Below are 123,975 nucleotides of genomic sequence, written 5' to 3' on the forward strand. Positions count from 1 at the left end.
AACAACAACAAAAAAAAATTCAGTGTGGAGATTGAATGAGCAACAAAACAAATAAAAGCAGAAGGATGTGAACTGCAGCTGGAATTGTTCAGGCAGTCTTAATGTAATGTGCAATCAATAAACACAGCTGGATTAACACAAATCAATAAGACAGAATCTAAGACAGCTGCAGGCTGTAATACACTGGAGTCCTGCACTACCTGATCAGATTTTGGTGTTTCAACAATCACCTAGCTTGGGGTTGTTGTACAAAAATGCATTCAAAGATGCAGCAAATCACCAAACTGAAGAAAATGTTATTTTTCTGCAGAACCCCAGATCAGCAGCTTGTCTAGAAATGGCACAAATGTTAAATAATGTGGTCATCACATGACATCCGAGTGCTCTTCTATGATCGAAAGGCCATTTCAGTTCTGTGTGAGGGTCATGGCCTTCACAATGATGACTTTAATCTGTGCTCTTGCTTCTGAAACACACTTTCACAGTGAGACCTCATTTATCTTCTTCAAATAAAGGGAAACATTCAGAAAAGGAATACAGAAAAAAAGCTCATTTGCATTAAAGCATAAATATCACAATCCATCTTGGCCGGCTGATTACTGATATTCTTACGAGCCTTTTTTCATTGAAACATTTTCAAAATTTTACCTTTATTTATGCAAATGGGGCTACATCTAATTAAACATGTATAAATTTGCATACATACTAAAACCAAAAATCTAGTCTTTGGATGGAGAATTAAAATATTTATTTCACTGTGAAGATGCTCTCAAGAACATCTCAATCATTATCATTATATCAATTCTTTATTGTTTATTTAAGAACATACCATGCATCGTTATAAAAAAATCCAATTATCCAATGTTATAAAAAAGCCAGTTTTTAGTATAAAATCTAACATAAATCCAGTAATAATAAATATTTTGAGAAATGCTTCTGTAATATCTGTCTAATTAGACATAGGAATAAAAATGTAAAATTTAATGAATGCAGGTCATCGTGAAAAGGATTTTTGCTTCTAGACTGATTTTGGGGTAAATGATTTTAAAAAATGTAATGGAGTTTGAGTGTTTCCATTTTAGTCAGTATGGATTATAAGGTTTATAGGAATTTGATGTATCCTAATGAGGTCTAAACACAAACACACACACACACGCATTACATCCAAGTGGTGAGTTCTTAAGTCTTCTAAACATCACATCTGGAACTGATGCTTTGAGAAGCTTCACAATCATCTCTTAAGCTCCAAGGATGAGCCAGAGTTTGTTAAAAGCCTGCTGTCTTCGTATGACTACTGCATATAAAGAAAGAATTAAAATTCAGATGAAAACAAATGTCATTGAGGATGATCAATAGGGAAAAAATTCTTTAAAAATAGCCCTGTGTGCACTGAATAATCTTCCCAGAAATAGAATACATTGATTTCATGCATATATAATCCAGACAAATACAGAGATTCAATTTTCCTGCTGGCGTTTCAAACACCAAGTACAATCCACTGTAACAGATTTCAGTTGTCACTCCGAATATGTACATTTGAGCATCATTTAAAGGAGTTTCCTCTTCCTGTTTACAGATATTTTATTCCACCTATGTCTGTTTTATCAGCTTATCTGTCGTCCAGTTCCATCAGGGTATAATGACTTGATACACGACACTCTTTTTCATCTAATAAACTTGGAAAGGTCAGAATGTACACATGGAATGATCTATGCTTATTTGCTGAGCATCACTAATGATTCTGCCTCAGTAGCTAATGTGCTACATTTGGTAGCTTTGATAAATGTAAATGTTCTAAATAAACTGAGTGTGGTACTCCAAAGGACTGGGAAGTTATGTAAAACAGCTTGTAAGAACCAATGCATACTAATTAATTTACACTGAAGTGCCTGAAAAATTCTAACCTCAGAGACCCTTGGCTTATTATTCAGTTATTAGTTGTTTTTTTTCCATCTTAAAGTATGATATTAAGTAACTACTATGAATTATTCAGTAGACTAATAAGAAACTCCCTTGTACAGTTATGAGAGTAAGGAATGTAAGTTGACGACTACAGAGAGTTTAAGAATTAAGAATTATGTCGAAAAGCAGGGGTGGAAAATGTACTGACAAATTATACTAAAGTGAAAGTATAGATGTCTCAAAATCTTAGTAAATCAAACATGGAAGTATCCAGACAAAAACGTACTTAACTGAAAGTCAAAAATTTACTATTTTAAAATGTATGCAAGTATTAAACATAAAACGTAAGTGATTTTAACTGATAATTTAAATAGGTCACATCACATGACAAATTTGCATAATTCTTGATAGTATTTTGTACATTGATGAATTTGATTGGATGCTTTAAACTGAAATTTAAATAATAAAAATTCAAATAAAATGCAAATAAATAAAATGTGCAGGAGCCCATTCTGTTGATGTGTAGTGTACAGTCATTGGTTGGATGAGAGACGATGAGATGTAAAGGTAAAAATTAAAACACACTTTTATATACAAACGTAATTAACTGAGAATACAAGTTCAATTTCACTAATACTCAAGTGTAAATACCCCAAAATAAAGGGGTACTCAAGTATCTTCCACACAAATCTAATCTAATCTAATAAGTAAGGATCAGAAAAATCCAAGTATCATGTTAGAATTCCACCTAAAAACATAGTAATTTCATATATAATATATCTTTATATTATAAATCAATTTATACAGTATAATTGTTAACTTTTAAATTAAATGATAAATAAAATATACTAGAAATCTATACTATTATTGTTATAGTCACTGCACTCATTATTTAAGTTGTTTTATTTCGGCACCTGGGGGAAAAAAAACCCTGTTAAAAACCTGTAAATAACTTGTAAAAAAATTCTTTAAATCAGTACAGAGACTACTTGCACCTGGGTTTAAAAAAAAAGATAAATAAAATAAAAAAAGACATGTGAAATGTGTACTTTTTGTACCCAATTAAATTATTGACAATTCCCACAGTGTACTTCAGTCCTCAGTCTCACTCTACCACACAACAGCCATAAATCTGTGAGTGTGAGAGCTAACACTTGCTAGCAAACCTGGCTACTGGTTTACAATATAATAATTTACTTAATGTTAGCTAGCTTGCTAATACTTGGTTTTAATTATATGATAAAACAATTGGCCTAGAAATAACTAGCTTTTTATTGAACTTGGCTAGCTAATAATATCATAGCTACTGCTGGAGGGCTAACCTTAGCTAAGCTAACTACTTAACGGATAATAGCGCAGTTTTGGGTTTAGCTGGCTGGCTAGTTTTGCTTATGTTGCTAAATAAGGACTTTCAGGTGTTTCATGGTGGCACTGAAGTTAATAAGCATTATGTAATTACTAAGTAATGTGAATGAGACACTGCACAGGCTAATTTAAGCTTCCTCACATCATATAAGATCAGATAAATTAAGATAAGAACACAGACAGCTGTAGTAACTTTCAGTTATAGCAGAGACTTAGTTGTTTTGTAGATAAGACAGAGGGATATACAATATAGATATTAGATATAGAAATTCTTCTATATTCAGTGTTCATCTTGTTATTCCAGACAATGTCTGAGCTGCCACAGCTCCCCTGGTCTCAAAGCTAGCAATCAAACAAAAGGACCCTTTCAGGTTATACCCTGTTCACCTTTTTGCCTCCACTGCCTTCAAAGCTGCTTCTAATTATGCAACAGTATAAAAAAGTCTACACACCCCTGTTAAAATGGCAGGTTTTTGTGAAGTAAAAAAAAAAAAAAAAAAAGAAACTCAGATAAATCATGTCAGAACTTTTTCCACCCTCAATGTGAAATTACAACATATAAAATTTAAATGAAAAACAATCAGAAAAATAGGACAAATAGAAACGTTACAATAACCTGGTTGCATATAATTGGGGATGTGGCTGTGTTCAGAATGAACCAATCACATTCAATGTCATGTTCAAAAGTAATTATCATTACCAATCAATAATCATTATCATTACAAAAGCTGTCATCAATGAAATTATTCTGATTAACCCCAAATAAAGACCAGCTGTTTCTGTAGGATTTTCTTCACATCTTGGTTTCATCTGACTGGTGAAGCCATGGTCCTCAAAGAGCTTACAAAGCATGCATGGTATCTCACTTGTCGAAAGATATCAACCAGGAGAGGGGTATAAAAGAATTTCCAAAACATTAGATATACCATGGAACACCGTGAAGGTCATCATCAAGTGGAGAAAATGGAGCAGCCTCAGTGACATTACCAAGAACAGGATGTCCCTCCAAAATCTACAAAAGGACAAGACAAAAAGTTACCAGCAAGGCTGCCAAGAGACATATGGCAACATTAAAGGAGCTGCAGGAATATCTGACAAGTACTGATTACTCTCTGCATGTGACAACAATCTCTCATGTTCTTCACATGTCTGGGCTATGGGGTAGGGTGGCTAAACAGAAGCCTTTTCTCACAAAAAACATCCAATCCCAATTAAATCACCTAAACCATGTAGCAAAATGTGTTATGGTCTGATGAGAACAATTCCAAAAGGTATAATAATTCCATAATTCCAAAAAATATGTTTGGTGAAAAAAAAAAAAGCACGTCACCAAAAGGACACCATACTCATCGTGAAGCATGGTGGTGGCAGCATCATGCTTTATGGCTGCTTTTCTTCAGCCAGAACTGTGGCTTTTATCAAGGTGGAGGGAATCATGAATAGCTACAAATACCAGTTGATTTTAGTGCAAAACCTTCAGGTGTCTGCTAGTAAGCTGAAGATAAAAAGGAATGTCACTGTCAGCACAACAATGACCCAAAGCATACGTCCAAATCAACAAAAGAATGGTTTAACCAAAAGTAGAGCCAGAGGCCAGACCTGAATCCAAGTAAAAATCTGTGGGGTGACCTGAAGAGGGCTGTGTTCAGGAGATTCCCTTACAAGTTGACAGATCTAGAATGTTTTTGCAAGACAGTGAGAAAATATTGCCAAGTCAAGATGTGCCACATTGATAGACTCTTAGCCAAAACGACTGAGTGGTGTAACATAATCAAAAGGTGCTTCAATTAGTTTAGGGGTGTGCACATTTATGCAAATAGGTTATTGTAAGTTTTTAATTTTTCATTTTTTCCATAAAAGGTTTCTGATCATTTTTAAATGTATTTGTATACTTTGCAATTACACATTAAAGGTGAGAAAAGATCTGACATGATTTATCTTAGTTTCATTTTTTACTTCACAAAAACCTGTGTGTAGGCTTTTTACATCCAATATAGGTTGAGAGCAACTAGAGTAAACAAGGAACCTGGGCTTTGACATAACCACATATTGACATACAATGAAGTTCTCAAGCCAATTCTTTATCTGATTGTTTCACTAAAACAATAAAATACCTTCTACACGTCTTTAGACATTAATGTGTATTTCTACTTTCTACATGGTATACGTATCCAAATTTTTAACAAAGTAAACTGTCACTCTCAGCTGATATTTTGAAAAGTATGACTAATTTAATACAAGAATATGTTTGAGTGATGTAGAAATGAGGTTTGTCGATGTGCCACGTTTACAGCTCTATAATCTGAGGAAGCCAAAGCCTCTGGTATGTAATCAGATCTTTCAGTTTGCTGAAAGGAAACCTGTGAGATTTCATAACTTATTTTTAGGTTAAAAAAATAAGAAGTGAAACATGCAGTGAGTGCTAAATATCTTGACAAAATTTGTTATTTATTGAATGTACAGTTAAGTGTATCATTTATCGAGGCAATAAAAATTACATCCAGAGTAATGATTTTCCCTTTCACAAGGCAGAGCAGTACTTTCTCTACATACAGTGTTTCAGTAAGAAAGATACAGAAAGAAAGTAATAATGGAAAGAGAGAGAGGGAAAAGCAGAAAGACAGAAAGACAAATACCACATATACTTGGTTAAAGCTGCAAATTGAGACGAAATAAAATTAGCCCTTGGCAAAGTGTTTATATTCACCATACAAGCTGAATGTGCTGTGGCACTAAACTCCATGTTTAGCGAATAGAAATAATGCCACAGTATTAGTCAACCCCTGCTCTCTCTTAAAGACAAAGTAATCATTGGGCAAAATTAAAACTCAAATATTTTAACTTGCACACTGTACCGACTACTGTACCTGGATCTAAAGGATCAATATAAAAAAATCTGCTTGTAATATCTTTCTAATACATAAAAGGTGAAAAAATAAAAATAAAATAAAAGTGCACCAATGAGGACATGGGTAAATATGTAAATATGAGTATGAATGATTTTAGGGAACTGTCATAAAATATAAAAATGTAAAAGATTTACAAGGTCCTCACTTTGTAAGAAAAACATGCTCACTTTAGTGTCACTAGCATAGTTAAATACAGAGGTGAGGTGAAGGGAGGACCAAGTTAAAGGATGAATATCAGCTGTGCCACATACAACTTGAGATAAATGAGCAAAATAATAAAACTGTTAAATGAGCATGTTCGAGTGCTCATAACGAGGTGTTTTTCTGCTTAGACAGACAGACAGGCAGCAGACGACAGTTTGAGGGGTTGAGGAAATGATCAGAGTGTGTGTGTGTGTGTGTGCATATATGTGTCTCAGTGGAAACTCAGGGGCAAACGCATAGATGTCTGACATCTTTTACATCCCATGAAGTTCTAATCACATATAAAAACACATGCACAAGAACGCACACAGACACACAGCTGACATTACCCTTAACTCCGACTCTAGTCAGTAGTAGAATACACATAAAACCACGTACGTCTGATTAATATGATCCAGACACACTGTAATCATTGATATTTCACTATTCTGTCATAACGACCCATGTCTCGACCATATCATATACACAAATCAAAGTCTTTTTTGATATTATCAACATGTACAACAATGATCCTCATCGTACATCATTAGACAGCAATTTACAAGAAGTACCATTGCTCCTGTTTAGAACTTTAAAGCTTTAAACACTCTATACTAACATGATAAAACCTCAGGTGGTCTGTAGAGCTCAAGCGCTCCACTGCATGCATCCTCATACACTCTCTCTCTCACACACACGTACACACACGCACACAGTGTACACCCTATATTCTGCTAAATTTACAACAAGCTGAGACAAAAAATCTCAGAGTTTTCCCTCTCAGTGTGAGCTGGTAATGCCTGCACCGTCCCAACTCGGCTGTCCGATCAGAGAATAGCACCTCTGCTTTGCCTATAGCCACATTATTTACTCAACAATAATTTGCCATCCCAGTCAAATGGACCAGGTAATAGGTACTAACACTAATTGTGCACATCACCGCTTAGAATCACACATGCTGCAATGTCTGATCATTCTCTCATAATGAAGTGTGCAAGTGCTCCATCAGGGCCAATATCACACTCAGCGTGTCACTGTGTTACAGGTGCTTATTAGATTGTGATTAAAAAGCAATGGACCAGCTTGTTTTTGCATTTGGTACAGTGGGAAAAGTGGAAGTGTCAGCCTAGAGAGCACACTGGAGCTCGGCCAGGTGTCCATGAGTCAGAACGCATCCATGGTTTCTGCTAAGCAAGAGAAAATCACTGAGGACAAAGAGGAAAAGACGGAGGGATGTTGGGGAATGAAAGTGTGCTCACAGGTTGGAAATAGAGACTCAGCTAGAAAGACTACTTAGTCTAGACACTTGCTTTACTATGCAAGCGAAAAATATGTGCAAAGCATGTACTAGCATGAGACAGATTGTAATCAATGTATTGTCAGAAATTATTTTTGGCTAGCTTAAAATTTCCAGAGGTCTTCCCATTTTTCATTTTCACATCAATTTTTAACCAATCTGATACTTGCATGCTCTAAGTAACAAGCTGATTTTCTGAAAAAAAAAAAATCTGTTGCAATGTGATGTGAAACACGACAGGGCGTGATCAGTATAAATATGAGTGGAACAGATGGGGAAGTATGTCAAATCCGATTCAATACTAATCCATAGGTTCAAGCCAGTATCATCCCCATGTTGGATTGATGTATCCCTCGTTGTCATGTCTGTGTTGAAGCTGCATTTGCGATTCTCTAGCCCACTGGTTTATTTTTTTTCCATTCATGATAAACAACCTCGCTCCATTCAAAAGTGCAATTCTAACAAGTCATTTGGCGGATTCAGAGCCCTCATTTATAGAGGCCAATGAAGAAATCTGACCTGCCCTCTCTGGAGCCTCCTTGAATTGCCAGCAAGAAGAAGAAAACATAATGAAGATGAACTACGGGTTCAGAAAAAATCAGACATCCATTTGAGACCAAACCTAAAACACGAATACCATAAAAATTCTAAAATGAGTTGAACCCTGTAAAAGTACACACACATACTGCACATTCATGTATGTTTACTAACATGGCTATCATTCTGGCTACACCTGACCCCTGATACCACACACTCTTATAGCTTCACATTCTATTAAACCGAGCGCCAGGATTTAGCACATCAAAAGTGTGAATAGTTGACATGAACATCAGAAACCATGTCCAGTTTCCTGAACAGTAGTGGTTTTGGATGTGCAGTGCATGGGATTGGCACACCAATTACACACAGAATTAGAGCAAGGATTAGATTAAGCCACACCACACACACAGCTGTAGGGAAGGAGAGACACATATAGATGGAGTAATGGGGGAAGAAACGAGGACAGGGGAGACAGGGGGAGGGGGAACTATGCATTACTGGAAAACAAACAATATTCATCATCTCCGTAATGTTTCTCTTGCTCCACACACACACACACACACACACACACACACAATATCAATTACGATGATGTGTTTCGGATGCTGCAGAAATATGCAGTGGGAATTAACTTTATAGTCCCATAGGGAGGAGAGATGATGGCCTGGCTTATAGGATTGCCCATCTGTGCATTATTATGTAAACAAGTACCATTCAGATTACGCCTTGCGTTTGTATCGCCGAGTCACTAAAGTCACTCTACCACTAAAGCCACACTGCCACCTGCAGTACAATGCAGAGCACTACAGTTAAAGCTCACATCCCATCATACCACAGAAATAAATAATAGTCTCTCTTGTTTAAAAAAAAAAAAAAAGCTTTCCCTCCATTCCACAAGTGCTTAACACAGACATGGGTATATATTTTATGGTTAAAGCATAAGAACAATCCAAGAGAACTTTAATTAAAAAAAAAAAAAAACAATAAAAAAGGTGCAGACTTTAAAGGGGGTATGTGAAAAATAAAACATTGCTGAAATCCTTTAAAAACATTTAAACACCTTTCAGTAATACTACTTCTATCACCACAATCCAGTGAGAGAAATAGCATGACAGGACAGAGTGAGAAGGTAGGAATTAGATGGCCGTAAGCTCTGAATCGGACGTGATGGTGCTGGAGGATGAGGAGGTGCCCAGCGAGGCTGTGCTGTTGTCCAGGCTCGAGTTGTGATTGGGCGAGTTGAACGGGGGCGTGCTGCAGTTGGAGGGTGGGCCCGAGCCTGCGCTGTCGTGGTTGGGCAGTTGGCTGAACAGGGCATCGCTGCGCAGGCCTTTGCTCTCTAGCTCGCCCTGCAGGTAGCGGCAGATCTCCTCTGGTAAGCGCTCGAGCTCAGCGTCACAGTCGCGCTCCAAACGCAGCCGGTGCTGTAGCGAGAAATACAGTAAGCATGAGGGATGGAAATGAGGTAAACAACAAGCCAAAGAGGAAAGCAACAAGTGTGTGTGCATGAAAGAACAGCAGGATGAACAGACCAGTGGTTGCTCCTCGTCTATTTTCTGTAAGATTTCTCTCTGCTGGTTCTTCAGCTTCTCCTGCCGTTTCTCCTGAGTTTCATCCAACTGTAAAGAGAAAAAACAAACTACAGATGATATGCATGCAGCGGTGGGTGAAAAACTGGAAGAATTAAGACAGTGGTAGGAATTTGAACAGTGGCAAGTAGATGCCTTGAAATATTACTGACACACACAGCCGTGCGGTTGCGAAGCACGAGTGTTTGGCTGACTTTAATGTTGTTTTATGCTTACAGCATTCACTGTCTTGTGATTGAATGGGAGAGCAGTTAGTACACAAATTTCACAAAAGTGCTGCCATAATGACCGTTATTATGCAATTCTGACCACATGCATAATTAGGGATCTGTCAAGCATAAATCAGACAGCACATTCAGATATCACAGAAATAAATAGAGTGACTGTGTCCCTCAAATCTACACAAGAAACCAAATTAAGACAAAGACCTGGCTAGGAAATAATTATTTAGTGGTACTTTTTATGAACTAAATAAGATTTGGAGAACATTTGCTATTTTTTTCACTGTCACAAGCACCTCTGGATTGTCCTCTTTTGTACATTTGGTTTGTTTCATTGCAGTATGCAAGACAAAAATTCCAAATTATAATATAAAAATATAATATTATAAAAAAAAACCCTGATATAAAATGTTGCCTCTTTCACCCTCCACTATATAGAGTACATTTATATCTGTGACAGCAAAGCAATGTGGAGAGAGATGTGTTCCTACTTTGACAGCAGACTTGATTTGAAATATATGAAACACACTCACCTTGCGCAGTGAGTTCACGGAGTCCTGGATATGTTTCTTATTTATCTCGTTCACTTCCCTTGAGACACATACACAGAGAGACAGAGGGAGAAGTGGGGGAGAGAGAAAGGGGTATTAGAGTTATGGTAGTAATACCCACTATTGATGGAGCAAGATACTGTCATATGACCATGGCTCAGTCACACCTTCCTTTCTGTCCTATATTCTTCCCATGAAAATATTTTAGGAGACATTTGGATGAATAAATTCACATAATAGATTAAAAACTGGTCTGAGAAAGGTGGAAGTGGAGCGGTTTACAGAGAGAATTTACTCACGACTCAGCCTTCTCTTTGTCTCCCTTCTTGGCCTCAATGATGCTGTTCTGCCTTTTTCTGTCTAAAATCTTCTGCAACTCCTTCTTCTCTCTAGTGAGAGGGAAAAATGTGTCACAGTAAAAGTTACATAGGTACACACACAAACAGAGAAAGTGTGTGTGTGTGTATGAGAGAGAGAAAGAGACAGAGAGAGAGAGAGAGAGAGAGAGAAAGAGAGAGAGAGGGAGGGAGGGGCTTACTTGTCACATATGTCCTTGAGCTTCTTGATCTGGGCTATCTGGCATTCCTCAGCAACAACTTTTAGTTTCTTAAACGACTGTGAAGAATCATGACAAAAACAGTTCAGAGCCTTACATTCAATTTTTTAATACCCAGCAATTTCACATGTATTTTCTGTTCAATTTTAGGATATATTTACAAAATAAATTGGTGCCGTTTCATTTTATTGGAATCAAACAACATGCTGCTCATGCTAATAAAAGCACTTCTACTATACTGTATATATATATATATATATATATATATATATATATATATATATATATATATATACATTAGCAGCAGAATGTTGGAACTGTTAACATGATGAAACTTCTATAGTATATAGATCTGAAACCTACATGCTTTCCTAAACTGAAATAGATTTCTCTTTGCATGCATCTCATCCAAAAGTAAAGTAATCTGGTGACCTCTAAAAGCAAAAAGTGAGAAAATTACATTTTAAGATTCCATAGTGACTGCAGCACAGAAGCCATCCCTCAAGGTACAAGGAACACATGCATCAAGACTTCTCTGGACTGGTATACACGTGGTGGAATAAACTTTGCCTGGCTGTCTGAATAACTGAGTCACTGGATGGCTTCAAATGAAGACTAAAAACTGACCTCTTCACCAAGCACTTAAATTAGCACTTGGTTATTCTATTGTTAAAAATCCCTTGACTTATTTGTTTTCTTTTCATGCTGTACTAACCTCCACTACTATTAGTCCCTGACCTAGTGTACTAGCATGAGGATGTTTCAGATATAGACTGCAAAGCACTTATGAGGGGTGCTCTGGATAAAGGCATCTGCTAAATGCTGTAAATGTAAATATGAGGCACTAGACAGTGTGCGTGTGTGTGTGTGTGTGTAGTACCTCTTCAAGATGAGCATACTTCTTTTCTCTTTCCAGCTGGTGTTGTTTCTTTCGCAGTTCAAGTAGCTCCTGCATCTGCCACTCTCTCAGCTGCACTGTCTGCTTCTCCAGCTCCACCTGCAGAGCACTCAGCTCAGTCCTCACAGGCTCCTCAGGCTCACTGTCAACACACACACACACACACACACACACACACACACACACACACACAGACACACAGTAAATATTGCATGAAATACATACAGCGAAAACGCTTCAACCTTCTTTATTCCCCCGTACTTTTTCTTCACGCTGAGCCGCAGCTTTTTCTCCACTTGACTCTTGCGTCTCTGGATGTCCGAGTTCAGCTGGTTACACCTCATCTTCTGCTCCTTACTGAGGGCCCACACCTAACACACACAATATACACATGCAGTGTGATTGGACTTTATAATTGTCAGAATGTATTCACTGTCTGAATGCTATTCCTAATATTTAAAGGTTACAAAGCAAAAAATAATAATAATAATAATAAAAACCTGCACTAATTGTTTAAGTTCACATGTTCTACTTTTAGTCTCACCACATAACTCTATCAAAACATCAGTTTTCAGTTTTTCAGCTAAATGACCCTTGTGTCTTGACATACGTAAATGGCTCTGAACCTTGATGTGTCATTTAAGATGTACTTTATTTTGTTGTAAATTTCAAATGATGTAATTAAATATTTAAAAAATGGACACAGTAGTTTACAATGTCCAACAAACATTTATTGGAGGCATGTTGTGCCATTAAACTGGGTATACAGTGCACTATGTAGGCTCTATGATACCATTATGTTATAGGAAGTTATTTAAGATTGAACCTAACCTTAATCTAACACACATCAGTAGTAAAATACATCTAAATATTAATCAAAATTAAAAAAGGGCAGAACAGACAACCCTAATAGACCTTTCCCAACACTTTCCATAGAATGATGACACTTAACAGATAACTACTACATAAGAGCTGCAGACCAAATCCCATTAACCAACTGCAAATCAAACATGCCTAAGACATCAAAACTTGATCATCAATCTGCAGAGTAAATTTAAATATAGATTAAACAATTCAACTTCTGTATTAAAAGTTTTTACTTGCCACTCAGTGTAGAAGTGTGTGTGTGTGTACCTTTTTGAGGTGCTTCTTGCGGAGCTCCTTCAGTTCTTTGCACTGTCTCTTCAACAGCTTCACATAGGACTTATTCTGCTTCAGCTCTTCAATGGACTGCGGCTCTATCACTGTAATACAAACACACATGTTCATATTGAAAGACATTTGGCCTGGTTTAGTGCTGTGAGTTTGATGATGGATGATGATGATGATGATGACTGATGATGATGATGCCCTACCTGTTAATATATTGAGGACCAGGTCTTCTTTCTGGGCTAAAGTATTACACACAATGAGAAGCAGGCCACTCAGTATACAAGCAGGAGGGGAGATGGGATGTCATGTCAGACATGCCCACATATGCATGTACACACACAACTCACAAAACATGGATTCATCTCAAAATATGTGATAGTGAATGAGAGGGAGCTGTGAGTTTTATTGTTAGTGTTTCTTTACCTGGAGCAGTCAATACCTCAGCCACCACAGGTGGGAGGGTCGGTGAGGGCAAACTGAATGTGTACTCAACATTAGTTAGAGGGTTGAAATCTGGTTTCTCTCCTTCATCTGGCTTTACGTGGACACGCTGCAAGAACACACACACACAACACACAGCAGATAAGACAGAGGACAATTTTGGTTTATATTATAATAAAGTTAATCAAATATTGTTACACACCTTACTGACCTCGTTGTTGTCCTCCATGAACACAGCCAGCTGCCGCTCTCTCTGATCCAGCACATGCTTGATTGGATTGGTCAGAGCCTCAGCATACTCTAAACAAACACACACACACACACACACACACACACACACACATACATATGTATACATGTTGCCTTAGTCACCGGTGATGGTGCAGTCCATGGGTAATGGGAAAGAGACAGTTTGTGTCATTCTGTACTCTGCTGTATTGGATTTGAGATGAAGACTAATAAGTTGCAGAACTCCACTATAATAAAACTCTTATATCCAGAAGGTTATGAACGAAGACAAGGTTCCAGAGCATTTCTTTTCCTGTGAATGCAAACTGCTGCAAACACAAAAGATATATTACAAAATCCCATGTAAAACATTTACCAATATGTGGCAATATATGTGAATTTTCTCAATGTATTCTACATATACATGTTTCCAAATGCTTTATATTCAGGGAGGTACATCTCATGCACCACTATAGGCCTGTGTGTATGAATAAATTAAAAATATGCATAATCAAATGCACTGCAGTATAAAATCGCTTCTATGTTTTATATGTTACACATAATATTATCATCAGATTTATCCATATAAACCGTGATATACATTACCAGTCATATTTAATATTTTCTCTTATTTCAGAAAAGTAATGCAGAAATTAACACTATAAAATAACACATGGAATTATGCAATGACCTGAAATGTCAAACAAAATGATTTTTATATTAAAATTTTACATTAGAATGTTATAAATATTAAAATGTAATAAAACAGTATTGCTTATGAAGCTTTCAGACACTGCTGATGACTATGATCCATTTATTCACCCATACATGAAAAGTGGTATTGCGCAGTAACACATACTGCAAAGTATTTTATAGCATATAAGACATTTTAAATAAGCTACATACAGGACAGAGAAACAGCTATATATCTTCAGTAAAAATGGGCTGGAAAAAGTATATCACGTTTCCTGCAGGTGCTCATGGGATGGGGTAAATGGTGTGCTGTCTTACCTTGGTGCTCATTGGGAATGTAGTCCTGAACTTCAGTGTATACAAGGAGAGAGGCAAGCAGGAGTGGCTGATTGAGCTCATTCTTCAGATTAATGTAATGGTATCCTGTAACACACACACACAGACACACACACACAAAATGTAAGCAAAACTTCATTGAAAAATCAAAAAATTTGACCACAGTTATGCATGTATGTGTGTGTTGTTTTTGTGTAGAACAGATTAAATGCCATAAAAATACAGATTATCTTCTGCAAAGAAAATACTGTCCATTTTTAAGCCCAAGACAATGTTACTCCTGCAGATGTTAATAGTGCATGGACTACAGGAAATTGAGGAAGCTTTTAGAGGTGTCTGGGCATGGCATTGTTACACTTGTTTTCACCGCAACTCACTGCCAAGTTTTTGAAAGATTGGCTTCAGGCATGTATTTGTCGCAAACCTAGTACTGACCTGGACGTAAAGCCACCACTGGTAAGATCCGATGGCCTATGAACTTCCCATTCTCTTCAATGACAGCTACTCTCAGTGATGCTAGTGTGGGCAACACCACCTACAGAGAGAGGCAGAGAGAGAGAGAGAGAGAGAGAGAGAGAGATAGAGAAATTAGATAAAGAGCATAATGTAGATTTTATTCTTCTAATGTAAAGAATACATTCTTGTGCAAAATTAATGGGTTGGACAACATAGATAAAATATAGCATTGTGATGATATTGCTGTTTTAGAGCTTGGTTATGGAAAAAGGATTTGTTTGCTGTAGAATAATAAGGCTTCATGATGGATTCATCATGATTCAGACTGCTCAGGATGCTCTTAGTGAACAATGCAAATTTTAGCGACCTGCATACTGTAAACTTTTATGATTTGCAGTAAAGACCAACATTACAATGACATTTAACAAATGATATACTGTACAGCTCTAATCCATAAGACATGTAAACATATTAACAATATCTGCACAGTAGTGACCTTAATAAAGACGAAAGGCTCTTCTTCCCAAACTGGGTCCATGGAGTTGTTATTAGAGGTTTTGGTGCGGTACTTCCTCTTGGTGTCAGTAGGCAGTCCAAACATGTCCACCTCAACATACACACCCACCTTCTTATCAGTCAGAAACTGACCAGACACAATCTAGATGTAAGAGAGACAGCAAATACATATACAAATCAGCACAAACATATAGTGACTCTGCATACTATTAGATGAATTATATAAACACAACACAACACAACACACACATGCTTCACTACCTTGATCTTGACAGTGTTAGCCACGATGCCATCCACTATGTTCTCAGTGAAGGGGTCAAAGTGTTTGTCTGTGCGCCTCATGAACTCAGGCTTGAGAAGGTAGCCACTGCGGCCGTTATATTCGAACACACCCATGTTCAGCTGCATGGGCAGATCTGAAGCAAACACACAAAAGTCACTTCGTATAACAGTCTGTTTATCTTAATTCATAAGCTTCAACCTTATGGCTTTTTAAATGCAAAGCACATTACGAATTCTGTATCTACCTAACAAACTAACATACTAACACACAAATATTCTAACTAACAAGTAAATCAATAAACAAAAAACTAAAAACTACTAAACTACTAGCAAATTAACTAACATACTGACAAGCAAACTGACAAAGACAACACAACAAACTAATTATAACAAGTAAACAAACAGACTAAGAGACGAATATACACTGACACACTATTATGTCTAGTAACAAGCAGTACAACACACTAAAGAGCAAAATATAAACTAAAAAACAAAACAAAAACTAACTAATAAACTGTCAGATAACTACTAACTAACTCAGTTGCTCATGTTTAACAGGCTAGAGATTCTCCACAAAGGCGATTTATTACATTTATGTGTCACTGTAAAAAGAGGGAAGAGTGAAGAAACAGGTAAGAGTTAACATAAGCAAGATCTGTCAGATTCCGTGGGAAATTTGCATAAATTAAGTGAAAAAAAAAAACCATGGGCTGCATCTGAGTCTGATGCCATTACAGTATGTAACCGTCATCTACATGGTGTGAAAAAACAAAAGAAACCAGAAAGTAGAGAAAGACGAGATACAGTATCCAGACAAAGAATATGAAATATCATTTTGATAGAACATAAGAAAAAGAATTCAAAAGTTTAACAATGACAGTGTCTCTTTATTCTCACCCTGGCATAATCTGGCTGAAATATGCTGGCTTTGGTTAAAGATAGCGGAGCATTAACTGAATTTGATATAGACTAAATCCACTCTCACCGATGCACAAAAAAGTAAAGACTAGACTTTTATCACCTCCCTCTTACAGAGAATCTTCAGCTTGTTACATATGAGTGTGAAAGTGTGTGATGTCCAGGTCCATGAGGTGCTTTACATAGATAGAGAGGAATAATACTGATTACTAGAAGAGAGTCGGACTCACCAAGAGTCTGGAAGTTTAGTGCCACCATCTGGCAGCCTACATTCCAGAACAGCTGAGGCATGTAGTTACTGGAGTCCACGCGTGTGCCTTTGGGATAGATCCGACTCAGCTGCTTCTTATTGTATCTGAACACACACAGTTCAGGAAAACAAAACCACATGCTCACAGTGAAACAGTGTCAAGCACAAATAATTATCTAACACAACGCATTAGCTGAATATGAGTAAATATACTCATATCACAAATGGAAAGGATACTCCACAAATTCAATTGGGGAATTCTTCAGTGTATCCATGCCTTTGGTCTCCACAAAGGATGACATTTCAAAATACTTGTTCCTTTCTAACCACATAAAATAAAAAAGAATATGTATGATCAATTACATTACATACTACACCTGAGATCATTATATTACATCATTACACACTACATCTTAGTGACGACACAAGCACACACATTCATCAGGTTACAGTCACGAATTAAGAACTTAAAAGAAGCACACAAACACACACACACAAACACACACACACACACACACGCACGCACACACACGCACGTCAATACTCACTGGCTGCCGCTTCAAAACATTTGAATTTGACTGGTTCAATGTAGTTCACCAGCGTGGACATCTCTTCTGTAGCATTGACTTCACTGTACGCTGTTCCCTGCAGGACAGAAGAAGAAGAAGAGAAAGAAAAGAGCAGACTGAGTGTGAAAGAACCCAGTGAATCAATTCAAATTCCTCCTAATGCAACTGCCTCAATATTAACCCTTGTGCTCTGTTCATTTCTGAGCAGTGTTACTATTACAGGGAGAAAATACCCAAAACATTAATGTAGTAATATAAATATGACTTTTACACATGATTTTAAAAAAAAAAAGTCTGTTAGAGAAATTGAGCTGAGCACATAAAATAGGGGAAGTTATTTTTAGCATTGGTAAAATGTGAAATGGGTCATTTGGACCCGCACATAAGCATTCAAAGAAATAAAATAATAATAAATGTTTCACGTTGGTCATAAATTGATTTGAAATGTAAAAAAAATTAAATGACAGCAAAATATAAATGCTTAATTAAATTAAATGCTTAATTAAATGCTTCATACTCTTAACCTAAAAACTACTGGCACTGTGTGATACATCATTCTTCTTGGACTTCAGTGCCTATATAACACGCTGCTTAGTGCACTGAACCGAATCAAACTGTTATAAATTTACAGAAATATCAGACCCAAGTTTTGATCCTCTAACTAAGGTGAAGAGAAGCACAGGAATGCAGACAAAGAAGGAAAAGAAAAGAAAGAGGAGAGAGAATATGTGAGTGAAAGTGTGTGTGTGTGAGAGAGAGAGAGAGAGAGAGAGAGAGAGAGAGAAGACTTACCTCATCTGAATGGTGCTTTTTGGGGTCTGTCACTGGCTCTTCCTCCTCCTCTTCTTCACTATCTCCATCTCCCCGATCTTCACCACAATAAATAAATCAACATAAAGAACACTTGAAAACAACATTAACAATGTATACGCTACATAATGACACCACCCTGACATTAATCTGCACTGTGATTGGTGGACACTATATCTCAATCAAGCCCCAACCCACCAATGGACTTCCGCATGTCACTGTCTTTGGCCATTCTCTCTGCAAGCTTCTCACCCCCATTGGACATGATCTGGCTTGTCTCAACTTCAGGCAATGGAGCATCTAAACACAAATCTTATTATGCATGGGTATGAAATGGATATGAAATGGATATATGACACAATCAGACAGAAAATGGGATTTAGGTATAACAATGATTTCTGTAAATGAAACATACATGGAAGCTTCTGAGAACAAACATGGATATGGAATCAGTAAAAGATTTGGACAGCGTATGGCTGAACAGCACAATGATTTGGATGCATCTTTCTGAATGAGAACTTTAACATGTACTTAAGGATTTCTGATTGCCTGAGTGCGTGTGCTCACCATTCAGAGACGAGGCCTGCTCGTCTGCTCCCTCCTTGCGTCTGACGCTGCCTCCGTTAGCTGTGCGGTGGTGATGTTTCTTCTTGTTCTTTATCAAGATTTTCCCCAACAGCTCCTGAGGACTGGGCAACGGCTGACCTGGGACCAGCTGCAGTAAACCACATGCCATACAACTTTATTACACTAGCCATGCTGAAAACTGATTCACAATCAGTAAAGCAAAGGACGTAAATCTGTCGTGAACATTGATCCGCAATCAACACTGCAATGAACATTTCCGTATAACATCGTGGACATGATCAATAGGGAGGTAATCACATTCAGGCTATGACATTCAGCAGGACAATTACAGACCTGCTGAAGCAATGGCAACAAGTTACGACAAACAAAAATGCATGACATGAGCCGGAAGTTGCCCTGCCTTTCACCTGTAACTCACCGGGTATTTCTCTAAAGGATCGATGAGCAATGCATCACCGAATATAGAACGACAGTATTCCGCCATCTTAGCCTGCTGCCGTGCGCTGATAATGAAGAAATGAGAGGGACAGAGGTGCAGAGAAGTTAAAATGAGTTATGCTTGGTAGAAACTGTCATACACTTTATTAGACAATAAAGTGTATGACAGAAAGAGCAATAAATTATTCAGTGGGACCATGTGACATAAAACACAACGGGGTATGCAGATATCAGATATTCATCAACAACCACACTGAAGTTGTACAACAGCACATCCTGACATGTTTTATTCCCCTTATACCACAGCAATTTCCCAACTATCACAATTTCTAATTAATTAAACAATGACACATCATACTTTTCACACATCTAATGTCGTGGAATGTTCATGAGACAAGTTAGTTCATGTTATCACTTACATTATAGCAGCTATAAACAGTCGTTCCCTCATCAGCCTCTCTTTTTTCTCTCTTATGAAATTAATCAGACAAAAAAACGCAGCTTTTCAAAGAAACTGCAAAGTGCAAAATTGTCGATCATGGTGGAAAAGCTTCTAACTGTTACAATGCTGACACTGGAGACTCCTTCCATAAATGTTAAATAAATGTGTCTCTACAGAAGACTTGTCCATATCAATGATTCTTAGTGTTAGATTAGGATTATGTGAATTAGCTGTTGCTATAGAAACAGTAACGTATTAGAAGGAATGCAACACCTTTTGACCAATCAGATTTGAGAGCTATATAGTATCGATATCATAATAATATCAATACTTTTTTCAATATTGATATCAATACTTTTATAACACTGGCTAGGTCTGGATGGTTCTGTGCTTACACTCACACACACACACGTACAGTCTGAGAGTTACACTTACGAGTCGACATGATTCTCGAAGGAGAGGATGAGGGGGTAAGGAGAGGTCTTAAAGGCACTCTCGGCAATGGCTTCAATCACCTCCTGCCAAGAGAGACAGAGTGGAAATGGGAAAATGTCATCTGCATGTAGGCAAATGAATATGGGACATTATTGAAGAGAGATGAACAGAATGACTCGGGCAGATGAACATGTCGAGAGAGATGAACAGAATGACTCGGGCAGATGAACATGGTGAGAGAGATGAACAGAATGACTCGGGCAGATGAACATGTTGAGAGAGATGAACAGAATGACTCGGGCAGATGAACATGTTGAGAGAGATGAACAGAATGACTCGTGCAGATGAACATGGTGAGAGAGATGAACAGAATGACTCGGGCAGATGAACATGGTGAGAGAGATGAACAGAATGACTCGGGCAGATGAACATGGTGAGAGAGATGAACATGTTGAGAGAGATGAACAGAATGACTCGGGCAGATGAACATGGTGAGAGAGATGAACAGAATGACTCGGGCAGATGAACATGGTGAGAGAGATGAACAGAATGACTCGGGCAGATGAACATGGTGAGAGAGATGAACAGAATGACTCGGGCAGATGGCTGTACCTTGAAGGGGATTTCGGTTGTCATGGTGAAGCCATGTGTGATAATGGGCTCTTCATCAGGTGGACGACCTTTCCAGCAGTCCAGCTCGATACAGCGGCAACCGGTGAGCAAAACCTGTCTGTACATCTCCACTGAGGACAGACCTGTTAACTGACCCACTGCATGCACGCAGACACACACACACACACATACACACACACACATAAAAATGAAAAAAATGTAAAATGTCACTGTTTGAAAGATACTAGGTACAAATTCGCCACTGCAGCTTCACAGAGTTCTCACTCCCATTGTATATTAAAGCTTAGTTATACTGTAATTCATGGATTCCGACCAAGAAAGCTATTTTTCCAGAGGCCATGCATAACTTGCTCACCAATAAAAAAGAAACAAGGGCTGCTTTGCAGATATGATAATTACAGAAATGAAACAGTTATAAGGCCATCTAATACAGTATCTGAAAAAACATTTGAGAAATATCCAAGAATCCCATTAAGTTCCCACACTGGAGTCATGTCCACAAAGCACGCACTAGGTCAGAGTGCAAACGTTGTTCTCTCGCGGGTAAAGAATACTCTTCCTGGATTTTGATGTAGAGAATTGTAACAGTCTTTCAGATATAGGAAGTACAAACCTGTGAGGTAGGTGTTGTGCGAAGAGTTGATAAAATAATGAGACAGCGGTTGGTTCATATCGTCCATGATGTCGAACCTCTCAGGGGGAACCACTGCATTTTCCTCTCCTCCCAGATATTTACTGAAACTCATTAGAGAGATCTGGTCTACACACACACACACACAAACACACACACACAAACACGCACACACACAATTACCATCACATTTACCATCAATTATCTCATTATCTTCCTCTCATTGTAACTCCTATTGTGTGTGTGTGTGTGTGTGTGTGTGTGTGTGTGTTTACCTCTTTCCAGCTGGTGGGCGTTAGCCTCGTATTTTTCCATGAGCTGTCGTACCTGCTCACGCTTGAGAGGTGGGTACAGCACCTCATTCAGCCGTGAGTCCCTTTGCTTACGGTTGATGAAGTCCAACATCTGATCCAGGGATAGAAAGGGCTTCCCTTTAGAGCCACTGGGCATGCATACACACACATACACGCATACATACACACACATACACACACTTTATTAGATATTAATTTATAAGGACAACACGGTGCAATAGATCTGACTTCATGTATTCGTTGCATTGTTTTCTCCAATTGTGTAACTGCACTGCCTGCATACTTCTGCACTATGCGTATTGTTAAAACTAAACTAAAACTAAACATTAAAACTAAATTAATCAATATTAGTATCTCCCTGTAAGGAGAAATACAAGAAAACTCTGACAGTTTATGACTCAGACATGAGATAAAAATGTGTCAGATGTGAATTGGCTTTAACACTAAAGATCTTGGGATGAGATACACATGACAGCGTCTTACTAAAGCGGTTCTTATATAGTTTTATCAAACTTTCTATCACTAGAGCAATACAGTGAAATGTTTTGTGGTACTAATGTACCATCTGAACCACACAACTACTTAAGCACAAATTTTTCTCTCTGAAAAAGTAGTCGCATCTCTAAAACGATAAAAAGCTTCGTTTACAAACGTATGAAATATACATTTATATCACAGCACTGTAAAATTGCTGGAGCTGACTGGTCAGGAGGTGTTGATTACTTTTCTATCACAGTTCAGCTCTGACAATAATAAAAGCTGTAATTCAAATCACACCTTTATATTAATGTGCTCGTTCTAATATGTTATCGTTTCTATAGCAACAGATAATTCACAGGGGCATGTATGGTGGCCGATAAATAGAAGAAAATACACGCTGTTATTTAACAGGGAAAAAAGTATAATGGCTGATACGGTGAATGGTGAAGCTTTCTGTAAGGTGACGTTTATTTAAGATTTATGGAAGGAGTCTTCAGTGTCAGTGCCAGTATGTTTCCTGCCATGGAGGAGTCTTCAGAACAGAGGACACTGTGGTTCCTCAATAACATGACAAGCTGTGTTTTTTCTTATTAACTTCAAGAGACAGAAAAAAAGAGGCTGGTGAGGGAAGACTTTATAAAGCTATGTTTATATCTGATGTATAATGTAAGTGATAACAGGAATGCAGATGCTCCACAACATTAATTGTAACCATAAACTAATAAAAAATGTGATGTGCCGTACTATAATAAATTAAAACTTCTAACAGTTACAGCTACATGTATTGTTATAGAAAAATAAACAACTTCAGGGATATGATCATCACATCACCCTGTCACTGACTATTTTGCCATAGCAGCACCCCCTACTGTGTTTTATTCCTTACTTATTAACTTCCCCACTACAGAGAAACGTGTTGAAATCCTTGTGTGGTATTCAGACATAATGGATGCAGTGAACATCACTTTAAATGATCCCTTTTCCATTTCATTACAGCTTATAATAAATAAATAAAATCTGAAACAAATGAGCAGAACAGAACAATCAGAACAAGAACATTCTCATCCCCTGTCCATCACTCACAGCTCCACGAAGATGCGGTCGATCTCAGGCCTCAGGCACAAGTTGTTCAAGAAGCTCTGGAACTTTTCCCAGGTGAACTCCTCCAGCTTGATCCCGTCTGCCTGAGGGACACAAATCAAACGGCTTTTAACCACTCTGATGGTGTAGAAAAGATACACTACACTATACACTATTGCAGTCAGGGGGATAAACTCCAGTTTTGCAGTGGTCTGAATACAAAAAACCCACCTGATTCATCTGATCTAATGTTTGAATGGGTGTTTTAACAAGGCAACATCAAATCTCTAAAGGACAGGGGTTGCCTGATTTTCAGGAAGACAATAATACATTTCATAGTAATGGCCAATTTCTATGTCAGACTTTATTTGAACACTGAGGCTGTGTCTCAAATGGTGGGGCATATATTCTCACACTACACATCACATACAGTATTTTATCATGCAGCCACTGGAACTTAAAGGTTATTAACATTTCATGTCAAACACTACCATTTTGCACTAAATGGAAGTGAAAGATCATTGTGCTGTACTTTCTGTAACTGACTAGCACCAGAGCAGCCAAAATGTCCAGACTAAACTTTTTGCTACCAATTTATGACTGTAGTGTAACAGCATTCTTGCTTGGTGCGTCAGCACTTTAGAAAAATTGAGCAGCAGCCTCCATCCTTGACGTCTCTGGCCCTTTTTCTTCGTAATCTACAAAAAGTGTCACACTTCATTATGTAATTTTTACATTTTAGTATATCATCCACTTATTAATAACACATCACATCTCTCTGAGTTGCCGCGTGTGAACACCCTACTAGTACACAAAGAATGTCATTTGAGACTCAGCTTGATATTAATCCCTACACCAGGAGTGTCCAATTAGCTGGCCTGTGTGGCTGCAGATTTTCACTCCAACCAAGCAGAAGAAAACTCTCAGACAAAAATCTGACAAAAATAGACTGATGAATCAGGGTGGCATGAAAAAAATGAGGCCTCACAAGGTACGTTTTGACACCCCTGCCCTATAATTTCACCATACTCAGTGAAATTCTGAATTGCACCAGCTGAGGGCAGTGCGCTACAGCATTACGGCTCTCAGTAACCAGCGGCTACCTGGACAGCCTGAATCAAACCCCTTGTTTTGTTCATTTCATTGTCCCAGGTCATACTGTGAACAGTTTCAATCACCTAAAAGAACGCATACATGGTTTTCTGTAAATTTCTGTTATAGCAAAATGTGTTGATCCCACCACACCTCTACACATCTCATCATTTACTCTATCGCTACGCATGCGCAAGTGGAGAATATAACATAAACCAATATTATTCCATGTTTTAAACCTCACGCGCCTTCCATCCCAGCTAACACTGAGCAAAAATGCAGAATCTGTTTCATTTGGAAATACATCATGTAACAGTAAAAATGCATTAGGATTTCTGTTTCACCTTGTATTTTAATTTTTATTCCACAACACTGTTGAATGCTCAATTCTGCTTTTTTTTTGTTTTTGTTTTTTGGAAAAGCAGCTCTGATAGAAAAGAATATACTCCTAAATCACAGGGGTATGTTAATTCTCTAGATCTAATCAGTTACTTTTTTCTATAGCAACGACTACAGTACAAGTGCCTTGTATGGCAGACGCTCCACATAAACAGATAAAAAAAAAACATGCAATTTTTGTTATCATGGAGTTTTCTGTGAGAAGACATTTTTTGCCATTTTTGGAAGGATTGTCGAACGTTGCGGTTTCTTTGTAATATGACAATCTGTAATTTTTATTTTTGTTTTGTTTTATTAACTTCCCCAAAAGAAGAATAACTAGAGGCTGGTGAGCAAATGACTGTGTATAGCTGCTACATTGTGAGTGATAACAGGAGAGAATTTGTTTCATGGACGTTCCATAACATTAAACATGTTCCAAGAGTGCTTATATTTAGTATAACCATACTGGGATGTTCCAGCAATCTAGCAACACTCCCACTGAAAACATTACTAAAGTAGAGTTAGCGACATCATTAGCGGACAAGGCAAACAATCCAATTTTCATGGATATAACTTCTGGGTAAAAATACAAAAGCTTGTCAGATGAAGATGAAAAGGATGAAGGGAAGCCAATTTCACCTGATGCACCTTTAATGGGGATGTACAAATCATTGTGAGCTAGCTAGCCAGCTAAAGTGGGTGTAGCTTCTTCAGGATTTCTGCTATTTCTGTTCCCGGTGCAAAAATAACCAAATTATTTGGCCATATTGTGTCCAAAATATCAGTAGCATTATGTTAATTTCCTATTTATAAAACTGTTGTACAAAAAAGCAATATCACACTCGCAATCATGCGGTTATTCTGAATATCGGCATGACTGCGATTACCCGTGGCCATAAGCCATAAATCACAGCTGTGCCGATATTCAGTATAACCGCACTCTTACCCGTGCGATATTGCTTAAATAATCTGCGCTTCATGTGAGGCCACATTATACCAACTTATCATTATTTTCTTATGATGACAATTACCGAAGTGTTTCATTTCTTACTTAGCATGATATGGACTGCATGCTGGTCATAGATCACTGTGTATATTTTTTCAGCAAGATTAGCAGATGACACTGAAAACGGTTATGTCACCGAGCCAACCTGTAAGATTGCAGGTTTTTGCATGTGTTATGAATGTGCTAGGGCTCTGTTCATCATGGCTGCTGACCAGACTGTTACTTCGTGGTCTCTTATTTTTTATTTGATAATATGTTTGCAATTTAATTTTTAATTTTGTTTTATTATTAGACCCGGATGCAGAGGCGCCAGAATAGGATACAATCTGCACTGCTACTGAATCCACCTCTCTGGCAGAAGAGAACTTTGGGCCATGTGAGAGTTACTTGGATGTATACATTCACAAAGCAATGCTTGTTTAGAGAAGCACACTATAATTGGCCACACACACGTGTACACACACGTGTACACACACACACGCATGCACGCACGCACGCATGCACGCACACACACACACACACACCAAAGGAGGAAGCTATGTATGTGCTACAGGGGAATAGGGGAAAGACATGAGTCCTAACTGCATGATTGATTAATGAGTGAATACCCTGTTAGCCATGAGGTTGCACTGCTCCAGCGCTGTCTCCACTCGCCTCTTGTCAGAGAACATCTTTAAAATACTGAGAAAGAGAGTGCAAAAGAACTCTGAGGGTCATTATGAGCAATATCAGTTCATCCAATTTGCATACACTTTGTTCTGAGAGCCATGCACTAATAGGTTTCACACAGCAGAACTGAAAACAAAAGTAAACAGGGGAAGGAAAACCAAATTTATGAAACAAGATGTGGTGAAATTAATATAGCTGTGTGTGTGTGTGATCGTACTCACTTCTTTAGTGGGATTTTCCCATCTTGGGTTGCCTGCAGCGTTAGCTTCGTGTATCTTGGTTGGGGAAAAATAAAATTAAATAAAAAATAAGCAATGCCAATGGTGAACCATTGTATTGTATCCATTATAAAATTACAATTTAAAACAACTACAATACAAACTCCTGATGGGGTAATGTTGCCTTCATGTGCCATTAAAATTATCATATGTACAAGTACATTTATTTCCCACCTGAGAGCTGGATATAAGTATACCTTCAAGTCGTAATTATGAACTGAAGCTTATAATAATTTATAATTCATAAATTTCTGATTTTTATCACAAAGCATTGTAATTAATTCTTTATTTGTCAGTATACACATACAAAGACTTCATAATTACGTCTTAACAAGTGAGATTGGGATCTGACAAGCGTTTGAAGGCAGCATGAGAATGTAACTGTTATCAGAGCATCAAACCACAGCTCACAAGCTACTGATTTTTTAATCAGAGCCCAAAATATTTTTGACAGAATGAGAAAGTGGCCTATAGCTTTTGTTTTTTTGGCCTGGAGGATGAGTATAACTTTCTGAGGTTGAATAAAGAAAGAAAGCGGAGCAAGAGAACAGATGGATGTGACAGACATGTCTTTTACACATGTACAGCACCATGTAAAACGTCACAGGCTGCAGGCTGTTAATGATAAGGACATGTTTACCCACACATGCAAAATGACTTTGTGAGGACCTTCCAATGACATATAGCTAATAAATGTACTCAAAAAGTATAGTGGTTCATTTGGCTATTTTGAACGGAAGCTGTGTAATTGGCGAGTATTAAAAATGTGTGTGTGGGTGTGTGTTTGTAATTTTTTTTTCACACCAGTTATCCGTCCTTTTTGATAATAATCAATTATAATCATTTATAAACAATAATAATTGATCTATTGCCTCCATTCATTTCAATAACTGCCTCTTAAATTGATGCATCGATCACCAGCTCATTACACCCCTACATATGTACAAAAACTCAGATGCACATACAGACAAACACACAGACACACACACTCACACACAAACACAATACTCACGCCTTGAGTAAGAAGGTGTTGCGTGAGGCGTTTTGGGACAGTATGTTTGTAGCAAGTTTAAACAGCTCTTCAGTCCACACCTGGAGATATAGTAAACACACGAGCATACGTACACACACACACACACACACACACACACACAGAATGAGCAAACAGATAAACCAGTGTGAGAGTGATGTAAAGGGTGACCCTAACCCCATTAAGAAATCAGTTTTCCAGAAGTTCTAGTGAAAAGAATAAAACTGATTAGGTCCTGTTCTGCTTCGCTCTAATTTATTTTAATTATATTTTGACTTCTGTTTTTTCCTTGATATGTTTTATATTATTATATATCGATGGTTTTGTTTTTGCTGTAGCTGTAATTGTGTTGTGTTTTGTCTACCCTTAAGTATAGTGTCCTTGGGTATGAAAAAAGGCCTTTAAATTTTTTAATAAATGATTATTTTTAGCTGACAGAGTGGCAGAGAGAGACTGAGAGATAGACATGACAGAGAAACAGTAGACAGCCATTGCAACGAGGGGGCGTGTGGTGCTTGGTTGCCGTGGTTACCTTGGCAATGTCCTCCTGCATGGCCTGGAAGTTAAGGAAGTTGATGTTGACCAGGTCGCTGCCGTAGACGACTGTTACTAGCTTAGCCTCCACATTGCCCTCTCCTTTTCCAAAGCCCAGCCATTCACGCACACGCCAGTCCTACACACACACACACACATACACACACACACACACACACACAGTCAGATTCTGGACCTCAGTGAAAGAGAAGTTCTTCATCCCTGGGTACACGAGACATCACACACTTCCTGCAAGTCGTTACACCACAGTCAGTGTGGCTTCCTCTGCACAAGCATTGGAGCAACGATAAGAGTGGAAGGCCACTGTGTGGGTATAAATGTGCATGCATGTGTGTGTTTGTGTTGGGGCTGACCTGCCTAAGACTCATGTTCCTGCTCTACTGAATCATCCCACCTGGATGCCACTGACTTACACTTGCTAAGATCTGCTGCTGTAATCCTGAAAACTGTTCTGTGCTTATCCCAGGACTCCTCACTACATGCTCATACTGAATACACATTCACTGCACTTAGCATTGTTCTAATGTACCTCTTCTACACATGTATACTGTAATGACCAACATCCCACTATCCCGTGCCACCAAAAAGTGCATGGGTTCCCATTTGTGTCTGGTTCCTCTCAAAATTTCAAAGGAATCTCATTAGGGATATAAATCTACATCCAGATTTCCATAAAGCTGCTTTGTGACAATGTATATTGTTAAAATACAAATAAAACTGAATTGAACTGGTTGAGTTAATGGAGTGGGGATATTTCTCCCTAACTGTAGGGCTGTAAAACCTGGCACAGGGCTTTGTGGGTCAGTCAGGGAGGGCTGATCTTGCAAACATAGGCACATCATCCAGAAATGCCTGCCAATAAACCTTCCTAAGGACACCGCACCGAGCTCTGCAAGCAAACATGACCTAAGAATGGACGCTCAGTGAGGTGTCTATAATTATTATTATTTTCAGAAATCTCATGTCAAGGAATGTATGTACAATTTTATATACATATAATATACAATTTTATATATATATATATATATATATATATATATATATATGTTTCTCTTATTTATTCAGGTTTAATTCCACAGACCTGAAATAGCACATTTTTAACACACAGAGAGCTTAAAAACACTAAGGCTATAAAATGACTAATACTCAAACATGCTCTCTTACTTACACACACACATACACACACATACCATTAAAGCTATAAAACAGTTAATGCAAAAACACAATCTCTTATACACACAGTACCTTTGGTATCTTGGCAAACTTCCCCGTTCTGGTGTCTCTGATATGGCTGATGTCCACAATCTCGGCCTCCTGAGGAGAAATGAAAATAGAACGTTATAAACAATTGCATGAGCGTACTTTCAAACCATCTGCAGCTCTGAACTCTGGCTTTTACACAAGTCACACTGTTATTCACGAGAGACAGAGAATAACAAAGCTTTTAAATCCAGGTTGTGTTAAAACAGTGAACACTGTCTACAGATCCACACTGCTGAATGTAGTAAGTGGAGCGAAATAATCCTTGTTTAAATATGAAGTGCAAAGTTCTATATTGAAAGTGGAGATGAAATTTTGTCACAGGATCTAATGAGGACTTGTAGCAAGGGAAAAGGAGAGAAGACAAGAAGTTAATTTTGGATGAAATCTCAAATGTGATATGACAAAAAGGTACGACATATTAATGAGCAATGATTGACCAGATATTAGCCCTGATTTCCAAGTGACAGCATGACCTGGAGAGACTGAGCTGTGCTATCAGTCATGCAGGTTTGAAAAAGTCTGATGATTTCAATAACAACACACTCATGACAAGGTCGTAATACATGGCGCGTGAGCCCAGTCTTTTAGTTTTCTTCAGTCCCACGCTGGAATGAGATCACATCCAGACGTCACTGCAGGACTCAGGGGTAGAGAGACTCGCCTAACACTGACCAATAATTATAAATGCACTACACCATGGTCTCAAAGACAAAAGGTTATGCCACGGTTTGCTCACTAATCCAGATTCCAGCCCAAATACAGGGTGTGCAGGAGGACATAGTGAAACTGTGGTGGTTTTAAAAAAAAAAAAATAAAAAAAAAAAAAAGAGAGAGCACCAGTACAGCTGAGCTGGGGCGCTCTGTACACAAAGCAGCTCATAAACGGGCACGGTAAACAAAGCAGAACAGGACTGTAAATACTCACTCTCTCCTGCTCTGTTTTACAAGTCTCGCTCTTTTTCTCTTTCATCCTTTCTGCCTTTGTATCATCCTTTCTCTCTTGACCTCTTCATCTTTTAAATCCAACGTTCCACTCTTTGTGTTGCCACTGCTTTATTCTGTGCGCTTTTCTATTTTCTCTTATTTGGCAACATAACTCACATTCTCTTGCTCTCTGTCATGATTAAGTTGTTGACTTGTGTGTGTTCCCTTGAGAGTGTGTGACAGGTTAGAGGTTGCTGGTAAGAGTCCTCTAGGGAAGTGCTCCGATCGCAGCAGGGACAGAGGGACATGGACACACACTCATGCATACATGCTTCTCATGTTAGGTATTATGGCAAGATACGTTACATATTTGCTGACAAGCTGAAACAAATGATGGATCAGTAAAAACAAAAAGCTTGTGATAAACTAGTATTGTAAAGTATATACAAACAAAGTCCTATTTAACAAGGAACAGAATGACAAATCAGATAACGGAAAACAAATCATGTAAAAAAGTGAACATCTGCTACATCAGCTACGGATTTATTTGCCATAGTACACATAGTATGGTTGTTAACATGCGAGGCCGTAGGGTGTCCCATTTCTCATCTTAGGCTTCCAAATGGTGCTCCTGAGTGCCCTCTATGCACCCTTACATAAAGCCAGCATTGAAGCCGACTCTGCGGTGGTCTCTTACACAAAACACACAGTGGATTGGCAGAAAACAAGAGAAAAATAAAATAAAATTAGAGTCCTGCGATGTCTCATTATTAATTCAATTGTCACAGTCATAAAACAGCATACATTGCATAAAAAATAGTTTAGCACCACATAATTGTACATGAACCTACAGCATGCAGTTACCTTTTTTTTTTTATGCGTTTCTCAGTGTGCAATTCATTCATGTTTTCTTTGTTAATTGCATTACAACCAGTTACGTGTAATTATTTCCCACTTAGAGCTTGAAGGAACAATCAGCACAAGTGTCTGAGTCTGTAACAACACTGAGTGTGTATCTCTGCCTGTATCTCCGAATGGCTATCATAAAAACACCACGCTGAGCACAACAGTCAACAATCGGGAGTAAGATTTCATCTTGAGGACTTTTCCCAAACATTCACTGTCACGTCCATAAACATCTCAAAAACTCCACCAAAGAGTGGACTTGGAGGAGGAGCACAGAACCATTTGGAACATCTTTATACGCACATATTTTCTGTCAAGCTTCAAGAATTCATTCTGTTTTCTGATTCTGAATGAACTGTTTCTATGCTATAAACTGCAATCTATTGAATATACAGTATGTTTACATGCATGTTACATTTTATGCACGTGAGAAATGAAACATCGTGCGTTCACCCCATGCTGGAAATACGTTAATTGTAAAATGGCGGTTCAGAGATTCAGCTCCTCCCATTTGGAATTTTTATGAAAACACACACAACACATTAACATCTTTCATACACTCTAAAGTTAAACTGTCCTCATATTATATAGTCCATACTAGAAAATGTTTAAACCTATAGAGTTAAATCCTGACATTATACCCCTAATGAATTTAACTGTGGAAGCTGCTTATGTTTTTTAAAGTTCGTTTATAAGCTGAGGCTACTCTGTCAAGTTACACACAAAAAAATTCCCAACCAACAATAACATGTTTGCTGGAGATAACAAGTTTGAAGCTTGTAATTAAGGCAATTCTGACATTAGAGTCAGCGTTACCAAAACAAGAATCCTGTCAGAGCAGCTAACAGATCTCAGAGTCTAGGCGAGTATTCAGTTGCTGTGCTTGTGTTTTAAAATCTTAAATCATATTAGTTTCAGCAGAAAATGAGAACAAGTCATGCTGCTTGTCATTCTGCTTTGAAAAATGCAGACCATTTTTCACCCAACGTGTCATGAGCTAAATAAAAAGAAAAAAAAAAAAAGATTATTTTTGCAAACAGATCAGATTCAAAAGTTTATAAGCCTAGAAGTCTTTCATTTCACTCAGATCAGCCTCAAGTATTTTATCGTATTTGTATTTAGGATGTTTAAATCATTTTGTTCTGATTGAACAGAATCAAGATTATGAACAGATTATAAACAGATTATTAGGCTGCATGTGAATTCCATACCTACAATAATTCAGAAAAGCATATTGTGATGTTATCAACATAGTAACATATCGTCATATTGCTCGTTTTTATCTTCAGCCTCGCTCCACTTTGTCATTATGCCTCTCTAATGGTGACTCTCTGAAGGGACAAACTTGTCATATGCCTCTTACTGTCTCTTATCCACCAGGATCAACCAATCAGAGCTCTCTGTGTCTGTCCTGTGCCCATCCCTGCTTTGTGCACAGGAAATGTTTTAAGCACCGACACAAACAAACCATGCAGAGAGAAGGAAAACAAATGTAAAAGCAGAAAAAAAGAAAAATCAAACCGAGACAACCGTTTTACAACAGGTCATGTTTTGCACAAGTGCTTTTACGAGTCTGGACTTGTCACATATCTTCCTGTGTCTTTCTGTCGGCTGAGCAATCCTGCATGTGTGTGCATGTTCAAGTGTGTGTCTATGTGTCCTTTTCTCCTAAAGTTGCACGGGAAAGCTGTAAATGTAATATTTAGCGGCCTCTATCTCTGCAGCACATGAAGTACGGGTTTCACACACACATACACGCACGCACACACACACACTTTTTTTGTTCCTCTCTTTCCCATGGCATGTTTCTTCTCAGAGCTGTACATCAAGCGGTGGCACGAGGGCACGAGAACCACTACACACACACACGCTGTGTATTCTCCCATCACTAACACTGCTTTGACGTGAAGTCAAACAATCTGTTAGTCTATTTATCACACATCGTTCTCACACACTGTAGAACAACTGGAAGAACAGAGACTGTAAATTGGAAGGTAGAACTGCACTTCCATCAGAAAAAACTTTACAGTATAAGGTTAACAAATGTGCATAATTTTTTATTGTAAAAAATAAAAAAAATGTATTTTATTGTTCTAAGGAATGTTACACTGACATGAAAACCAGCAGCTGGACTCTAAACTGCTACGTTTGTCCAAGTGCTTTTGGAAGATAAGCTCTACTCTCTAACTGTTAATGTCTGTACATGTTCACTTGCTCCTGAAGTCAAACTGGTTTTCTGAGTCCTGTTTTGGCTCAGCATGGCACAGGGGAGTGGACATGGAGGAACAGGAATGGCGAGAGGTTCATGAAACAGGAGTACGGGAAACTCCAACCTACTATATGACATGCCACAACAAAAAGAATTCGTTCACTGCAACCCACATTCTGTGTGTGTGTGTGTGTGTGTGTGTGTGTGTGTGTGTGTGTGTGTGTGTGTGTGTTAGCGTGGGACAAAATCTAAGGCTGGTGCCTCTGTAGGGACATATGATCAAAATAACTGCGCAACAAAGAACCTGTGTGTGCTTGTGTGTTAAATTGTGTTGCATAATGCTGTAAGTAACCTGGATGACGAACGTGATGTTCTCCTTCTGGAAGCCTGAGGCTCTTCTCTGACCTCTGACGTCTAACCCTGAGACTCTGACTGGACCTTTTGTCCAGGGCTCACTGAAAGAAACAAATCCTGAACACTGCTGCAAGCAGAACTACTTCACTGTTACACTACTAATCCAATTTTCATAATATTTACATATTCAAAGGCACAATTCAAAGATCTCATGTTTATACAGTTCCTAAACATTTTGGCCAAATGACCCTTATGTTGTTTGTTAAAGGAAATGAAGGATGAATAAACCCATCATGTATGGCATATTTTACTATTACATTTTAAAAATGATGTATCAATACTCTACTTAATTATGAAAACAAGCAGTCAACTTGTCCTAAATTTGATATCAGTAGTTAATCACTTCCCACAGGCTCTTATTGGAGTGGCTTGTTTCTGTGGCTTAATCTCAAATGGAGCTCATCATGAAGAATTTATGAAGCACTAAAGGATTCATCATGAATTTATGTCAAGCCCTATGTAGTGAGAATTTATATTGAATAGGAAGCCATCTTGCACATGAGCCGCATGAAGATATAACAAGAAATGTAAAATCTTCTCAAAATATCAGTGTCAAAAACATTACTATGGGTATAAAAATAAAAATAACCTGAAACCTTAAAGTTTATAAAAACTCTGAGTTTGTCTCCTTTTATTTTTGCTTAATAACGTTAGTAATTTTTAAAACAATTTAAAATTGAATGCAATATAGTTATAATTATATTATAATCATAACCATAGTGGAACATAACTCCTGTAACCGGTGGCAATAGTCTCTTCCTGTTTGGTCTTGAGAGAAGTTTTTTTTGTGTGTGTGTGTGTGTGTGTGTGTGTGCACGCATATATGTGAGTGAGTGAGAGAGTGAGAAACAGCGAAAGAGATAAAGAGATTGTCCTATTGAAACATACACTGTGTGTTTGTGTGTGTGTGTGTTTGTGTGTGTGTGTGTTTGTGTGTGTGTGGCAGCACCGTGGACATGTTATACTCCTGAGATCCAAGAACTCCATCACGTCATCTCTCTCATACCTGCTCTCTGTCACTCACAGTGCGTACAGTTAGTTACACTCAGTTACACTGAGCAGAAAAAGACACAATGACAGACTGAAACTGTTACAGTCATCTCTCTCAAAACAAACTGTACACTCACAGTGAATCTGTTCATTCCTTTAATTACTTAAAGCTCATATTTTTTTGTTCAAATACTTAATAAAGCACAGTAAGGAAACTGGACATAAATAAAAACTGACAAAAATAGTTTAAATTTTGTTCCACTTTGTGCCAATGCTGAACCAGCCAACATTTCTGTCATTCCTCATCTTTCATATCCCTTTGGAAAAATACTATATTGCATAAAATATATGTTCACAAGAGTGACAGGATGGCTCACAGCTCCAGGGTCCCTGGTTCTATCCTAGTTTATTAGGTTTCTTATGTTCTCCCTGTGTTTGCATTGTGATTATTCACAAAGTATTGCAATGTATTGTAGCTTGACTTCTTGTTGATCAGGTGGTAACATTACTTTATTCCAACCACTCAGACTTTTCATACAAAAGCCACTTTTATTGTACTTTTTAGTAAATTAAACATCTGTAAAATTCACAAAAGGCAGCCCACTTGGAACAAGACAAAAGGGAATCTGAATGCAGCATTACATCTGTACTGAGCAACGCTGCACTCAATTGTACATTATATGGCAAAAAGGTTTGTGGACACCTGACCATCACATTCATACGCTGATCTTCCCAAAACGGTTGTCTTTGTAGCCAAGGTTAGAGTGGAAGAACTCAAGAAACCTGCAGGAACCTGATGTTTGCATGACAAATAAGAGTTGTGTGAAATCATGTACATGAATTATTAGTGTCATGAGCAACATTTGAGAACATTTTTATCCACTTCAAACTCTTCTTTTGCTCAGCTGTAGTGATAAGTGCAACAAGAATAGTCATCCAATAAAACAGCACCATGTGCCATCTGCTTCTATCTAGTATTGTTAATTCAGTTGTCAAGACAATTGATAGGAAAAAAACAAGAGGGAAAACAGGAGAGAACAGACGAGGATAAGAGAGGAAGAGGGATTCAAAGGAGAGAAGGAGAGAGATTTATCCACCGAAGAAGAGAGAACAGCTGAGAGGTGTAGACACACACAGAATGTGTGTGTGTGTGTGTGTGTGTGTGAGAGAGAGTGAGTGAGTGAGTGAGAGAATTAGAGATGATTTAGTTGAGATGAGAGGGAGGAGATGATAGGAAATGTAGCTAATCAGTGAAGATGAGGCATAATTACAGGAGCAAGAGAAGAGAGACAGAATATGAGGCTGGAGAAAGGAAAAACGCAATTTGTTTGTGTACATCATTCCTCCTCCATTCTGCATCTTTTCTTCTTTCTAGCATTCTCTACTATGCATGTTATATTAAACCAGTTCTGATCACTTCCACACCCATATGCCTCTCCTTCAGACTCTTCCTGAACAAACCATACACACATGCATTCCCACTATAGACTTTGCGGATAATTCAGCTATTTTGAGTAAGAAAGTTTCAGATACTCATCATTCCTTTGCCACAAAAGGGAGGAAAATATCCCCCCGGACCAGGCAGCTGAATGCACACTTCATATGGACATTCGGATGTTATTTACACGACCGTACTGACCCAGAGGCAACTATTAAGTTAAACTACTACATTTATTCTAATAAGCAGGACCTACATGCGTGTGTGTGCGCATGGGTGTATTTGTGTGTATGTATGTTCACGAGCCTTCAAAGAAAGAGGAATTCAACATCAGGAATGAAAGTCCCCTTCTGGGGAAGAGAGAAAAAGTGGGAGACAGACCAGAGAGGAAATGCTCACATTATCAATCCAAAAAACACACATCCTGTATTTGAGCATGTGCCGGTCTGTTTCAGACAGTGAATTCAGGGGGACCTTGCACAATATTAAATATTAATGGTCTGCTTATTCTCTTTAACCTAAATTAAGTTTTCAGAAGAAAAAAAAAACATCACACTTTGTGCTTTAACTGAACTCTGTGTAACTGAACAACAAGCAACACGTTACCCTTAAAAAGTGCAAGCTAACAGTCTACCGCTGGTCTGAACAATAGTTCACTGTTAACGCAGTCTCAGTTTTGGGGTTTTCATTTTGCATAATGGCATTTCTCACATGGTACTTCACTTTATCCAAGCGTAGCCACAGAAATCAAAATGAGTGTCTAGCTTATAGAAAAAGTCTCAGAGGAAGCATGTGTTAGCTCTCACCCTCCCTGCGTGGTAGCTGTTGTGCGATAGGGGAGAACTAGCTAGAGGGTTTTCAACTGTCCTGTTTCAGTGAAGCCACAGATTCCTGTTCTTGGCTGACAGGTGTGAGCTCCAGTGCGATCCTAGGCTGTTGTAGCCCATCGACCTCAAGCGTGTCGTGCATTCTGAGATCCTTTATTTTTCTTTGCCATGGTTGTAAAGAGTGGTTTACAGTTTACTAACTGTAGACTTTGTCATGTTGAACCAGTCTGACCATTCTCATCTGACCACTCTCATCACTCTAGGCATTCCCACCATCAGAACTGCTGCTTACAGGATGTTTTTTTTTTTTTTTCTGTGTAAACCCCCAGGAGATCAGCAGTTTCTGAAATTCTCAAACCAGCCCAGCTGGCACCAACAACCAAAGTCACTAGATTGACATTTTTACCCTGTTTCTGATGTTCGATATGAACTTTAACTGAAGCTCTTGACCTGTATCTACATGATTTTATGCATTGTGCTGCTGCCTCATGATTGGCTGAAGGGATAATTGCATGAATGTGCAGGTGTATAGGTGTTTCTAATAAAGTGAACAGTGAGTGTATATTTACACTGTAAAAAGGGGAGAACTTACTTTTTCCACTTCAAGTACTGCTTGTACTGAAGAGTAGGACAATACGGGAAAATAATACGCTTTCTGATACATTTTCATGATGGAGGAGAAGCATTACAGTACTTATATGGCAGCAAAACAGCATTTCCACATTCCATAAAAATATTTTTAGTGTGTAACTCAGATTTATTGAAGCACTGACTACACAAAATATTCACCATTTCCATCTATCTAAAACATTTCAAATAAAGATAGATGAAGTTAAACATGGTTTAGGAACAGCACCACTTTCACTTCATCCCACTTCCTTTCATAGTTCACTCACTTTTCTATCTGACACACACATGGTCTTGTTTCCTTAAAGGCTTTAATTCAGAGCCTTCATCCAAACTGTCCTGACTGATTCAGGTCCTCCACATAACATTTCCGATGTCTCTTTGAATTCCCTTTCCCATGATTTAATGTCCTCTCTCACAAAACAACTGGAAATAAGTCCCTTTTAAAAAGACATCCCGTCAAAATATCCACACATTTTTAAACGCTCTTTCTCAGTATCTGTCACTTTTACCCCCAGACATCCTGCCAGTCTTTTAAACAAAGAAAGAGGAAGAATACAGAAGAATACGGAAGAGAGAGAGCGACAGAAGTGGACATTTATTCAGAGTTATCTGGTCTCTCTCTCACATTATTTTATCTGTTGCGGCAGAGATAAAATACACTATGAAAAACAGACTGGGTGGATTTCGACTTTACTTATGGGTTAAGAGGGCACAGGACAAGTTGTGCTGCATAGCTACCCAACCATTTCCTGCAAGTTTTCCCACGCTTGCAGATACAGATAGAGATGGACACATACAGAATATAGCGCAAGGGAAAATCATCATCTCTCCATTTATACAAAATGGACAACATTGTTGCCTTTCTGTTCTGCACTGATGACCACCAGCTGTCCATGACGGAGAGAAACAGCAAATGAAAACAAAAGAAAAACAATGCTGTGAATAAATGACACAGAACAAGACGTGAGGCGGAGAAGAGGAATCGGGCACTTGAGGAGAAAGTTAACAGAAATGAGCGTAAAACAAAAGCATTACACTTCGACATAAAACACAGAGCAAATAGAGACAGGAAAGGAAGTCAAATAAAAGCAGATACATAAAAAGAGAGAGGCAGAAAGAGAATAGAGGGAGGTTTTATGTCTCTAAATGAAGGTTAAAATAAACCACAGCTGAGTGCACGCTAATGCAGCCTACCGTACCACCTGCACTGGCAACTATTAGTCTAGCGCCACTAGCTCCCAAACCCCACTTTACTGCAAAACCAATCAGGCTAATTGAGAAAGGACAAAAGCAACAGGACACCATTATCCCTGAAGTCACACCGACCAGCCTTCCATTAGGACTACAGACCTAAAGCCACATCCTCACGCTAACCACCAAGATACTCAAGCAGAAACCAAAAGAGCTTGAATGCTAATCCAATATGGAAGAGTCGTAATAGCACAAGTAAATAAAAGCACATCATATTTCCTTTGAAAGGGCTTAAAGGAAACTATGACTGCAAAGTGTTTCCATATTTCAGAGAAAAGCAGACATTAGTGTAGCTGTTCAACTCGCAAATTCAAGGTCACAGGCTAGCTTTCCTCAGCTGAGTTATGTCTTCTAGAATAAAATGCACACAGGTGTAAGAATAAGTTAATGGAGATAAACACACACACACACATCTTTCCTGCACACTCCAAGTGAGCATTAAGTCAAGAAGTTTGTTAAGTCAATGTGGAGGAAGAGCAGATACACACAGTAAGCTTTGTTTCTTCCTGTTAAATGACTTGGCACGGAAGAAGATTAAACAATGTAGCTCACACCTCATGTCTCCAGGTCTTCCACTTTGTCTTTAAAAATGAGTCTCACACAAAGTACACTGAATGACTTGAAAAAATACTGACAGATAACAATAATACATTAAAAAATAAAACACAACAGGGCATGGTGTTATAGGAAAATGATCAACAACAGGATGTAGCACATGGCAAAACATTTTATTCCTCTCATACCACAGCAACTTGCCAAAACACTAACCTTTTTATTTATTAAAGAAGATTAATGTTGCGGAACGTCCATAAAACTGTTATCACTTATAAGAGCTAAACAGTTGTTCTCTCATCATCTCTCTTTTTTCTCTCTCATCAAGAAAAAATGCAAAGCGTTCTTTCCTGAAGACTTTCCTGTATCAGAAAACGTAAAGCTACAGCTTTACTTCTTGACTGTTACAAAGCGCTGACACTGGAGACTCTCGTCACAGAGAACTTCACCATATCAACAATTATACATTTTTTTTAAATCTGTTTTTATGAAGCCTCCAAGTACCCGCGTTAGCTGTTACTATAGAAACAATACTGTATCAGAATGAGCGCATTAATATAAACCATACACCCGGCGCTGCTCTAGAAAATGGAGCAACATCTTCTGACCAATCAGAATCAAGCATTTAAGAGTGCTGCTGTATAACAATCGCTAACTATCATGCACATTATCAGGATAATTAATATGATCTTCTTTAAACACATTATGTCCACATCCTCAACTCTACCTCATAAAAGAATAAACTTTGTGACTTCAAGGGGTTATTAATCACAGTGGTGTTGTACTGAAATACTCCAGGGACTTTTTTTAACCTAATCTCTGTGATTACTGCAAACAATAACTTAAGCAATAACAAGAACTTAAACAATAACAAGAATGTTCCTCTGTACTGAGTAAAAAAAAAATAATAATAACCCTGCTCCAAACTCAATTATAATGGAAGTCTAAGGGCAATTGCTGGGGCATCCATAAACGGCTTTTGTAAACTGAGTTCTCTATCTTTATAAATTATCCTTCAGCGAAAACACTCCTTTAGATGTGATGTGTGCAAACACATCAAATGAAGAAATGAATCACCTGAAGGTGAGTCAGGTTGCAGCTGTGAATTCAAGTGGTATGTAAATAAAAGCCTAAGTTTCACTGTAATGCAATTACTTGCCATTTTAAACACAATTTTAATTCCAAATATGTTGGAAAATCCAGATTTCTCTCAGTTCAGGTAATCAAGAATACTATCTAGGATTTGTGACTGCTGAAAAGAGTTAGCTTACTTTAGCCACGCTCCTGAGTGGTTCAACAGAAATGCGTTCGCCCTGTTGTCTGGAGATTGTGAGTTCAAATCCCAGTGATACCACAGCTATCTGTGGCTGGGAGCCAAGTGAGAAAAACTGGCTGTGCTCCCTTAGTGGGAGGAATGGCGTACTCTCACTTCCATCAATCATAGCGACACTAGCCAGTCGTGGGCCTCCGTAAGCTCATGTGTGCGGAAAAGGGCAGATAGCCTTAGCCAATCGTGAGCCTCTGTGAGCTCGTGTATGCGGAAGAGGGCAGATAGCCTTAGCCAATCGTGGGCCTCTGTGAGCTCGTGTATGCGGAAGAGGGTAGATAGCCTTAGCCAATCGTGGGCCTCTGTGAGCTCATGTATACGGAAGAGGGTAGATAGCCTTAGCCAATCGTGGGCCTCTGTGAGCTCATGTGTGCGGAAAATCGCAGATAGCCTTAGCCAAACGTGGGCCTCTGTGAGCTCGTGTATGCGGAAGAGGGCAGATAGCTCTTTCCTCAGAGTGTGTTACGTAGCCCTGTGACGCAGCACGAACAGCAGAAAAGATGTGATAATCTGAATTCATATGTTTCAGAGGAAGGATGTTTTAGTCTTCACCCCCCCCCGGTTGGTAGATGTTGAGAGCTGGCTGATGGGTGGGAATTGGCAGGCAACCAAATTGGGTAGAAAGTGGGGAAAAAATACACATTTTAAAAAAAACATGCTCATTTTGAACCTGCATAGAACCTGAATTTCTTAAAAGGTCAAATCAAAAGGGTAACAAAATATATGCATAACCTATTTGCGGAAAATAAATGATAAGGGCAAAAAGAGGTACACACACGCTCCAGTCTCTACTGAAGCAGTATACAGAGAAAATACAGCAGGCGTCGAGAGTCATCCTCCAGTAATAAAAGTAATGAATGAGAAAGGGGTTGTTGAGTTTTTATTACAGTGTATACATTTTGGTGAAGAACATGTCAGGCTTAAAATATTTCCATCAGTACTAAAAAAACCATTCTGACAGACACTTACATGCAACTCTTGCCTTTAAAGGGAGGTATGTTTCATTTAAACTCTTCTGCTGTACAAGGCCACCCATGTTTCTGTTTGTTCAACAGCCAGCGGCTGATCACATGTTGTATCTGGGCTTTATTTTTGACATGGCAAACCCCAGCATTGCCGAAATGAATAGAGTTTATCATCTTAGTTTATCTTTTGTTGTGGTGTGTTCTATTCTTAAACTCTGTTATGTGTCGTGCTATACTGATTTTTTTTTTTTTATCAGCCTCACTTGTGTTCTGTAACAGTGCTTTCCAGACTACACTAGAACGTGACTTCTTCATGCTATGATCTAACCATCCTTACTTTTTGTCTGTCACTTTTTGCATATGAACATGTTATACCACCTTATGTGCAGCACATAACTCGAGCAGTTGTGTGTGAAAACATATACCTGAACTTAAAAAATATGATTCAATAACCTAGTCATTTATCAGTTGGATTATTCAATGTGCATTCTGATTGATTCTCCAACTGAAAAAAATCAATCATCGAGAGAAAATAATTCAAAAAGGAAATAATCAGGATACAGCAAAATATAATTCTAGTGGCAACGGTATATATTATTCCGACATACAGTATTATTAAATATTATTAAAGAATTAGTATTAGGTCCCTAAACAATATTATACCACAGCACTGTTCTCAGCACGATTCTGACTGCTCAGAAGGTTCATTCATTTTCTATAACAGCAGCTCGGATGGTAGTTCTGGCCGCAAGGCAAATCACAGATTTATATTTAATACACTTGTTATCATTTGTTATTATTTTTTTTATTTTATTTTTTTTTTATGATGACAGCTACACTATATGGCCAAAAGCAAATGGACACCTGACCATCACACCTATATACTGATCTTGTGTGATGGTCAGGTGTCCACATACTTTTGGCCATATGGTGTAATTCACAGGGACTTGTCCACAAATATGATTAAAAATGTGTGTAATTGTTGATATGGTGCAGTTTTCTGTCAGGAGATGTTTATTTAGCATTTTTGGAAGGTCTCCAGCGTGAACTGTTACTTTAAGTTTTCTGAAACGGTAAAAACTTTACAGACTTTAAAGACAGAACACGTTGCACTTTATAGTTTCTAAGTAACATGACAAGCTGCATTTTTTGTCTTATTAACCTCAAGAGAAAAAAAAGGCTAGTGAGGGAACGAATGTTTATAGCTGCTATCATGCAAATGCAACTAACTTTTAACGGACATTACACATCAATAAATCTATCTATAAACTGACAAAAAGTACAATAGATCATTCTTTAATAAATTTTTTAGAAAAATGTAATTGTGGTCAAATTGCTGTGGCATAACATGAATAAAACACAATGGGATGTGCTGTTCTAGGAAAATAATCAACTCAGGGGTAGCCACAGCAGCTTCTGACTGTTACTCCAGACTGTTACTGATTACTTTCCTATTACAGCACACCCTGTCACGTGCTATTCCTCACCTACAGATCATTATGATTATTTAAATCTGGGTTGCTATTTCACAAATTCTTTCTTTCACAGGGTGCAAAGCCCCTTTTCACACACTTTTATTCTGTCAGATTGGAACATATGTAGGACAGTTGTTTCAGCCAGTTTTTTAACATCAATAATTAACATCAATGCTTAATTTCCACATTTGTGCAACAGGAAAGACTGTGCAACTACAATTACAAACGTATAAACGTAGAAAGAGTTTAATGACAAATTAGCAAGGTTGCACAAGTGTTTCAACAAAAAAAGAGGAAATAGAAAAAGAACCCCAAGAGGTGTGGCAGAATTTTCCACGAGAACATACAGACACGTTCCCTTAAAGTTATCTTGTGTTTAAACAAAAAAAAATTATATACAAGTATGTTTATGAATAAAGGGACAATGTGTTACAGTTTTACACCCTGCACTTTTAAAGTGGAACGATTGTAAGATGGACTAATATATAAACAAGAGCTGTCAAACACATGCTTCAAGTCTAACAAGTTTTCTTGTTTGATAAAAAAAGAAAAGATCAATTCTCAATATTTTGGGAAAATGATATAAGCAAATAAAATATATGTTACAGTTATAACTATATAGTTATCGTTATCCATTAAATATATAGTAATATTAAAATCTAGACAGTCTCTGGAGCTATACTGTAAAGATGAACACCATTCTTCTAAAAAATATTCTCTCAACTGATGTTTTGATGACGGTAGTGGAGAACGCTGTCTAACATGTCACTCCAAAATCTCTAATACACAGTTAATTGGGTTGAGATTTGGTGACTGGGAAGGTCACATCATATGAGTTACATCATTTTCATACTCATCAAATCATTCAGTGAGCCCTCGTGCCCTGTAGATGAGGTATTTATCATCCTGGAAGAGACCAATCCCATTAGGATAGAAATGTTTCCCTCTAAGCAGACCCAAAACACTCCAACAAAACACCTCCATACAGCAGTGTGTGCTCTACAGGCCTGTATTAGTGGACTCTGTGTAACCGTAGAAGAATAGCAATAGAATAATACTTGGGAGGAGGTTTTCAGCAGGGTGTGTTTTCCTTTTACTAACAAAACCATTCTACAGTGTTCTACACTGCACCTTATAGCAGCATTTCCAGACACAATGAAGGGAACTCAGGTAGCGTTTGCTACAATTAGTGACCAATAAAAGTAAAGGATAAGAAAATAAGAAAGGTCAGAGAAGGACAAAAGTGGATTCGTGGAAGTGCAACTGACTTTTAACAACTTTACGCTACTTAGAAGGAGAAGAAAAAAAGGGTATGTGCGATAATGGTATTATTAAATATAATAATAGCGACATTAAATCTAAAAGTATGCAGTTACTGAAGAGACAAGATAAGGTGTCCTCCTTCCTCTACAGACGAGGCTGGCTTCCCCTGGGCATTTATTCCTACCACCAAACAGGGTTACTGCTTCTCCTCAGGCGAAGATTGCCCTAGTGTCCTAATACTACAACACACACACACGCACACACACACACTGAGCTCGTCTCCTGAAGAAATGACTTTCAGTTTTTGTGTGAAAGTATATGCACAAGTAGGCTTTCTTACAAGAGAAATCTGATCTATCCTTAAGCTATCGCTTTATCTACTACACATTTATAAAATCATAATATATGAAAAAAACGCAGTGAAGATGTGTACTCGATTTTTGAACAGTTGTTCTTACAGTTCTGTTTTTGTCTTCTGCTCACATGCACATTTACAGAGCGCAGTGTCACATGACATCCAATTACAGGAAATCAAATCCTAATACACAGGAGACTATAGCTGAATAAACCACATGCCATACATGCCTCACTGACAAGCTTGAAAAGATGAAAAGAAAAGAAAGAGGAACCAAAAAAGAGCACAAAACGAAAGGATGGGCAAAGCATGATTTAATTTCACTGGCTGAAATCTGATTCAATTCATGAGCACTCACATGATGCACATTAATTGGAAAGTGAAGCAGATAAAAGAGACTGATTGGAGAAGAGGACAACAACATTCAGTGAAAGCGAGAATCAGTGCAAGGAGAATACAGGCTGAACTGGACAAGGTGAAGGCACAAGGCAGAAGGAATTATGTTAATATTATAAAAACACTGACAGTCAAATGCAGTTCTCTGCTTTTATTGTGCTTTAAAGGGACATTCAGTGATTTTGCAAGAGGTTAGCTGAAGCTAGCCATTTTGAAACACCCAAAAACTGACACCTGATACAATCCAGAACACCTGAATACTAGTGAAAATGGTGAAGCTTTATCATTTAGCAGACAGCATGACTGACAGGCAAGTACAGACACCGCCCTGCCATGACTGGTTACATAACAGTGAGTTACATAATTTATTTTCAAGCTGCAACAATTAGTCCACATAATCAATTATGAAAACTTATCGATATACATCTTTATATTTCACTCTTTGTTTACTTAAACAAAAACAGAAATGTGTTATAGTAAGAGCACATAAGCCTCTGGTCCTTATTTGTTATTTAAATTGGTTATTCTTATTGTAACAGGAAATAATCATTAGATTAGCATTAGAGGAGAAAGTGAGTAGAGTAACAAGATGGTAAATGTTAAGTTGTTCTTCAAAGTTTTGTTTTGGATCATATTTTACATTACATTATATTTTACGTAACATTTATAAGCCACATTTAAGCCGAATGTCAATTAATTAACATGAATGTGAATACATTTTTTTCCAGCCCTAATTTATTTGCAGAGCCTTGGACACCACAGGGCATAATTTTTTTTCTGCTGATGGAATGTAATAAGAACTTTGTCGAATATTACAAAAAAAAATATGACACCTTTGATACCAAAAGCTTAATAATGCACTTTTCATGAACTGATGACAGTATCAAACACTGGTGTTAGTGCTATCCATGTGATTTGAGTTCTTTCCTGCTTCTGGGCATTTCTGCTCCATCTACCATGAAGTGGTCTCTCAGGTTTATACTAGATCTAAAGCTTGATTTTCTGAAAGTTATGACATTATGCTATGATAAGCATGTAGAATAGCGTGCTATAGATAATGACATAACAGAAAGGTTATTTACAGGTAAATATGCTTGAAATGTGCTTCAGAAGTTTAAATCAGGATGGCCTCCTTTTTTTTTTTTTAAGAAAAACAAACATGCCAGACAAAATTGTGTTTACACACTGCTGAATTCTAAGAGCAATCCTCTTAACACTTACTCAGGTTTTAATTTATAATCTAACAAATGAATCAAATAATTTCAATTTCAATCCTGGAGGGAGGGCTTGAGTCCAGCAGTTTGATGACTTGTGTGTTGTGTAAAGTAAATACAGTAGGGAAAAAAAGCACTTACCATGTTTGATCCACTGGACCAGTAGAGGAAGAATCCTTCAGGGTCCACTTTCAGGGTGACCAGAGTGGGCTGGCCGCTGTTGGGCTCCTAAACACACACATACACAGTGATACGTTAACACACAATCACATAGTGACATAGACTGAAACATACTTTAGGTCTTACTCGAGGAGCTGTCTAGTCAAAATATTTTCCAAAAATTGTACTAATTCAGAAGAAAAACTCAGTTTAAACAGCAACGAGGCATCTCTGACCAACAGTGAGTGCTTTACAGCTGCAACAACTAATCAATAAGAAAAAAAAAAAAGATGCTGTCAACGAATTTTATCATCAGTTAGTCACCACAAGGCTAGCTTCTAATGTATAGAAGCACTTTACAATGTCTCCTAAGATGTTTTTAAAAATCACGGCCTAGTCATGATACAAAGAGATAATAACTAGCAGAACAAGAAAAGTTCTCTCATATGTGATGAACAATGCAACAGATGAAAGACAATTCAGAGACAGTATGGGTAGAGAGAGGCCACTGCTTGAAATATGAATAGAGTAGCATGTAATGCTTAACATGGAGGCTGTATTATGCAAGTTGGTAAAAATGTTAGCGAAAAGGCCTGGCCTAACACATTCACACACTGACACATGAATATAATTTTCTTTGGCCAATTTGTATTCAATAAACACACATGTGCAGTTTTTGGAGCAACCTAAAAATGTTTTTTTTCCATGCTACAGGAGCCAGAAACCGCACATTCTTCATATAATTTTGTCAGATTTCAACAGACATTTCAAATCGGTGTTTGAAACATCATCTTGTTGATCCATTTCTGGTAAACTGGTCTCTCCCCATTCAAGCAGATAGAAGCTTGCACTGAAAATTACTGTCTGGGACTGTTGCCAAGTTGGACGCAGAATGGACAGGTTTTACTATATGGACTTGGATTTAAAGCAGCCAATAATTCAGTATGACTAGATTTAAAGATGTTTCGATGTGATATTTCAAGGAAGTGCAATACAGTATGATACAATGCATAGTTTTGAAAAGTGCTGGCTTCATGGGACTGACACATAGTGAGCCATGCCTTCTTCACAGAGAATGAAGGGCATTGAAGCCACTCCTCCTTCCCAGGGAGTGCTGGACACTGAAGCCACTCCTCCTACCCAGGGAGTGCTGGACACTGAAGCAACTCCTCCTTCACAGAGACTGAAGGGCATTGAAGCCACTCCTCCTTCACAGAGACTGAAGGGCATTGAAGCCACTCCTCTTTCACAGAGACTGAAGGGCATTGAAGCCACTCCTCTTTCACAGAGACTGAAGGGCATTGAAGCCACTCCTCTTTCACAGAGACTGAAGGGCACTGAAGCCACTCCTCTTTCACAGAGACTGAAGGGCATTGAAGCCACTCCTCCTTCACAGAGACTGAAGGGCATTGAAGCCACTCCTCCTTCACAGGGACTGATGGGCATTGAAGCCACTCCTCCTTCACAGGGACTGATGGGCATTGAAGCCACTCCTCCTTCACAGAGACTGAAGGGCATTGAAGCCACTCCTCCTTCACAGAGACTGAAGGGCATTGAAGCCACTCCTCCTTCATAGGGAGTGCTGGACACTGAAGTCACGCGTCCTTCACAGGGACTGACGGGCACTAAGGCCATGCTTTCTTCATAGGGATATTACATTTTTTGCTTTATCACTCATGCCCATATGAGATCAAAACATTTTAATGGTACATCAATTCTATAATTTCCTGTTTTAGATTATTTGATATGGACATTATTAATCAGAGACTAATTTATGTCAACATTGTTTCCTAAGCCATTTGTAAGGACATTATAGGCTATTTCCTGTCCTGCTGAGATATGCCATGTGCACACCATGTGCACCATGTGACTGCTGAATTAATGAACTGTGCTCTGCAGTTCCTCCCACTGAATGACAGTCTGACAAAGACATTTCCTGTGGACCTCCTGCCACAGACCCCACATCTCCCGTCATTAGTGTCTTGTACATTGTCTTTTGCAGACAGTGGAGGAGTCAGCGGTGGAGTCAGCTCCAGAAGAAGGTTCCTCTCGAGCCGAGTGCTAAGGGCCAAGAGCTGATGAACAGATGAAAAATGGCAAGAGGAAGGAGATACGCCTGGGATCAGTGGATGGCTTTCAGAGAAAGAGAGAAAACTCAAGGCCCCTTAGGGACAGTTGGATTTAGAGTCAAGTCTAATGGCTGAAAGGTGAAGCGCCGGCACCAAAGCCACAAGAGCCACAGAGTAACCCCATACCTTCACCTTAATGTGCACTGTCGGAGAAAGAGAGAGCTACAGAGAGATAATCGGATAATACAGAGAGAGTGGTGGAACATGCAAGATTTGAAATGTTTTTCATGAAATCAGATAACCATTTAAGGAGATCTTCCTGGCCTTAATCGATGTCACCTCATTCTCCAAAAAGAGATGACAATATTCTTTGGTTTGCCTGTATGTGTTTGTTTTTTCACATCCTTTTCCTGTTTTTCTTTTGTTTTTAAAAAATAAAAGGCCAATCAGATTCCAACTTATTTGTCATAATTCCCTTTGTACATTCCATTTCTTTTTCCATTACTCATCCCCTTGCTCTCCATCTCTTTTGCAAAAATCTCAAATGATGTACAATAAATAAACCGAACACCACAAGCACAGAGCAAATTGAGGGCGTTGTCAAATAGGACAATCAACTGCTCAGCACTGATTACATTTATGGCTTCTTGGAAAAAACATTCATCGATTGCCAAGATATGCAAGAATATTTTTCCCTTTCTTCTTGTCAACACAAAACACCACACACCACACCACACAAACATATGCTGCTTGTCTGCATTTGCATAAACACAAATATATTACCGTTGTATTGTGGGTCCTGAATGACCTCCATTCAGAGCAGCGTTTGCTAAACAAAGCATCTCGGTGCAGGACCCATCGGCATCGAACACCTTCAGGTGGGTCCATTTCAATATGAAAGAGTGAGGAGTGAAGGAAGGGGGGGGGGGGGGGGGGTGGGGGGGGGGGGGGGGTGAGCGAGCTGAAGAAGAGTCGAGAGAAGGAGTGTGTTATGGTTACACAGTGCCTTTCTTTTTGATCTTCTCACAACTTAGCTCATGCATTTTATATCCCCTGGATCTGTAGTGTGTGCTAGCGGGTGCACTAGCCTTAACCTTTAGCCTTATAGTAAATACTCATTAGGGACTGGAAAATACACTGCAGTGTAACGATTTCTTCCAGTATCTCCTGACCCCCTACAGGCACTGGCCTTCAGCTAATAAGCCTTAATAATCCTTCTCCCTATCTGTATTTTACACACACACAGACATACACTCTCACACACACACACACACACACTTAAAATCAGTGATAACAGAAAGTAATGATCATGGACATTCTACAACATTAAATGTAACTGAAAAAAATATAATTCAACTGTCCATAAAAAAATGGGAAATTGCTGGCAAATAGCTCCATTATGAGCAGAATAAAACACTTCATGACAAGCTGTTGTAGGAAACTAATCAAAATAATCAGCTTCACGTCGGGTTAGGGATGGGAGACATGACAAAAATATCATATTATGATACTTGAAGACATGTCTACGATGCATAATGTGTATCATGACACATAGGTTTGTGTAATATACATACATATATATACACACGCGCACACACACACACGCACGCGCACGCACGCGCACGCACGCGCACCCCTCATATACACCTGCTTATTTATGCAGTTATCCAGTCAGCCAATCGTGTGGCAGCAGCACAATGCATAAAATCATGCAGATACAGGTCAAGAGGCTAAGTTAATGTTCACATCAAACATCAGAATGGGGAAAAAGTGTGATCTCTGTGACTTTAAATGTTAATGTTTACATCAAACATTTTAATCATTATCATGATTTTACCTTTGCATATAAGAAGACTATATAAGTGAATTTCTAGCTTTTCCCCAAACAGTTCACTGCAGCAAAAGTAAACTTTCAAAAAAATTCATCAGTGGTGGCACAGGAGGACTCAGGAGTGCATTTGTTTAATTGTTAATAACTTTCTGATGATTTTTTCAATCTTCTAATGGCTACTTTCAACATGATAATGCACCATGTCACAAAGCAAAAGTCATCTCAAACTGGTTTCATGAACACGATAATGAGTTCAGTGTTCTTCAGTGACCTTCCCAGTCACTGGATCTGAATCCAATAGAAGACCGTTGCGATGTGGTAGAACAGGAGATTCACAGCATGAAAGTGCACCTGGAAAATCGGCAGGAATCGCATGATGCAATCATGTCAACAAGGAATGCTTCCAACATCTTGTAGAATCCATGCCACAAAGAATGAAGGCTGTTTTGAGAACAAAGGGAGGCCCTATCCAGTATTAATATAGTGTTCCTAATAAAGTGCTCCATGAGTGTAATTTAGCACAATATCGATACTATATCCTCATATTTCGCAGCCCTACGTCGGACCACATCACACCACTCCATCATTGATTATTTTCCCTGTTTTTGTTTATTCCTTACAGGTCACCCAACCTACACATGCAGCTATTAAATGACAGCTAAGATTACACACAGTACACAAGTATAAACAAGCATCTCTCCAGCTATGACCTACTTATTTATAACAAGAAAAATCATGTACTCATAGGCTCTCTCATGTTAGCTTCACACAAAACACAGTGCATGTTTATTTTTCCAGGAATACACACCAATGCCATGACACAGGGATTCATGCGAGAACTTGAGACTGTGTGTGTGTGTGTGTGTGTGTTGGATCCGTAAGCACTAAAAGTCCCTCAGGGGACTGTAAGTAGACTATTAAAGCAGTCCTTTTAGTAATCTATTAAATAAAAGAACTGGACCAGCATGAGGCCTGGCTAAGCCAAGAGACCACAATAGGGGTGTGTTTTTGTTAATTTCTTAAACACACTCACTCGCACAGACACACACACATACAAACATGCATACACACAGAGTAATGCAGAAACTATGTCAGCTATTTCAGTGGGTGAGTTTGTAGGCCTCCTGACTCTGCTTGTATTTGGCTTGCAATATTAACATGCTTATAAACCCCTAAAGCTGGATTGTGCAATTTTTTTAAACACTTGGGTTAAACTCCCTTTACATTTACCCAGCAGTAAAGTTGCTCAGAGATTAATAATAATGTGACTCACTGGGGCTTTATAATCAAGGACCAAAAATCAAACTGAACATGTTAATCAATGGCATCTTTGCACATGGGGGCATCCCTGCAATCATTTTTTACATGCATAACACATTTTAGCATTATCCAGACTTTATTCAAGAATACTTCGTCAATTACGCACTTGCAATTGCACATAATTAGATGAATGTCTTTAATCAGAATCAACTGCAAAATGTGTATTCTACGCAAGTGCGTGTCTAAGCAGGTAGGATTCTGCCACATTGTAATTAAGAGCAACAATTCTATTTGTGATTGCACTTCCTCATTGTTAAGCTCCAATTGAAATGCTTCTGCAATCCTGTATCTGTCTGTATCTACTTTCACTGCCAACAAAGTATGCTACTCAATCAGCCGCTAAAAGACGGGCTTTGAGTGGGACCTTTTGGTAGGTCGTGTTCTTGGGAGTACTGTAATGGATTTAAACATTGGATGGTAGATGCTAGGGGTGGCTAGCAGGACTATGCCATCACCCCTGTCTTTCAACACAAAAAACATCACTATAAAGTTTCATTTTTTGGCATCCACATCATATTATTTGCTGTTAACAAATGTTTTAAAGAGGACTTGTGGACTAGAAGAAGGAATAAAGAAACGAGGCTCGGGCTGATTTCTTTCTAGCCCAGGCAGTAGCTTCAGCAGTTACAGTTGTATCAGGTGATTACACAGAGTGAAATGTCCCCTAGTTGACATTTTTTTGTCCTCTAATTAAGATTTTTCCCCTATCACTGATGCTTCCATAACATATCCTCATGACATGAACTGAGAAGGCGCATGTGAAATACAGGCAGGGGTGTAATGATTGAATGAGGTGGTTATTTACTCATTTACATTTACAGCATTTGACACACACCCTTATCCAGAGCGACTTATATTTATCTCATTTATACAACTGAGCAGCTGAGGGTTAAGGGCCTTGCTCAAGGACCCAGAATGGTAGCTTGGCAGTGCCGGGATTTGAACTCCGATCAGAAGTCCAACGTCTTAACCACTGAGCTACCACTGCCCAACTTACTTGATCAGCTTTTCCTCCCAGAATGCCTTTGGAGTAAAAAAAAAAAAAAAAAAAAAAAGTAGACACACTCCAATAAAAGTACAAATTACACAAATGAACAGACAACAGTAGGATGAGTTTACTGTTTTTTTGGAACAAGAGACTTGAAATACTTGAAAACAAGAAATCATGAATGCAGCTGGATATCTGCCATTAAATATGTTTGATAAGTGATAGGTAATAGATTTTAACTCTCTTCTCTAATATCACAACCAGCCACCACTGATAGGCGCACATTTTCTAGTAATGGGTGAAATTTGATGTGATAATAGGAACATTTGTAACTCTTGTAACTCATTTGTTGTAATTCTAGCCAGCTAGTCACCGAGATGTCAGCTGAAAGGAATTCCTGCTTCAGACTGAAACGATTTCTCACCACCTGGAACAGCCTGTGGTTATCACAAACACTGATATTAGTGACTCTGTCTTTCCAAACTTGCACAAAGTGATTGACAGGCTGAGGGTAGAATATGACAGGCCTGTTAAAGGGCCAGAACATCCAGTGGTGAATATTTCCATCAAGAAGAAACAGTCTTTTTGTTAGGTCCAACTTCCTCCTAAACACCCCCGCACCAAACAGTCCCACCACAGCAGCTGACTGGCAACAAAAAACGCATCTGCAAACAGGACTAACAAATCATTTCAACTGCAGCACAACAATGAGGAAGTGCAAATCAAAAATACATTGCAACTAAAACTTTTGCTTTTCCTTTTTAAACCTAGCAGCAGCTGTACATTGTTGTACACATACACACATCTTACCAATGACTCAATTTCTCAAATGAATCAATTTCTCATTGCATTATGTTATATGCCCAAGTCATGCAGACAGTTTGATAGCTATGTGTAACATTATTTAAAATGTTACATAACTATATATTTTGCATTTTATATTTCTTCTTCTTTAACTGAACTAATGCACATACCCAACCCACACTGCTGCTATCTTTGTCTCTTCCATGTTTTCGTAAGTGTTCATACTTCACTGTAACTAGCCATATATGCATGCATGATGGCTGCCCTGTGTGTCTTGTTGTCAGAGTACTGGCCATACACATCCTCAAGATTTATTGCTACATATGCGCAGGATGCAATACCAACAAACAGTAGAGACAGTAAAGCGCACTGTGGCGTAACGTCAACAGCAGACGGAAAAAACCACGATGATGGCAGACAACCTGAAAGAGCGGCTAAAAGAGTTCGTTCGGAATTACCCGCAATGAATACTTGACATGAGATGCACTGCATGTTAAACTGAACAAGAACATATAAGGCCATAGCCTTGGAGGCAGGTTGCTAGATTCATAGTGTATAATTCCCGGGGATGTTGAAACAAAGAGGGAAGGCAAACAAGCCATTTATTATTGTGTGTGTTTAGGTTCTCGCTGTGTTGAAGTTTGTCTATTGACCATGTGTAATAGCCTACTGCTAAGACAATGTCCCTGATTTACCTTTAGACTCAATACCAGAAAAAAAAACACAGGGAAATAGAGTCTAGCAGAGGTGGAGGTAGAATGGAGACAGAAAAAAATTAGAGAATGACAGGAGATGGAGATAGGAGACCTTTGAGCAGCTACGAAATGATCCCAATGATTTACTGCAGCTGCCCTGCACGTTCCAGCAGCGTAAAACAAACACACACCCATACACAAACAGCGCCAGGTCTCCCTCAGGAACAACCCAACGATCCTAATCGAGACAGAGGAAAGCCTGGAGGCAGGGTGCAAAGGTCAAACACACCCATATGTGAATTGCGGGAAGCTGAGATTGACAAAGTGGCATTTTGTTGTAACGCCGCCCTTCAATCCCTTGCTCTCTCAACTCAGTGTCAAGTATCCGCTAGCATGTTTCTGTGTGTGGTGAGACATTCATTAACACACAAGCAAGAGTTAACATTGGCCATAGCACTGTTTCTAAGAGTCTCTTGGACAGAGTGCATCAGATGACCATAAAGTGCTATTTCTTAGGGCTTCAAAGAACAAATTGATGCATCAGAGGGCCTATCAGATGAGCTGAACCAGAGAGCCACAAAGCACTGCATCAGGGAGCCATAAAGTACTGCCCCTGAGGTGTATGATTGAGTGCTAGAATGAACCACAAACATGAAGTATAGCACTACTTCAGAGGGCCTTGAATGAGCTGCACCAGGGAACCACAAAGTACTGCTTCAGACGGCCTCATGGATGAGCTGCACCAGAGAGCCACAATGTACTGGTTCAGAGGGTCTCACAAACGAGCTGCACCAGAGAGCCACAATATGCTACCTCGGAACACCTCACGGTCGATTTGTGCCAGAAAGCCACCAAGTACTGCTTCAGGTAGCCTTATGGAAGAGCTGCACCAGGGAGCCCCAAAGTACTGCTTCAAAGACCTCATAAATTAGCTGCACCAGAGAGCCACAATGTACTGTTTCTGAGGGTCTCACGAATGAGCTGCACCAGAGAACCACAAAGTACTATTTCAGAGGGTCTAACAGATAAGCTGTAACAGAGACCCACAAAGTACTGCTTCAGAGGGCCTCACCGACAAGCTGTGCCAGAGATCCACAAAGTACTTTTTCAAAGGCCCTCACAAATGAGCAGAGGAGCAAAGTGCAGTGTCTCACCTGTGAGGTGTTGTGGTCAAAGTACTGCTTCAGAATGCTTCAAAGGTGAGTCGCACCAAAAAGCCACAAAGTACTGCTTCAGAACACCTCAAGGATGAGCTGCACAAGACAGCCACAACATAGTGCTTCAGAGGGCCTCACGGAAAAGCTGTGTCAGAGAGCCACACAGCATGTACAAGACGCACCACAAGCAAGTCATCTACAGTAATGTACAGCAATACTTCAGGGGGCCTCACAGATGAGCTGCACCAGAGAGCCGCAAACGAGAAGCCAGGTGTGCATTTTCATTTCCCAGAAAGACAAACAAGCATGTTTGTGTTGATTTTACATTTTTTGTATCACAATATTTGCTTAACCTTTCGTCACGGGGGAAATAAATCAGCAGTTTGGGACACCCTTCGGCGCCACCATATGTATTTCCAACTTCAACTAGGAACAACAAAAGAAAAAGGCCCCTAAAAAGTCCAGCAAAAGACATCATATCAGTGTGGCTACTTACATCATAAAGTACCATTTCTCTCATTTTAAATGAGATACAGTAGTATAGTACTATTTGCTATTAGATCAATCAACATACAGGCACATTAGTTGGTTAAATCTTTAACATGGACCTTACAGTTTTGAGAAGATAAATACATCAGATATATGATCATTCACATTATTAATATTAGCTGATTTGTTTGTTGCTAATAAAAGACAAGCCTTCATAGAGGTGCCAATGGTTTTCCACATTTTATAGCTAAAATGTGCAGAGGTCAAAAGATAAGTAATTCCATGCAAGTTCCCATTTCTGAGTTAAATTGGGTGCAGTATCAATCATGGGGATCATTAAAAGCAAGTCTTAGCTTTTGGAAATGCAGATTTTCAAAGCTGTGGCATGAAAGCCCCTCCTAAAACGTGCAAAGCCAGCAGAGGCCATGTTTGCATGTACCAGACCTAACGCTTTCATGCGTGACTCGTGGTACTGCCTGGGGAAAGCCATACCACATAAAATACCACATCTTTGGGACATATGTGTGTATTGTGTAATATGAGTTATGTAGTGTGTATGTCTGTCCTCACCATAAACAGGATGTGTGTGGGGGACGAGGTAAACACTTGAGGAAGGCAGAGGGGGGAAAAAAGGAGACTGCGTGATCTGGGAACAACATGAGAGTGAGAAGTGAGTGAAGAGGAGGAGACAAGAGAGGCAGGAGAAAGAAAAAAAATGCACTATCACTGCAGGTAAGTGTAATTAACTTGTTTGCTCTTCAGCACTCAGGCCAGTGAGGCCATGTCCAGTCAGGCAGCCTGAAATCAGAGCATTAACAGAGCATTTGGTGTGAAAAACAAATTCAGCATTTTTCCACCAAACCAGTGTTGGAGAGTAATCAGCTACAAGCAGCGATGCTACTAGCTTAACTACATTTTTAGTAGCATGGCAGTAGCTGAGCTATTTTGAAAATAATGGAGGTTTTCCAGTAACAAGCTTTCCCCCTTTCATTTCAACATTATTTTTATATTGTTATTTTTGAAATCACCAAATGCAAACTGTCCTATCTATCGATCTATCTATATCTATCCATCTGTATAGTTCAATACTACTAACTAGAGTAGAACAAGCAATAATATGTGCACCCCATATCATAAGCTCTCTGGGAATAACAGGATTGCACTATTATGACCATGTATGGCCATATTTATCAATGTTTCTGAGCGTGAAATATTCATATGTCAATGTATACATGTTTAATTGTAACCTATGCAGACTGGAAATAAAAATAATGTTGATGTCCAAAATTTTAAGCACCAAAGAAGGCCAGTGATGGTCAGGTGTCTACAAACTTTTGGCCATATATTATATGTATCTTTTTTTGGAGCACGACAGCTGACCTCAGGTATTTGATCACTGATCACTGATCACTTGTTAGCTAGCATCAGCCAATATGCCAAAATAACAATGAAAGATGATAAGTTTTATTATTCACATTATTCAGCTATATTATCTTAGTGTAGCTAGCTACTTTATCAAGCCTGGCTATTTTAAAGCATGAATAGCTTATAGCTTGACAAGTCATAGTTGCAGAGTAGCTTCCATAACACTAGTCTGACCAGTCAAGTCGCATGCCATGAGCAGCTGAGACACAAAGATAAGATGACCACCTGTCCCACATTTCACAAGACAGTCCTGAAAAGTAAAAAGGTGCTTCCGCAGCCAGCAAACACTATGTTTAAAATATATTATTTAAAATAGGCTCTGTCTAATCCTGTCTAATATTGTATATATATTCAGTGGCATATGTAGTACCTATTCGCTTTCATCCAATAATCATTTCCCAGTAGCAAGTACATTTGTGGCTTTTTGCTCATCATTTTCTGGATGGCCCACCAACGATTAAGCAGAATTTCAGACAAAAAAAATCTGCTATTTCACCACTCATTTTCCCATTAGATTCCATTAACTTATTTTGTCTCCATAATTAACAATGCTTTCCTGGAGAAAAGCAAATCAACTCAGTGCACAGCCATAAGTGTTGGTGGAGTCAAATCAGAAGCGGTGATGATGAGGAAAGGCAAATGCTATTATAACAAGCTTTTTCTCGTAACCAAAATACACAACAGAGAGCAACTGGCTAAAGTAACTAAAGTCCCATAAAGTGCAGCATGGTTTATATCACTCAAGTGACTAGAGGTCTAAACTTTCCACTCATAAATTTTATTACTTATAATCTTTTTTTAAAGGTTTAAAATGTAAGAAACATCCTACACTAAGCAGGTGTTCACTGTGAAACTGCACACAGCTAGTTTATAGCCTATCACTTTTTTTCGTACATGCTATTAGCCTTTTCTAATTAGCCTATGTTTTATTCACGTTGCTGCTGATTTACAGCAGGTTAAACACAATGCACTGCACATGCTATCTTTTAAATCAAGGCTATTAAAAGATATTTATTTAGCTGCATGCTGCCTTTCTGTGGTGTTATGCTGCCCAGATGAGAGCGGTTTCTGGGTGTCCTGCACTGTCCTGGAAAAGCAGCTGTGTGTTCATGAGACAGAAGAGCACTGGTCATCTGGTCATCTGGTGCATTTAAAAATTCTTCTGTCATGAGCCATGAGGAGTTCTGTTGCTGTTATCTGCACCAAAAACATTAGGAACTATGATTGGACTTTATTTAAATCATGATCCATCTTCATGATGGTAGCTATCTAACTAGATAGATAACTTTTGCCTGATCTGCGACGCGTGTCCGAGAAATGTGAACAGACAAACAAATGGGAGTGAAATCAGATCTGATCACTTGTTAGCTGCAATGCAGATTTAAGACTAAATATTTCCTGCTGTGTGAACAAAGCCTAGGCACCAGCAGGAATCTGCTACCGGGCACATTCATCCCAGCACACCCTTGTTTTGTTCAATCTCTTTAGTATGTATACGCGCACACACACACACACACACACACACACACAGATAGGAACAGCAGGTCAGAGCAGGTAGTTACACAGGTCAAGAAGGCAGGAGTGTTATTTCAGACATGCATAAACTAGAGCTTTTTAACTGTGTTTGCTATATTGTCCTTTGCTACACTACTATCACAGAAAGCTGCTACGGCCAATTAGAAATCTGTTGGATCACTAAATATTTCCCAGAATTTTCCCATCCAGTCACAGGACCATACAAGTATAGAATGTGGACAACATAACATTTTTTTTTACCAACGTGAGAAACTGCAGAGCGATATTTTAGTTTATCAGTAGAAGTATCACATTATCAAAATGTAGAAAAATAATCCCTCTATAATAAATTACACAGACACATTCTTAGATAAGATTCGTAAGTAACTGGCCACCGCCAAGGCCTTTACATACACAAACACTGAATACAATTAATCTAATATCAACCAAAAAGCCAGAGAGGGAGAGGGAGAATGAAAGAACTATATGGTATGAGTGTGTGTGTGAGAGAGAGAGACAGAGAGAGAGAGAGAGAGGCGATAAAGTCAGGAGAGATAATAAAGGGAAGAAAAAGACAGGGACAGAGAGACACAGTAAGGGAGACACATGGGGAGAGAAGGAGCTAAAAGAGAGATACAGGGAGAGTAAGACTTGGGGTAAGAGAGAGATAAAGGGAGAGAGACATGGGTAAAGAAAAAGATACAAGAGAGAGACATGAGAGAGACATGAGAGAGAAACACAGGAAGAGAGAGATATGGGGGGAGAGAGAGAGAGAGATAGAGAAATGAGAGCCATGGGAAAGACAGGGAAAGAGAGACATGAGAGAGAAACACAGGAAGAGAAAGAGATACAGAGGAAAGAAACAGGGGAAAGAAAGCTACAGAGAGAGACAGAGAAACAAAGACACACTGGAAGAGAGATACACAAAGAGAGAAACACAAGAGAGAGTCATGAGGAGACAGAAGCACAGCGACAGGAAGAGATGCAGGGAAAGGCACTAAGAGAGAGAGAGACAATGAGAGAGTAAAAGAGTTACAAGAAGAAAGCGAAACATGGGGAGAGAAAGAGATGCTGAGACAGAGACACAGGAAGAAAGAGGGACAGAGAGAAACATTTTGGCTCTGGATGCAATCTAGACCAGGAAGTTATTTGGAGAGAAATGTACACACAGTCGCATGCACACCCAAACAAGACGCGCTCGTACAAACATGGAGAGGTTCTCTGTGAGACGTCATCACTACGCCGGGTTTGCTACACGCTGAGACGGAGCTACAGCAACGTGCTACACGTACAACCCTGTACAACACAGAGATATGCAGAATAACCGGACTAAAATTCTCTATCTGTGAAACATAGGTCACGGGGGTTTGTTTCATTAATGTGGTTATTTAAGCATAAACGCAGCCTTTAGAGACACTAGCTAAATAACGATGGTGCTTATACACAATAAAGAGCACAAATAAAAAGCATAAGAGTAGAAGTCAGTTTAGAGCAAACAGATTTTCTTTTCCTTTCTCAGTACAGGGAAGCGTCTAAAAATTCTAGTCTACAGTAATCACACTTGCACCACAGATGATAATGAATATTTACTCCAGTTAACTTCCTGCAATATGAAAAGTAACAATGGCAATAAAGCACATTTTCGATAACTCTTTCTTTCAATCACTCTCTTGCCTTCCCAGCATCCCTGACACATCTCTTCCACTGTTTCTTCAGTCACATCTCTTCTGTATGAAACATCGCTTTTTCACACTCACACACACTTACATCAGTCCCTTTTTCTCCCTTGCACGCCTTTTCTGACTCATGGCCACTCCACACCATGGAGAAAAAGCCTCATGTTGTCTCTCACAGTTCACACAGTCGATCCCAACCCTAAATACTTCCTGCAAATTCCCTCTGAGAAAGCACGAGAGAGCGATTCGTGAAGATTGTGGAGTCAGCGTCATTTTTCATCACAGCTCAACAGATGGTTTAGATACGGATACTCAATGAGAACAGCAAACTTTACTATACACTGGAGACTACAAGGGGGGAAAAAAATACAAAAACATTAATGTGCAACACGGAAATCAGTTCATTCATTTCGTCTTCAGTAACCGCTTTAATCCTGAGCAGGGTGGCGGTGGATCCGGAGCCTATCCCGTGAAAAGCTGGAGAATTCACCCTGCCAGTCCATCGCAGGGCAAGCAAATCAGTTCCCTGGAATATTATGATATGCACCGTGCTTGGTATTTCCATCATGACATTGAATTACAATCTCCCTGAATAAAGTTTGTCCTTTTCAACATACAGCATCAGGAAAGCAGTTTTCCAGGCTAATGTTTTTTTGGGCAATTTCAAGATATTATTTCAAGTATCCTACTTCAAGGCAATCCCAGACACATACTAACAAGCACCTTCTGGCTTTAGTTTTTATTCATTTTTATTTACACAACAAAGTGCGCTGCTCCAGTATCCATGCTAAGAAACAAATCATCCATGTGGTGCTTAGACTTAGAGGTAGTGTCTGTTGGTTTTCCAATGTCCGGTGCACTATGGGTAATAATCTGTCCACTGGGAATTTGGAACACAACAAAATGGCAGCACACAACATACCACACTATGCTGAGAGTAGGAAATGAATTCAGACATGGCGTAAATCATATTTACCTGGCTAGATAACTGCTAGTAAATTTCCTTTAATTTGTCACATGCAGACACGAGTGGGATCAGTGTCCATTCCTTATTTCTGTTTGTACTCTATATACTATGCACTGTATAAAATATCTATAATATTTTATAAAGAACTTGGCTGATTCTGTTTACCAAAATTTAAACAGATAATTAGAGATGCCACTGATCAGATCGCTATTGGAATGATACAAGCAAAAAATGATGGATCATATATCAGAGCCAAAAAAAAAAAAAAGAACTTAAAAGATCTGATCCTGTAACACATATAACTTGAAATATCAGAGAATTTGTTGTAGCACAACAAGGTAAAGCAGTGTTAAAGTATATCGCACAATAACAACAGCAGCCACGTGGCCTAACGTTAACATATTTTTGTTAAGATTCATTTTAACATATTTTATGAATTATTATAGTTATTTGGATTTTTTTTTGTGTGTTTATGTTTAAATAAATAAAAAAGCTGCAGTTTTGTGTAAGTCATTTGTTATGTACAGTTATGTACTTTTTTCCCCTTGTATTTTTTCAACTGAATTGCTTCAGTAAATTTTAATGACTAGTACTATTTAAATTGGATAGAGATCAATATCAGGAGATACCCAAGGTTTCAGTATCAGTATCGGAAAAGAGGTATCTCTACAAATAAGTAATTTAAACCAATTAACTTGTTTTTTAATAAACCAATCAGAGTGGTTTTTCCACTGCTGGATTTGCTAAGAAATAACAGCATTATGACCTGTATTTTGGAAGTATGGAAGTATTGTGTTTGTATAAAATAAGACATTTAATGGAGTTTTACTGAACATTATTGGAATTGTGTGATCTCTCTCTGTTTTGTGAACTTTATATCTGACTGCCTGAGTAAATACTTGCTGCTCATGTGACTTTTCAGTTCAGTCCCATGAGATCCCAGTCCTGATGCATACCTCTAATTTCCATTGTCATGTTGTCAGCGGTTAATTTTAGATATTATATTACATTATAACATTGTCCATGCCGGTCAAGATAAAGCTTAACAACTTCAGTTTGCTGAATATTGATATTAGTATGCTAGCTATCTGGCTAGATTAGCATGCAAGGCTAAGTTTATGGGTACTATAACAATTTGCATGTCAGGTGTGATGGGCTCAATGGCTTTAGATGCATTCAGTGAGATCTGAAACTGAGCTCATACATAATGTTCCCTGAAATAGATGCAAGTACTGAGAAACTTTTGGTTTTAAATGGGAAAAATTAAATTTAGATACGTGTTAACACATTTTTTTACCGTAACATCCACTTGAATCAGCCATGCAAAAGGAGTTAAGTTCTTCGACTGCTTGTTTTGTAGCTAACATTGTCCTGTCTTCTGTTAAATCCTTCCCACTGTTAGTGTCCTAACATTAGGCATCCTGACAGGCAGACTTAACTAATTAGCTGGTTAATTATGCTAGTTCATTTGTTCTTCAAGACGAGAGTCATATACTGTGTACTAGATTGTAGCCTAACCTTACTGTGTTGTCTGTTTATCTAGATAGAGAAGATATTCAATTGTGAAAAACTGCCACATGCACAGTGAAATGATGATATATGATGATATCCAGCATCCTCAAAATTCAAAACAGACACAAGTAATCATGCAATTTTTTTTAAACAACATCTTGATGATATTGTATCCTATGATGGAGCATTAGGCAATTACTGCGATATGAAAATTGAATTTGACCACATGCCCATTACACCCATAACATTCACCATAACAAGGGTAATTCAATACGTGTACCCATTAGCTTGTGAATCCATTAGCCTGCATCTGTCCATTCCATTAAATGTTCCAACAGCTGGATGTAAGGTGTGAAGAGTGTGCATGTGTGTGTTGTTGTGTTTAGAGTCTGTCCCATTCTGTAGCCTCTAATAGATACACCAATTCCCATTAAACATATATCAAAGCTACACCTATCAAAAAGTTATGCTGAATTTAATGTGTGCTTGAGCCGTGCCATAACCAAATATCTGTGCTGAATTTTCTTGCCAGGTACCAAACGTATTGATTAGGGAAATATGGGTGGGGCTAGAAATAGTGATGTGCATTGATTTGTCAAATGCAGTTGTCACTGAATCATCACTCAAGCCATATTAGAAAAGAAAAAACCCACTAGGGTTGTGTTCCAAATCACATCACATCATTCACTCATTTATTCTTATTCAGTAACTGCTTTATCCTTTTAAGGGTCATGGTGGATACGGGTCAGGAACACTGGGAATGAAGAAGGAATACACCCTGGATGGGACACCATACACGCAAACACACAAACACATACACTCATTGACACCTAGTAGCCAATTCACCTCCCAGCATGGTTTTGGCAGGTGAGAGGAAACCAGAGAACCCTGAGGAACCCCACTCAGACACATGTGAAACTCCGCCCAGACAGCAACTCGTGCTCAGGATCGGACCAGGGACCCTGGAGCTGTGAAGCGCCAACGCTACCAACTGCACCACAGTGCCACCCCCCACATCACATCATACCAAATAATACATACAAATAGTATGCCACATCTGTTGCTTCATATAGTGCACCATTTTATACATATAGAAAGCATTTAGAACAATAGTATGTGGTTTGGAACGTAGCCTAGCTAGCTATAATTGCTTTCTCCCAGACTATACGGCAGCTTTAATATGAGTGCCTGGTAAGCATTTGCAGTGGAAAATTCTCACTGCCTCTGTCTCTTCACATCAAACTGAATATGGAATAAAAGGTAAACCAAGAAATGATGTCACCACCTTACAACCTCCAGAGAACTCCACCTACTTTCACGGCTAATGTTATGTAATTACAAATGGCAACAGTCCCTTGACCCAGGCATCGACAGATTTGGATACAATCAGATTAGTAATCATCTGGTCCACTCTGTTGTGAAAAAGCACTTTTTAAGTCAGTGTGATGCCACTCTATACGACAGCCCCAAAGGTAAGTGTCTTTATTCCATGCATGTGCTTCACACAATCCACTGTGTAGTACTGAGTCTCTGTTTGTCTGTGTGTATCAGAATTCAGCTATTCCTTGGGCAGTAATCAAATGAGAGAAGCTTTATCTATCTGTCATAAATCAATCGCGAATACACACACAATTGATATTTGGATGGGTAAACATCATACTAGATTTCAGACAGTAAGGTTTACTTATGATTGTACTCACTTTCTCACTCAAACACTGTCTCTAATACCAATTTTTACCAAGTGGTGCAGTATGGCGACTAATCCAAATCCAGAACTTTCTAGACCCTTTAGACGTAACCTGTGAGTTCTGTTTAGGTTGTGGTTGGTGACATCAGTTCAGTACCCTTGGTAGCCTGGCCAGTAGGGTAGCCAAAATTAGCACTGGCAGCTACATACCAATGAAAAAACAACAAAATATGGAATCATGAATCTGTTATCATATCATACTGCACTGTCCAGTAAAAACATTCTATCTGTCTAACACACACACCTACACACAAGTATGTCTGCTAAGAAAACCGAACATTGTTATAGACCATGCAAATACATTAAGGCGAGCCACTCATGTACAATCGTGGCTTGTACAGTTAATTATTAATGAGACACTGGTCTGGTGAGATGAACAAACTCTGCAGTTCAACAACTTCTTACACAATCCTGTCCTAATACAGGCTTCCTTCATGTCAACTGCCACATCGCTAACTGGCAGCAGTTACAACACTTTAAGAGAAAAAGAAAAGCTCAACAGGGAGTTTTATCACCTGGAAACGTTCTGAACAATAAACCTAAAACCTCTCTATATGGAACACACACACACACACACACTCTCTTCCATGTATACACTTGAATCATTGGTGCAAGTTGCGCAAAAACTGGGTGGAAGAGGTCTAATGTTACTGACATTTTTGAAATATAGGCATATAGACTCATATAGACTCATATAGACTCTCGAGTAAGTTGAAAAGTAAGCAGGGTTGAGCTTTGATACTATAATTAGGCAGAAATGGCGATAATGAAAATGATGAGGTAACGGTTTCAAACTTGCTTATAAGAAAAACTGTCAAATCTATTCCTTCGATCAATGCAGCTGTTAATTCATTCATTCATCTTCAGGATTTATCCTGATCAGGATGGAGGCGGATCTGGACCATATCGCAGGAACACAAGGTGCGAGGTAGAAATACACCCCAGGTGGGACATCAGTCCATCTCAGGGCACCATGCGCACACAATCACACATAGGGGAAATTTTAGCTGAGCCAATCCATCTATGGGCATGTTTTTGGGAAGTGGAAGGAAACTGGATAACCTGGAGAATTCCTGACACAAGGAGAACATGTAAAACTCCATACAGAGAGTAACCTGAGGTCATGATCGAACCCGGGACCCCAGAGCTGTGAGGCGGCAACTCTACCATGCTGTCCTGTGTATGTACATTTTTATCATGAAATTAATATAAATTTTCATTTTATTACTTGAAAGGTTTTACTATCATGTATCTTTGCCAGCTCTGCAGAAAAAGAAAAAAAAACAACAGAAACCATCACAGATATTCTAATGGTTTCCACTACAAATACCATTACAAACCATCAGCTAACCATTAAAACCATTACCATGACTGGTCCTTAATGATGTCCACTCGACATAACATGTCACCAATAGTACAGACCCACAGGGACCATTCCAGTTTCCATTAAAACCAATATAATTCCCATTATAACCATTAAAACTATTACAAATTCTATTGTTTTTTTTTTTTTTTAACAAGGTGGCAAAACCAACAAGAAGTTCTGAAAACTTATAAATGTCCTGACAGAAGTCACCAAACTGTAGTTAAACCCTTAACACAAAAACACAGCTGGACTATATACTTTTCTTTAAACATTTTGTTTGTCAAATGTTGAGAATTCTATAAAACACAAGATAAACTGAACAATTCTGTTCCCACAGATTAGCACTTCTGAAAGAAGCAGAGCTTCTCCACCTTCTAAATCCCAACTTAACCCCTGAAAATCACACATTTCTGACACATCTGGCTCAAAGTACTGACAGTCCAAACTTCTGAATGTTGCACCAGCATGTTTTAGAATAAAACCTATAAAAACACTAAGGCACTTTCATGTGTCATTTGCCATGTTATCATTACTTCCGCAAAATGCCCAAGTAAACAAATAAACATAAGAGGCGCGCGAGGGACATCTACACCGAAAAGTGCCTCTGGAGTGGAATGCACAAGCAGTGTGCAGTGTAGTGTGGAGTGTGTAGGGAGGTAAAAACCTGCATGTTAGGGAAACTTGTTGGACAGGAATGCATGTTGGCTCGGAAACACAACAGAGGAGCGTTTAGCTCATTAGCACTCGGCTGTCAGTCATGTGCTGCGTCTCTGATTACTCCAGGAGTCATGACAAGCTCTCAGACAGGACACTCCACCGACCCCAAGTGCACTTCAGGAGGCACACTATGAACCCACAGACAGACTCTGCTTACCTCGTCCCATTTGATAAACTTGCTTCCCCCTTTGAGGATCTCGTGCACGGAGACCGGTTTGAGCTGGAGCGCGTGCACTCCCGGTTTCGCCCCGGCCATGGCTGCAACAACAGCCTGTCCTCGTCTTCCTCAGAGCCACACTCAGATCCTCAGCTCACACTCTCAGATCCTCAGCTCACACACTCACGCACACTTCTGAGAGGGAACCTGACGCGAGTTTCCGACTCCGGTGATGACTGCACGAAGTTGAGGGGAGAGAGGCAGGAGAGCGAGTGTGCGCGAGCCGCTCAGCTCGGAGTCCCACATGAACGAGCAGGCGAGCTGCTTCCAGTCTCTTACAGTCGGTTACACTTTATGACTCCATATGCTCGCTTCATTCGCGTAGTGCGGTTGAATTGCGCCTTTCCTTCCCTTCCACGTCCTCCTGCTTCCTCTATCCTTCCACAAACTTTCACTCGACTCCGACGCGCCCGGCCAAGTGGCCTTCCTTTTCCTTCATGGTTTTTTTTTTTTCTTCTTGAAGTGAACGACGGAGAGACAGAGGGAGAGAGTGAGTGAAGGGCAGGGAGAGAGAGAGAGAGAGAGAGAGAGAGAGAGACGGGGGAGGTGAGGAAGTGAGTGAGTAAAGCGAACAGACGAGGGAGTGCTGCTTTTCTTTCTCCTTCCCTTCTTTTCTTCGTCTTCTTCTGCTATCGTTTACAGTTTGTCACTGCTACTTTCCTTTTCTCTCGCAGAGGCGGGTTCTGCCTCCATGGCGCAGCACTGACGGGTAAAACAGCATGATTTAAACACACTCAACCCGGCCACACACACACACACACACACACAGAGTCCCCATCGGTTTGTCATTGCATGTTGTCCTTGTCTGTAGAATTGCTGAAATCAAACCAGGCTTAAATTCTCACCAGGGAAAGGGACTTGAGAGAATTCCTGAAATACTTCAAATCCTTGCTTTGCTCCCTATAAAGTCCACAGACTCATTGACTTTGTGTTAAAGAAGAACATTACCAGTTGTTTCACTTCACTAGCATCAGTTCACCAAAACCCAAAGCCAGACAAATCAACTCTGCCATTACTTTATAATGTCAATGTCTTACTTTATGAAACAGTTTTTATTCTTGAACATGTAGTAGGTATCAACACTAGGGATCTTACTATCTGTGTACATGGTTGCAAACACACACACACACACACACACACACACACAGAAGTCTCAAGCATCTATCAGTAATCACTTGGCTTTGTTCATGCCTGTCTTCAGTTTCTCATAACTGAGGATGTTGAAGTCATGATAAATCACTAAATGCATGCTGAAGTTTTAATAGTGCACACTTCCATCAGACTATTTCTAATGAAATGGACCTACAGTCATGGACTTTATTCAGTGCCCCGAGCCAAGGTCTCCACCAAAACCCAAGTTGTGACAACCTCAGACAATATCAATTATCTAATAATAAAAGCCATCCATATTCTCAAACCTAAAGTAGTAACAGTCATCAGAACTAGGGATCCCAACACGTAACACATTTTTTCCTGTATGATACTAGTCAGAGCTCTGGGTATGGGCCAAGATCTAATAAAGATCAAATCAGAGGAGTACTGACATACTCCCTGGTATTCGAGCTGATTCTCTGTATGCTTTTGTTGCCAAGTTATGCATGGCATAATGCGTAACTCATGGCAGCATGTTGGAAAAGTTGTGTCCTGAGGTGATATGCTAGATTGTGTCCATCAACAGTTGTTTCTGGAATAAAATACATGATAAAAAAGAGAAATCTGACTGATTTCAAATCAATATCAAACCAAAGGCAAAATGCCCAGCTGAAGCACAAACACAAGCCTCAACACAATGACAAAAAAAACAAAGCAACACCTGGTCAAGTAGCCATGATGCATGTATAATACAGTAGCTACAGCAGTTATGAAACACACATCCGTGTCAGCGGATTGAGCAGCTATGGCAGTTAAATTGTTAAAATACACACACGCTATACACTACACATCGGCAAATATTCTCTGTGTTAGCTGTCTCACTGGCTGTCAGCGTCCATGCACAGCTTTCTTTGAAATCAGAATGGTATAATATTTTGGATATTCATCTGGCATACCAGAGTACCTTTATTGTCATCGTATGAAATTAGGTGAGAGCACAAGTCCAGGCAGAATTCCATGAATGCATGAGTGCATGCACGCCACCATTTTGAAAATGGCTGACAGGAGTGGAACCCAACGTAGTCTTCTGCTGTTTTATGCCACCTGCCTCAAGGTTCGGTATGTTGTGTGTTCTGAGATGCTTTTCTGCCTACCACAGTTTTACAAAGTGATTATTTGACTTAACAAGCCTCCTTGTCAGCTCGAACCAGTTTGGCCATTCTCTTCTGCCCTCATTCGTCAACAAATTGCTGCTCACTGGATGTTTTTTGTGTAAACTCTAGCTACTGTTGCGTGTGAAAATCTGAAATACTCAAACCAGCCCGTCTGCCACCAACAACCATGCCATGGTCAAAGTCACTGAGATCACATTTCCCCTCATTCGAGTGTTTTATGTGAACATTAACTGAAGCTCTTGATGTGTGTCTGTATGATTTTATGCATTGTGGTACTGCCCCATGATTGGCTGAGTGGATAATTGCACTCTTAACGTGGCCAGTGAGAGTATATTAGGATATAGAGCATAGAAGAATATCAACCCTCCCACCCATTCAGTCATTTATGCAAGTGGAAGTGGTAGCTTAGTCATTTTTGGGGCTACTTGTCAGAATAATTTGAGTTCAAATCCCAGCACTGCCAAGCTGCTGAGTCTTGGAGCAAGACACTTAACCCTCAACTACTTGGTTGTATCCTGTCTCAGTGGTAAGTCACTTTGGATAAAAGCATCAGCTAAATTTATAAATGCATTGAGATATAGAACTCAGAAATGTGTAGTGTTAAAGTGTGTCGATCAGATGAAGTGATAGTCAGCACAATGGGTAGGGCTGTTGCTTTACAGCTCCAGGGTTCGATCCTGAGCTCTGGTTTCTGTGCGGGGGTTTCCTCCTGTTTCCTCCTGTTTCCTCCCACCTCACAAAACATTCCAGTAGGTTGGTTGGCTATTCTAAATTGCCCCTAGGTGTGAAGGAGCATGCAAATGTGTGTTTGATGCTGTGATGGACAGGTGTCCTTTTCATGATAAAGGTTTAAGTGAAGTAGATGGTGGCATACAGGCCTGCAGTCTCACACACATACGTCTCAAGGATCTTTATCTTTCCTGCATTACACAGCCTTACATAGCCTACTAAGAAGAATGGCCAGCCTGAATCACCTCTGATTTATATAATAGTTTTAAATATTGTGTACTTTATGTACTAAATTGAGACTATGTCCTTTGCCTCTGAACATAAACATGGCCATGTATTCTGTTTAACTCAGAATCAAACTCTCCTCATAAACAACTGCAGACTGTAATCAGACGAAGTGATGTAGATGATGTACAGAACTTTAGTCTCTCTCTCTCTCTCTCTCTCTCTCTCTCTCACACACACACACACACACACACATACAAGACAAGTGACTGGGTATGACACAATGAAGCAAATAATCATGGGTCATGGTACAGTTCAAATGTGTCCATAAGACTATTTCTCTGGAAATTGACATTATTTAACAAAATACTTCAATCATAATCCTTGAGTTATTGTAACATCATATGCTAAATATGGTCCAACTGAAATTCTTGAAATGTTTTAGAGCATTCTTTTAGCTCATAGGCCTGAAAAGCAGGTGATTTTGCAGACCTGTCATCATGACGTTTTAGTTTGTGTTTGTGCTCTTCAGCAACTGTGAATGCCGGCCCCTTTTCTCCATATTTCCACAACAGGTGTTTCCTTCCCAGCTAAATGTCCACATTTATTCACACAGGTGCTGACCAGTGAGGGAACTGGCTGCCCTGGATCATATTTCAGAGAGTGAGACACTATGCTTGTGCTCCTACTGTGTCACGTTGTCCTTGATTGAGATTGAGAATGTAGATACAGAGACATAGTGTATATAAAAAGACAAGCAGTAGGGGTAATGAAGACTGAAGGAGGTGAGTGATGATAATTAAAGGGTTTTCTCTCTCTCAGTGTCTGTATTCCCCATTACTCTAATCAGACCATTTCTGACTGTATGCCAAAAACTTACAGAGACACATTGTATTAGGGCACAGAGGAACTTTAAGGGAGACTTGGAAAGACACACACACAGTGTGTTTACCAGTTCCTGTGTTATCTGAAAAAAATAAGTTAATAGTAAGAACCAGCACTATTCAAAATCTGTACATTTTTCATCTTACATTCTCCCACAATCCTCTTTTCTCTCCATTTTCCTCCATGTTTTCCTTTCTTCATAACAAAGTCCTGTCTCAGTCCCAGCAGCAGTGTGAGGTTGATCACATTACTCTGCAGAAAGCAGAAATTTGCTGGCCAGCAGCTCTAAAAAGCTTCAAAAGCCTCATTGTTGAAGCCTCAGGATTCTCAAAGCTTTATCTGCAGGGCCTTGTCCAAAATCAGAGAATACACTGTCGCCCCCTAGTGCATCAACACACACAGCAAAAGGACTGGGAAAGCGCTGCATGTACACCGACTCCTAACTTTTAAGCCTGAAACTTAAATGAGAGGGTGTAACAGTAATTAGGACAGTGCCTTATGCTATGCTATCAACTGATTGAGTCTATTTAGGTACATTAATTACAGTATAATAACATGTTTTGATCCTAAAAAAGGATGCCACCTAAATAGGAAATAGAACAAGCTACATCAGCTTGCACATATTTCAGCATGTGATTTAGTATGAAGCATGTTTTCACTGATCTTAATGAATATTGAAATGGATTCAATGAGATGGATTCATTAGATTTTTATCCCTCTCTGGTTTGAACACCATTTGCCTGTAGCAGCAAAACCCATCTTCTTCACTTAGTGTTGATCATATCATTTATTGTGGCCTGGGGAATTTTGTCCCACTCTTCTGCTACAGCTGTCAGATGTTGGTGGGAGCTAGAAAACGCTGGTGTATACACCGATCCAGAGCATTCCAAAGATGTGCCTTGTCTGATGAGGTCATATGAAGGTCATTGAAGAACTGGGACATTTTGAGCTGCCACAAAATGTGCACAGATCCCTGCAGCATGGGACCATGTATTGTCATGCTGAAAGGTGAGGTCATGGTGGTGAATAAATTATATGACAATGTACCTCAGGATCTCGTTTTGGTATCTCTGCGTATTCATATATCACTGATGAAATGCATTTGGGATATGCCTTAGGATATGCCTGCTTCTACCCAAACCCCACCACTGTCATGGGCCACTCTGTTCACACCAACGACACCAGCAAAATGTTCACTCGCATGGTACCATACACGCTGTCAGGATTCATCTATCTAGAGGACTGCTCACTCTTGTCTCTTACAATGCTGAACTGAAATGCTGAAATGCTGATCAATGCTCCAGATCAATACAAATGACGTTCCATAAAACAATTTCTGACTGGAGAAATTCTTCAATTGTGAAAACCATCTGCTGTCTGCATGGCTGGTGTCATAAAATCCCGCAGATGAAGTGATTTTATATATCTGGTCAGTATACATTTGGTATATAATGTTTTTATATGTTACAAATAAAAAATAAACCCACACCATGCATTTATATACATGCAACAAGCCAAGCACGAAAGGCAAGGACTGCATGTTGAGATTTTATGATAAAGTATTAAAAAAAAAAAGTTTTTCTTTCTTTCTTTCTTTCTTACTTACTTATCTTCAGGGTCAAATATGAAACACTGATGTGGCGATGTCATCAAGTAATAATGGAGCTTGTGAAGATGCAGAGATTGAGGATCTCAAAAATTCTGGCTGTAATGACGAAACCAGAAAGCATGAAACAAACATCTATTAAGTCTTGGCAGTGTGGAATCCCATGCGGTGCAGTTTGTAGGTTGTAATGTTGGATCTATGAAGGATTTTTATTGTAATTATTAGAGTTTTTTATTGTAAGAATTGAAGGTCATATTGCATATGCTCTGGCAGTCGATGTGAGATTGTTGGTTCTCTGTGGTTCTTCATTTCTCATTTGAAAGAGATAGCTGTAAGGAGAGATGGGGACTGTGTCTATGACGTATTCTGATATTGACTGTCTTCTTTATGGCTTCTGTCAGCTGGATATACTGAAATTAAGAGCGATCTGATGTGCTATATTTTTCCTTGATGGTGTCAAATGCCATAAATTTGAATTTGAATTTTCCTGTCCATATTATTTCCTCAGGGTTAGCTGTTGGCGATTCCCACCCTTATTGCGACTCCCTTACCATATGATATCTGCCAGTTTGGGAGGGTGAAGGCTAACACATCCTTCCTCCATAACATGTTTAGACAGCAAATACATCTTTTCCAGCTGACACTGCCAGAAGAATGCACTCTGTGGGGAATGATATGTGCCAAATTCTCTTCATGCGATCGAGTATCTCAGATCAAGACAGGAGAAGAAGTAAGCCCCTCTTCCTACATAATAAAAGTATGACCTTCATGAGACCTGTGTGTAGACTCCTGGCCTTGGATAGAACCCATGGCAACGCTAGAACAAAATCATATTAGCTGATTTCACTCCTCAGCAGCAATTATAATTAAAGTTAATGGCATATAAACAGATGTGAATTACACAAACACACACACACATACACATTTCCAGTCATTCTGTGGTTCTACTGACTCCTGGTTTCTGACTCACTCTGTTAAGCCCGTTTTATTCTCTCCAGCTCCAGTCAAATCGAACTAATCAATCTAATCTTTTACTCATCAAAATAACAAACACTTCCTGTCTCCTCTCTACATCTCTCTCCCCTTCTCTAAATTGTATACTCATCATAAGATCAACTGTATTATAGTAGTGGACCAAATATAGGGCAATGTCTTCCTGTAAAATCCCTTTCAAAGCCGCAGCTCGCAATTACTGTGTATTAGTGGTGGAACATTATGGAGAATTCCAGTTATAATAACACCTAACGACTGAACATTATGTTTTCAACATAGCAGTGTTTGGCAAAGCTATTATACATGAAGAATGATTTCCTCTGAGTTTTACCTTGTATGCTTTTTCTTTCTAAAAAAAAAAAAAGTAGGCTCTCCTGCATTAAAGGAGCCATTTGTCATTTTAGAGCCCTCTGCTGCCTGTGAGAGGAATTGCAATTGCATTTAAAAATACATTTTTCTCCTTCCTCTTAACCACCATCTCTGTTAAAAACACTCTCGACCCCACCATCTCATGTTGAAACTATGTACAGTATGCCTTGCATAGTGCCTTTTAAGGAAAAGGTTTCAGCTGAGGATTGAGCGAATATTCAGGGAAAATAAATGAAAGCCTGAAATGAAGAAAGTCAGCCAAATCTATTGTGTGCTAATATTACAAATCACAGTCTTTAACATTATGTGATTATTATAGATCTAAAAAAAATACTTTTTAAAAATACAAACGGCACCTTTAAGACCATACAACATATCTCAAGGTGTGCATGGAAATGTTTTGTCACTTTATTATCTGTACTTGTGCACCATTATGTGAACACTATAACCATTTCAGTAATATCCTTATTACAAATATTTAAATAATTTGTGCTTTACTGGTGCACAGTGACATCAGTGACAGTTTCAGCCAGGTGGCAGCACTAACACAACATCCACTGTCATATAAGCCTCCATGTCTAATGTCATGTGACACACCTGAAGCGAGAAAGTTCATACATGATTATACAATACCATGGAAACTTGGGCGGTTTGTAAAATGGATCTATATTTGCTCTTATTCAATAAGAATTGATCCTATATCATCAAGCTGAACTTTGCTAAGTATGCTAAAGTTACCTAGAAGCTGCTCCAAGTTCCTTGGCAAATAGGGGGTTTGCTGGCACATCAGCAGAGGTTTAGCTTACATTTCAGCTTTGTAATACAGCCATTTTGGACTGAGGTTGAACTGTGACATTTAGCAGTAGGACAGGTGAATGGCTAAGACAAGATGAAGCACAGGTTGTAGCTGAACTCTCTTTCTGCTCATGTCTTTGTCTGTTTCTTTGTGCTAGTCATTTTTGTGGCCTTCTGCTACAAAAAAAAAACACTTACACACTATAACAAGTGTGCTAAACTTTGTAATTTAGTGCATTTTGCTTCCACTATTTAAGATTTAATCATGGCATATGGTGATTTGAAACACTTTGAAAAATGCTGACAAATGCACACAGACACCTTCAACCAGTGCTGTATGAGGAAAATCCTGCACTGCCCACACACACATTCCTGTCACACGCTGTTTAAGACTCTGTAGTGCTGCTTGGGACTCTAGGAAACCAGAGAGGCATGAAAAAAAATGCCCCCACACATACACTGCTTACTTAATATTATATTACAATGCAGCTTTTGATGGAAGGAGGATGGCAGACAGCAATACAGCATCACTCTGAAATATTAAATGCTGATAAAACATTCTGTACTTAGAGATGCTGATGGCTACTTCATTACCTTGGGCTTGTGTAAGTAAGTAAGTAAGTAAGTAAGTAATCTTTACTTGTATAGCACTTTTCTAGACATGACAAAGTGCTTCGAATTACTTAAACCACAACCTTCACATGGCTTACTGAAAATGAGACATAAAGCAAAACACAAAAGATTATATATATATATATATATATATATATATATATATATATATATATATATAAACACATTACAGTTATAACTATGATTTCTTTTTTAAAAAACCCTACTACTAAGAGCTATTAAAAGCAAGGTTGTAAAATGGGTTAAAGATGCTCACTGATCTGGTGACCTAATAAGAGACAAAAATGAAAAGTGTGTTAAGGCATGTCTGTCTGGGTTTATTGAACTGTAAGATCCAGACATGGTATTGAATAATTTATATAATCAAAACCCACTGGCTTGTGAAAAGCAGTGGCGAGGGCTGATTAAGGACGGGCAGCTTTCACATAACAAGTTTCGACTCCATGGAATCCACAAGCAAGGTCAGGTCTAATAAACTGCTGGACCCCTGGAGCGCTGCCATTTCGCCTCAACACACTTTAAAGTATCATGCTGAAACGCTGCAGTTTATGTTAAACTTCACTGCATGTTTAATGCTTGTTTTTCTTGTATCTCTGTCCTTCCACAAACCAGTATAACAAGTCAGGTGTGTGTGTGAATCAGCCAGTGGGACATTTTGGAAGGAGTTTAAAATAAAAATTAAGTTAGTCAGCAGTTACGAAAGTTGCTCATAGGCTTTTTCTTGTTTCTCTCGCATTGTGGCCTACATTGATATTAACAAGTGTTTCTCAAGTTTCATGTGCTGGCTGATTGTGAGACGTGTTTGTGTATGTCTTTATCTTCCCAAGGCTGAGTTTCTGTAGAGTCTGTACTATAATAAACAGATGAACTGAAAGAAATGTGTAAATCTTTATTGACCCAGCACTGTTTGAACGGACTGTCGTAAGTGCCGTAAAACCCCTCACTGAGTGATCAGGTAGACTTTTTATTTCATCCTTTATTTTAATTAAAAAATAGTTTGTAGGCCATGACTCTATATATTCACACATGGATAGGTGATAGGGTGAAATATATGGAGCATATCCATATATTTCTAAAGATTTTATTCAGCCACCACTGAGATAAGGTTGTACACCCCTGATTTATCTCATGCTTTCAGTAAAAAAAGAAAGACAAAGATTCTAAAAGTAAATAGGTGACTCTTGTTCTATAATAGGTTACCCAGAATACGTATAACTTGTTATGCCTACGAAGTGTAAGCCTATCATTTAGAATTAGCCTCTTTGTGGGTTTCTTCACTTGTAATAACAAGCTTGTTTGTGTTTGAATTTGTTAGTGGGAGCTGTTGGCTGAACCTATTCTCATTAGAGAGAGAGAGAGAGAGAGAGAGAGACTGCTGACTGGTAGAAAGACTTTTCTCTAGAGAGACATTCTCTCTCTCTCTCTCTCTCTCTCTCTCTGTCTCTCTCTCTCTCTAGTTGACTGATCCACCTTTAGAGAAATGCTTTTCCCTAAAAACTATTATTTAAAAAAATTAAAAATGTGAAAAGATTTCTTTTAAGTGGTTTAGTTGCTTAAAGATTTCAGGTTAGGGTTTCAGCTGTAAGGTAAGGTGTATGGACACATTATTTGGATAAAATTAACTTTAAGAAACATCTTTTGTTCTGTCACTGGTAGGTGCTTTTAGGAAGCCTTTTGCAAATGTCATGAAATATGAATTGTTCCTAAACTAAGGAACTCCAAAAACAAACTTCATTTTCTTCACGATTACACAATTTAGTGAAAAGTACATAAAAAAAGATAGTAAAACCAACATGTGTGTGTGTGTGTGTGTGTGTGCGCGTGTGTGTTTATATGCTGGTGGGGACCAAAAGTTTCCACAAGGATAGAAATATCTGACAGTTTTGACCTTGTGGAGACATTTTTTTAAACTGTAGCTTTTATTTAATAATATAAAATATTTAAATAGAACATAAAAGTTTCCTTTTGGTTTCTGAGGTTAAGGTTGTGGTCAGATTCAGGTGTAGCATTACATTAATTAGCTGCATTAATAACTGTGTCAGTGGAAGGATAGTAAGACAAGTGTGGAAAGATAGTGTGTGTGTGTGTGTGTGTGTGTGTGTGTGTGTGTGTGTGTGTGTGTGTGTGTGTGTGAGACTGTCTGTCTGTCTGTAGAGGGGGTTACACACAGTGATCTACAGCAGCAGAAGAGGAAGAGAGAAGGGAGAGAGGAGGGGAAAAGGAAGGACAAAACGACTGGTGAGAAGAAAAGAGGAGGAATAGAGGACTGTTTGTTTTCACTGTTTTATGTCGATTTGAATAACGTTAAGGAGGAAAAAAAACCGCGTTCAGAAGAGCAAGTTGATTTGCACCAGTTTTGCATGAGCTGGAGAAAGAGAGCGCAGAGAGAGAGAGAGAGAGAGAGAGAGAGAGAAACCCTGAGTGTGTAAGTGTGTGTCTTCTTCTCAGCTCACAAACCGACACGTGTTGAGCTTCACTCTACTTCATCTAGAGTTTAACCTGCTCTAACGTTCATCCAGGAGTGGAGCTTTAGCTGTGTGTGTGTGTGAGAGTGTGTATGTGTTTGTGTGTGTGTGTTTACTGAGACGGACACACTCTGTTTCATCTTCACGTGGCGTTTTTCACTCACACTGAGCTGAGCAACACGGCGAGGAAAAGCCCAGAGCAGAGTTTTGTCCCGCTGCTCTTCCTGAAGCGTCCCGGACTATGGCAGCGGTAACAACCCCGGAGTCGAGCCCTCAGCCCCGGGTCTACTTCCAAACCCCCCCCGGTACCGAAGAGAGCGAGCCCCCGGCCCGGAAACAAGGCCGGGTTACGGTGAAATACGACCGGAAGGAGCTGAGGAAGAGACTGAACTTGGAGGAGTGGATCATAGATCAGCTTACAGAGCTGTACGACTGTGAGGTGAGTGATCGAGTCAGATCCACAAACAGCAGCCTGTAGATCCGTCTGCAGTGGCGGTGTAGCTGATCTGAAGTGGTGCTGTGTGCTGATATGGACTTATTCCTGGGAATGTAGTTTAGTTGGGCTACATTATTACTAAACAGGTCCAATCTGAACCGAATTTACAGTTTACAACTGAGGTTCACTGCCTGCGCGCGCGACCTGTGTGTGTGTACGTGTGTGTGTGTACGTGTGTGTGTGTTTAAGCAAGCGGTGTGGCTCTGACCCACATTCTGTTCCTGGTAGAGGAGTTGAAAGAGTTAAAATGCAAGAGGCCATCGTCTTTTTTTTAAAAAAACACATTACCTCTATGGAGCGCGTGCAGTGCAGTGCAGTTAGACCGTTCACACTTTACACGGATTTTTTTTTTTCCAAATTGGGAAACTACTTTCCAGAGTATGGGTCATTTTTTGCTTTTCGGATTCTCTAACACTCGGTGAAGCAAATCCAAAAGTTCCTAAAGTCATTCGTGTACAGTGGCTTGTGACTTCCTGAAAGGGGTGAGGGATTTAACAGAGTTAGATCAGAGGCTCTAAACCGGTTCAGGCAGACAGATCATCTCCTGCTCATTACAACAAAAGAGCTCTGCATGTGGCTCATAACCCACTCCCCTTCCTTCTCTTCCCTTCCCTCCCTCCCCTCCCTCCCTCCCTCCCTCCCTCCCTCCCTGTCCCGGCTGTCTGACACCCCCTTCCCCCCTGACTCCACACCACCGGCACAGAAACACACACACACACACACACACAGTTCTTCCTAAAGTCTCCCTCAGGAGTTACTCTTCAAAGTAGCTACTCTCTGTGTAAAACTTCCTCAGCGTTAAACACAGTAACACACAACACTTTGAGACAGCACACAACACTCTGGTGTCAGCTTCTAAACGTGTTACCAACAAACCAATCACACCGCTGTGGCCTTCGCCTTTATCGCGCCCGCGTGGCACAGCGCCACAGATTACCGCATACTAGCCTACTAAATAGTAGCCTATACAGTATGGTCTTCTACACACAATACGCATACTAGCGTACTAAATAGTAGCCTATACAGTATGGTCTTTTACACACAATACGCATACTAGCCTACTAAATAGTAGCCTATACAGTATGGTCTTTTACACACATTACGCATACTAGCGTACTAAATAGTAGCCTATACAGTATGGTCTTCTACACACAATACGCATACTAGCCTACTAAATAGTAGCCTATACAGTATGGTCTTCTACACACAATACGCATACTAGCCTACTAAATAGTAGCCTATACAGTATGGTCTTTTACACACAAGACGCATACTAGCGTACTAAATAGTAGCCTATACAGTATGGTCTTTTACACACAATACGCATACTAGCGTACTAAATAGTAGCCTATACAGTATGGTCTTCTACACACAATACGCATACTAGCATACTAAATAGTAGCCTATACTCTATGGGCACTATTTTGTACACACATGACCGCATACTAGCGTACTAAATAGTAGCCTATACAGTATGATCTTTTACACACAAGACGCATACTAGCGTACTAAATAGTAGCCTATACAGTATGGTCTTTTACACACATTACGCATACTAGCGTACTAAATAGTAGCCTATACAGTATGGTCTTTTACACACAATACGCATACTAGCCTACTAAATAGTAGCCTATACAGTATGGTCTTCTACACACAATACGCATACTAGCCTACTAAATAGTAGCCTATACAGTATGGTCTTTTACACACAAGACGCATACTAGCGTACTAAATAGTAGCCTATACAGTATGGTCTTCTACACACAATACGCATACTAGCCTACTAAATAGTAGCCTATACAGTATGGTCTTTTACACACATTACGCATACTAGCGTACTAAATAGTAGCCTATACAGTATGGTCTTTTACACACATTACGCATACTAGCGTACTAAATAGTAGCCTATACAGTATGGTCTTTTACACACAATACGCATACTAGCGTACTAAATAGTAGCCTATACAGTATGGTCTTCTACACACAATACGCATACTAGCCTACTAAATAGTAGCCTATACAGTATGGTCTTTTACACACAAGACGCATACTAGCGTACTAAATAGTAGCCTATACAGTATGGTCTTCTACACACAATACGCATACTAGCCTACTAAATAGTAGCCTATACAGTATGGTCTTTTACACACAATACGCATACTAGCGTACTAAATAGTAGCCTATACAGTATGGTCTTCTACACACAATACGCATACTAGCCTACTAAATAGTAGCCTATACAGTATGGTCTTTTACACACATTACGCATACTAGCCTACTAAATAGTAGTCTATACAGTATGGTCACTATTTTTACACACAATACGCATACTAGCGTACTAAATAGTAGCCTATACAGTATGGTCACTACTTTTACACACAAAACAGCACACTACCATACTAAATAGTAGCCTTGACTCTGTGGGCACTATTTTGTACACACATGACCACATACTACCGTACTAAATAGTAGCCTATACTCTTTGAGCACCTATACTCTTTTACACAATAAATAGCATACTACTGTACTAAATATTAGCCTATACAGAATGGTCACTACTTTTACACACAAAACAGCATACTACAATACTAAATAGTAGCCTGTAGTATATTTTTACTATTTTTACACAAAAGACAGCATACCACTGTTCTAAATAGCCTATAGACCTACTGTATGGGCACAATTTTACACAGAAGGCAGCATACTACTGTACTAAATAGTAGCCTATACTGTATGGTCCCTATTTTTTATACATAAGACAGCATACTGCCATACTAAATAGTAGCCTATACTGTTTGAACATAATTTTTGCACACAAGACAGTATTGAACTATACGAAATAGTATACTATGTATTCCTCATGGTTTTGTACAACATCATATACTACCATACGTATACATAGCGACTGTTTTTATGTTGGTAAAAGAAGTAGTATGATACTACCATACTAAATAGTAAGCTAAAGTGTATAGTCATTACATTTTACATGCAAAACAGCATGCTACCCTCATACTACCTTACTAAATAGTATACTGTTTAGTACACACACATACTGTACTAAATAGTATACGTTGTAATCTAAATAGTAAATTTGATATCATCACTGTGGTTAAGTTTAAGTCTACATACTACTGGGCTAAATAGTATTCTATAGAGTTGCAATGACTATGTCCAGTATTGCATACTACTGTACTAAATAGCATACTGTATAGTCACTAGGCTATGCCCAAAATTGTATGCTCTTGTTTTACATAGTATACTGTATAATCACTGTAGCTCTGTCTAAAACTGCATACTGCCATACCTAATAGCATACTGTATAATTTTTATGGTTATATACAAAGCCACAAGCTACCATACACATCTGTACCATACACCCTGCATGCTACTGTACTGAACCATGTACTGTATAATCACTATGGCATGATTGCATACTCCTGTACTAAGTAGTACGTAAAAATAGTATGCCACCATAGCATGTGGTTTTCATTGTAGCCACAGTGTCTATGCATAAGCATTCTTGTTTTCCCTTCAACTGTTTTTTTTTTCTTCTTCTTTAACCAACTTTCAGTGAGAGTAATGGACCAGGTGGCAGGAACTGGCACCCAGAGAAGAGAGGAAAAAAGGTGATAGGATGAATAGGGTGATATAAAGATAATGGAGGAGGAGACAGGAACAAGGAAGAGGGCAATCTGAGCAAGTGTGTCGATATGCAAACACTCTTAACAATACGTGTGAGTTTGCTTTGATACTTGGTAAAGAGTGGCCCAGATTTCCTTCTGTACACAATGAGGCAGGGCAAACACTGCAGTAATTTATGGAGGAAAAGTTGTCTGATGAACCGCTATGTTGTTCAGGCAGTAGTTGCATCTGGTTAGGAAAGCAAAGCAAGTGTGTGTGTGAGTGTGTGTGTGTGTGTGTGTGTGTGTGGAAAAGGAGAGGTAATTCAGATAGGAATACAGAGAGAAGGAAAAAGCAGATGTCAAGAAATAAGCAGATGATCATTGACAGACTAACAGCCAAACCATGAGCAAGAGATGGAAAAGGACAGCTGTGGTTTTAACCTCTGGCCAAAAGCACAAGAAGTGCACATGATTTTTCCTAAGGACCACACACACACACACACACACACACACACACACATACATACAGTTTCACACTTTGGTTATAGCCTGTCACATAGCAACATGAATCACTATAGGCTTCTCCTGTACACCAGTATTAAGCTGTTTGGCCTCAAGACCTGAATGACATCACCAAGATGGTTCAGTTGTTTACATGTAACGGCCTTTGACCACATTAAGGAGACAGGGTTCATCTCTCTCTTGTATGTTTCATATTTAGTTTAGCATGAATCAGCAAATTCTTGGCGTGGTGAACAAATATAGATTCAGAGAGAGGCAAGGGGCCATAACACACAGTTGAATCAGATACTATTACACTCATAAGCGTCTGTCACATCCAAAAGAAATGCTAGTCATAGTCAAAGCATAGGAATGCATGTACGCAGGTTTTGTATGCCATAACGTAATTTTAAACTCATAAAAAGGTTGTTTGAAATGCCTGAGAACATCTCTACACTTTTACAGGAATTAAAAAAAAGTAAGAATTGAATATGAGGTGAATATGCAAATTGGAAACAACCTGATGTCCTCCTGTCATTGCTAATAGCTAACAGGCTAGTTAACCCCTTTCTTTTATCGCAGGTAAGTGTATTTTCAGGATCAGAGACTCGGTTTTCTCATATTCTCAGTGATTTATTTAGCCAAAATATACCATAACGACATACTCATCATTAACAATAGCCAAGTTAGCTAGTTAGCGCACAGGTTCTGGGGTTAAAAGTGTTACCACACTGTTATCTTCTAATGATTATTATACCAAATGAAAGTATAAATGTAGCTCATACGCAGTACTCCACCTTTATTTATTTATTTATTTTTTACAGAAGTACTGAGATAGTCAATGTGATTTTGAGCCAAAAACAGTCCATCCCAGAGGAGTCAAATCTTCAAAAATCCCATTTTAAGTTCAGGGGTGCTTCAAAGTCTAGAGTAAACTAACATTAAAGAGATTTTTCTGTGAGACTCATGAGTCAGGATCTTATCCACTGACTAAACACACTCACACACTGCATTCACACTGAAGTCATCAGACTGTTGTGACCTTTGCATCTGTCCTTCAACATTGTGGAATCACCCCCCTGATATATTTATATAAACATACACACACCTGCTCATGCCAATCTAGCTTTTTCTGTCATGCTCACACCTTTGTGTGGGTGTGTGGGTGTGCGGGTGTGTGGTAATGGAGCAGGTTTAGACCTGCCTTTCCCAGGCTTTGCAGTCAGCACACTCAGTGGGAATTGCTGCGCTGAATTTATCAGCAGTTTTGCTTGATAACATTTGCAGAAATATCACACAGTGGGAATATTTGAAATCAAGGCTTGAAAACAAGTTCGCATATTATCGTAATGGTCATTGTCTCTCGCACTTCCCGTTGAGTCAAAACAAGCCCATTAAAGAGGAAGCACTTTTTATTATTAAGGGAACAAAGCCTGACACTTAATTGAATTCTCACTCACCTTCAGCAGTGGCAGATATGGAAGTGATTCCTGACTGATGTCCAATTCAAATTAGCAATGAATTATTTAGAAACTGCACAATGTAACACTTTCTGTTTTATACAGCTTCATCTGCTGTTCTGTACAGGATTGATATTTTTTGTTCTAGTGATTTATACATCAGTATGGACAATGCCGTGGGAGTTCAATGTTCGATCACCAGGTGCTCACGGCTACATGGCTCACAAACTCTTATAGCTTCTTATGCAAAAAGCAAATGAAACAGCCTGTTATAAATTGCTTAATATACGTCTGCATTTGAGTACTGCCATTATTTTGGATGTTGAATTTATGCACATTGAGTTATTTATCATGTTGAATGAACGTTTATGCGTACAGGGAGTTCTACATGTGGGGCTTAACTGTGGTAATAATTAACCACTTCCCTTTTCTGGATTCTTAATTTCACTTTATGTCTCTAGTTTTCTAGTTTGGCTAGAAAGTGCTTTACTGTGGAACAGATTTAACAAGCATGACAAATCAAAAGACCACTCCAACTTTAAAATTTGTTTCTTGGCAGTGTGGACTAAATTACTAAAGACAGCCTGATAAAACAGAAAGCACTCCCTCTCTCTCTCTCTCTCTCACACACACACACACACACACACACACACACACACACACACACACAGAGCGAGAGAGAGAGAGACAGAAGTGTCACAACATTAGCATCATGCGTTGAGATAACTAAATAAATGTAAATAAATTGGCATATCTACATCTCTCTCTGATTGTAATCTGGTTTTAATGTTATAATCGGATCATGTCCTTATCTCAGTAATTCAGCGGAACGCAGCATATTTAATAGGAGAAAGTTGGGATGTGTGTTTTTACAAGTCTGTATTCTTCAAGAATCACCTCAGATCAGCAACTGAACGCATATTAAATGTACTCACACACATTACTTTTCTATTTAATTATACTTATTCATTAAATACAGTAACCCACAAACCACCACATTGCACCTTCTGTTAGCTAAAATTACTACATGGTAGTTGTAAGAATCCTAATTGAGCAACACTTGTTTTGTGGATGCTCCACTGCATTAAATATGAGTATAAACAGATAAAAAGTATTGTTATCTGTTTATACTCATATGTTCTCATGCTCATGCTCATACGTTTATACTCATATGTTCTTTAATAAATAAAAATTGTAATTGTTGGCCATTTGCTGTGGTATAAGGGATGTGATGTTACAGGAAAAATAATCAACTTATGGTGGGTGGTAATGTCATTACAACACCCTGTCGCTGATTATTTTCCTATAACAGCACACGCTGTTGTGTTTTATTCCTTATTTATATAATTAATCCTGATGAAGTTAGTGTGTGATGTCCTTCAAATCTGACTGAACCCTATTCCATATTCAAACTCTGCCATTATAAATACTTATTATACTTATTAAACATTTAGCTTTGAGCTCCCTTTGCTGTTCTTTTAAATAAGGCTTATTGCGAACTATATGTCAGTGTTATAGTAAAACCGTGACATTAATTGCTGGTTCATATGACTGTAGTAGGAGTGTTAAAGCCGCACATGGACATTCACGTGGAGATAAAGAGATAAACACAACTCGGCCAGGTCTGCAGGCTGGACTCTGAAGCGTGCTATGTGATCCCGTCTTTTCCCAGAAGGAATAAGGAAGATTAAAAAGCTTTGTGTGGTGAGGAGACTCCGAGACCAGCGGGTCTGCTGGAAATAGCTGTTCTCTCAGTCCACATGCTTTATTCAGCAAGAGTCGCACAGCAGACAGTCTTGAGGAGACAGACAGACTGCCTGCTTTGATAACTTGGCGTACTGTCACTATAGTTCTGTGCCCTGTGACCCTAACAGCTTTAAGGGAAACCTACGTGTTCTTCAAAGTCATTTCTGTCTACTGCATCAGTAGCATATGAGTGATTATCACTAACAGTTTCAGCATGTGTTTTTTTCTGTGCTAAGAAAGACATGCTTACTCAAAACTGATGATGTTTAAGGATATAAATATGTATCAATGAATGTGTATCATAGTTTTGTAGAATGCTTTAATATATTCATCAGTCAAAAGTATTTGTAAAGTTCAGAGGTGGCACCACTTTTTCAAAGAGAAGAATTTGTGATTGTGTTACGCATAGATACCACAAAACCTAAAAAAGCCCAGGGTAACCAAAATAACATTTTTACTGTATTGCTCCAGTGTTGGAAAACTGGATATAATTGCATAATAACAGCTTTAGTAAGACATTCTGTCTGGTCTGTCTCATCTTAAGACTTTTATTGTGAGTGCAATGGTTGTAGTTTCAGTCACTTATTTTCAAAGTTTTTTGATGGAATTTGATAACTGCCTTGACTGGATTTCTCAGTACAGGGAAACATGTTGAAATGCGTGCTTGTGGTAATCACACAGACGCAGTGGTACATCTTGACACTGTAAAAGTGACCTTGCGTTTCAGAAAGGAGTTTAGAAACGATTCCAGAATAAAATGCGGTGAAGCTGGTTTTGTTTATGTTTTGGTGAGGTCAAATTGTGTAATGTTATTGAAACTTGTAGTGGTAGTGGAAACTGTCTTACTCACTTAATAATTATGTTCAGTGTGAATGGTTGTAGTGTGTTTTTATGCACTATCCAGGCAGCTTCTCAGTTTTTAGTTTCAAAAATCTCACAAGGAAACAGCAGGAATGAAAAGCTTTAATACGTCGTTCATCCTTCGGCCCTTCTTTCCTTCTCTTCACCATTTCCCCCAAACTTGTCTTTCTCCCCTGAAATCTTGAAAGTTTGAAGACAATCTTGTCCCGTGTTTATGCCAACCAATTAAAACCACAAGTCGAGGGCTTGAGGCTTCCCGTGGCTCATGGGGCAGTAGTAAACCCCCTCACTGTGTTTAATCAAGCCCAGGTGCTTTCACTGGCTTAAAGAACCTTGAGGAAATTACTGTTAGAAACCTGTAATTAGTGAGAGCAGAGCAGAGGAGGACAGCACCCGTCTTCCATTTACACTTCAGCATGGTCCAAGTGTAGATTAAACCTCTCGAATTACGATGAACAATAGGCCTCATTTATCAAGCTGGATATGAACAGATTTATTCGCAGGAGCATGTACACAAGAAATGTAATCTTCATGAAAATCCCGCTATTTCGGAAAAATATTTGTATCCTTCTTGCTCCTGAGTTTGTGTACATTTACTATCTAATATAAACCTCGACTGATCAAATCATATAATTGTCATGGACTACTGCAATTTTTTATATGGATTATGCTGTCAAGTTTAATTCGCTTATTTATTTACATTTACAGCATTAGAATAGAAATATTAGTTCACTAGATCAGGGACTAAGAATATCCTCGAGATAAAACCCTGTATTTCATTTACACACACAAATTTAATGAAAATTTTGTGAAACCCAGTCGTTTCTGTTAGGCTACTAATTTATATTTGGCGTACATGTGAATGAAAATAACTTCCACTTCTGCCTTTGAGAAATTCCTTTTCTTTCGCAGTTTAGTCATCATTTCATGTTTCAAGCCCTCTGTATGCTTTACCTTTTTTGGAGTTCTGTGGGCGTCACCAAATGCAAATGAGCTGTGTCTTGCGGGTATGAAGAAAATCAACTTTTCCAAAACTTTCATAAATCTGGTGGAAATCTTTAGTTTGGTATGGCTTACGCAAACATTTACACACAATTTTACTGAAAGATTGATCAAATCTGTGTGTTTCTTCATACTCCTGTATATAATTTTCTGTAATTTTTAACATGTAACTGGTAACTTTTTTGCACTGATAATATTTTGTTGGAATTATGAAGTGAGCAAGAGCCTCTCGCCTAACCACACTTTCATAGCATGTTAATATACAAACTCGTATACAAACCTTCACACGCTGTCAAACTCAATATCCTGAAGAGTATTGATGCAGGGAATATGATGTACACAGTGCAGTTTTTTTCTCATCCAGAAATGATACACTCTATCAGAGAACAGAGGGAAGAAATGAGAGTGAGAAAAGTCTGAAGTAGAGCTGGGTGATATGACACAAATGTCATATTGCTGAACCTGAAAACATTTACACAATACACAATATGTATCACAATTAGTTTAGTATTGGTTTTACTATTGGTATTGGTTTATTAACAAACCGCCAGCAAATAGTGGAGCTGCATTACAAAACCTGTGAAGTGTTGACTTCGATGATACTTTTATTTCATGTTTACAAAAAAATTTAACATAGAAAATGAATAAAAACAACAAAAAAAATCTACACAAAATTTTGACCTAAAGAACAACTTCAAGAAAAGATTCAGTACAACATTTTAACATCAGAGCAGCTTCTTCCAATCAGAGATCGTAATTTTTATACTGACAATACCCACTTTTAATTTAGAAAAGTATATTATGACATAATTTATCACAATAGCAATTTATCAGTTGTCATATTGTCCAACCCAAGTCTGAGCTATATGTATATATCTGTATACACTTCTATGCAAAAGTCTGGGTACCCCTGCCCTGTTATTTCTTTTAAATAGTTTGCTGCAGCGCTTGTGTTTACTCCTTTTCACCTAAAAATTAAACAAAATATGTAATTTGGTGACGGATGCCCAAACTTTTGCATACAACTGTATAACTATATGTAAAAAAAACCCTAGTTAGTGGGAGTTACAGTGTGGAAAGGGGGAAAGTATGCTGAACAGTGATAAATTAAGGAGCAGTGATAAATTAAGAAAAGAGAGATTTCCTCTTAGTCACTGACACAGTACCACCTTGTACCTGTATTGCACAGACGTTTCCACATCCTATATCCAGTAAAACACACACACGCACACTTCTGCTGTTGTAGCCCACAAGGTTCAGAGTCTTGCACATTTAGAGAAGCTTTTCTGCTCATCATGGTTGTAAAGAGTGGTTATTTGAGTTACCATATCCTTCCTGTCAGCTTGAACCAGTCTGGCCATTCTCCTCTGACCTCTCTGGTCAACAAGGCAGTTTGTGCACGCAGAAGTGCAGACGCATTTTGCTTTTTGACCCATTCTGTGTAAACTCTAGAGACTTTTGAGCATGAAAATTGCAGTTTCTGAAATACTCAAACCAGCCTGTCTGGGACCAACAACCATGTAATGGTCACTGAGATCACATTTTCCACCATTCTGATGTTTGATGTGAACGTTATCTGAAGCTTTTGACCTGTATCTGCATGATTTTATGCCGTGCCACATGATTAGCTGATTGGATAATTGCATTTTAGTGACCAGTGAGTGTATCTATATATCCAAAATATGTGTGTACATAATATGCATTATGCCCAGGTCAATTTCTCAGATACCTCTTGGCCCCCAACCAACCCAGACTCAATTTCCTGAGTTGTCCTGATGTGATGGCTAGACGGTTAATTAAATTCACTAGTGGTTGTTCGCCATCAGTTACACAGCATGAGGCAAATGAAGCGAAGTGACCATGGGATTTTTCATTTCAGCATGAACATCGACTGGCCATCCCAGGCTGGAGGGCGTCAGGCCTTTTAAACGATTTTTTTTTTTGCTCTCAAGAAAAGCCTTTGTTTGAGATCCAAGGCTTGATTTATTGTTCTCTGTAACAAAGGGCTGGCTTCAGTGCGTTCTGCTCATTGCCTGTCCAGTCAGGCTCACTGGACTCATGATTTAACTGCAGTTCATCATGTAAGATCACTTATCTTCATTAAGCCTCCCTGTGTACTACAGGCGCCCCTACACTCTTCCCATCATCCTACTCTCTCATGCTCACCACTCTTTCATTTATTCTGTTATTTTTTCCCCTTCAGTTGTTGATGAGCAGGAAATAGGAAGTTAACCCCATAGTAACCTGCTGAGGGAGTGTGTACGTGTGTGAGTGTGTGTGATGGTGGACTGTAGCTATAGAAACTCTTCCCATGTGAAAAGCCCTCATGTGGACGGAGAACTTGCTTCTGTAATCTGCACAATCATAGAGTTGTCTCAGGTGAATACATTAGACTGTATGATGCATTAACACTTTTTGCATTTCACGCATAGTCTCTCTTATCAACACTCATAACTGACACATGGAGGCTTACTGCTATGCTTCTGTTCAAAGCATTTATTCAAGTTCACTCTCTATCTACTGCATCTGTAAAGCATGTGTGATTATGAATTTCAATGTTTCTCTGCTCTGGGAAAAGAACAGAAAACCTGTTTATTCAAAACTCGCTTATAATGGAAGTCTAAGGGCAGTGTTAGGGCAGTTACTGAATGATTAAATTCACACCTATATAACATGAATTAAAAACTACAGTCTAACAATAAAAGTCTAAGGATAAGACAGACATGAGAGAAAGTCTTATTTAAACTGGTTCTTATGCAGGTTTATCTAACTTTCTCACCCCATAGCAATACATTAAGAAGTTTAAAGTACTTATTTTTTCTCCAAGTGTAGGTTAAGGGGTATTTGTGAATCGTCAGATGTTCATAACATAACCAAAATACCCTGAAAAATTCACAAGAGACTTACAGAAATATATTTTCACACATGACAGAAGTTAACAACTGCCCTTTGGCTTCAGTTGTAAGTAAGTTTCAGGTCACCAAGATTTCAAAGCACGTATTGAAACTCTTGTCTGCTGTAAGCGATTGTATGCTACAGAGGTGATAAATAGATTTTACGTTGAAAAACACTGCAGTTTTCCTTTGACTGAAAGCGAGGATGTAACTGATTATTTTCTCTCACTGGGGGACAGAAAGTGGTCTGTCTCTACTCACTGTGTATTTGGTTGTTATTCTTCAGAATGCCGAGGGCTGATAAGTCAGTGTGTGTGATGAGAGACAGCAGGCAGTGACCAACACGGTCCTCCTCCACCATTCTGCATTATTATACCACAGTTATGATATTACACCAACATCCTTTTAAAGTGCCACGGGCCTTCATCGATGATGTGGCTGTGATAAAGTGACAGAATTTTCCGAATGTCTGAGTGTGCGAAACGGCGCAGGCAGCAAAGATTAGATAAAGTGAATTTAAGATTGAGAAAGGCAGATGATGACTACCTTTAAGAAAGATTTTATAAGATATAAACAGAGAGGGTGGAGGGAGAGGAAAAAAAGTGTACTCCCACTGTTTTTCCACTGGCAGCTGTGCATCGGTGAATACCATATCTGTATCTCATATCACCTACTTGTGTACTATTTGAAATAATTTATGAGTATACTCAACTGTCCAACATTCATATTGAGAAATACAAACAAATGGTGGACTAAATGTGCTGAATAAGTGTGGAGCAAGAGATGCTTTCTGGGCTAAACTGTACCAGAGTGGAAGGGGAGAGGGCTGTAGCAGATTTCAGGCAGAACCAACAGCTAGTATGTCTGAAGTGTCACTTCTGTATCCATCTCAGATCTGTAATTGTTGATCAACGGTACATAGAAATGAAAACATCATAGTACAGCAAATGTTGTTGGTTAAGTCAGGTAAGCTTGCATTAGCTAGCACCGAACTCCAGCACTGTTGTTTACATGACATGCACTTTTAACATCACTTCCCTTAAGTATAAAAATGGTTTGAATTTTAACAAGCCTCTCGTACAAATCCAAATGTTCTAAACATATGTTCTAAATAATAATCTTCTAGATCTTCTAGTGCTAGTTAATAGTAAGTGATTTGACACACAGCTCATGACCCACCTCATTTGCAGTTCAGTAATACTAATGAAATTGCAGTATCCATAGTTTTATAATTAGGCTTCTGTTCATTATCACATGTCCCACATGTCACATGAGAAGGAACATGTCTCATTTCAGGCATCTCTCATTATCTAGCGCACACACACACACACACACACACACACACACACACACACACACACACGTGTCTGTTTTAATCCTACAACACATGAACCGGAAATGGAAAGGCTTCTCCTATATTACTGCTTTAAGATTCTTGAAACCAGCAGTTAAGCTTTGAAATATGCCGACTATGTCCAGCATCATGAGTCTGGTCATGGCTATAGGATTTCCTCATGCAACAATTTAGTCACACACTAACAGTCATTAACAACATACTCTTTTACTCACGCACTTACTCACACACACACATACACGCGGTCCTTTAACTGAACATGCATTGTTCCAACTGATATGAACATCCTGTTTCAGCTTATTTGTTTGGGTTGTGAGTTTATATTGACTGGGCCGGATGTGAGTTTCAAGTTTTGACTTGTGAGTTTGTTCCTAATTATTTGAAATGATGTTGAGATGCAGCAACATGTCAATGTGTTAAGCAACTCTGTACAAGCTTGTGTAAGTCTGGAGAGGAAGAGAAGAGATTAGCTAAAGAGATAGTAGGTCAGTCTGGATTTTTGACTCTGACCTTTAGCTTCTTACTTCCTACTTCCTGTTTGAACATAATTACTCTTTCCGTCTTTCTCTGTTTTATCTCAGTACCAGCAATTAGTATAATAATAGTATAAGAAGAATAGTATAAGCTCATGTTAAACGCTGTGAACATGTAAGTAAAGCACTATAAAAATGTAAAATTATTAATAATAATAAATATATAAACCTATTGTTGAAATGCTCAAATCATTTACTAGACAATAAACAAAGCTCTCTAACAAAAATTATGAAAAGAAATAATGTACAACTACAACTCATTATGAACATTGTCAATATTACTGTGTTCCATTACTGAACATAGTTTCTAATAGATCGCGGATTAAAGCTTTCTTTGGTGGATAGTGATTAAAATGTAATGGTGAAGTGGATAATTTATATCAATAAACTCATTGAGAATAAATTATTATTATAAATAAATTATTATTATTATTGCCTGCATACAGTACTGTGCTAGACAATCACAGGCATCTGTTAGCTTATGTATAAAGAGGAAGTAGATCAAACCATGTTAGTCATGCTTCTAAAAACGCCTGAAAATCTGGAACGGTTCATAGCTATTTTCAAACCGGCCATCAAACAGATTGGAGCGGCAAATATTGACACAGATATCGCAATATCTGATGTTTCTTCTCATTAGGGCTATATGTCAAAGTCTCGGGATTGTTGAACAAGCTACTTTAAAACTACAGTTAGCTATTTTAATAAGTACTGTCTCTATAAAAAACAGCTCCATCGTTTTGACTTGAAAGTGAAAGCTTCCTCCAGTTAACCATCAAGAATATCCTGATGGAATAGAAATATAACTCTTCTCCATTACATGGCTGATAATTGTTTAACACTACTTAATAAGAAGGAACAACACTTCAACCTTGCTACTGGGAAATGTAGTAAAAACGATGGCGATTGTATCCAAGACATAATGCTGTGTGGCTATCATCTTCTCAAATCGGGTCACATCCTGACAACTCCCACCTTTTCACACTACTGGTTAAATCTCTGTTTTGGAGAGTGTTTTTCTGAGACTTCTGAGTGCCTTTTTTTTTTTTTTTTTTTACCTTCTGAGGAATGATCTTAAGGAAACGTAATCTAGTCTTGAGCTCTCTCCTTCAAGTGTGTTCAGCTGTCCTGTGACTTGGCATGAGCAGCCGTTTGGAAAGATAAGATGACTTCACATGTGATGGACAAAGCACATGCCTAGCAGATTGGTTAGCTGTCATGTGAGAGGAGAGACTTGGCTATGAATGAAGTGGGAGAAATATTACGTTAAAAAATTGTGGCTGGAAGTTAAGCATTGGATATGTCTTATAAGAGTGACTTTTCTACCCTACAGTAACACAGAGAATATATATATATATATATATACAGTATATATATATATATATATATAATGTGTGTGCGTGTGTGTATATATGTGTGTATATATATGTGTGTGTGTGAACTAAATATATTCTTGTAATTTGATGGAGGTTATTTTAAGAATAGAGGATGTTGGAGGTCGAAGTGGTTGAGTGTTACATGCGCTGCTGCTCAGAAAACCTAGTGCATGCATTCATGCTTGTTCAATAATACTACCTTCTGGATCTACTTGTCTATACATGTCACTTCATTTATACTGTATATACTGCAAATTATGGTTATGAAGATTCATTCTGTGGTCCTATATATTTATAGTAATGTGCTACACTTGTAGCACAGAAATGGTAGGTTTGTACACTGCTCTGGTCTTCAACTATTGCACTTTATACTGTATGGTACTGCATTCAGAGCAACTGTTTTGTCTTGTGGGTCGTGTTATGGTGCTGTAGACGCTATATTTTGTCCCACTCTCTGTGTGTATACAGAGGGGATGTCAACAAATACTGAACTGGAACTTTGACTTGACAGAATTTATTGCTTTTTCCTGTAACATCACACATTTTGATCTTTGGTTCCGTGTTACTGTTTAGTACAGAGCTGCCTAGCAGCAGAAGACCCTTGGGGAATAGTTAAGAGAGTCTGAGTGTGTGTGTTGGAGAAGTTTGTCTCGGAGCCTGCACATAGCAGCCAGTTATTATCCCTCGTCTTCCTCCGTGATGAAGGAAGTCATGTGATATGGGGGTCAGATGAGTGCAGGAGCTGAGATTGACCCACCCTCATACTGTCAGGTCACACTCAGAGTGAGTGAATGCTGCCTGGAGCGCACACACACACACACGCACACACACACACACAAAACAGACATACACATGGAGACAAGCGCACGTTGATGCAGACTTGCTTTAGCAAACTCTGTACTGATTAGCCTGTTAAGACGCATGCTAACACGCCCCCACTGACGCATATAACAGCTAACTGGAAAGTTTTTCCCAGTCATTCTGATTCACATTAACACAAAATGAATCATACAGACACACATGATTAAGTGCCACACTCTCATTTGGCTTTGGCCTTGGCCATGCTGTGTAGTTATTGTGTCCTCAGGCAGTAAATGTTAGTATTGGAATTTCATAGAATCTGGAAAGACATGGATTATGATGAATTTTTTTACAGAATTAATTTACTTCATGAGGAATTAACTTTCTTGAATAAGTTCAAGTGTGTGACTCATTTTAAGTCCTGACTTCCTTCTCTCTCTCTCTCTCTCTCTCTCTCTATCTCTATCTCACACACACACACACATACATACATACACATACTCAAAGGGTGTCTTAAATGGCCAACTTTGTGAATCTGTGATGTTTAAAGTTAGGTTTACTGAGCAGCTCATTAGCTTGTTAGTTAACTACCTTATCTGTCTTTACCATCTGGGAATGCTTCTGTGCGTCAGACCCATAGACCGTATGATCAGATCAAGTTCTGCATTGCTAGAGGAAACTCTGGAATTGGTTGAGAGAGTCAAATCAAAGGAGGAGTGTAGATATTGTTAGAGGTCCGTTCATTTTCTATGTGCACGTTCAACACAGAGGCGAACCGTTTCAGTAAGCGTCAAAGTGACAGAAAAACAGGAGTCAGAAAGTGACAAAGTGACAGAAAAACAAGCGTCATTTTAATGCCTCGGTTCTATTCAAATTAGGTAAATCTGAGTTGGCGAAGAGACAGATCCAAACGACTGGCTTAAATACTTACTCAGACAGATGCTGTGGCACGTGTGGTCCAACGTTTCTTCAGTTCCCCAGTCAGAACTTTAGTTTCCACCTGCAGTTAGTTCACATTTAAAGTCTGATATGCAAAAATGAAAGAGAAACTTATAAGCATGGTTTCGTCTTACGCTCTCATATACAACCTCTCACTGAATATGTATAGAGACATTACGAAGGAAAATAAAGCTTGGCAGGAGGTAGCAGAGATTGTTGGTGCTTCTGGTGAGTGTAATAGCACAGTTTAGATCTTTTGTTAATCTGATAGTGAAGCTAGCATGTAAATCAAACAAACAATTTTCACACTGACTAGTGCATTATTTAATCTGGGTTTAAAAGCTATATATTGTGTAACTACTACTGTTTCTCATTCTCAAACGCTGGAGAGTAGCCATCACTACTTGTTGCTTTCTGGTGTGAACGTAGGGTTCGTTTCTGTGTTTCTAATAAGCGTGTGTAATTCAGAGAAATCGAGGGAAATCAGGAACAGAGCCATATTGTGGCAGTTTCAGTATACAACTCTGTTCCTGAGTGAAAGGTCGTTTGTGTGAAGAGTGACTGCTTGTGTGTGTGTGTAAGAGTGAGAGAGATTTGGGTAGGGGGCAGTTGGGCAGGTGCAATGACAGCTGGTGTGGGCAGCCCAAACCGAGGGGGAGGAAGAGAGGAACGAGTGAACATGGCAGTGGAAAAGAGGACGTGTGAGTGCCGCCAGCAGCACTTCCAACCAGATTTAATTTTCCACTGCAGAACACGGAGAGTGTTTTTAAGCTTCAAGGACGTTTTAATGTTCATTAAAGCAGTATGGCTTTTAATTTCACTCTTGTAGCATTGGCTGTATTTGCCACTGAGTAACTATTCAGGATCGACAATGGGGTTGTGTGCATGTGCGTGTGTGTAGTGAGAGAGAGAGAGAGAGAGAGAGAGAGAGAGAGAGAGAGAGAGATGGGGTGGGCTGAAGAAAGAGGAGGACTATTAACCAGCCTTCACTGAACAACACTTTATGGAAGGGAAAAGAATAAAAGCAGTAGAGGGAGGAGAGAGAGGAGAGAAAGTGCAGTGTGTAATTTGGGTTTGGCGTTTCCAGTCGTGTGCGCTATTTTTACACCCGAAATGAAGCGCACATCTAAACTACACATTCAACAGGCAGATTACAGCGCAATGAAACTAGTAGGACAAATGAAACATGGAAGTGAAATGGAAGGGAAAACAGAAACAATATTAGGAAGGATGAGCTAATGGCTGCAGGACGGCATGGAGACAGCAGACGTGAGGACGAGGCGAGCCAAGCGAGAGGAATGGAAAACACACACAGAGCCAGTGACAGCTGTATGTGCAAACTTCACTGAATCAACCATATTAACACAGCAGTAGATGGAAATGACAATGTTGAGCAAACAAAGGGATAAAATCAAATTAAGGTTGATTATGTCTTAAAAAGATTTCCTATGCTTCCTTAAAGGCATTAGTGGAGGAAGAAGGCTCTGAGAAAGAAAGGTTAAACTGAAGCACCTTCCACACACATTAATCTATCAGTTCTGCTCTATAGTCTGTTTTACTGCTGAGCCTTGGGGAGGTTTTGGATTCTGTCTCATGTCAGATTAGTTTTTGTTTTTAGATCAAGTGGCATAAATAGCCTACATGAGCTAATGTTAGTTTCCAGCTCTTATCAACATTTCTGGTCAGCTTTGTAGCAAAGAGTTCTGGGCTCTGTGTTCACATGTAGCTAGTTGTTGGGAACTCAAAATCATTTACATTCTGAAGGAAAATGGTAACATTTTACTCACCATTAGCTGTATATAAATATGGCCCGGACTGAACCATTTGCACTTTTTATGGGGGTGGTTAGACTGTAGGCAGAGGGCTGGGTGGAAATTTCAGTCTACCAACTTATTTATTCTACCAAAATCACTTTCTTTGTGACTTAATGAATTACTAGAACCAAGAATCTGCCAGTTCATTTAAAAAAATGTGATAAAATGTGGTCCAGCTTCCCAAAGCACTGTGGTGCCAAAAATGCCTAAACTGTTGGAGAATGTGAAGTGATGCACTACTTCAGTGTTAAAACGGCATGCATGCTGATGATTGTCGATCTAATGTCACAAAAGTAGGCCAGATGGATTTTGGGTGATGTTTGTCTGACAAACTTTGTTTGGAGCTTTAGTCAAGTCCTAAATTTTTAATTGTCGGTATTTATAATCGTAATCAGAATTTTAATGTTGATGTTTCATTAATTGAACAAAATCAAATGCAGTATTGGTGAGCTTAGCTAAAGTTAAATAATTGACTAATGCTAGATGTCGGTGTTTATTTATATGTTTGAACTGTTTGGCTCTATGCTGTGGTAATATATCCATTTAATTATTTATAGTGAAAACAAAAGATATATCCATGTAAATATAAGAGTATAAAGTGGGTCTCTGGAGGACTATTGGGGCTGCACATGAGAGTACACTCCCAGTGCTGGTCCCAAGTCCGGATTAAATTGGGGAGGGTTGCATCAGGAAGGGCATCCGGCATAAAAACTGTGCCAAATCAAATATATGTGGCCCGAAAGAAGAAGAACAACAACAAATATAAGCTTGTAAAGTACAGTGTGGGAGTAAAGATTGTTTTTTTTATGTTCAAAGTACAATTTTTTATACAAAAATGTATAAAAGAGTGCAAGGTCATGTTATGTTTTCATGTACACTATATGGCCAAAAGTATGTGGACACCTGACCATCACACCCATATGTGGTTCTTCCCCAAACTCAAATTTGGAAGCACACATTTGTATAGAATGCCTTTGTATGCTGGAGCATTACAATTTCCCTTCACTGGAACTAAAAGGCCAAACCTGTTTCAGCATGACAATGCTCCCGTGCACAAAACGAGATCCATGAAGACATAATTTGCTGAATTCGGTGTGGAAGAACTCGAGTGGCCTGCACAGGTCACTCACTCTAACGCTCTTGTGGCTGAATGAGCAAATCCCCACAGGCACGTTCCAAAATCTAGTGGAAAGCCTTCTCAGAAGAGTGGAGGTTATTATAACAGCAAAGAGGGACTAAATCTGGAATGGGATGTTCAGAAAGCATGAGTTTTGTGGACATCTGTCATAGTCAGATGTCCACAAACTTTTGGCCATATGGTGTATTACATTTCACATATTTTTAAAGACCAAAAAAAAAAAAAAAAAACCCTGTAGATTTAATTTCAGGCCAGAATGTTGCATATTGTACATGATCACCTTCATCATAGAGACCTCTTGTGGTGAGCAGCTGCTACTACACTGTTTTTGTAGCAAAGATGATTTAATCCTATATCTATTCATCACTTTTAAGCATGTGTTTACATAGGCATAACATATCATTTTTGTTTGGCACAAATCATAAGTGCAGATCTCTTACCACTGTCTTTCTGTGTCCCTTTCTTTTTGTGTGTGTGTGTGTGTGTGTGTGTGTGTGTGTGTGTGTGTGTGTGTGTGCTACAGGAGGAGGCGATTCCTGAACTGGAGATAGATGTGGATGAGTTATTGGACATGCAGAATGATGAGGATCGCGCTGCACGTGTTAAGGTACTGCGACTCACATCCTCTACCAATGTCATTTTATTATTTTTACAGTACTTTTAGGAAGGATTGTTTTTATTAACTGAATATTTCTTCTGTTCTTTCACAGGATCTGCTGGTGGACTGTTACAAACCTACTGAAGTAAGCACATTTTTCAGCCAGCAAGTTACAGTGAAATAAATATGTTTTTTTCCCCAGTTATTTTTTTTTTCCTCTTTTGGCCGAAAATTGAAAGTGTGTTTTTTTTTTTTGGCTGAGATTTTTTCCCTAATAAATATACTTAGCTGCTGTTATCTGGACCCACATTGATAGATGTTATTTCATATTAGTGAACTCAAAAAAATCTCCATTATGCGTGAACGTGAGGATGCTGCACATCAGTTAGGCCGAGAGCTCAAAACACCTGTGCAACCATCAGTCATTGTTGATTCACATACTGATTGGCTCATCTGCCATTTTTATTAAGAAAAAAGTAGACTGCTCTGTTGGCATATTTTTGTGTTCCACTGGTAAAATGCGAAGCTCCTGCGCAAAATGTGTAAAGGTTGGCAGGTCTGAATATATAAATATTTAAATATTTATATGGTATTTTCCATCTGACCCGTGCCTCCCCATGCCAATTCCCCACAGTTTGAATACCTCTAGTCTAAGTTAAAAAAATGCTAACATAATGACTAGGTTAGAAAGCAGTACAATATAATTAAATGGCAAGATAGTTCACAAATTAAATAGATTAATATAGACTAAGGGAAATGAAAGAATATAAAAAAAAAACCAGACACGATCTGTCCAGGCTACTGACGTGTCCACCCTGCAGCAATAAAGTATTTTAATGAGAAAACCTAAAAACTTAAGTTACTTGATACAGTGAGTAATAATGACAATTGACCGTACACATAATACATCGAAAAGTGTATCATTATATTAATATTGCAATATTTTTATTATTTGTCATATTCCCCAGCCCTAACAAATATATTTTGCCAGCATTTTTATTACTTTAGTGAGTACAGGCACAATATGCAAACCAGCTGCTATATTGGAGTCCCATTTGTGCAAATCTTTTGAAAAGCTGTTAATCTTCTGTCCCTCATTCTTCCTGTCCCCCCCCCCCCGCAGGACTTCGTAGTCGAGTTGCTTGACAAAATCCGCGGCATGCAGAAGCTCAGCACACCTCAGAAGAAATGATGCACCTATAGCCTCGGCTCCTCCTCCTAACCCTCCCCCAGCCAATCCCAGCTTCTTCCTCTGCTTCGCCAGGTGCTCGATCACATGAGGTGGAGGGGGAAGTGAGGTGACTGGGGAATCTAGCCAGTCAGATTCTTATAAGCAGGGCTTATTTTTGTTTTCTTCATTTTGTTAACTTTATGGTATATTATTTTTTTTCTAAAAGGGGAAAAGACTTCATAGTGTTTTGAAGCATTTGTAGAAATCCTAGCAATATATTTCTACACATACATTTTTAGATGTTAGGTGACTGTGTGAAATTTTGCTCTGATGCAATACTGTACGCGTGTCCCCAGTGGACAACACTCGCTTCAAACATGCTGTTTGTAATTCTCAAATGTCAAAATGTTATGACCCTTACTGCAATATAGTAAGTTGGAAAAAGATAAGATATGCGGCCTTGTCCTTTTTTTCTGTTTTTTTTTTTTAAATGTATTCCTTCATTTTATCTTGGGGGTTTTTCATACAGCATGAAAGAGCTTTGCAAGGGAGTGATGTAGATCTGTTCTGGGTATGATCTGGATGAGGATGAGGTGGATGGTAGTGGAAAACTGGAGCTTTTTTGAGACAAGCAAACCCACATACATAGAAACACACGTTTACACACACACATGCAGACAGACGGGCGTCACCCCCCTCAGGGATCAGTGGGAACATATACCACACACCACAGCTGTGGTTATTAGGCCCCAAACTCACACACAGATGTGCACGATGCATGTGGAGCACAGAGGGAGATGACGGCATGCTGGAGAATCTCGTGGCTTGCCATGAGGTCTGCCAGTTTATAAGATCCCGATTAATGTTTTCATTTGATTCTGTTAAATCATCTTCTTTAGAAAGCCATCTGCTTCCTTTCTCATAGCCGATCAAACACAACAATAATAGGGCTAATCACATATTCCATGCCTGTCAGTGGACTGAGTGGCCCAGTGCTTCACTTTCAATCCCCCATTTTTCACATTCATTCAATATACACAAACGAGTGCACAGCCTGTTAATGGGTATGATATGTTATCTTGTAATGACTGTAATTAGTAACTCCACATGATCGGGAGTCAAATACAAGACAGAGAGTCCCTCTAACCACAGCTCCTATGTAGTTCCTACTAATTTGTGTCCTCCTCTCTCCATCCAGCCTTCATCTTTTCCCAGTAAAAATACCCTTTTCTATATCAGACGTTGCCTTAGTACATACCTGTATACTACGTTACACAAACCAAATAAATGGAAGCATTCATTATAAAAGAGCAATTTGAAACTTTTCAGGCTGTAGGGTTCAAAACCTCCTCATAGTACTTTCCTTGATTCTGCTTTCTAGAAAAAATAAGTTGAATCCATTTGAAAGTTGAATACAAGTTGAAAGGTAATTTTTAGATGTGCATAAAATAAAATGGACTTGTCCATTTTATTAGTGTGTGTATTATATCAGGTAAAGCTGTTGTTTTTTTTTCCTACAACAGCACACAGAATATGCTAAAATCATTAACTAAATTTAGTAAGACACATGATGTATTTGATAAAATGCAGACATCTGACATTAGTCTGTAATTGAAGGTCATATTTGGTGGGGTGGGGGGAATTTATGAGAAAATGTAGCAATAAATTTTTGTTAGTTTCCTGGGTTTGTTAAACTTTATGCAACTTTAATAAAAAATATTGAAAATACCAATTTCTGCCTTACAGTGTGTGATGTTTCATTTGTGATACATATTTGCATATAAATTATAAAATAGAGACAAGACAACGGTTCACTTACAGGCATGCACAAGACACATTGCGTCTTCACTTGAGAAGAAGGCTATGTTCTCAGGAATGGATACTTCGAGGTGGAAACAAACATGAAAACCCAGTGTCCTTGCAAAATACTTTTTCTGGAAGCTTGGCAAAATAACAATTATTATCCAACATAAAAACATGGATAATAATGCACATATAATGAAAGACAGAATGTGAATGCTGTCTATGACTCTATACAATGGTTTTCATACAGCCATAGCCTACGGTCCTAGCTTCAGATCTATACACGGGGGATAAAGGAATACTGTATATCTGTATGTACAGTGTTTGGTCATTATGATGAAAGGACACAGCATTTCATTTTTTTAAGAATAGGTTCTCAAACGGTTTACAGTCCCTGATTAACCCTGTTTTTGATAAAACCAAAAACAAAAACATTAACGGGAAAAAAAAAAAACAAAACATCCATGGCTCCCCAAAGTAGAGATTTATTTTACAAACTACACTATATGGCCAAACGTATGTGGACACCTGCCCATCACAACCATATGTGGTTCTTCCTTACACTGTTGCCAGAATTGTCTAGAATGTCTTTGTATGCTGTAGCATTATAATTTCACCTCACTGGACCTAAGGGGCCCAAACATGTTCCAGCATGACAATGCCCCTGACAGACATGATTTGCCAAAGTTGGAGTGGAAGAACTTGAGCACTGACCTCAACCCCACTGAACACCTTTGAGATGATATTGAGCACTTACTGCACCCCACATGGCCTCCTCATGATGTTGGCCTCCTCACCTCAACAACAAAATCTAGTGGAAAGCCTTCCCAGAAGAGTAAAAGTGATTATAACAGCAAAGGGGGACTAAATCTGGAATGGGATGTTTACAAAGCACATAGGGATGTCACTGGTCAGGTGTCCACATACTTTTGGCCACTTAATTTGTCCACCTTGTGGTCCACCACTGGTCAGGTGTCCACATACTTTTGGCCATATTTGTCCACCTTGTGTTCCACCACTGATCAGGTGTCCACATACTTTTGGCCACTTAATTTGTCCACCTTGTGCTCATTGTTTCTGTTGCGGACCAGGATGAAGTGCTTACTGAAGATGAATGAATGAATGAATGAATGAATGAACTTTGATAATGGGCAGCTGTGGTTCTCTGGCTGTGCTTCAGGGATCTGTGGGATTCCCCGGACTTTGAGAACCATGTGTCTGAAGAACTAGCACTACAGCCTGCAGCCTTTTATTCAGTGTTTCTGAGAGAACTCTTGGTGATAAACTCACAACAAAGAACCAGAATAACACCCTTTAGTGACTATAAACAAATAATGACACGTTAATGAAACGTTAATAAACTGAATTATGTGATACATGCGACACTGGAGTGTTTTATGAAAGAAATTAATTCATGATATCATGTAGGCTACTATTAAATGTAACTTAGTCTCTTGGCGGAAGTTCCCGTTCCAAGAAATTCCGCTCCTGTTAGACAGAGATTCGGTTAGCATTTTTCATCTTAATCCCTATTGGACGGTTCTGGGTTGCACATTTCATCGATGAGTCAGCGCTGTACAGTTCTCATGATCCTATTGGACCGCGTGGATTTTGACGTGCTCTCTGATTGGCCAGAAAGCGGAAACGGCTAAGACGACGGGAAGCGAGCAGCGCAAATCCTGAGGAAGTCGAAGTTGTCCTAGTTGGTAGAAATATTCAGGCGCAAATATTTCCGCTGCTGCGCGACTTGAGCACAAACTGAGGCTGAGGTAAGGCTTTTGGATGCTGTTAATGTCGCCATTATTCGAGTCAAGCGCTTTGTGAGTTGTGAACGCAGCACTACAGGGGCTCGGTTTTCACAGCGAGTTTAGGTGAATGATACACACACACACACACACACACACACAGAGCTACACGTCTGCTGCCTCTAAACACAGACAGAAGGAGTGAATTTAACCAGCAGCATGTTGTCAAGCTGAGTACCTTGTAATAGGCCTTCTTTTAATGCATTAAGGCTACAAAACACATCACACAAACACTTAGGCATTATGAGTTGCAAAGGGTTGCCATTACTGAGGGCAAAACCCGCAGGCCATGAGGTCAGTGAGACAAAGCTGCACTGAGTTAATGCCACACTGCTGGGGAAATAAGGAAAAGTTTATCATTTATTACTTGTTTTTGAAATATTGGTCTTTGCAGAAGGCTATAATGAGCACATTAGCTCTAGAAACCAGTATTCTAGTAATTCTAGATGAATTCTACTTAAATGTTTTAATGTTTTTGATGAATCCTGCGATTCAGATGATCCAAGACAGATTCAGTCAAAAACAATGCAGGTTTATTAAAAATGGACTCCTAAGTGCATGACAGTTCTGACTTGCCACATCCTATGATTCAAAAAATCTGACTTGTTCATAGGTGTATGCATAAATATAGGAGACGCACCTATTCCACATGCCAATATCAGTCTTGCTGAAAAAAATTGGAATAGGTGCATCAATAATATTTAGGCATACACCTATACATCTACATAATTCTTTTCATAATTCCATTATGAAAAATGCTATTTGCTTTATTTATTCCTCATCATATATTCTTATCATCAGATTTGACAAATTTTCCACTACAACCCATTGATATGTTTTATGTAAACATGTTATGTTGACTGATATGGCAGATTTTACACAGGAAGTTAGGACTTTCTCTTAGAATGCCAGTAAAAGTCTTGTTGAAAAGTCCTGAGTTCTCGTGCAAAGATCTGTGTCATATCATTCAACATAACATGTTTACAAGAAATACATCAGTGCATTGTATTGGAAAATAGGTAAAATCTGATGTGATACTGATCTTAAAATTTTTAAAAATTTTTTAAATAAAAACATATTTAATGAGGACTATATTAAGCAAATATACTGTGTGTAAGGAATAAAACATGATGGGACATACTGTTACAGGAAAATAATCAACATGGTGGTGTGATGCAGCCTGGAATGAAGCAGAGTTACTGTTACCATACTGCTTCCTCTCCAACCGCTCTCTTTTTTTTTTCTCTTGTGAAGTTAATAAAAGAATTGCTGCTGGTCATGTTACTGAGAAACCACAAAGCCCTCTGTTCTGAAGACTCCTGTTTCAGAAAAAGTTACAGCTTTACCTATGACTGTTACAAAGTGCAGACACTGGAGACTCCTTTCAAAAATGCTAAATAAACACCTTCTCACAAAAACCATCACCATAGCAACAATTACACAGGTTTCTTTTTTTAAAACGGATTGTGTGTATTGTCTGTCTTACAAGTCCCTGTGTAAGTTGCTAGTATAGAAATGGCAACATATTAGAATGAGCACATTAATATAAACAATGCAGTTGGAACTATTGTTCAAGCCATGTTGTTATAGGAAAAAAAAACAACAACTTCTGACCAATCAGAACTGAGCATTCAAAGGCACTGTGGTATATGTTTAAAAGTAGAAAAAAAAAACAAAAAAAAAAACAACACCAGCTCTCGACCAATCACGTGACATGGAAGAGGAAGCAAGGTGACTGGGGAGTCTAGCCAATCAGATTCTTATAAGAATCGACACCTTGTCACCAATCAGAATCAAGCATTTGACAGCACTGTGATATAATATATTAATATAGAAATAAAGGATGCAACAGGAATTTTTTTTGGCACGCTGAATCTATTTTAAGTGTGTAAGACAAGCACAACACAGGAAAAATTATAATTATAATAGAAATTGTCTATACCATGCAATCCTAATGTAAATTAAGAATGAGTTTTTGTACATGGAGTAGCAGCTTAAAGCAGATTTAATAGCACTTTGCGTAATGGGACTTCAGCTTGGTTGTAGTTATCGTCTACCTCACTGTACTTATCATAAAAGTGTATCTGCTTTGGGTCCACATGTGTGTTTAATTTTATACACTATAATTTTGGCAGTGAAGTTGGTAAGGACTTTGCCTTCATCCTAATATAGTGTGTATTGCTCTTTTAATACGCAGTAAATTAAGGGCGAGTGCAGCGGCAATGCCAGCCCAGCCTGCTCCGCGTGAAGCAGAAGAGGAGATGGAGACGGAGCCTGACTCTGAGGTGCCTCACGCTAACGGAGAGACGGAGGAGGAGAGGGAGCGGGAGGGAGGAGAGGCAGAGGAGACAGTGGAGGAGAGTGGAGAGGAGCGAGAGAGTGACCTCGAGGAGAGTGAAGCAGAGGAAGAGGAGGAGGAAGAAGAGGAGAGTTCAGGTGTGTTTATTAAACATATTAACAAAACATTTATTAGCCTGTCTGACGTTCTGTTTAGGTTGAGGTGTTTAGGTTAAGCTGTAGAGGATCTTATGCTGAATGAGGATCAGCTCTCCTCATGCATGTTTAAGCTGATTGAGAATCAGATCGCAGATAAGTGTAAAAGGAGAGTCTTTAATGATTTAATGTTATATCACATAATATCACCTGATCGCAGCTGATGAGTGTGTATGTAATCTTCTGTCAGAGATTGATGATGAAGATTGTGAAAGGAGGAGAATGGAGTGTCTGGATGAGATGTCTGATCTGGAGAAGCAGTTCCTGGAACTCAAAGAAAAGTAAGAGTGTTCTTTGATTGAGTATACAGGACCATATGACACTATTTGCAGATTTCTGGATTAAAATATATGACCTTGTGTTGCTATAGCAATAAAGGGCTATAGATGATGGGTCTGGAAAGCCAGTGTGAGCTCTGTCACTGATTAAATCTTTGTTGTTCTTCTTACTGAATGAACCTGAAATCAAAGATTCCAAAGGCATCCTTGAGAGATTTCATATAATGAAACATGTCTGGAATGAACAGTCTATGATACAGTTATTGAGGGAAATAGATTAAAGAAAAGACGTAACCTCCTTAATCTTACTGGTTATTGAGCCCTCTCTAAGGGCCATAATCCCTGTATCGCTATCTGGCATGCTATAATGAAGAGGACTCGGGAGAGTTGTGAGAAAGAGGTTTAATAACAAATCCAAAAATCAGTGAAAAACAGTCTGAGGTCCAAAACACAGCTATTGTCAATAAGTCCAAACAAAGGTCAAAGTAGTCCTTACACAAAGTAAGGGTCAAGATCACGGAGATAGCATTCACTGGATCAATGACTCAAACAGGAATGTTGGCAAGATTACTGGTGTGATCCAGCTTTACATAGTCTGTAAACAGGAAGTAGTGATGAGTGAAGAAGAAGTGGGAGGCGGGACCTCAGCAGGCATGGCTCTGAAATGTCCAAGGTGGATGTGACACATGCAAACAATCACACTCAGTGCATGATACCGGCATGTTCTCTCTTCTGTCTTCTTTTATCTGTCTATTTTTCCCCCACTCCATTATTTTTAAAAAAGAGCAAATGTTATACATATTTAGGTCCTAACTATACCTGTTGCCATCCAATCAATCGTTACTGTACACGCTGGAACATAATTTCATACATTATTTCCATTTTTTTTTATTTGTTCAATGTCATTATAACCCTTTTAGCACCTGTTAAGATGGATGTGGGGTGTTAGGTGGAGCTGATGTATCTTTAGACACTCTGGAGTTATAAGTGAATAACAAAACCATAACATGAGTGCTTATAGAAGATGCCTACATAAAGTCTCTTTCAAACCAAAGCCTAAAGAGGATTCTTAAAGGAGCAGAAAACATACTTTATCGGAGTAATAATCATAATCATCATAGTTTATAGTTGTATGAAGCAAACAAAGTGGGAAAGAGTCATGGCTGAAGTCTCACACTTTTTTGTTTGGCACTCTGTGTAGGTGCGGTTTATACTGTGTATACAGAGCAAAACATGATGGTGTGTGCTGTTATAGAAAAACAATCTCTAACAGTGTTGTGATGCAATGTAAAGTGTTACCATCCCAAAAGTCTATCATTTTCCATTAACAGCAGGTCCAGACTTTTATTCATCTTATACCACAGCAATTTGCCAATGCTGACCATTTTTTTTTTTTATTGAAGAAAGACGTCATACTGTTAATTCGGTAATAGTTCTATTTAATGTTGTGGAATGTCCTCGAAACATGTTAGCACTTATTTTAAAACTGTTAAACAGTTATTCTCTCACCATCCTTGTTATGCTACCCAGAAAAAAAAAAAACCAAAAAACAAAACATAAAGCCTTTTCCCATTTCAGAAAACTTCAAGTTGCAGCTTGTTACTATAGAAACGATAATGACCTTGTGAGATTTCAACAGCGCTGTTTTATAAATATAATAATAATTATCCTACCTAAAGTTGTTCACAATACATGACATGTGTTTTTGAAGTACTCTATATGGCCAAAGGTTTGTGGACACCTGTGTTTGTGGACACATCTCACTCATATGTGCTTGTTGAACATCCCATTCCAGATTTAGTCCCCCTTTACTGTCATCATAACCTTCACTTTTCTGGGAAGGCTTTCCACTAAATTTGTCACTCGATTTCTTCTACACCAAACTTGGCAAACCATGTCTTCATGGATCTCGTTTTGTGCACAGGGGCATTGTCTTGCTGAAACAGGTTTAAGCCATTCAGTTCCAGTTAAGGGAAATTGTAATTCTATGGCATAAAGACAATACAATCAATTGTATACAATCAAACTTTGTGGCAACAGTTTGGGGAAGAACCACATATAGGAGTGATGGTCAGGTGTCTACATACTTCTGGGAATATAATGTATTTACGTTTGTTAGTTAGCGGTTAATGCACCAGTAAAACACTAGGGCCCCATTCACCCCTATTTACAAAAGCCTGTATTAACCTTTTACAAAATAATGTATTTAACATGGAACAGTACAGAAAATCAAATAATGGGATCCTAATGAGAGCCAGTGAATGACCTGATATTTAACTGTTGAAATCTGACAGTGTGACACTACTGGTTTTGACAACAGGCTCTCGTGATCACTTTAACATCCACCCCAAGTGATGTCCTTTTCTTTCTATCGAACAGTTTGTCAGTGTTTTAGTCGTACTGACTTTGATACACTCAGCACAAGTATGCAGTCATGTCATTTCTCACAGTAATGTGCACATATGGCCACGTCTCCCACCATTACACTGCCCTCTCTGCCCCTGGCAACTCACCCCTGTTCCCTGTTTGGCTGTGTGTAGGTTATTTCGCGAGAGGCTGGACCAGGTGAAAGTGAAGCTGGACGAGGTGCTGACAGGAAAAGCAGGAGAGTACAGAGAGCCACTGGCCACACTTCAGAAAAACATGCAGCTACGCACTCAGGTAGCAGGTAATAATAAATCAGGAACTAATGTAAAAGAATGGCATGTACAGCAAAGAGATATGCTAACTGGCTCAGTTGTAAATGGGATTAACTGTCGAAGCATACACACAGATAGACAGAATAAAACACAATCTGGTGCACTGGGGCACTTTTTGCCAACAAAAGCAAAAACGTGCTTTATTTCTGCACCTGAACTAATGCTTACTTTTACACAATGTTTTGTACGGCACAGTATCACCACCAGCGTACAGAAATTGAATCAGTTTTTTGATTATTTGTGGTGCTTATTTGACAGAGGTGTTTAATGCATTCATAACACAGGGGTGTGCAGATCATAAATTCATTAGCTAGACCTCCAGGCAAGTAAATACTCCAGTGCGCTGCCTAGTCCCATGTTTTATTTGCCTGGAAACCTAACTGACCAGGCTAAAGAGTGCTGGCTAATGTAGTGGTGAGTGTAGCTAATGTAGTGATGAATGAGTATATGATCATGTAGCACGCTGATGTGACAATCAAGTTTCCACTGTCAGAAATAGTCAGCAAGTCGGTGGCTGACATTTTAGCTATGAGATGTGGCGTAAAATATACTATTTGAGTTATTACGTGGCATGTTTAACTGTGTAGTACGCAGGACAATGGCTTTGTGCTACACTTAATTTTGCTCGGTTTCAGTGTTTCCACATATTTGCCTGTTCCAGATTCTTAAAACAGTATCTGTCATCCATGCATGCTAATTAATTCACCATTTAAAAGCCTTTCTACTGTCAAACCACACCTTTTTCAAAGCGTGTAGTGCAGCAGGAGGCGGGGTTCAGTAGCATTTGTACAGCGTTGAAGTCCCTCTCTCTAATCTGAAGCACATTAATTTTAAGCACGCACACAAAAAGCAAAGTTCTGTTCTATATACACTATATGGCCAAACGTTTATAGTCACCTGACCATATGTGCTTTTTGAACATCCCATTCCAGATTTAGTCCCCCTTTTGCTGTTATAATAACCTCCACTCTTCTGGGAAGGCTTTCTACTAGATTTTGGAGCATGGCTGTGGGCATTTGCTCATTCAGACACTGATGCTGGACAGAAGGCCTGGGGTGCAGTCACTGTTCCAATTCATCCCAGAGGTGTTCAGTGGGGTTGAGGGCAGGGATCTGTGCAGGCCACTCGAGTTCTTCCACCCCAAACTTGGCAAATCATGTCTTCATGGATCTCGTTTTGTGCACAGGAGCATTGTCATGCTGGAACAGGTTTGGGGCTCTTAGTTCTAGTGAAGGGAAATTGCAATGGTCCAGCATACAGAGACATTCTATACAAATGTGTGCTTCCAAATTTTGTGGCAACGGTTTGGGGAAGAACCACATATGGGTGTGATGGTCAGGTGTCCACATAATTTAGGCCATATAGTGTAAGCATATAAGGAGTAAGGTTTTTTCCTGGTTGAACCTACTTGTCTGACAGACAACTATGAATTTAAACAAAAAAAACAAACAAACAAACAAACAAACAAAAAAAACCCTAATAGCCTGGAAATGAAATCTGCTTGTCCACCCCTTACAAAGTTGTTTTCAATTCATCACATATTTATTAGCCATGGGGTGAAATTTAAATCCTTTTTTTTGTTTTGACAACTTATTGTTGACAAAATTCAAAAAAGCCTTTAACGTTGAGCATTTTTGTCACAAATTATGTTTCAGCTAATATAAACTGTAATACCTGTTCAGACAATGAACTAGAGTTAATCCAAGCACTTCTTCCATGTTGAATGTAACAGTGCTGCTGCTGCGCTGTAACGATGATTCAGTCACTGTGACTGTTCCTCTCATTTCTCAATTACTGCCAATTCCCATTTGGGCTTAGACTGAGATTAACTGGTCTTGGTGCAGATTTGAATCTACTCACTGTGTGTTCTTCTCTGTAGGTGTTTACAGAGAGCTGTGCCTTCAGGTGATCAAACACAAGCATGAGTGTGAGATACAGGGGGCAAAACAACATCTGGAGGTAACACGATTGAGAAAGCAAAGAACATGCACATGTGCCCACACACACAGACACACACACGCACTATCAGCCTGAGAGCCAGTATGATTTAGTGGTGGTGTTGTAGAAAGTGCCACTCTAAGTAGTTTGTGTTTGGATGCTCACAGAGTGAGAGGATCCTGCTGTTTGACACCATGAAGACAGAGCTTCTGGAAAAGATCCGCAGGCTGGAGGAGGACAAGCAGAGTGTGGACATCACCTCAGGTACGCGTGCACACACACACACACACACACACACACACACAAACACACTACAGAGAAAGCACTATCAAATGCAAGAAAAAACAAATAGAAGTGCACTTAATAAATGAACATCTCTCTCTCTTTTCTCTCAGAGTGGTGGAGTGATGAAGTGAGGATGAAGAAGTGTAAGAAGCGAAGTCACCTAAGCCACCTGGAGAGGAAGAAAAAGCCAGCACTCGTGTCAGGTAACACATCCATCAAGCCATCCTTCTGTAGAGGTGGGCGATATGACGACATCGATTTCGATATTGCGATATATTAACATACTGATACTTTTCTGAATATCATCAGGTATCAATGCTTATTAAAAGCAATTTTTAGCAAAACTTCAGCAAAATTGAATGTTGTGTTGAACATTGAGTATTGTAAAAATGTCAGGTATTGCGATATGATGAGTTTACCATATCGCCCACCCCTATCCTCATGTGTACATACCCATCCCTTTTTCATCACCTCATCCATCCCTGTCATACATGGCCATCTGTCTCTCTTTCTCTCTCTCTCTTTCTCTCTCTCTCTCTCTCTCTCTCTCTCAGGACCCTACATAGTGTACATGCTGAGGGACATTGACATACTGGAAGACTGGACAGCCATCAAGAAGGTAGTCAACTGTCACCACCTGTCCAATCATCCATGATCACAAATCACTTACTGATATTTCTCTCCTGTGTGTCTGTGTGTGTGTGTGTGTGTGTGTGTGTGTGTGTGTGTGTGTGTTGAGATGCAAAATGGAATTTTGATCGCTGTGCCTTTGCCATTATCTCTAGGCTAAAGCAGCACTAATCCCCTTGAAGAAGAAGTCAGACAGTAAGTCCCAGTGTGTGTCGCTTGACAGTTAATCAATGTGTGTGTGTGTGTGTGTGTGTGTGTGTGTGTGCGTGTGTGTGTGTGTGATGTGTGTAACCACAGCTTGTGCTGTCTAACCTTCTAATCCCTAGAAGTGTCTCTCTCTCAATGTCCTATAATGCGGTGCATCAGTCAGCTGTCTCTTTCTCAGTCAGAGGTCAATAGAGAGAGACGCCTGTAAAAACCGTAATAAACTGCCTCATCACTAATGAGCTCTGAACTGCATCATGCCTCCAACAGCCTCTAATTCATTACTTGCAGATTAACTCGATCCCTATCAAAGCCCTCACTATGAGCCAAGACGATTTCAGCCGTAATTTGCTTCTCCAGAAAGTCTCAATGTATATTATGGCTCAAATTAAGACTCTTCTCTCCTTCCCTCTGTGTTTGTTTCTCTGCTTTGCTTGCCTAACTATAATCTATATAACTTTTAATTCAAATCATTCATTATGGTTATTATTATAGCTCAATTACCTCAGAGGATTAGACTGCGAGTGTATGCATGCATTACAGGATTTGTCCTCTACAGCAAATAAACTGGTGTGTGTGTGTGCGCAGCTGGTGCAGAATTTATATATTATAATATCATCTCTAACATGCCTGGGGCAATGTAGCATAAGTAAGAATTTCAGTGGAATGAGTGCAGAACTGCATAGCAGCATCATCACACGAACATCTGCACTCTCTCAAGCACCCCATTAAACTGAGTATGCAGACAAAAAACACCTGGGGCAGGTGGGTCTTGTGTTTGTTCTTTCTTCCTTTTATTTGTTTTCATCCTTTTGTTTGTTCTTTCTTTCACTTGTTCTTTTTTCCTTTTGTTTTATTCTTTCTTCCTATTTGTTGTTCTATCTTGCTTGTTTTTCACCCTTGATTCTTTTTTTTTTGTTATTTTGTTCATTCCTTGGGCTTTTTTCTTTCGTTCTTTTGCATTCATTCTTTTTTTCCATTTTTTTCTTTTTTCCTTTGTTTGCTTTCTTTTGTTTGCTTCTTGCTTTCTTTCGCTTGCTTTCTTGCTTTCTTTCTGAAAAGGGAAAGTTAGCTGAAAAGGGCTCATGCTGTGTCTCATATTGCTACATTAATTAACACTGGCTGCATAATAGCAAATAAGCAAATATTTTCCAACTCATTCTAGTTGAAACTGCCTTTTTTTTAAATCAATGTTCCTTTTTCTTTTTCGTTTGGTCAGCAATGTTGACTGACCCAAATTAACTGGCTAGCTAGCATTGTGAGGTAGCTTGATAGCCAGACAGTGGGCATAAATGACGCTGAGCTTTAATGTAAAATAGTATTTGTTGATATTAGCTGCCAGAATATATTCATACATTATATACGTTCTGTATGAATACATATTTCATTGGTTTAGTGTTTTATATGCTTGTTATTTATTAGTTTTTACCATAATTATAAGAATAGTAATATATTTTTAATAGGCCACAGTCTGGCAGCACATTTTCAGCATTGTACAGGGTTCTGTCTGGGCCAAGGGCAGCAAGTTGATTAGGTCTGCTGTAGACTGTTCAATAGTAGAGAAACTTTAGTAGTTTGCTTTGACCTCACCACACAAAACCTCAAGGTGTTACACTTACATCAGAGCTGAAATAATGAACAGCACACACACAGGCACGCCAGTGCTAATTCTAAAAAGCTCAGGCTGTCAGAAATGAAGGTGTTCTTGTGATTGCAAAACTATACTACACTGACACGTTATTATTCCCCTAATTCCTCTCTGCGAACTTGTCAACCCATATGTCTCTGTCTGTCTCTCGCTGTCTCTCTGTCTTCCCTTCTGTCTCTGGCAGGTCGTCAGTTGTCAGTGCGCAGTGAAGGAGGCACTCTGTTTTATGAGGGAGAGAGATTCTCAAAGGGCAACACTGTTCTGTTGGAAGTCAATGATGAAAGCCCAGCACAGTCAGTATTCCCGCCTCTCTCTCTCTCTCTCTCTCTCTCTCTATTTTTAAGCACAAAATCTATTTTAAGGAATACTCCAACATTATTCAACCTAACCTCTATATACCTGTATCCCAAGAATATATGTGAATACCAAGAACAAGAACCTGTTTTCCTGTACTGGAGATAAAAAGTGAATATAATGGAGGTAGTGGACGTGTAAAGTGCAGTTGTTGGGGAACAATTAAAAAAAAAACATTTGTTTAGAAATATTTGATGAATTCTTCAGTCAGATGTATTAATAATATAAATTTTATATCTGTATAAATTGCCATCGTCTCTGCATTACTAGTGTATTGTGTGGGTGTGATGGCTTCACCAAACCTCAGAAGGAAGCATAAAGAACCTGAAATACCTTTTATTGTACTGTTACAGTTTTGAAAAGATGGATAAGTACATGAGATTCAGTATCTGGTATGAAGGTATAAAGGTATTAGGATGTCTGTCTCACCCTAATAGTCTTTCTTTTAAAGTTTACTGGTTCACGAATGCCCTTAGACTTCTATCACAAGCAAGTTTCATGTCAGCAGGTTTTCTCAGTATGCTGAGGTTCTTGTCTGTGGTAAACACACATAGGCTACAGATGTGGTAGTCAGAGATTAAGTTTAAAAAACACTAGAGTATTTCTTTAATCTGCAGTATAACAGAGCTTAATATAGCTTTGCAGGAAGCAGTTAAATGCTTTTAATGCCCTTGACTTTACAGCCTTACTTGGGATTTTGAACACATAGTAAGCTTTCCTAGGAAATGCAGTTGTTATACTTAACACTTTCATCCCTCTCTCTCTCTCTCTCTCTCTCTCTCTCTCTCTCTCAGGGCAGTAATAACAGCAGTCAGTGCAGGGGAAGTGTGGTTCAAAAGGACAGATGGCAGCAAAACCAAAATCTACATTTCACAGCTACAGAAAGGCAAATACACAATAAGGAGAGCCTAGAGTAAACACACACACACACACACACACACACACACACACACACACACACACATACACACACTGCAACCATGTGCTGCAGGAGTGTATATGGGTCAAAGGTCAGGTGTGTCTTTTTTGACATCTTTTTCATGTTCATTTTCCAAAAAAATGACTAACATGCCAACATCATTCCAGTCGTACTTCTCTGATGTAAAAAAAGACATTAAAGGGAAAAAAGTTCTAAACTGCAAAATAGTGATTCAGAATAACAGTCTACATTACCAAAGTGTTAAAGAAAAACTAATAGTCACAAAAAAAGAAATTAATTTATGAAGAATATTCTTAAGACTACTAAAACTCCTGATTCTTTCCTTTTTGTCTTTGACCCATGTACACTATATTAACACTGTTGTAACATCAGGACATCCTGTCAAGTACATCCTTCTGCACCAATATACTGCTTGGTAATTCCTAACAGACTTACAGACAGACAGCTAGTTGTCAGAGCTTCATCAATAAACACAATATGGCACTGGAAGGAGTGCTTCACTAACACAGAGGCTTTCCACTGAGCAGACGGCATAACGGCAGCTTCTGTTCATCAGCACACACAGCGTATGGCTCAGCAACGGAAACTGCTGAATCACTGTTCCCCCAACTGCAGGCACACTCCCACGGCTATACACCGCTACACACAGCTACACACCACTATGGAGAAACGCAAAACTGTAGACCAAATAGGGATCATATAGATGCTTATAGCCCAATATATGTATCTTTACCCTTACCATATCCTAGTCTAACAAACTGGATTACCTAAAGCCAAAAGTAGAGCATTTTGTGTAAACTTAACCACAACATGCCCCTAACGTGGTTAAAACAATGCTCCTATAAAGAAGTACACTAAAGATTTTTCCAAAGGCCTCAACGACTGCATTCACACATTGCTTATCTACGCTAGTACAGCTGTGGTCACACTGGAAAATTGCACTTTGAGTCTCCTTGTAAAATTGGTGTGACCAAGGCGGGCTGAATGGTGACAAAAAAAAGTTCCTTATAGTGCAGTTAGCTTTTAGCCAACTTTGAAGACTGTGTCTCAACTTTGTTAATGCAATTCAACTTTACTAAAGGGGTAATAAAACAAGTCCTGTACCATCCAGGGTCTATTCCCACCTCATGCCCAGTGTTTCTGTGACAGGCTCCGGATTTAACATGAGCCTGACCAGAATAAAGCATTTATTGCATATGAATGAAGAAATAAAGTCCTATGTAAACACAAATCTTTGTGTTGGTTGGTAGCAAGCTGGCTAACTTGGCCAACCGTTGACAGTAAAAAACCGAAAACATAGTTATACCATCAGTTCCAGCCTCCAGAAATCCTGTGTACTATGCATACTTTATAGTCAGGTCTAGAATTATGTCTAATCTCATGCCTTCCCACTGTTAAAATGAGCTCTTTGAAAATTTTAGACCTTCTGCAGTGCTATAAAAGTACCACCCCCTTCAGAGATCAACTGCTTCACAAATGAAGCAGTGATTGATCCATGATTTGATTTCACATATAAACAGTTCACCAAAGTTGAATTTGACACAAAGTTTAAGGACTAAATTTATTTGCTTTGGAAACTAAAGTGTTGAACTCCACTGAATTGAAATGAATGTAATTCAGAAAGCTAGTGTGACTGGGTCTTATTACACACCCTGGTGCTATTCCCTGTTTCTATAATGACACCAGGATTGTAGATTAATAGCGCCAAGTTGGAAAATGTCGCTTTAATTACAATTGCACTTCAGAAGGAGAAGTAGATTTGTGATAGAGATTTTTGAGCTCATTTTGATAAGCCTTGAGTGCAAAGAGTATTTATATGTTTGTAAGCTGATTTGGAAACTGAGGGTGCTTATAAAACTTATTTAAAAGTGTTTAATATAATCATGTATTTATAACAAAAATTTTTATTAAAATCTGGTCTTTTATTAAACAGTTTACTGTTTTTTTTTTGTTGCCTAACACCGTGAACTCCTAGATATAAAACACAGAAGATATCACTTTAGCCAAAGATTAGTCAACTCGATCTCAAACACAAACTAATCTTACTCCCACAACAAAAGATTACATATCTATGATGAGTGTAATGTGGGAGTAAAATAACAGTAAAGTGCAGCGTCTGTGACTTTTTCAAGTGGGAAAATTGAGTCGAGACAACAGCACCTGGTAAAAGGCTGTTAATGTGAGACGAAGGGACGGTCCGGGGTTTCCAGAGGATGTCAGATAATATCCGAGTTGCATTCAAGCCAGGAACAGGCCAAGAACAGCATCTCTAAAACCAAGCCCTGCCTGTTGTCTGCCCTGGTGACTCAGCAGCCAGGTAAGCATATGTCTCAGTGTGACAATCACAGTTCAAGCCTGGGCTCAGGTGGGCCATCAATAACTAAAAGTCAAGATTTGTCTTTAGAAGTACACATCTTTGTGTGTAGGTGATGTACAGTGAAGATAAAATAAGCTCAGTCCTCTGAAGGCACCGGTGGCTCAGTGGTTTGTGGGGCGAGGTCTGCTCTGTCACTGTGATGCACACAGGATCGAGACCGCTGTTAGACTCAGGTGGAGCAATAAATCCAGCAGCGAGATAGAGAGAGAATGACCGATCTGTCCCACCTGGGGCTCCAGGAGATGAGAACAGGGATTATGCTGCACTGTCTAGAATAGATGATCAGCTAGTAATTTTATATCCATCCAGTACTAGAGTTAACCGTTTACTCGCTATGCTATTTTACATTATTACGTACATTAATCACAGCATTAGATACTATGTTATTATATTTAAACTCGGGTCATTAAATATTTAAATAACTTTTAATTTTTTATTTATTTATTTTTTTTGTAAAGCTGTCTACCACAGTATATAGGAGATTAAATTAAATAATGAATACGAACTTAGTGCAGACTTTCACCTTTAATGTAAGGGCATTTACATTCAAATCTGGTGCATGGTATAGGAATTATAACCCTTTATGTGAGTTATTATAACACTTATGTGTGTTCCTGGACCAAAAGTAATTGGCTGCTCAGCCATGGCCAGGTGTTATTCCCTCATTATTTCACTTACAAGTAAGAACATAAAAAGTAGAGTTAATTTCAAGTGTGGCATTTGGAATCTGTTACTGATAACTCTCAATATGAAGTCCAAAGAACTGTCCCTGCCAGTGAAGCAAGCCATCAGTAGGCTGAAAAATCAAAACAACCCCATCAGAGAGATAGCAAAAACATTCGATGTGGCTAAATCAACTATATGGTACATTCTTAAAAAGAAAAAGAAAAAAATGCATTGATGGGCTTAGGAACACTAAAAAACCTGGAAGACCATGGATAACGTCTGTGGTGGTTGATAGGAGAATTCTTTCCCTTGTAAAGACAATCCCTTTCACAACAGTTGGCCAGATCAAGAACATCCTCCAGGAGGTAGGCGTATCAGTGTCAAAGTCAACAATCAAGAGAAGATTTCAGGAGAGTAAACACAGAGGGTTTACCACAAGATGTTAACCAATGATGAGTCTCAAAAACAGGAAAAGCAGAACAGAGTTTGCCAAAAACATATTTTAAAAAGCCCATACAGTTCTGGAATTACATCCTATGGACAGATTAGACAAAGATCAACTTGTACGAGAACGATGGTAAGGGAAGAGTATGAAGAAGGGAAGGAACTGCTCATGATCCAAAGAATATCACTTCATCTTATGGCATAGGCATGTATGGCAGCAGCTGGATGAATTCTGAAGAGTACAGGGCTATATTTTTCAGAATATATATATACTTCACAATAAAAATCCCTACTATTTTTGTATTTATTGTACTATAAGATAAGATAAGATAAGATAAACTTTATTAATCCCCAAAGGGAAATTCATAAACTTTATCTTATCTTATCTTATCGTACAATAAATACAAAAATAGTAGGTTTTTTTTATATACATCTACTTGCTATATTACAAAGTAATAAAGGTTTATTTTAATCCAGATTAGCATAACCCCCATGTTTCTTCATGCAAATTTTCAGTCCGACTTGGGCATCAAACCCTGAGTTTCAGCAACACAAACACACATCTACTTGCTGAATCACTGGTGCTGACAGAAAGTAGGGCTTTTGTTTAGCATACCATTCAAAAGCAGCCATGATGTCTGATAAACAGTCACCCAAGAGGAAAATGAAACGAGGCCAGAATCGAACCAGCAACATCAGTGATAAGAGGCAAGACCTTTCCTACAAAGCCTCGCATGGGCCAGCCTGTTATTAAAGAGTTTATCCTGAATAGTAACCGACCAAATCCGCCATCCTACAACCTCCTTTCATCCATTTCTTGTTCAGGATTTGACCTGAGGCATGACTCATACCTCCTGCTCTCTGTCTGAACTGGTGGCTCAGTGAGCAGGTAAGCGTATGGCTCAGTGTGACAATCACAGTCCAAGGCTGGGCTCAGGTGGACCTTCAACAACTACAAGTCAAGATTTCTCTTTATAAGCACTTACATTTGTGTGTAGGTGATTAAAGTGGAAGATAAATCCCTCTAAGTAAGCTCCTTTCTCTGAAGGCACCAGTGGCTCAGTGGTCTGGGGTAAGGTCTGACCGGTCACTGTGAGGCACACAAGATTATGACTTCTGCACGTGAGCTCACGCCGATGACCTTTTTTGCCCTTTTGAAATTCACAGCAGCATTTGAGACTCTAACTTTCCGCTAATTTCTATACCACTAGAGCTTAGATATCACCTTCTTATGTTCTGATATAAATACATACATTTACAGTACATACTTAATATTTATATTAGACCACAATCTTCAGTAATTTTGTCAGTTATTCCACCTTTTTGCATAGCTGATGCAAATCTCCCCAGTCAGATCCAGCCAGACTTTTTTTGGGAGCATAAAGACTAATCACAAGATGACATGATACTCAAATCAAATGTTAGCTCTGACGGAAGTTGGCTCACTGCCAAATCCAGGCAATCACAGACAATCCGGAGTGCACGCGATTTTAGAGATGACTGAGACTTGTGAATTCATAGGTTAAACTTCTAGATAAAGTTAATCTAGACTGGCTTTTCCACCAGCTGAATTTTATTCACATTTGGTCTGACTGCTGCTTTATCTGAAAAAGCAGAAAAGCACAGATTTCAGGTGTCTCCCATATTGCCATGGCAAGGATTCAAATATAATAAATTCTATAGCTAAAATGTAGATGTTGCTAACTCTGAAATTGATAGGCATATCATAAATATTTCAATGCAAGCATATTTAATGTGTTTCAGTGTGGACTATTCCTTTAACTAAGAACTGCAGTCAAGATAACAGAGCTAAACAGTAATAAATGGCAATTTATATACCCTCCCTATAAAGCAACTATAGCCCTGCCTTAACTCATAAAATAAAATGAAAACACACACACTGTCAGATTGTTCACCTGGGAAATACAATTCCTTGTTTTGAGTGATACTTACATCCAGACGCTGCACAGTATTGCAATTTTAGAGGAAATTCAAGCTGATGTTTTACATTCGGTTCAGGTGACTGAGTTTAAGCTGGAAACCTGTCAAACCTGGAAAGACGACATCTTTCTCCACTGACATTTCCACCTTCATATGTATGGATCATGTCTTTAAATTGTACCTGCATATCTTTCTTTAGCCAATAGATGGCACTGTGATTATTATAAGATTATTGGCTGTAGCCTGATGAGACAGAATGGAGAAAAAAATTACCTTTTCTGTTTATTTCGTTGTGCCACACAGACTCACTGATCATACACACTGATTCCACCCTCACTAGTACACTGAAAGGATCTGTGCTGCTTTTTTCCCCCCATATTAGTTTACAAACGTGTAAATGAGCACTCCAGTCTTGGCATGCATCCAGGAGCCTCTCAGCAGGTTTAATTTACTGGGCCGATGGGGTTTAATGAATCTAATGATTACAGTGGGTGTGCGCATGTGTGAAATTCTTGATTAGTTCGATCTGGGTTAGTTTTGTTATCTTACAGATTGCACTATGAGGCATCTGTCCCTTGGGAAGGTTTGCTTCACATGGATATGACAGGCACTTGGAGTGTGTGAGTGAGAGTGTGTGTGTGTGTGTGTGTGTGTGTGTGTGTGTGTGTGTGTGTGGGTGGCTGGGGGGTGGGTGTGAATGTTGCCTCACTCAAGTCTACAAACACACACACACGCATGGCTGGTTTGGACTAGAAATGTCTCATGTGACAGTCTGTCAATCTGAAGTGCACACACACATCCACACCCTTAATTAAGACTGTACACACTCTTCGTGTGGAAGAGTCCCCTGCTGAGGCACTTCTCTCCTCCTTCTCACACACACACACACACACACACACACACACACACACGCACCTTGCCTGTTTCCTTATTCTTCATCTCTGACTAACACCCCCCACCCCCAGTTCCCATGCAGCTCTTCCTCCTGAGACCCCGCTCTCCCAGAGCACGGAAGAAAAGTGCAAGATGGATGGAGGCACCTACGATCTCTACTCTTCTACCTGCTCTTTGTGCTCCTGTGGCCTAGTTTACTCATTTCTACTCACTCGGTGGGAGCAAGGGATCACACGTCCCAGTGTGTAAATGAGAAGAGAGAAGTGGGGATAATAGTATAAACTGATCATGATTCATGAGGGTGGATGCTCGCAGCATTACTTCAAACCATCTCTCTCCTCTCTATTCATACATGGGCATCTCTTCATCTCAGCCTTGATCTGTTCTTCTTTCATTTTTTTATTATTGTATGTAAGACTACAGGCCTATTCCCAGCACCACCCAGCTTTTCTCTTTTCCTCTTTTGAAATGCTTTTCTCTTACTTTCTCTTGATCGTAATCTGTGACCTCCTCTTTTCTCCCTCAATCCCAGCATGCCTAAATACCACAAGATATCTCTCTCTGCTCCTTCTTCTCTCAGCCCAGTTTCAAATGGACCGCTATTATCCATCCACTATGTGTGAATTTGGAAAGTGTGTGCGTGTTGGGGAAGCAGATTGTGTGCATGCAGACACATTTTAATTCATTAAACGTGCGAACCTCTGATAAATGCTTTTCCCAAAGAGGTAGAGAGAGAAAGAAAAATGGGATGGAGAAGAACATTACTGTATTCAGTGTGATGAAAAGTGTGTGAGACAGGCAGAAAGAGAAAGAGAGAAAACATTATAATGCAAGCGGAGTCTGATGAGACAGAGGGAGAAAGAGAAAATGAGAGGATAAGTACATCAGGCAGGTGCGAAAGGAAGTGCTAAAGAAAGTGTATGTGTCAAGACTGCAAGGCTTGGTGAGTCAGACAAAACTTAGCCTCGGAAAAGACCAAGCATCTCCTTTAAAGTACTGCTAAATGTGTCAATTTTAACCCAATAAAGTAATCTATGGCGTTTAATATATTGCTTATTGGTTTTAAACCACAAGAAACTACCAATAATGGCCTAGGAAAATGTCTCCACCTTTAAACTCTTAATAAATACAAATAGGAAACACCACCTTTTATACAACAATATACAAATAGGAAACTCACCCTTTTAACTGCTACCCTATTGCTATTACAAAAAAGGTGAAATGCTGATGTTGTATGTATTCGAACCTCAGACAGAACCTCCAGAAATCTGAAATGTTCATGTATCAGAACAGTTAATGACTTGAGTTAATGATCAAACACAGGCAAAGGAACCATGTAAAAATGAGATATTTTTGGAGGATTAAATGCATGCTTTCTTTCTTAAACTTAATGGTGAAAAAAACCCAAATAAATAAAAAGTCATTTTAAGAGTTACAAACCCTAAATGGACCACAATTATGTAATCACCCATCTCACTGTAGGTAGTGTTAGGATATAGCTACCCGGTTAGTTAATTATTAATAAACTTTCTCAC

The 123,975-nt window shown here is 38.9% G+C and overlaps 3 protein-coding genes and 1 long non-coding RNA gene across 7 annotated transcripts; 3 read left to right on the top strand and 1 right to left on the bottom strand.

Moving 5' to 3' along the window:
• Positions 1-5,687: 5,687 nt before the first annotated feature.
• On the bottom strand, positions 5,688-68,508 carry plcb3 (phospholipase C, beta 3 (phosphatidylinositol-specific)). Of its 3 annotated transcripts, none has more exons than XM_034303617.2 (34): positions 67,708-68,508; positions 47,255-47,341; positions 29,960-30,028; positions 28,692-28,832; positions 28,142-28,221; positions 27,073-27,126; positions 26,791-26,863; positions 23,707-23,807; positions 22,105-22,271; positions 21,812-21,958; positions 21,178-21,335; positions 20,566-20,648; positions 19,669-19,753; positions 19,230-19,377; positions 18,861-18,974; positions 18,645-18,721; positions 17,832-17,928; positions 17,521-17,605; positions 17,264-17,388; positions 16,095-16,249; positions 15,814-15,975; positions 15,297-15,396; positions 14,844-14,948; positions 13,816-13,904; positions 13,587-13,713; positions 13,367-13,402; positions 13,146-13,255; positions 12,273-12,382; positions 11,994-12,153; positions 11,096-11,172; positions 10,857-10,946; positions 10,540-10,597; positions 9,729-9,815; positions 5,688-9,620 (listed from the first exon to the last, which is right to left on the bottom strand). In XM_034303617.2, exons 1-34 carry the CDS (start codon positions 67,804-67,806, stop codon positions 9,333-9,335), a joined length of 3,744 nt encoding a protein of 1,247 aa, XP_034159508.1. In that variant the 5' UTR covers positions 67,807-68,508; the 3' UTR covers positions 5,688-9,332. The 3 variants fall into 3 exon arrangements, with proteins under 3 accessions (XP_034159508.1, XP_034159507.1, XP_026792071.2); XM_034303616.2 differs by having other exon boundaries at positions 13,807-13,904; positions 67,708-68,507; XM_026936270.3 differs by having other exon boundaries at positions 13,807-13,904; positions 18,861-18,962; positions 67,708-68,505.
• LOC128318072 (uncharacterized) lies at positions 65,056-76,363 on the top strand. Its single transcript, XR_008301550.1, has 4 exons — positions 65,056-65,192; positions 72,703-72,881; positions 72,992-73,302; positions 73,490-76,363. It is a non-coding gene; the product is annotated as an uncharacterized LOC128318072 (long non-coding RNA).
• Positions 76,364-78,391: 2,028 nt separating this feature from the next.
• Positions 78,392-102,773, top strand: ppp1r14bb (protein phosphatase 1, regulatory (inhibitor) subunit 14Bb). Its single transcript, XM_026936979.3, has 4 exons — positions 78,392-79,173; positions 99,796-99,879; positions 99,983-100,015; positions 100,994-102,773. Exons 1-4 carry the CDS (start codon positions 78,976-78,978, stop codon positions 101,060-101,062), a joined length of 384 nt encoding a protein of 127 aa, XP_026792780.3. The 5' UTR covers positions 78,392-78,975; the 3' UTR covers positions 101,063-102,773.
• Positions 102,774-104,466: 1,693 nt separating this feature from the next.
• brms1 (BRMS1 transcriptional repressor and anoikis regulator) lies at positions 104,467-118,048 on the top strand. Of its 2 annotated transcripts, none has more exons than XM_026937055.3 (11): positions 104,467-104,613; positions 106,847-107,085; positions 107,333-107,423; positions 109,961-110,088; positions 111,999-112,078; positions 112,225-112,321; positions 112,453-112,545; positions 112,897-112,961; positions 113,128-113,167; positions 115,009-115,117; positions 115,973-118,048. In XM_026937055.3, the coding sequence occupies exons 2-11, from the start codon at positions 106,872-106,874 to the stop codon at positions 116,088-116,090; spliced, it is 1,035 nt and encodes a 344-aa protein (XP_026792856.1). In that variant the 5' UTR covers positions 104,467-104,613; positions 106,847-106,871; the 3' UTR covers positions 116,091-118,048. The 2 variants fall into 2 exon arrangements, with proteins under 2 accessions (XP_026792856.1, XP_053089287.1); XM_053233312.1 differs by having other exon boundaries at positions 104,495-104,715.
• The last annotated feature ends 5,927 nt before the right edge of the window (positions 118,049-123,975 follow it).

The sequence above is a fragment of the Pangasianodon hypophthalmus genome, chromosome 4 (assembly GCF_027358585.1).
Source record: "Pangasianodon hypophthalmus isolate fPanHyp1 chromosome 4, fPanHyp1.pri, whole genome shotgun sequence".
Classification (NCBI taxonomy): Eukaryota; Metazoa; Chordata; class Actinopteri; order Siluriformes; family Pangasiidae; genus Pangasianodon; species Pangasianodon hypophthalmus.

Excerpts from the sequence above, each read along its gene's own strand:
- plcb3 (XM_034303616.2), bottom strand. The coding sequence starts at position 67,806 with ATGGCCGGGGCGAAACCGGGAGTGCACGCGCTCCAGCTCAAACCGGTC. Across the intron at positions 13,256-13,366 it reads GGTCCTCAATATATTAACAG|TGATAGAGCCGCAGTCCATT; the intron begins GTAGGGCATCAT and ends TTTGTATTACAG. Across the intron at positions 10,598-10,856 it reads GACAAAGAGAAGGCTGAGTC|GGAAGTGAACGAGATAAATA; the intron begins GTGAGTAAATTC and ends ATGTGTCTCAAG.
- ppp1r14bb (XM_026936979.3), top strand. The coding sequence starts at position 78,976 with ATGGCAGCGGTAACAACCCCGGAGTCGAGCCCTCAGCCCCGGGTCTAC. Across the intron at positions 79,174-99,795 it reads CAGAGCTGTACGACTGTGAG|GAGGAGGCGATTCCTGAACT; the intron begins GTGAGTGATCGA and ends TGTGTGCTACAG. Across the intron at positions 99,880-99,982 it reads ATCGCGCTGCACGTGTTAAG|GATCTGCTGGTGGACTGTTA; the intron begins GTACTGCGACTC and ends GTTCTTTCACAG.
- brms1 (XM_026937055.3), top strand. The coding sequence starts at position 106,872 with ATGCCAGCCCAGCCTGCTCCGCGTGAAGCAGAAGAGGAGATGGAGACG. Across the intron at positions 107,424-109,960 it reads TTCCTGGAACTCAAAGAAAA|GTTATTTCGCGAGAGGCTGG; the intron begins GTAAGAGTGTTC and ends GGCTGTGTGTAG. Across the intron at positions 115,118-115,972 it reads AATGATGAAAGCCCAGCACA|GGCAGTAATAACAGCAGTCA; the intron begins GTCAGTATTCCC and ends TCTCTCTCTCAG.